We start from the raw sequence: 136,710 nt of genomic DNA on the forward strand, positions 1-136,710 counted from the left end.
CGAGAAGTACCTTAAATTATTAAAAATTTTAGTGTAAAATTCTGGTACCTTAAGATAAATTGTATCTCAAGGTACAAGATTTTTACTAAAAAAATATTGAGATTTACTAAATTTTTACTAAAAAATGTTGTATTTCAAGACATTTTTTTAAAAAATAACAAAAAAAACTCATAAAAGAAAGCTTAAATTTGTGGGGGAGGTGTATATACCATTTATATGCTCCACAGCTCGAGCCCGGTATAAGCAGTGCTGTGGCGCTCGGAGGAGTGAAGGGAGCTCTTGTTGGTTTTCAATATGCGGTTTTCACCGTAATATTTGGCCATGGACCATGTGGCCGGCGCCTATAACCTGGTTGCTAGAATTGTGTGGGTTAACCTAAATGACGATAGGCATGGTATCTTTACTAGAATAGTCATTTTTTTTCGTTCAATGTATTCCTCCTTGATTAACAATAGTCATATAGAAAGGAGTAAGTTGATTTGTCAATTGAAAGTGTCTCTTAAAATTAAAATATTTTTGGTATTTATATAGGGCACCAAAGATAACTTAGTAAAAAAAATAATTGGAATGGTTAGTACGAAATGTTTCTTTTGTATGCACAAGAAGATTGTCCAACATCTTTTTCTTTGATTGTTATGTTGCTAAACCTTTATTTGGAGAATTGCTCATATTTCCTTTCAACTGTGTCCACCAACAGGTGTTTTCAATTTGTTTATAAATTAGTGAGGGGGCTGATCTGAAATCAACAAAACTTATGCTAGCTAGTAAGAGCATCTGTTGTACGTTGGGCTATTTGGCTTATTAAAAATGACATGATTTTTTTTATAAAACTCTAATTGAATCTTATTTGCATATAATTTTCGGAGCAACTCATTTGCTATGGACCTGTGGTGGTAGGCCTAGGTTTCCCTTACCGCGCAAGCCTCCAAAACCGCGGTACCGCGCTCCCGCGGATCCCGCACGGTAACCGCAAAAACCGTGATGAATTTGAATCCAAAAAATTTGAATTTAAACTCAGGCGGTTTTCGCGGCTTACCGCGCGGTTTGCCGCGGTTACCGCGCGATAAGCCACGAAAAACGCGGTAACTACTTGCTGGAACAACACACGAGAATAGCGGTTACCACGGCTTACCGCGTGGTTTTTGTAGCCGAAACCACGGTTACCACGAGGAAACCGCGGTTACCGCGAGGAGACCGCGTATGTGATGTCAAATGTAAAAAAAAACTTTAAAAAATCTAAAAAAATACATGAAAAATAGGAAAATATTTTGTGACTATATTTATGACAATAAAACAAGAAAATTTCACATGACATTTTCTAAATTCTTGATATTGCAATATACAAACATACACCGGCATATCACCATTCACCAAATAATTCACTCCAATAACAAGTAACGACAACTTCATCTTAATTGCTGCGTCACAACTATACCTACTACTCATTATTACAAATAAAACTATTATGTATGTACTAAGATGCACGTATAATTTTTCTCTATACATATTTTTCATATATCCATCGTTGTATATTTGTATTTCAACATTATGTACCCAAGTGTCTAGTGTAAATTAATAATGACTCAACACAATATATTCTTGACTATCTTCCTATGAAATATTGCTTGCAATAGGCTATTTTTTAATTTTGTTTTCTGAAATACTCGTTTATGATTTTTAATTACGCCGGGAATACATTTTTTCATTAATTTCTTTGACAAAACTACACTATATATTAAGATATACAACATATATTTTTTTCATTAAATTTCCTCAAATTTTTTAAATTGTCCTCAAATTTAAACTCGGTTACCGCGGCTTACCGAAGCCGTGCCTCGGCGGAGGGCGTGGTTACCGTGGTTACCGCGGCGGTAACGCGGTAACGCGAACCCTGGGTAGGCCATGCTACAAATGTGTGATGAAGACGAGGAACTCATTCTACATGTACGTAGAAATTTAGAGACTACTGTGATATAAATTTTCGCTAGATTTAGTTGGACATTTAGTAATATGATATCCTATAAATAATGCATCTTACTGGTTGGTGTTGTTTTGTTGGTTCACCTTGTCCTCTCCCCCCCCCCCCCCCCCCCCCCCCCTCCCCTTTTTTTTTCTTTGAAGCTTATGTATTAGTACTTGATGTTATCATACACTGTGTAATAGTTGGGTTTAGCTTCTGTTGAAGAAAAGACCGGATGATAACATCAATTATTTAAAAATAAGCTTTTTTAACATACTTTAAAAAGTATCTTAAGTTATCATATTTTTCAGTGTAAAAGTTTATTACCTTAGGTTATACTTTACCTTAAGATACTGAAATTTATACTAACATTTTTGGTATATCAAGATACTTTTCAGTAAAAAAGCCTTAAAAAATATGACCGGCACCCCCAAATTGACATATTATGAATACCGGTAAAACAACGATAACCTGACCACGAAAGGTTTGATCCTTTTTAATTCAACGTGGAACATATTCATACATAGCATCGCATCCATATACCTGAAAAAAAGCTGTACTACCGGTCGGTTTTTCTCTATTGCTTAGCGTTTCTTTACCAATTGGATTTTCTCTCTCGCATTGCACATAGATGGTAAGAGGACGAAAGGAGCAGACTCCGTTTTAACAGGTGATAACGTAGTCCGTAAGAGGCTACTTATCGGTTTAAATGCACCGTGTAAAGAGAATAATGTATTCATACACGACGCTGTAAAAAAAATAGTAAGCTAGATTTAAGTAATAATCCCTCTGATTTTTTTTCGACACCGTTGACTTTTTTATATACGTTTGACCCTTCATCTTATTAAAAAAAATAATTATTGACTATCTTATTATAATTTGATTTATTACTAAAGTCACTTTAAGTATGATTTATAATTTTGTATATTTAGATAAAATTTTTAAATAAGACTAAGGTCGAACATAAATTAAAAAAGTTAATGGCGTCAAAAAAAACCGAAGAGAGTATGTTCGTATGCATACATTAGATCTGTTGGATATTGTGAAACGTGCATGGCGTATTGGCACGAATGTACCGCATCAATGGCGAACTAGAGAGGGATTTCAACTAGATACTTACAATTGAGATGGAATACAAATGGAGTCTCTTACGGTGACGGTTCCTTTAATGCTGTAATTATATATTGGAATAACTATGATGAAGATGATAATGGAAACTACCTAGCTAAAGGTGCCAGAGGAACCTGAATGGAGCTCTGATGATGAGATTCTTGACATTGAAGACAGTACTAAGTGAATGCTTGGATGGATATGTTTCATGCCATGGGTTTCATAACAGTAAAACGATTAATTACCACAAGAGGCAAGATTATGGTGAACCTAACCTTATATTCTTAGCATTGTCTTAAAAAGTACAGTGGATTTTGCTTCATCATGCTCCCTTTCTGCAGCACATACCTATAGTTATGTGGGGGCATTTGGATAGGCGTTGGCTTCTAGCTTCAGTAAACATTGCTGGTTCAACTTAAGTAGTATGAGATCAAGTTAAAACCATGGGCTACATTGACAGAGCACGTCTGGGTCAGAGTGCAACTGCTATCATTGGATCTGCAAGCAAGATACTACCCTCAACTACTAGAGGGTGTAGTAATCAAGTACAACTTGATGCTACCACTTTCTTTCATTCTGGTCATCCATTACATGCACGCATGCATACCTTGAGCAACATGCTAAAAGTTATATGGGCTAGCTTCAAGAATGAGAGCTTTTTTTGCTTTTGAGATTCTGTTAGGTATATACACCCCTCTTTCGACTTAGTAGTAAGATTGCAAGATTTTATATAAGATGATTTTATAATTTTAGGTAGGTTTTATGCACATGTGCGATATAAAAAAACTATGATCTCTACAAGGAAATCTGAGTTTGAACATGGTTAACAAACGGTTATACTCCTTTCGTCCAAAACAGATTTTATTTTTAACTCACCTCACACATACAAAAACAAATATATAAATGATAGGTAGAATAGTCTCACATTAGTTGTGAAATAACAATAAACCTAATATATAAGTGTGGTAGCCTCACATCATTAACTGGGTTTTGGGATGAGAAATACCCATTAAAATCCAACAATTGATATAAGAGTTTGGCTAGTTTAACGTCTCTGATCCACTGGACACTAGGGTGTGAAGCCTCAATGGACCATGAGTGCCTGCGGGATCATATACCTGAAGGACCGTCAGTATACAGTGAAGGGGTGATAAATGGACGCAAGACATTAATGTTATCAGTTGACGGACACCAATATGTAAAGTGAAAGATTGTTGAATAGTCCAACATTAGTTGTAGAAGATCAAGAGATCTTATATAAGTGCGGGAGTCATTTATCTCATTGGCTAACTTTTAGGGTGAGAAATACCATTTATGATCCAATAGACTATTTTTAGAAAACTTCAACTTGTTTCTCACCTCATTGGCTAACTTTTGGGGTGAGAAATACCATTTATGATCCAAATGACTATTTTTAGAAAACTTCAACTTGTTCCTTACATTTTCAAATCCCAAGATAGTGCAATAATTATTTTAAAAATAATCTTTGTGAGACAAACAGAATAGGGCAAAGACAAAGTCTTTGTGAGACAATAGGGAGTAGTATATATGCGGTGGCAGTTATAGTGATGGTCCGTAGACCGCCCTCTGTTTTGTGCACAGGGACCCTTACCTAGAATATTATCTAGATTCACCTTATAAGCATGGTCTAATCAACTATTTATGTTATATTTTTTTAAGTTTTATGCTCAAAAGGTTGGTTTCGGTGGATTTGTAATATATTAAATCCTACAACTAGGTGTAATTACTCTACAAATTTCTACTCTCTCACCGCAGTAGTACCACCCAAACATATATTCCACATGCACACACTGGTCTTGTCTCACCGTAGTAGTACCACCCAAACATATATTCCACATGCACACACTGGTCTTGTGTTATTATGCGATTGTTTTGCTTATAATAAATATAACGAAATGATACAAATTAAAAATTGTATAGATAAAGCTTTTACATATGTTCTTATCGTTTTAGAGACAAATGTTATAATATAAGTTATGATAAAAAAACCCTTAAAATCCTTCAAAATTAGGTTTTAAAATTTAAAATTTAGTTTATAAACATAAGCCTATAGATATCGATGGTATCTTACGTAAAAGACGGTGTGTGTTTTATATTCAATATTCTCTTTTATGATGTGACGAAGCTAACAGACAAGGATGTCACAAATTGGAAATGTGAAATGTCCTTATGCGGATATTGGAAAAAGATCCAAAAACTATTACCAACTCCTCCATCACTATGATCATGACCTGAAAGATTCGCACGATCCGGCTGCCTCAAGTGACAAAAGCTAGAGTAGTGTTTCTATATTGTAGGCTAATTTACCTAAAAAACTACGGTTAATAAACCTACAAGATTAAAATATAATCCTTCATCCCAAAATAACTTGTTTTTAAGCTCACATTTCATCCCAAGGTAAATTAATTTTCACACTCCTACCCTCCAATCACAAATTGAGAAATTTCATTCATTCACTACCCTTTACCTATAACCCACCCATATTATTATCTTATTACCTAAGGATATTTTGGTATGTTACCATCACTACTAAATTCTTCTTGATATATAAGGAATCCTAATTCTTATCACATAACTAGTCAGTTATCGTTTGATATATTTTTACAACTTTCTTTATAATTTAGAACCTACTTTCCTATACATATATATACACAAGATAACCCATATCTGGATATTCCACACAAGGAGTATAATAAATGCATATATCTTCAAATTGAGGAAGTTTGTAGGGTTTTTTTTTTGAGGAACTAAACCGTCTCATAGGAAAATCCTTTAAAATCCATGTATTTCAAAGGATCCCTGAACTTTATAAACATTCTCAATTTCATTTGCTTACTATTCTCACACTAGAGAGCACTTTCAGAGTCATCTTTTCCTTTTTTACCCTTAATTGATGCAACTATGTTGCTCCCTCCATCCACAAATGAAATTCGTGTAACTTTTTTGGTTTACGAAGAAAAGATCTATGTTTTAACATGTTTTTAATTGCATCCTGTTATAGTTAATTACGTGTTGAGGTGGAACTCGTGGCTACTGTAGGCATGTTACAAACATGAGCTTTGCTCTAGTACTTTCTTTTGTATCGCGAGATATTAGTACCATAAAGTACTAAAATCATCACTTATGCTACTCACTTCATGATCAAACTAGCAGTAAAATCCTGATGGTTGGTAATGATAATTAGAATGGTCATGGTTTCATGGTACCTCGAGGTACCAGCTTGGTCATGTGGTGGATAGCATGAGTAGGGATATTAGTACCTCAAGGTGAAATGACTGGAGCAAAGCTCTACAAACATATACTCCTCGGATTAATAGAAGAACTCGACTTTTTTTACTTTTAGGTAAGAGATTAAATCGACTAAATGATGGCACCACTTTCGTATCAATATTCATAAGATTAAACGGCCAGTTGATCCGCTAGTTGCTTTCCTTGGTTTTTGTGATTTAGATATAGATTCACAGTGCAGTTTACAATAATATCATATCATCTAAATATATTTAAGTGGATAAATGAAATAAGTGCTCCCAATACAAAATTTTACTTCATGGTTTCATATCACTTAAATGTTGCATGAAGTGACCAATAGAAGTTGATTCAATAGGTAAATACGAAATGAATTCCTCTCATTAGAGGCTTCAATCCAATTTTATAGTCTACATAACTGTATATAACAAGTTTATCCCCTATAAAACTTAACTCTCCCCTCATTATAAATTTTATGTCGCATCATTTTTCCCTTTATGTAGCATATCATTTAATGAGATTGAAACCTTAATGAAAACCCACTAAGATTGGTCTAATACTATTCATAAGGAGTGATTGTCTTGAAAATAATTAGTCCAGTGTGATATTTGCTAAAATGGTAATTAAATTGAAACGGATGAGTAACTATTATTGGTATGGTATAACTGCAGTATCGTATAATGTTATTGTGTTTATTTTAGTAAACTGCACTATAATATTATGTTTGGCGGCTGGAATCACGCATGCAACGACTAAACCAAGAAAATCACGCACCTGTGTTTGAAATAATTGTTTTTGTTTGGGTGGTGTATAGCAGAAATCAACATCACAACCCAGTGGCACATTCAGCTAGTAAAATGTGGCGTTGATACGTGTGTATATTGTGGTATCTGATTGAGATGACTAATCACTGTAAGGCCCGGTTCGATTCTATTTCCTCGACTTAGATTTTCTCATTTTCCACGCACATGCGTCTTAAAATTGTTAAACGGTGTGTTTATTTAAAAATTTTTATAGAAAATTTGCTTTAAAAATCATATTAATCTATTTTTCTATTTTTTCTAATTAATAATTAATTAATCATGTACTAATCTACCTCATGTTTTTGCTTAGGTAAATTAATTAACTTCTACCAACACGGCATAAGAGGTGCACATAATAGTCCATGGGGTTGACACCGACAAGCTTCACATGGTGGCAATCTATGTGGTGGTTTACATGAGCTTTGATTTGGGAAAACCCCATGTGAAACCCGATTCCTGGTTGAAAGTACATTCTAGTAGCTTTAGCCTATAGAGTATAGACCGTAGACTCATAGAAGGAAGTTGATTATATTTTCCCACATATCTTGTACTAGTTGGAAACTTGGAATTGCCCAAATCTTTAGTTGACAGTCCTCTCTCCAGTCCCGAGCTGAATTTTCAACTTCAAAGTTCCGTATCAAATTGCAAATAGTTTCATTCCTCCATCGAGAAACATAGCAAACCCTCCAAAAAAAATGCAACGGTTGCAAGTCAGATGGATAAGACGTAGGCTTTTGAAAGAAATATATCAGCACGAGATTGCTTTCAAGCCGATCCTCCAACCATACTACCACCGGAGATTGTCAACCACATTAAATGGGGCACGTAATTAATCCGTTATTAGCACATGTACTTATGGCTAATAATAGATTAATTAGGCTCGAAAGAATTTTCTCTCTAATTGTGCAATTAGCTTTTTTTATCTATGTTTAATGCTCTATGTAGTTGTCCAAAGATTCGATAGGATATTTTTGAAAAAAAATTAGGAGTAAACGGATCCTAAGTGCTTAAGTCCCATTCCCATACTTGGATTTTTAAAAAAACTAAAATCATGAGAAATTATTATATAATTTTTAGAAATAATTAAGACCACGTTTGCGGCTCAAGTCTTTTTCTCGTGCCGCCTCTGACCACATTACTACGAGCATGGGACACACGCGCGAGCATCGATCATCCCTTTCGTCGCACCAGCCCACGAACAGCTACAGCCCCTTGGTCCTGCTCCTGCCTGCCCCCGTTAGCACGGCTGGCCGCCTCGCACGCACGCACGGTACAACAGCAGAGCCCAACACGTCTCTCGCTGGCGCCGCGCGGCGTAAGACGGTAACGAACGGCCCTCCCCTCCCCACCGGCTGCACGTACGCACGTTCACAGCAACGAGCCACCTAACCGAAGCGGCGGAGGGGGGGTTGGGCATGATGGCGGCCGCGGAAAGGGGCGGTATCCTCCCTCTCGTTGACGACTCCGCGCGAGCGTGCGGACGCGCCGGGCCCCCGCGCGGCAGCAGCAGCAGCAGCACCACCCACCCGCGCCGCGACGGCACCGAGCGAGCGGGCAGACGCGGCCGCGGGAGCGAAGCGAGCGCGGGTCGACTCGAGACGGTTCCGATTAGTAGGAAAAGAAACACGCCGCGTGCCTGCCCGCGCGTCCAAAGGCTGCACCCGGTTGCGCAGCTGGAGGCGCCCCATTGGTGCGGCCCGTCACGCGCTGCCGCCACAAGGAGCCAGAGGCGAGGGGAGGCGAGCCGAGAGCGGGGGGATGCCTTTGCTTGACTTTTCGGGCCATCACTCAAAACCGTGGAAAAAAAACCGAAGTAAAAGTGGACCATCCCAAGCCTGAGCTCACTGCATGCAGCAGCATGCCCCGGACTTTCTGCGACCCCTTTCCCCGCCCTTTCCCGACCTTTCTTCCGGCCATCCTTCTTTCCCATCCGTATATGCGCCTCGTACTAATTTTCTAATCTGTTGTACAATTCTACTACACATATTAGTAATAGCACTACTATTACTAAGTATAGTATACAGTGGTTTGAATGAATGAATACTCGAGGTATACTCTCCGTTCCATAATATAAGACATACCACTAATCAAAAGATCAAGAAATAATTATGACTACCTTGCACGTATATATGCTTGTAATGTGATTGGATATCTTGATGATGAAAAATGTGCTAGTTAATGCATATTCGCATGTATACTTTATATTATGAAAAAAAATAGTTATGCCTTATATTATGAAACAAAGGGAGTATTTTTTTTTTCTTGGGCTAGGACTGACTGCTAAAGCCAAACAAGGCAATTAAAGCAAGCTTAGTTAGGTACGGGAGTAGAAAAAAAGGTGAGGCTTTAAAAAAAATCTGCTGCTGCTGCTACTACTACCCTAATCCTCCTTTGGTGTTACATATCCTCGAGCCCCTCAGCACACGCTGCCTGCCTGCTCTACGATTCCTCCAGCCAGTGGTGCTTGCTGCTGTTGCCTCAGTTCTCGAGTAGTACAGACAAGGTATGACTATGAGGCGAAACCGCCGAATCCTCTCGCGCTTTCTGCTCTGAGATTTGCCTTTCATCCTCCCTCTGCGAGCTCAGCTTCTTGGATTCCCTGGGATTTGTGCTATTTCCTGCGCTTTCCCTTTATTGGGATGGAAACCTACGCGGCGTCGATCGATTGCCTTTCATGCGGCGAGTTTATTTATCTCCAGTTCTTGGCGTGTGTGTGTGTGTGGTTGAATCGAGTTCTTGGGGGTTGTGAACTTGTAATCCATCTGTCCAAGAAACGTTGACGAGAACGAGACTGTGTGCTGCAGTAGTAAGCATCTGCCGACAGTTCGACGCTCTCTCCTTCTTCCACCTTGCTCCACCTACCGTTGGATTTTGACTATGCAGCTGCTCCCCCACCAGTTTCGATTTCTTTAGGAGGGAAATTGGCTTAATTTTATGTGGATTTGGTTTGATTCGTTGTTATCTCCTTGGGTGGTTGTTGCAGGCTAGCGGTGGAAGTGGTGTGTTGTGATGGAGTCGCAGCAGGGGAAGGCGGTTTCTGCGCCGGCGGCGAACGGGAGCGGCGGGGAGCTGATCGGGTACGTCGACGTGCTCGTGCAGAGCGCGCGGGACATCCAGAACATCTGCATCTACCACAAGCAGGACGTGTACGCGCGGCTGTCGCTGCCGGGGGAGGGAGCGCCGGCGGCGTCGACGCAGGTCATCAACGGCGGGGGCCGTAACCCGGTGTTCGACCAGTCGCTGCGCCTGGGCGTGCGCGCCGGGGACGTCGACGGCGCGCTCCGGTGCGAGGTGTGGATGCTGAGCCGGGTGAAGAACTACCTGCAGGACCAGCTGCTGGGGTTCGCGCTCGTGCCGCTCCCGGACGTCGTCGCCGCCGAGGGCGGCACGCTCTCCCGCGAGTTCCCGCTCTCCACCAACGACATCTTCCACTCCCACGCTGGGTTCCTGCAGCTCGAGCTCTCCTACATCGGGGTCGTGCCTGAGGTCGTGCCCATCTCGCCGACGCCCAAGCCGGCCCTGGCCGACACGGAGGAGCCCGAGGTCGCCGGAGCCGGCGCCGGCGACGCGAACGGCAAGGAGTACGAAAAGATCGAATTCCCTGATCTGAATCTCGTGGAGGAGAACCAGATTATGTTGTCGGAGTACATCGGATTGCCGTGCTCCGCGGTGGAGCCGCAGAGCTCCGGGAGCCTCCTCACCTCAGAGGACGGCGACGGCGCCACCGCAGAGACCCACGTCGCCGGCGTGCGCGTCGTGGAGAGCTTCTCGACGGACAACAGCACCGCCGACTCGGTCGGCACCTTCCGGACCGACACGCCGGTCAGCAGCGTGTCCACCACGGACTCCCCAGCCGCCGTGGCTGTACCGGCCACCCCGCAGTCCAACTCAGAGCCGTCGTCGGGCAATGCCATGTCGTCGGCGGAGCAGAAGGAGAAGGCCGCCGACGCGGAGGTGGAGTCCTCCCGCACCGTGCAGAGCAGCCCGGCGGTCAACTCCCCCGGCGCCATGTCGGAGAGCGCGGTGGACAAGCCGCCGGTGATCAGCGTCAACATCGAGCAGGAGGTGAAGGTTGACCAGAAGGAGATCATGGACATGTACATGAAGAGCATGCAGCAGTTCACGGAGTCCCTCGCCAAGATGAAACTCCCGCTCGACCTGGACAACGGCAACGGCAGCAGCAGCAACAAGAGCTCAACCGGCGCCGGCGCTGGCTCCGCCGCGTCGGACGGCGCCGACTCGAGCGCGGCGGCGAAGAAGCCGACGGCCGGAGGGCCGGAGAAATCTCCCAAGGTGTTCTACGGAAGCCGGGCTTTCTTCTGATTGAAAGCCGAAACGAAGCAAAGCAAAGAGATGGGGGCATTTGCAGCCGTCGGATCTCAGCTGAAACTTACTAGTGCAGAGGAATAACACTTTCTCGTGCTGTTGTTGTTGTTCTAGGCTTGTCAGATCGCAAGACGAGCAAACTAGCTGCTCTGTTTTAATATATCAGTACTCTAATGAAGAAATGGTTTGGTTTCTTTGTTTCAATACTCACTGTCTCCCTTGTTCCTTCCAGCCATATTTCGATGAAAAACATAAATTTCATAGGGAATTAACAGTTCGATTATTCAAGAAAAAATGCACAGTAAATAACACTAAAAATACATCTTGCCTTGGAGAGTTGGAGGATCGTAGAAACCCTTCCACTGATGCATGTCAGCATAGATTGGGTGTACTTCTGGTTGGAGGAACGCAAGTGCCGCTTCACCTGATTGTACCTTAAGACTTAAGAGGCCGGTGTGAGACAGCGTGGAAAGTGCACTGGTGCCAATTCTGCAGTTGTTTGTATTGTGATGCCATTTGTCGATCTTGCTCATCTCTTTTTAATAAGAGTCCTGAATACATTCAATAAGCGATATTGATCCTGTCGGATGTGTGTCTGCAAATACTGATGGAAGTGGATGTCGAAAGTAGCACATCAATAACCTATGCTCATTCTCTGCACCTCATTTCATTTCACAGTTTCTAAGTTTTATTTCATAGTTTGTGAGTGTAACACATCACTGTTTAGTTTTTTTCTGTGAAATAAAAAGACATTTTTCAATGGTTTTTTTATTTCATAGTTTTATAGACTTGATAGACCATTAAATTCCTGCACGAGAGTAAACGTTGTATGCAAGGAAAATAGGAGGTGGACTCCGTATGAGATCCAGATGAAAGAAAAATTTGGCCTCAATAGACATTCACTTGGCTTTTATTTGCTTGAAACGTCACAGACCTTTCACTAGGATAAAAAAGTTCTCTTCTCTTTTCTTTATAAAAAATCTAATATGATACCTAACTAATACCAAATAAAATGACCACTAATAACTTTATCATGCCATTCCTTTCTTTCACAATTTGCTCTTCAGCCCATAAGCCGAAAACAAAGTTAGAAATTTTCGTTTGTCATTTTCTATTCTACGGCCATAACTTCTGAACTACTCGAGTATATATTTTTCAGTAAAAGTATTTTCGGTACATCGGCCACTTATATCGGATTATAATCACTAAAAATGCTCAAACAATCATATCAGCCCATGCAAATCTCACAGTTGATGACCATTTTTACCAAAATTTCCATTTAGAAAAAACGGAAGGCAAACATTTACGCCTTTATATATTGGAGTATGCATGAAACAGTAGATGCTTCTTCTGTTCATTTCCGTGGCGCAGTTGGGCTATAGTGGACTTGAACCAGAGTGAGATGGAGTGGTTCGCATAAGAATCTTTGATTTTTGACAGTCAGCTGCTGGGTGTTTGGGCGCCTTCAAATCCTGGGTTCATTGGTTCTGTTAATAGTACGTAATTTTAATATAACTAGTATGTAATTACAATGTAACTACCATTAGCCTATGGATATTATTTATTTATATGAGACTTACGTACTAGTTAAAATACTTTATATTTATAATTACATAGTGGTTAAATTATAGTTACACTCTAATTATACCACATTATTCGTTTGATTTTAAGGAAGAAATCACCTATATAGTCACTCCAGCGTCCATAGCAAACCACCAAGACGGTCACGGAATTGAGCGGCCTCTTTGCTGTATAGCCACTCCTGCATGGCTAGAGCAGTAATCCGCCATTCCTGCACCGTCGTGCAGTTTGCCCGCTTGCAACTGCAGTTGAGTCCAATTGCCCATCGCATCCCAGATTCTTTCGGAGAGATGGCATGTTGCTAGTAGGTGCAAAGCTGATTTCAGCGTGTCTCTCAGTAGAGTGACAATCTTGCTCGTTAAGATACACAGGTATGGAAACACATCTAGCGGTAATTGTTTGTCTTTTTAGAAAAAAAAACCAAAATGTATATTTGTAAAAAAATAATTTATTAATAAAATTTTTATATACATGTTATTAGCAATCCAAAAGCCAAAGCTGAAAAATAAAACTTTGACGAAAAACCACACCTGCACGATATCAACTCCAAACATAAAGTTAAAAATTCAAAATTGGACTTATAAACATATGTATAAGTGACAAGATGAGAGTGCTAATCTACAAATCTTAGTCACAGCAACACATGTTATCCTTGGCAATGGTAACTCAACTCTTTTGGAAAAAGATAAATGGACAACAAGTAGAGGGGGAAACTACCGTGTTTCGTCCGGGTTAGGTTACCTAATGACCTCCGACAGATCTCATTGCTAAGACAATGAAGATGACACTTAATTAAGCAATGTTAATATATTTTGGCACCGATGATACATGTGAATCAATTTTCTAGCTTTGTCTCCGATAACAAGTTTGCTTGATATAGAGTTTCCTACACTACACCCATTTGCTCTATAGATGAAAACTTCACCATCTCATCACAATTTGTGAATCAATAGCTGCATTCAAACTTATCTGACCAAGTGTAGATGGAGCTACTAAGGGATAGAAGTACAACAGATTCTGAATGAATTCTCCCCAACTTTTTTTTTTCCAAATATGGAGGTAAACCGCACCGATCTGAGGGTCGATGCACAAAATATTGTGTTGCTTGTTTCACTGGTGAGCTATACCTGACCATTGAAACATACAAACTATGTCCAACTCGGATTTTAGTCAACTAGCTATAGGCTGATGGGAGAAATTACGGTTACTTGATTTCACCAACATTTCAAAAACAGCATTATTCTTTTCTAGAAGATGTTGTGAACAAAGGTTAGAACAATTGTCAAATATGGCCAGTCTGGTTTGCAACACGTGCTCACACGCTATGGAAAATAAGGACCGACCGAATTTTGGGAGACGTCACTTCCAATTGTTATCTATCATTTCTAACATATATGTAATGGTTAAAAACTTAAAATAGTGGATACACCAATTTGATTATTTAAGTGAAAACCGATGGTTTATGTTTTTTTCCTTTTTTCCAAGAATTTTTAGGATTATTCCTAAACTATTATAGCGTCACTTGGCAGCCTGCTAGGATTAGGTTTAATGAAGATATATGAGTCTCCTGGTCTTTGGAGTCACCGTGCCAACAATGATGTCAGAATGAAGATAAACATTTGGAGTGAACAACTCACATAATCGGAATTCTCCTTGTATAGCTTTCTTTGCATCCTTTTTATATCCCGATGTCCTACTCCTCTCTTATTCATTTTTCTTAACTTTTAGATTACCATGTAGACTTATTTTATAGGCAAAATTTGCTACATGGCATCGAAAAAACGTGTAATTAGCCAGTGGACACCGTAAGATCACAAATTTATTGTAGGGCACCACAAAAATATGGTAATTAGCTAGTAGACACTCCGTCCATTATTTTATTGTTCAGAGTCAAAAAATTTTAAAATGACGAGATTGCCCTCGGTGGTCGATTCGCCGCCGCCCTCACCGCAGCTGGGTCGCCGTCACCACCGTCTACTCAGCCACCCTATAGGCTAGGGTTTGGGTGTGGTGCAGCACCGAGACCGACTGGGTTTGGTTCGAACGGACCCAGTCGGCATAACGGGTTGGCCACCGAGGGCAATCTCGTTATTTTTTAAATTTTTGAGTCTGAAATTAATAAAATAATGGTCGGAGTGTCTATCAGCTAATTACCATATTTTTGTGGTGCCCTACAGCAAATTCGTGATTTTACGGTGTCCACCGGCTAATTACGAGTTTTTTCGATGCCCTATAACAAATTTTGCCTATTTTATATAATCTCTAATTAATGAAATGTCTACGAGGCACGTAGCTGTGGCTTTTACCTTCTTGCATCATTTTTTTTCTTGTTGGGCCAACCTCGCCCTTTGTAAATGATCCATGTTCACACTTTGTTCTATATTCTGAGGCCAGAGAAAAATTATCAAGTGATTTATTTTCTTTTTAATGAGAGGATATGACCATAACGAGAGAAGTCGCCATAAAAGTTATAAATAAGTTATAGGCTTATAGCCATCAATAGATGTAACTGAGAATAAGAATAGTTCACATATATCCATATGATTGATTCTAATTCGGCATCATCCATATTTTTCACAAAGAACTTCTTGTAACTAATTGTGCTTTAATTGCAACCGGAATGCCGTTTTCGCTAGATATTGTCTTGGAGAATTCCCATCGGATATGGCTTTCATCATCTTGCAGCTGCAATAACTTATAAGCCAAAATTTAAAATTTAATTTGAACTTTACTTTGTGGTTGTTTTATTGTGGTTTTTTTAACCATTTCTTTTGAGTTATTATGGGCACGTATATAAAAGTTTTATTCGTAAATTATTTTTCGTTTTGCCGTGATTTGAGAGCCTATTTGTCTCGTGGTGTCACAGTTTGATGGTCTATATCATGGTCCAAAGGGGAATGCGCTCTTGGAAATGTCGTGGTAAGGTGAAGCAGTGCAGATGTAGGTGTGTGACCCGTTTTGTTAGTTATGATGGCATTCTCCCTTCTATTTTCCGAATATTTAATAAATACTCCAAGCAATTGTCATCGGAGCTTGATTAGGCTACCATCGTCCACTGGTGCATCAAAAGCACCTTGTGTATACCGTCACATGGTACTACCGGTGAGGGTTTGTCTCATGCTCCCATCCCATCCATTCATGAAAAGGCCACCTTAAGCGTAGGGGTCTTTGCAAATCTGTACTCCAAACATATTTTTCAGAAATATACTAAGATACCAGCATCATTTTATAACATAAGATGTTTGACTGTTTTGTTACAACGTTTGGCCATTCGTCTTATTTAAAAATTTTAATATAAATATGAAAAATAAGAAGATGTGCTTAAAGTTTTTTTATAATAAAGCAAGTTACAAGTAAAATAAATGATATTTTCATAACTTTTTAAATAAGACAAATGATCAAACATTGCAAGCAACAAAGTCAAATATTTTACATTATAAAACGGAGGGAGAATAAAACTTTGTCCCTTGTCCATCGTAAATCCTCCCAAATGGTTAGTACCAGCAAGGAAATGCAAATGTCTTTTTCTATGAGAAAATTTCGTGAACAATCCTATTGCGAGTGATTCTTAAAGCACCTAATGTATGATTTTCTTGTTAAAAGATAGAATATGAACTATTTTATGATTTGTTTAATAGTTATTTAATATATAAATGGTGGAATTAACTATTGCAAAATTGAAAAAAATATATTTATAAAAATAATAATAATATATACTGTTTCTTATTTTAGAAAATATATACAAAAGCTAAAAAAATCAGAGAAAAACTTTTTTTAAAATAAAGAGCACAGCCATACTGCCGTAGTATATTATTAGTACTATCAGCCATGGAATATTCCCCTTTCATCTCGTGTTGCTTGGAGTATGCGGTGTAGCAACTTGTCACGCTTTGGACTGTTGGACACCGACGATGGGATTGGTCCCATTCCATGCAACTGTGGGAGCAGTGCTCGGATTACCCGTGCAACGAGGAAAAACGCTGGACAACGAAGCTTTCTTTCTTTTTATACACTTCTAGTGGAACACTGAAACTGTCTGAAAGTTTAACCATTTCAGGAGCATATGAACGTGTCCATCTTTTCGCTTATTTCACTAATAAGCAAAATAACATATGTAAATAAAAACATTAATTTATAAATAAAATTTATATACATCTATTTTTTATTAAAAAATAAGATTAAAAATTAAAATACAATCATAAAAATCCCAAAATCAACCTTCATATTTAATAAGCATAAGCTAAAAGATAACGTTGGAAATTTCAGTTCAACCAACAAACCAAACTGGCACTGTATTTTTTCCTAGAAAACAAAGTTCAAATTAAACTACATAAAGTTTGAAACGGTCTAGATAAGAGCAAGTACAATAGTCCTAGTCCATGTCATCAAAATTCCTATGTTGAGGAGTGAGAACAGGGGGAGAGAGAGGAAAGCGAGCGACTAATCTGTCGCCGGGCGCTAGCACGATTTCACATGTGATGCGCTCGCATGCAGCTGCGTTAGCGATAAAAAAACACATTTTGTGGGACAACACCAAGCCGCATCGATCCTGTGTGGTCTCTCGCCCTCTCTAGATCTCGCAGTCCGTCCACACAGGTTGCTTCTCTCTTCCACTTGAGCCGATCTCCACCACCACCAACAATGGCGCATGGCGCGAAAGAGCTGCCGCCGCTGCTGGATCGATGGCTGCACACCCTGTCACTCATGTTCCTCTTGTACCCAACCATATCCATGCTTTCCGCTCGTCAAATTAATGTCCTGCGCTTGAAGCATGTGGCCGTCGTCACCATGCTTGATCTGTGCCATCCAGTGGTTTCTTCCGTTGATTGAAGCAAGCAAGCAGAAGAAACGATTCCTTAGTTATCTTATTTATTTGTGGATTTTCCTGCTCTTTTGCAGATGATTTTTTTCTGTTCCTCTTTCATAGATTTTTTTTTATGTCCCTCCTTCCCATGTTTTCTTGATGTATGCATATTTATTTATTCACGCAAAGCTGGAATGAATTTTATTTGAAGGAACGATACAGCAGTGACATGAGCTATATCTTTCCTTTGGCATTTGATTAGAATTAGTTTTCTAATATAAACGTATGTTCATGTCACAACGCACACAAATGGCCACAGATATTGATTTCTCTTTGGATCCTACACAGTTATATGTGTATGCAAAATTAAATATTTAATTAATAAGAGATAGTACATGTAACAGCTAACTTATTGTACCGGTTAGTTCGAATGCTGACGGTAAAATGATGTGGCAACGAGTATAGCCGGCTGTTGTCTGCACTGTTGACCTTGCTCTAAGACAATCCATGGCACTGATCGCCGATCTCAATGATTTGGCGGGCCTTCGGTTTGGTGTGTGTCCCCGTTGTTGATTCGTACGTACTTCGTATCAGGCAGGCCGCTGAATCCAAAGCGGATCACAGAATTGGCACGCACAGAAAGATATACCACGAAGGAGGAAAAAAAAAAGGTTGGAGAGAAAAGTTGGAGCAGGAAACGAGACAGCGAGACGCGACAGGGGAGAAGCGTCGAGAAACGCACCGCCCCGCTAGGGCCCTAGGCTGCCTCCGCCCGCCCGCACCGGTGGGTGGATAGGGAAGTAGGGGGAAGATCTCGGCCACCGCCGTCGCGCGCGCGCGGATCGCGTCACGATCTCGCCAGGCCCCCCCCGGTCCCGGCGCGGCTCGTCGCCGGCGTCGCGGAGCAGAGAGGGGGGTGGGGTGGGGGGGCTCGGAGTGGGGGAGGCTTTTACAGCGGCGGGCCCCGTGGCGCTGTTCCGGGGCTGCTTCTCCTTCGGGTCGGGGGGGCGGAGGAGGCCCGCCGCCTCGCCCTTGCCCTCGCCGCCGCGGGTGCCGCCAGCCTCCGCCTCTGCGCTAGCGGCAGCGGACGACGGCGCCAAGATGAAGGGCCTCTTCAAGTCCAAGCCGCGGACGCCGGCCGACGTCGTGCGGCAGACGCGCGAGCTGCTCGTCTTCCTCGATCTCCATTCCGGATCACGCGGCGGCGACGCCAAGCGCGAGGAGAAGGTGAGATCGAATACGCTCTTCATTGTTGCTGCTTATGCTGCCCCCATCATCCTCTTGTTTCACACAATCGGCACCGGTCGCTCATGAGGGAGAAAACTTTTTGCCTAATTAGCCATGATTTGTGCTCTGTACCCTCAACTGGATGTAACTTATCGTAAATGCAAGAGCTGCTTATATGATGATTCATGAGTTTAGGCTGCTTGTCTTCTTAGCAGATTTGTTTGCTCTGGACTACCAAGGTGGTCATACTCTAGTTAAATTATCTTGCATGAATGCGGAAATTAACAAATAAAGGAGTAGTTCATGTCTTGAGATTCGTTTTTGACAAGATCTTTTTCTAACACATGAATTTGAGGGGTTCATAGCAATTGTATTAATTGCATAGGAATCGGATTGTTTTCTGCAGGAACAGGAAGTTTCTCTGTCGCTACTAAACCCATAAGCTACTTAATTATGACTGTTATCCAATCGTGATCATTGTAATAATCAATTAGCAGCCTGTCAACTCGGTGTAAGATTCTCAGTGTACCAGCAATCATCAAGGTGGCTTAAGCAACAGCAGCGATCCGTAGTACTAAGATACTGTCTCAAAAGCTAATGCTGAGAAAATTCATAACCTCTTGGACTATCTATGGAATTTTTATCATCGGAATTACTTCTGGCTATGTGTTCTCCCGCAAAAGTTAGTAGCGATAGCTAAACACAGAAATGTTAAGTGGTAGCATTTACTGCTTTGTGGAGAAAGCTTATTGATGGAATGTGCACTGGCATCTTTACTACAAATTATTACTTTAATGTTATTAATTAATATGGATTTTTGGTTCAATTTATTCTGGAAAAGGTACATATGAACTTGGAATATATGTTCCAATATGATACGTTCAGCTAAGATCATGTTTATGCAGATGGCAGAATTAAGCAAAAATATCAGGGAGTTGAAGTCTATTCTTTATGGCAATGGTGAATCAGAACCTGTGACTGAGGCTTGCGTGCAATTGACCCAAGAATTCTTCAGAGAGAACACTTTAAGGCTGCTAATTATCTGTCTTCCAAAGTTGAATTTAGAGGTAAGTAACTTGATTTTGTTTTTGGTGGATTCTGATTATACAAATACTGTTATGAGTACCGTTTAGATGGTTAATTTATTTCATGGATATATCTTGCAGACCAGGAAAGATGCAACTCAAGTTGTTGCAAACTTGCAAAGACAGCAAGTTTCCTCGAAAATAGTTGCATCTGAGTACCTAGAAGCAAATAAAGATCTTTTGGACACCTTAATTTCTGGGTGAGTCTAATATGCAAGAGCATTCAATTACAAGCAAGTTCATTTCCTTTTAAAAAGTAGTTGATCATATTCTTTTGATATGATGTTTGTTTAGCTGCTCTGGCTATTTCTGTTTGTTAGTGGTTTGGTGACGCTTGGGCGCTTTGGTTGGCCTCTATCTACCAGATTGGCCATGTGTTCCATACTTAGTGTACTAGGTTTAATCCTAAGTAGCTCAAGTAAAAGTAGTTGTCCGTATGTATATTTCATCTTTAAATTATGAAACTGGATGCAAGCATGTTTCTACATCCTTCATTCATTAGTTGTGGTATATTATAGACTATATACAAACCATGCCCCTTGGTTCCTTTGTGGTTGATATAGTACATAATTGAGTTATTGCATGATAAGTGACAGTTATATTCCAGTAATACTACAGGGATACCTATTATGGTGCCTTGTTTAAGTTAAAATTGCTTTAGATCATGAAATAGCAACATTGCCCAGTTCTTATTTTATGCCATCTCCAGTGAGATAAAAAAACCAAACCATGAAGGGAATGGTTCACACAGTGTCCACTGGGGGACTCCAACAATGTTGGTTCAAGAAAATGCAAACCTAAGTGTTGGTTCGAACAAAGCCAAATACAGAACATGGTAATGAGACCCACTTCTCTGATCTTGATTCAACTATTCAAGTGAAGGAGTCAACCCCGCCAGCACCGTTTGTTACCTGCCGGTGATCGCTAGAGCACTACCTCACAAATACAATATACCAACCAAGTCCCCCCTCCCCTCCCTCTTCAGGATGGAGGTAGCACTAAGTGCTAAGGGTGCCCTTATGGAGTAGATTACTAGACAGTTTCATATATTTATACAATTTGGCAATAACTGTGTAAGGCAAGTGGCTTCATCTCATTATGGTATGTCATGGGCGGGCAGAAAATGTGGTTAATATGTACCTTTTTTTATCTTATGCTAGCTGCATGATTATTGCAGTTTGAGTATTTCTTGCATACTGTTATTCCTTCAGATTAGCTTTGCTTAATTTGCTTGTTATTTTCACTACTTTCCAGGTATGAGAATATGGACATTGCTTTGCATTATGGCTCTATGCTGAGGGAATGCATTCGCCACCAAAGTATTGCAAGGTGACATTACAGAACATAAAATTCGGATCATTATTATTTAAATAAATTTCTGTTATAGTCAGTTATAAATATAGGCATCTGTCATCAGAAAAATCATGTTACAGTAAAAAAACTATCATGCCTATCGAACGGATATGCAATCCCTAAGTTTGTATTAGAGTGTTGTATCATTAAAATTTTATTTTGTCAAAAACCTGTACATAACCATTTTATATTTGTAAGGCTATTTTTGCACTGAAATTTCATATACTAGATCCAAAACTTGACTTAAGATTATTTTCTTCACTTGATATATGCCTTTGTATACCCATTTGAGTGCAGGACATAATCAATAGGGGTCTGTGTCATGTGAATGGTTCTTGTGTTGTTGTAAATACCATAGGGCCATAGCACGATATGATTGATCTGTCATATGTTTGTACTATGATTTGATTGATATGGCAAGTTCTTTTCCATGGGGCCTTACTGTCAAGTTTTTGAGCTCTGTTCCTGTTTTAAATATTGTTAATAGGAAAGTAAAGGTAATATCATTATATGATGTAAGCCCAATCAAGGATTCTGTTTTACATCAAGCCATGGAAATGCTGTAGAAATCACACATTCCTGTAGGAATGGTGCTTATTTATTTTAGTGTTTTCCCAATCACAGGTATGTTTTAGAGTCTGACCACATGAAGAAGTTCTTTGACTATATACAACTTCCAAATTTTGACATAGCATCAGATGCTTCTGCGACCTTTAAGGTGATTTGCTGAAGCATGCCTTGCATAAAGTTTGTTGGTTCGCTGTATCACTATATTTTTCTTTCCGAAAGTTATGTTGTTGATAAAGAAATATGGCAATTCTTTACTTTCTTCCTTTAAACCATGATTTAGGCCATAATATAAGCACAACTTGTTGTTGTGAGGAAATTACTTGATGCCTTGGATTTTTAGTGAAATCTAAGAGCACACATGCTTGCATGGCCGATATTTCTCATCCCATTTCTTGTTCCTTTTTATACCTTCTCTTGTGTGATTATATTGATTTACTCTAAACAGGAACTTCTGACAAGGCATAAGGCAACAGTGGCAGAATTTCTATCGAACAATTATGACTGGGTGAGTATTTTTATGGCACCATGGTTGTTAGTCTATGTCATCTACAAATGATGTATCCTGCTTTGTGCTAGCATTTTAATACCTACCTTGGGTTGCTAGTTAAGTAGTCACATATCACTAAATATCCTGGTTTAAATAATGCTACTTAGAATTCAGTTACTGTATGTTTAATTGGCAACATCTTTTTTTGCTGTTGTAGTCTCATGTCTCTATCATCTTTCTTTCTTCCACAGTTCTTTTCAGAATTCAACTCAAGGTTGCTATCATCAACCAACTACATAACAAAAAGGCAAGCTATCAAGGTATTACTGTTCTGTTACATGTGGGTTTATCTGCGATATGTTTGTATGGAGTGTTTATTATGTTTTCTGTGAAATGTATGGATCTAAGCAAATTAGATGCATATTTTTATTTTGGAACACAAAACCTAAGCTGCATAGCTTATCATACTTTGACTTTCCACTAGTGTGCCACTAGAAATTTAGGCCAAACAATTATCTGAATATTGGCGTTTTCCTGTGTCTTTTTGTTCTGACTGGAGAAAATAACTATTAACTGCTGTTTGACAACTAAAACAATTTCACTTTTATTGTCCAAGGCCAAGGGTATTTATCTTGTAGTACTGTTTTATTTTTTATGTTAGTTTCTTGGGTATTGTTATGGTCTTTGAGATGATATTGGGAGTTATCACATTTGCTAGTAGAAAATTTTGTACCTCTAGGTACTATATACCACAAGGCATTAATTTTTTTAGTATAAAATTTAGTACCTACTGGTACTTCTCAAGAATAGTAAAAATTTTCTAGTTTCTCATGATCTTGTAATCTTGTACTCTATTTATTTCACAATGTAAGACTTTCTAACCTTACTTAGATTCATATGGATACTAATGAATCTAAACATATATACAAATTATAAACATTCATCAATTGATGAATCTAGGCAAGGCTAGAAAGTCTTACAATATGAAACGGAGTTAGTACCATACACTTTTTATTGGCTAATTTTCTCAAGTTAATATTTACTTTTTCCTCTTCAGTTGTTGGGAGACATGCTGCTTGATAGATCAAATTCTGCTGTCATGATGCGCTATGTTAGTTCAAAAGATAATCTTATGATTCTCATGAATCTCTTAAGAGTAAGTTTACTCCACTTGACCACATAATTTCGCAATGCAATTTGTAATATTATCCATGCTTATATAAGGATGTTGTAGTTTATGCTTATACTTGCATGACTCAATATACCTGCAAACACTAGAAAATATCACTGTTCCCATTTCTTGTCTTATCCTAGTATTCAGCAGCTTATGATGATACATGAAAAATTCCTTGGACCATAGTTTTTGGATACTTGTTAAGATGAAGGCCAGCTGAACATGTTACATTTATCACTGTCACACATGTTGAAAAACTGTGGTAAAGGGATGTTAATTGCTGTCGCGATCACATAGATTTTTAGTGATATTCCAAGCAATACATTGAATCGGAACATTTTTTTCACTGTGGAAGAGTAAGTTAAAAAAAGGAATGTATTGCAACCAGGTTGATTTGTTCTTGTTTCTGGAGCTACCAACTCATGTTTCCTTCCAAGTTCAATGATTTGTAGGGTTTGAAACCAAAATCTGCATTGAACTCAATCTTGAGCCTTTATCTTACATGAAGCTGCCCAAATTACCAGTCTATGGACTTTACTTTTTACAGAGAAAAAGCCAGTGCTGATCCTCTACTTTGAATCATGCTACCAAGATTATTCAAAAAGCATTTCAGATTACCATTGTTTTTCTTCCTAACAAATTATCATAGATTGAGCTGACTCTTTCTTGTATGACCTCGGCCAATATTATTGCATCTTGCCAATTTATGAGTACTTCGCTTAAATTTTCAGGATTCAAGCAAAAATATTCAAATTGAAGCATTTCATGTGTTCAAGGTGATTATTAATACTTACAGACTTGTCCCCAGTAAAGCATGTATTGTTTATTTGAACCCTGGTATGATATTGCGTTGCTGCATATTGCAGTTATTTGCGGCAAATAAAAACAAGCCACCTGAGGTTGTAAACATACTAGTTACAAACCGAAGCAAGCTTCTTCGATTTTTTGCCGGATTCAAGATTGACAAAGGTGCTTTCCTGCCTACTTTAAAACCTTTTGTGTTAATTTTTACATTTGTCTTCTTTCCTCAAGACTCAATGTACTAAAAAGTATTTTTTTAGCTCTTGAGCCCTTAAATAGAATAAAACTAATTTTGCCGATTCAGCTTTCCCACTGTGGCTGTTCACCATTAGGATTTAATATGCCTCTTACCTTAATTGCACATGAACCAAGGGCATTCCTAACCCATAACACTAGATATAGTTTTCATAAACTCCCCATCATCAATAAACTAGTACTAGACACTACTCTTCCAATGCAAACATCACTATTCCATACTTTAATTTAATGCTACTTATCTCACATGATATCTTGGATGTTGTGTAGAAACCATGTCTCATGCAAGACATGGTTTCATTCTTTTTTCTCATTTATTCACTTGCCACATCATTTTTTATCCTAAGTAGCAACTTATTTAATGCTATGGACATCATCCTAGTCGTTGGGTTGGGAATGCCCTAATATTTGTGCTATGGTTTGTCAGAGGATGAACAGTTCGAGGCAGACAAGGAGCAGGTCATAATGGAGATTTCCGCACTTTAGTGTACTTGTGTTGCTTGGCGAGGTTTTGGTCAATGCGTTGCCTGAGTGGTTATCTCGTGGACTGCTGTATTCACCCCCAGCCCCGAGAGGCTTAGCATGGATCCACCGCGAGTATATGTGTTCGCGATGGCCGGTGGCTGGAGGATGTTGTTGGATGATTTCTTAGGAGCTTCTTGTGTAATAAGACTTCTACCTTGATATGTTGGATTCATGCAAATCATATTGATGGTGCTATGAAAGATGTGATATGTTTACATATTTTAACTATCATTGTCTTCCGCAAATATACACGCCGTTTTAGGACTTCGGGGCAGTTCCTTTCATGTACAGAATCGACAGAACACCATCCAAGAAGTGCAATGGTGTTGGGAGAGGTTGATGGAGGGAGTCGGCGTGGGTGGAATTTTTGCGCAAAGTCATCTTTGACGTGTGTTCTTTTGGCGATGACAGATAGTAGAAGATAAAATAGAGTAAAAGTTTTAGAATGGTGACTTTTGAAATTTATTGGAACAAATCAAAGAATATAAATAAAGGAACTAAATTGAATGGATAATAAAGGAGTTATTGGTTGGACTTCTATAGGAATTTGGAAATAACTCCAAATAGGATTTATGGACATTTGCGGAGGTGAAAGAAATTGGAAACTTATTTGAAAGATGGTGATGATAGATGATTGAATGTGGATCCAGCAAAATTTTAAATTTAAACTAATTTTTGAAGTAAATCCTTTTAAAGCTTTTAAAGAAGTTTAACTAACGACAATTAAATAGGAGCTAAATTAAAATTCGCAAAAAATTTCTTCTAAAATTTTGAGAAATTTGAGTCCATTACACAATCAATAATCATCTCGGTATCTCATTTCGACTGGCCTAAGTATCCATGGCACGTTAGTGGATTATCAATTTTGGCCCAAATATTCGTGTCACATTTACCATTATGTCCTTTGGGTTCTCGCTTAAACATTGGCTATGTTGACACCATGGGTAGCTCATGGACAGGTGGTCTAGATATCAATAACATGTCAATGAATTAACAATTCTAGCCCTAATATCTAAGTGTCACATTTAACGGTAGCTCGCGGATATGTATAGGCTGGGAGATTTAAGTCAACATCGCTGCCGCCTATCATGGATGTTTGTACCATGAAATTGTCCAAATATCCATGTCGAGTTTACTCGTATGCCCTTTCAATCTAAACATTGGTTGTATTGACACCGTGCATAGCTTGCAAACTTACCTACGATGGGCAACGGTGGTCAATGTCACTGCCGTATATCATGAATTTCTGCACCACGTGGTTGCGTTTTCATAGCGGAATATGATCCTTTGACGTAAAGTCAGAGGGACTCCGAAAGATGACATGTGGGCCCATGAATGTAAGGCCCACATGTCAGCGGTTATGTTCCTTTGACTTTATGTCAGGTGTCCTTCGTAGGGAGATGTCGCTGCAAATCTCATATACGTTAACGTGCAGAAAAGCTTGGTTAATGATTTTTTTCCGAGGACTGCGAGTTCGTATGGGAGCATGTGAGATGTAGATTGCAATGGCTTACATAATAAAATTTTCAGTTGTTCGAGCAAAAAAAGTCACGATAGGATAACATGATAAGTTGGTAGCAGCACTACAGATTAATACATAGTTTGTTAAAGACGAATATGGATTTTTCAATAGCTTGTTAATTATATAGAGATCACAAGAAGTGATTTCAAGGTAGTTCCATAGTTGTATCACTGATGTAATTGTCTTGGTATCGATAAAATTTTCTTTATGGAATAAATGGATTTTTTTTCTTAAGATGACATCCACTAGTGTTGTCCATGTCACTCGAAAAGGCATCCATTCTTTTCTTGAAAAAAAACCGACAGGCTAATATGTGTTATATAATATACTTATATCACTCTACACATATACAAGTTCAAATAAATTTAACTTGAAAACCTAAGAAAATTACTATGAATAGTGTGCACTATTTAAACTTATGTTTATAAAGTGATATGTCTCATATATTAATCTACCTTTTTAATTTTTGAATGCCTTTGTGATACGACAAAAATAAAAAGGTATCCTCTCGAGAGTCCTGGCAAACAGACATTCCCTTGCACAAACAACTCAAACAAAAAAGCCACAGCAGTTATGTACAGTGAAACCTTGTCTGCTCTTACAGCGATCGGCCGATCGATAGTCTGAAAAACGAAAAGGTCGACATCAATGGAGCAGTTTATACTGATTTGCAGAAGGAGAAAAGAGGGCATTGCCTACGCGTACTGAAGACGGTAGCACAGTAGAACTATGGGGGCATCAATGGTGGCACGGTTTCCGCTGCGAAATCAAATCACCAAGCCAAAATTTGAAACTTGAAACGTTAAGTCTATAAAAATTCATTAAAACTACCTTTTAAACACAGGGAATATTTATAGTGGCATTTTTTTTGACCTACTGTAGCACATGAAAAGCGACTGTGGCGGCAGCACGGTGCTACACATGGCGGGAAGGAGCACCATGCGGACGGGGTCGATGGGCCTGGACAGCAACCTGCTCATATCGCCATTGATGCCGTGGCAGAGGCAGATAAGCGCGCTGCCGACGAGCGACCGGAAGCCGGCGCAGCAGGTGCTCGGCGGCGCCACCGGTGTCGTGGCGTTGGTGAGGTAGTCCACGCACGGCAACAGCTCCACGAGCGACGTGAGGCACTCCGCCGGTGGTGGTCGCGGCGTCGTCCCTGCCGAAGGGAACGGCGGCAATGGCGGCAGCGGTGGCAAAGGCGGTAAGGGTGGCAGTGGTGGAAGCGGTGGCAGCGCGGGGAGTGGCGGAAGGCCGGGGAAGAGAGAACCCACCGGCGGCGTGGACGTGGACGTGGTCGTGGTCGCCGCGTCCTGGTCTCCGGCAAGGACTTGCTCTGATGGTTCTTGGCGTGCGGCCGCGGCCGCGGCCGCGGGCTTGAGCTCCTGCACCCTCGCTGCCGGCGGCTGCCGCGCCGCCGCACCAACCACGGCGAAGGTGAGGAGCAAGACGACGAGCCACATGCGCAGTGCCATCTCTCTCTGCCTCTTCATCGAAAGGCACAAGAAAGAATGTCACATTGATCCCCCCACGCCAATGCTTAACATTCTGTGTCTGCAGCGACAGCAGTGATGTGGTGAAGAATAGCCTCGATGATGATCTTGAGACCTTTTTGCTGTACTGTTTCTGCAGGAAAGGAAGGTAAATTTAATCCTGTTGCGTGCGCTGCTCTTGGTCTCAGCTCATGCTCTTGGTCTCGTTTGCTTGATCTTAACCGAAGTGACTTCTATATTCACTTTTTGGAGCATAACTACATTCCTTGGACTCCGTTGGCAGCTTCACGCTCTTGGCACGATTTCTGGATTTCTTCTGAGCACAGTAGGCATCGCACAGCTCATCCTTTTGTTTGTGCTTCACATTCTTGCGGTGAAAGATACAGTTAATCATTGAGCTAAAATGCTTCAGTTGGCAGTAACCAGTACCCCGAAACTATCAAGGAGCGAAGCCTGCGAGTTGGGGTAGCAGAATCTCTGAACCGCCAACCCAGCACTGCTGCATTCTTTTGCTAGGTTTTTCTTAGATTTCATGCAAACGTTTCTCAAATTGCTAAATCGTATGATTTTTTAAAAAATGTTCTTATATAATAGTTCATCATATTGTCTTTCAAAGATAGGTTTTAATTTTTCAATGATTAATTCCATCATTTATACAAATAAATATATACAAAAAATTAAATAATCTTTCATCTTTCATCCTTTTGGTCAAAAAAAAATTCCCGATTCCCGTGGCATGGTTGATGTATAGTGAACGATCAGCCGAAATTCCCAACAACACGTTCGTGGACCGTGATCCACTCGACAAAGGCTGGAGAGGGCTTCGTTTGTGTTAGATCGGATCGGCCTAACAGCCCACGCCGTCCACCGTGCAGCCCATCGAGAGCACCTCGTCTCGTGCCGTCGGAGAGGAACCAGTGGATCACAAGCCCCACCGGCCAGCTGACGGCGGCGTCGCAGAATCGCATGCGGCTTTGCTGCCGAGGCCGCAGCGGCGCGCGCAACGAGCGAGCTAGCCAGATGAAGCTGTGAGAACTTGTCGCTGCCATTTCACCGATGGACTCTGGACTGGCCAATCCATCAGCCATAATGCTAGCCAGACTAACGTGACTAGAGATCGGGATCGCGACCGCGTAGTATACCTAGCATCCGCTTCTGTTGTCGCTTCCGGGTCCGGCAGATCAGTTTTTCTCCCTTCATTTAAATGAAGCGGCGGTTGTTTGGATATGGGACTTTTTGTAAGTCCTTTATCACATCAAATATTTAGACGTTAATTAAAAGTATTAAATATAGATTGATAACAAAACTAATTGTATATCTGAAGGGCTCGTTTGTGAGGCACTGTGAGTTCAACTTTTTTTTTTTCCGCGCGCACGTTTCCCGAACTGCTAAACGGTATATTTTTAAGCTTTCTTAGAGCTTATCTCTTAGTAGTATACGAGAGCCAACCCACTTCATTTTTACTTTTTCTCCTCCATGTAAACCTATAATTATTGTAGTCTGTTATTTTACTTGCTACAAACCGTTTTCAGCAAATGTTTAGGAATTATAGAACGGAGACCAGCTGCTACGCGCAGGTGTTACGTACGCGGCATGGCGACCGGACGACGTGCTGCGGCCGGTAGTTGAGACGTTATTAGTAGCAAATAGCAAATCGAGCAAGCCATCTCATGGGGACGAGGGCGACGCGGCTAAGGTACAGAAAAAATACGCACTTGGCGGGCCAACATTGCCATAGGCGAGTAGGCCAATCTGGTCTGGCTGAACTGAGGCAGGCTCTCTCTGGCAGTGACCATGGCTGTTGCTGAGGATTTTAATACACTTTTTCGAGACCCTGCGTTTTTCTTCTCGAACCAAAAGACCTGCGATTCCGGTCAGTTTTTAAAACCTGGTTTAATCCTCACCCCCTTAATCCCTCATCACTAGGCCTGCTGTTCACAGTCAACCCGCTAGGGCACGTCAACGGTCCACACGAATCCTTGAATTTTGTACTGTGCAGGTCTACAGCTAATTACTTTTGTGGTGAATAGGAATGATTTGTGGTAATTATCTTAGGATACAAATGAACTAATTAACCAATATAAAGCTAAAAAAAGAAGATTTAATTTGCAGATGATGTGTTATTTTTTATGGACCACGACTAGAGAAACATAAAAATATGAAATTGTTGTTGTCTGTGAAAAGTTTTCTGGTCATAATATTAACTTTTATAAGAGTGAACTCTTATGTATTGGTTAGGTATATAAGAGAATATGAACAATATTCCAACATGTTTGAGTGTCAATTAGGAACATTTCTGTTAGAGAACTTTCCATTCCGATGTAGGAAGTCAACTAATAAGGTTTGGAAGATGGTTGTGAAAAGAACAGAAAAAATTGGATAGTTAGAAAGGTAAGCATATGTAAGTAGGTTGAAGATCGGTTCTGATAAATTCCGTGCTATCAAGTTTAGTCATGTTTATGATTTTTGTTTTTAAAAAAAATTCTAAGAGGAATTCTTTAAAAATTGATTATTATAGATCAAGATTTTTTTTTAGTAGAGTGATGATCATAAGAAAAATACAAGAAGATCTAAAAAATATCATTAGCAAACGCCTAAGTCTAAGAAATAGCATAGATGAATGCTCGTATAAACGATTTTGTCTGAGAAATATCGTTGTCATTAAGGTTTCGTCCATCTTACGCCGTTAAATAAATTGTTCATCTTATAGCACTTAACAGAGGACGGTTGATGGAACCCTAACGGCGTGGTCTTTATTAGATAAAGTTATTTGTACTATGGCATTTTGGAACTCGTACTCCTCGATAGCATTTCTTATATAGGTGATTGTCAATGTCATTTTTTAGATTTTCTCAAAAAGAATATAGATTACCTAGATGAGATATTATTTGTCAACCAAATAAATAAGTTGGACTCGGTGTTCATAACATAGATATACAAAACCAATGTTTGTTAAGCAAGTGGTTGTTGTTTAAGTTTTTTTTTTTGAAACAAAGTTGTTGTTTAAGTTGATTAATAGGGAAGGTATGTGGCAGGACTTCCTGCGAAAAAGGTAGAAATATTTAGACAATTACCCACGTTGGGAATAAGTCGAGGTATTCTGATATTCTCACTTTTGGTTGGGGCTTATAAAAGTCAAAGATAGATTCTTAAGTTTGGGGTCATGATTAATTAATGTTGCTAAATAAATTGGATTCTGGAAGAATAAAATGGGTTGGCAACTCTTCCTCTAAGGATAGTTGCCCCTCCTTTAATCCCTTTATAATATTGTCCATAGGAAAATTATATTGATCGCAATTGCTATGAGTTATATTCCTTAATGTTTTTCTAAGGAGCGTTAGTATATAAGAATCTTCTTAATTTGCATAACTTGATTGCACAAATTATGCATATTCATTTGAAAGGGGAAAATGACATCTTTAGATGGAGTTTGCACAAATTATGCATATTCGTTGTATGTATTTAACATTAATTAGCAATGGATATGTATGGGCGAATAATATTTCGTGGAAACTGTAAGTAACTCTTAAATTAAAACAAAGATTTTTATGTGATACTTGTTCAAGATAATAATTTGACTGAAGACAATTTAGAATGCTAGAAAGAATGTTCCAGTTTTATGCATAAGAGACTATCCAGCATCTATTGTTTGATTGTCATTTTGCTAATTTTCTTTGGAGGGCTATACATGTCTTTTTTGGCCTCAAACCCACAAACAATATTTCTCATTTATTAGGAAATTGGCTGATGAATATTGACTCAAAAAACAAGAAGCTTATTTTAGGAGGAGCATATGTTTTATATTGGGCTCTTATGCTTAGTCGGAATGATATGATTTTTGGTAAATCTCAAACTATATGCAGGTGATTTTTAGAGCAACATACTGACTTATGTTCTAGGCTCAGCTTTAAAGGTGTGACGAGGACAAGAAATTAATTTATATTGCATGCTGGGGTTTGAAATGACCGTTATGCAGTTATTTGCCAATTTTGGATGTAGATTTACGAATAAGAATGAACAAGATGTACTTCTTTTGTGTTGGGATGTTTAAACATATTGTCTCAACTTTTTGGTCGTTACGGTGGTTTTATATTAGGCCAAAACTTGGTAATATGTGGTTTTATCTTTACTTGAAACAAAAGATAGATTATCCACTAATAAAAAGATTTAAAATAGTATTTGTTATAAAAAATATATGTAATAATGTAATAACAGCACATATTAATTTATTTGTCCATTACTCCATTAAACGGAAAAGAAGGAAATTTAGTCATTCATTTTAGTTTTGGCAACTCAAATTCATATAGCATCTTCAAGAGACTACATATCTCCACTCTCTAAATCCTGTTAAGAGGAGGATGACGAGAGGGTCCCATCCACATGGAACATACGGATAGCTATTGTGCTAGTGGGAAAATAAGTTGCTATATTTGTTCATTAAGGACTCAAGTTTATCCATCCCAATAGTATGGCAAGTTAAATAGTTACTCTTTTGAAGAATATTTTTTATACAAAATTGCTAAACTTAAATATGGCAGGCAAGTGAGATAGTCATTCTCTTTTCTTGAGATGATCTTAGTGCCTAACTTTGTCAAATTGTTTGAAAAATCCTAAATACTCCTCGCCTAATTACTCACAACCCCCACATAAACCCGCATTAATCGTGCCCCTTACCACACGTTGCTTTGGCTGCTACAGTCCTAATCCTTTTTCTTTCCTTTTTTTTTTTTGTCCCCGCAGGCACGCAACTGGGTTTCCAGAGTCCAATACGAACGCGCGAGGAAATTACCATACGACCCACTAGGCCAACGCCCCCTGCTCGCGTTCGCGACGCGGCTGTGGCTAACACTATCTTCAAGAAAATTATAGTACTAATTTCTCAAAAATTTATATTGGTTTTATCTTTAAAAAATACTATTAACTAAGAAGTCATATTTTTATAAAATAATAAAAGAAATAAAAAGTAGATATTTGTGTTAGAAACATATATATCTAGCGTAAACATAAACTATAAAAGAGATGATTTTAGACAAAATGAATATTAGAAATAGACTTAGTAATTTTTTAAAGATATGATAAGTTAGTAATTCGTGAAGATATATTTTTAACTACTTTCTAAGTTTTAGTTACCAGATCAATTTCGGACGTCTACTATGCTCCCTCCATATTTTTATATATGACACCGTTGACTTTTAGAATCATATTTAACCCTTCATCTTATTCAAAATTTATATTCAAATATGCAAAATTATAATACATAATTAAAGTTTCTATAATAATAAATTATATTATAGTAAAATAATTAATAATTATATTTTTTAAATAAGACAAATAGTCAAACGTGGACCTAAAAGTCAACGGCGTGATATAAAAAAAATATGGAGAGAGTATATATTATGGACTTAAGCGAAATAATCCCGAAAGAAACCAATAATAACCCGTCGCCGAACGCCGATTTCGCCCCTCTATAAAGCCCCCGTCTCCCCGCAAGCGATCGTATTCAGATAATCCGATCGCCGCCGGAGGAGGAGGAGGCAAAGATGAACTACTACAACCAGCAGCCGCCCGTCGGCGTCCCGCCGCAGCAAGGTTCGTCGTCTCCGGCAGCGGCTTCCCCGTGTTCTTCTTCTTCTTCTTCCTCGTCTTGTTCGTTTCGTGTGTGCGCTTGTGTGGTTGACTAAATCTATGGCGTTTGCATCTTGTCTTCTCGTCGTCAGGTTACCCGGGGAAGGACGGCTACCCGCCGCCGGGGTACCCACCGGCCGGCTACCCCCCGCCGGCGCAGGGCTACCCACCGGCCGGATACCCCCCGCAGCAGGGCTACCCGCCGCCGTACGCGCAGCCGCCGCCTCAGCAGCAGCACAGCAGCGGGCCTTCCTTCATGGAGGGATGGTGAGCACCTCCTCTCCTCTCCTCTCCTCTCCTCTCCTCTCCCCTGTTCTTCAACCATCATCTTCTTCGTTACTTTCGTCACGGTGCACTAGTAGATTGTTACTAGATTAGATCAAAAATTATAGTGATTGTTAGCCTGTTGGGAGCCTAGTTTGAGCGCTGGTCTCAGATCTGCCCCGCGTCGGCGGCGCCGCCGGTTGCGGTGGCCGGCGGCGGCGGCGCGCACGTTCGCTGGGAAGTGGGGCCCTGAATAGACGCGTGAACTAACCCCCCCTCCTTGGGAAAGATGAGCCGCGTGGGGTCAGTGACGTGTCGGCGAGTCCATGCAAATCGCCGGTGCGCAGCACACGAGGTGTTGTCCTCTCGCTGCACCAGACTACGACCGTCCGTTCCTGGATGGACGCCTGTGATGCAGTCCACGCTCTTTTGAGCTTAACATTTGCTTTCTTCCATTCTTTGTGATCCCCTGGCTGAGATGAAACCTTCTGGGAGGAGAAAAACCTGTGCTTTTCAGATTTCTTTAGGAAGAGGTCACCAAGGATAATACTACTATCTCTTTGTTTTTTTTGGAGAAGGATATTATATTTCCGTTGACGCGCTAATACCAATGAACGGTTATCGTCCTCCCTCGAGATGATTAGGCAGGTGCACCACCACTAAGTGTTATACTAATCGCGAATTGAAAAATGCAGTTTGTCAAAGGACGGGCTGGACATTTTTAGGACATATATTAAGATAAGATTGAGCATATATTTCTGTTCAAATGGCATTACTATACTACTCTACGACCTTATCACTTTCATTTCAAATATTGTTGGTCGTAACTCACAAGTCTCATGTGATATGTGTGATTTCTCACTTTCAATCTTATGGTCATAATTCTCATGTGATATGTGTGGTGTAACAGCTTGGCTGCCCTCTGCTGCTGCTGTCTCCTGGACGCCTGCTTCTGAGAAGAAAGGCGCCGGGTGCAAGGAAAGCTATTTCATGGAGCCGCTGGAACCGAGCTTTTTTGGAGAAATTCTGCTAGCTTCCTTGTTCTGCATTATTACCTGTTATTCACCCTGTTTATGAACCTCTCTGAATTCTGAACCTGGTGTTGATGGATGAAACTATAGTAGTTCTACTGTTGATTTCAATGTTGATGGTGGAACTCAATCCGGGATTGTGGAGTGCAAGTTGATGCCTTGCGGTATCTGCCTTTTGACCTCTTTACCATTCGTTGCAGTCACACTTACGTCGCTTTGAAAATACCCCTAAAAGCTCATTAGCCGCCGGGTCTCACTCGCCTATGACTTCTTAAAGATCAATTGGTGTTCTTGGCTTCTTGTTCGAATGAACTTACCCAGTGAAACCTTTTTCTACCCTTGCTTCCCCCTCCAAAACGTAGGTTAACATAAAGGCGTCGCGACCATCTAAAGTGAGCTTCGTGAGTGTGGCGACATGCTTTAGATATTTTGTGATAAATTCTTTTCAAGATTGCGATGTCTAGGTATAAATCCTTTTCCAGGTCTGGAGGATGTATCATTGCGCGATGCACGCGTCGTCTTTTTCTATCTACAGTAAAAGACAATTGAACGTCACGTTCTTAAACACAGGATAACACAGAAATCCCAGTCTACATTTAGCATCATAGGCCTTGGCAGCATAAGCAAAACAGAGAGCCAAATAATTTTAGAATTTTTGCATGAATTGTTTTGCGGTGCACTCCAATAATGTTTATATGATCTAAGACCAAATTAACACTATCAAACTTTGATTAACATAACAGGATAAAAAAACTAACCTACCATAACCCCGCCGGGAAGTTGCAGGCTTGCAAGTTGCAACCACCTCGTTACCGATTTTTGTCAGTTGATGACAGACGTCCACCACCACCTTTTTTTTATTTTTAAGATTGTAGAGATTAGTTGAAATCCTGTAAAAAAATCTACAAAATTCCAATGTTTCGAATGATGTTCAAGCAAAGCATGCAGCAAGCCTAGGAAAGTCAGTTCCTTCTTCTAAGAGATTCCGCGTAAGGTGGTTGTAAGCAATCAAGCATCCACCCACATGAATATTCATCATATCCAGCAGGTAGGCCTGTGGGGAGTTATTCAGATTTCATAGCGATGTAACTGAAACCTTGCGCTGGTTTTTTGGGTATATCCTCTGGACCCAGCTTAATGATGAAGTTCTGACGTTTGCCGCTCTCCATTTAAGAAACCACATGTAAACCGTGTCTAGAAGCCAAAATCATCTTTTTTGTGTGTGCAAAAAGTGTACAAGTCAGGTTATCAAGTTTGTGATAAGCCAGTTGCTAGTCTTAACTGGTGGGTGAGGGTGACTTTTGATTTTGATCCGTGTATTCCGCCAGGCGCCAGGGCCCCCGGCCATGTGGTCGCCATACTTTCATGAAATACCAAACCAAGAAGTGTGTATTGCTCTCAAACTCTTGCCTGGTCTGGTCAAAAACTTTAGTGTCTCCAAGCGCACGCCATTGACGCCCATGCCGAGTCGACATCAGCAGCTCATAAATAGGAACCTGACGTAAAATATTAAGGGTCTCTTCTGTTCGTTCGCTTACGCTTATGCTTATAAGCTAAAGTTTCAATGTTAAACTTAAATTTAAAGTTGATTTTAGGGGTTTACTGTAGCTTATTTTTCGATCTTTACTTCTAGATTACTAACATGTTTTTTATTTATAAATTATTTTTCATTTACAAATAAGTCATTTATCTTTTTGCCTGGTAATACCACTACGGGATATGATAGTCATCACTATCAGTACCTTTTCAAGCTTTCAACCACTTTCTCCAGCTATGATCTACCCTGATTCTGTTGTGAAACAAATTCCATTTGCAACCATGTAAATAGATAAACAGCATTTCAAAATCAGTATCACTAACAGCTCCTAGGTTTCTCCCTGAAACTCGAACTTAGTACAATATACCTTCAAAATTTTGGGTGGCCAGAGCTGATATAATGTTGAACTGCACCAATTCCATGTGCCTCCTGTCATCTAGCAATAATATTGTTGGGAGTAACACTCGCATGCTTTGGCTGAAGCTGCTTTATATAATACTTCGATCCTCGTGATAAATTGATGTGTTTTCTCCTCTGCTCAGGAATGGATTCAATCGAACACTCCGAGAAGCCACGCCGCACAAACCTGGATCAGTTTAGAATTAAGCACCGGAGATATACAGAAGTTCAGATATCATAATATTTGCTAAAATCAAAAGAAAATGATTTTGCTATTATCTGAACATAGCTCCATAAACTTTCAGTTCTTTTTGGCTGGGCTGGCCCAAGCAAGGCCAGCCAGATTGTATTAAGCAGATCGGAAAAAAATACAGGAAAGTAAAGACGGCAACAGGGTGCCGAGTCACTGAAAAAAAATACAGGAAATTTTCAGTTCATCTCCGCGTGCTTACTGAACGTGAAGTACCTTGATTTTTTTAGTATGGTACAGGTCCTAACTAACACATATGAGAAAATAATGTCAACTAGATTTAAGAAAGATATTCTGCACCCAGCACAGACCAACATACATATTGCACAACACAGACTGTTACATCGTCCTCTATGATTTTTTTTATTAGCTAAATATTAACAGAACATCTCCATCACTCCATGTTAAGCACAACGATAAACGAGAATTTATTAATCATGCACATGAAACGGCCCATATAATGAACAAAGAGAATGATAAAGATGCGTACCAATCAGCTGTCCGTGTCGTGAGCAAGAATAATTTCTCCAGGCCAAGGGACATTGCTGCCTTCTCAATATAATCTGAAGCATCACAATAATCTGGTGTAAAACAAGATGCATAATAGCATTTCCGTAATAAACCTATACAGGCACATAAAAGCTCTGCTAATATTCCCTCCATTTCAAAATGACGTATTTTGTTTCGTGAGGACAAAGGCTTTCACCAACAATTACTATTAGAATGTAATTTTTTTATGCAAAATCGATTCATTAGATTCGTGCTCAAAGTATTTCCTTACAATCAAACTTTGTGTCATAACTAATGCAGAGTATATTAGTAAAGCAACTGTTGGTCAAATCCTTGACATAACAAAACAAAATATGTGTTGTATTTTGAAACGGAAGCAGTACAAAAGAGTTGTTAACTGGAAGCATGATGAATAGAAAAGGCATATTTGTGTTTTCTGGCTTAGCAACAATCAGATGGTTTAGTTACTAGTAGTTAAAAGACAATAGCAAGAACTAATAGTTTCTTCCTTCGTTTTTAAGCTTACATGTGCATGTGATAAAACAAGGTGGTGGAAAAAGGGATATGCACTGGCACATGATGTGTGTGCATGTTCCGGGAAAGGATTGTGGGAGTGTGGTTACAATAAATAACCAGAAAAGGTGATGTTAAATACATCAATCTTTTTCAGTTTGGCACCTTATTAAAGGACACTGGTTTCTGTTGAAGATAAATCCGTCCATCAAATGTAGATAAAGTAATCCTATTAGTGTAAAACATCACTTGATGAAAAATATGATTGAAAAAATGGTAAAGATAAAAGCAGTGCAAATTAGTACCTACCAGATAAGAATCGAGGTGTAGTCTTAACAGTTTTGATGGACAGTGCATTCTTGTTGTGAACTTAAAACGACAGGGTTGAATCAATAAAACAATGCTGCAAAAGTTGCCTAACTAGTTGAGCAATCCTAATTCAATTTTTGGAGAACATTTTTTTAGAAACAACAAGGCTGTTTGTTTTCTGAGAAATATTTGGTTTTTGAAGTTTGAGCCAACTATAAATTGATGGCTAATTTAAGTGTGCCAAATAGGGATGACATAAAGCAATGAACGTACCAAGCAACTTGTCCCCCTGACCCCTTCCTCGGCATTCTTCAGATACAGCAATCGCAGCAACTTCTCCAGATTTATCTTCAGGAAATGGGAACAGAGCAGCACATGCAATGATTGAACCATCCCTTTCAACAACATAAAATGCCTCCAGTGCTTCAAGAAGCTGAAAAGAAGATAAAGCATAGTTTGTAACTAAATTGAAGCATAACACAACTGGATTCAACAAAAGCACATACACTATAATGATCAGCAGGTGAGATTTTGGCACACCTCTTTATCTGTTCTCTTCACCAAAACACCAGATTCTTCCAGTGGTCGAAGAATTTTTCTTATCCCAAGAAGGTCCTCCTCTCTAGCTATCCTTGTTCCTTCATATACATCCCTGAAAACCAAGTATGACTGCATAAATAGCCATCCCTAAATGTATTTAGTTCCATACAGAAAATGTCATGCTGAGGATATTTGTGGCATCACATATACTATGATGAGAAGACACAGGTCACCGCAGCTAAGGATAAAACTTCAGAACTCACATATACTATGATCAAAAGTTAGCAAAGACATTTGATTTTGTCAACAGATGTCTTCTGTAAAAATTAGGGATGATACAAGCTATTAACTGGGCAGGAGATGCATCTAAGTGCATACAGGTGTCAGAGATTTCTCTTGTGCATGGAAGCAACAATATTTGATCAAAAACTGATAACACAGAAGTTCAACATACCTAGCTATCATTGTTCCTGTACCATCTCTTGTAAACAATTCTAATAGCAGTGATCCATCAACCGTTCCATCTATGATATGAACTCTTTGAACGCCACCCTAGAATGTATAAGAAACAAAATTATATTCAAGAATCAAAACAGAAACTGTCCTGGAACTTGAAAGCTTATGCTTCACAATCAATGTGGTTTTGACTGCTCATCGCCTTATCGGAGGAAATATTGTTTACTTTTGTTGAAAGAGCATGTGCAAGGATTGTAATACATTTCAGACATCTATATACTATTATATTATATATTCATCACTCCTCAGCAGGCCTATATTACATCTAAACAGAACACAATAAATAACGAATTCTAATTTCTAGGACAAGGATCTATATGAAAACACTGTAGATCGTATGAGCATTCCTCATCAAGACTGCTCCTAGAACTTAAAAAATATGCAGACCAATATGACATGTCACACAATCATGGCACTACCTGAAACTATCAGCAGCTATATTAACCAAATAACACACCAAAAAATGTTTGCTAACTTACAGAGAAAACCAATCATAGTTGACCCACATTTAACAGAATGAAGAATAATGTCATTTGAAAGAAGAAATACTTACATGGCATACAAACGCTGCTGCTGCCAACTCAGAAAGATAGTCATTTGATCTGCTTAACCGCTCTTCACCACCAATAGCAAATCCTTGCTCGCCAGAATAAATACCATTTCCATTGTTGAATCCCAAGCCATTGTGGAAAGAAGCAGCAAATGCTCCAAGAGGACTGCTTCCATTCAAAGATGGTTTGTCATCCTCATGCAAATGACTGATACCTTCCTCATCCACAACCTTGACATAATTTGCAGCAATATCACTTTGCTTAGCACGCTTTCTGATCAACATATCTGCTTCCTCAAGAGACATGAAATGAATGACACGTCCATGCTCATCAAATATTTGGCCATCTACAATGCAGATGAGCTTATCCGCCTCAATGGCTAAAGCACACGCAGTAGCTACTTCATAAGTGCTGAATGTAGCCAAACAAAATAGAGCAAATTTAGTTTAGTGGACTAGCTGAAGCATATAGAAACTAGTAGATGGTGCAATAGTTCTTTTGAAACTTTAAATACATAGTTACATACCGGACATTTACATAACTCTTCATAAAATAAAAGGATTAAAAGTGCATGCATATATAGTCACTACAAAAGGCCATGGATAGAGAGGAAAAACATACTTGCAGTTTAGCACTTCTCCTGAGCTCGAGTACCCCATATTGCTCACAACAACTATGCTGTCACTATCAAGCCTTTCTTTTATCCGTGAAACATCTATTTTCTTAACTTCGCCAGTGAACCCATAATCAATACCACTAACTACTCCTCTTCTCTGCCAAAGGAAGAGAGTTACATGAATTCAGTTTATGATGAACAAGAGGAAAATTCAAAATAAACACAAATATTCTGCAAGTATGCACATTCAAAGGGAAAGAGGCACTGAGCACACGCCTATTACTACCATTGTATTCAAACAAAAGGGAGTGGGGATCAATACTTCACAGTTCAAGTCTAAGACCCTGACTATTCATCCTAGAGTTGAGTTGTTCATGGTATTTTGAACTATTACTTCAGTGCACAAAAACAATAATTTGAACTTCACCCAAATGTCCTATAGTGGTTTTTCCTATTTACATGGAAGTCGACGGGTACTTTTCGGAAACATGGAAAACCATGTTCTTAACTAGGAGGTTGGGAAGTTAGATGATAGGATAATTCCGAGCAAACTGTGCTATTCAAAGGCAATGCCTCATTCTGAATACATCATCTTAAGAGAAGCACTCAACATAACAGGATAAACAACTCTCTAAGAGGTGAACAAATTATTTAAACATTTTTTAGGTAATGGAAGCTTTTATTGAACCCGGACAGTTACATCAAGGAAATACAACTACACTGAGCATAGGTAAGATGCATATGACCAAAACTAGTTTTAAACTGGCCTGATGAAAACAAATTCATAATTTTGTGTCTTTTAAGGGAAAAAAGGTGGTTTTTGCTCATGGAGAGTTACAAGTATAGAAGTTGCCTGAGCATATTTCTACATGAGATTTGCAAAAGAACCAGATTAAGGGCAGATACTTGGAAGGGGCTCAGTTATAAATATTACCTTAGCACCAAGGAAGTTGCCACTTGCAACATTGTCCACGAGACCATGCCAACGCCCAATAACACCATGCCTACGAAGATTCAACATTGGAGGACCAGGAGAAAGCTTCGCCTCAATTGTTAACCGAATCCTTCCAGCTGCCTCCATTGCAGCCTCCAGTGAATCAGAATCAGTAACTCGGTACTGACCAACATACCTAGGCATCCTCCCTACATGAAACTTCATTTACTGATTACATACAGCAACATGGAAATACTAAAAGATAATTGCAACTTGAGGGAAGAATCAAACCCACTCAAGTTAGCAAAAGGCAAGATAAATAAATGAGTCACTCCACGTATTATCATCACAGCCCAAAGGACTGATGAAGTTTCAGCTTTCAGTGAATGTTTTTCATCAATTTCTACTAGTAGAAATCACACTGCGGTCAAGCTAGTTCCCTCAAAACCAAATAGAATATCATGTAGGGTGTTTTCCTGAAGACTTTGAAGCATAAGTAGAGCGGTTAATGGCATGGTATAGAAAATAAATCAAATAGAGTGCTTTGTACTCCCTAAAGAGGTGTAGTTCATTAACAAGATCTCATCGCACCAGTGCAGAAGAGTTCAACCATTTTCCATGTTATCCAGCACAGCCATAAGCTATCCTAAATAATTCTCTTGACAATTTTTTTAAAATTTTGTGTATATGCTGATTAGTTTTCCTATATGTTGCTTCATAAACTTTTGATAAGTTATCCAGGCATAAGGCTTAAAAATCAAATTCCAAACTTAAGTACGGGGGTTATCTACTAGCGTCAGGAGCTAAAGCCATTTGTTGAAGTTTGAGCTCAGCCATTTGTTTCTAATAAAGTGCTTAGGACGTGTTGGAGGATTTTCAAACCCTAGAAAGAAAAACTAAAGTTTCAGGCATGAGAACAAAAATGGATGGCACACCTGTCAAGGATGGTTTGCACTGACCTCTTTCCGATAAGAGCTTATCAATTTGGACATGTGTTCCTGGAACAAGAACAAATTGGATCCCCAAACCATGAAGAAGTGAAATATCCTGCATATGACATAAAAAAGTTATAATACAGTTGTAACTCCATATTGATAACAAGATATATTTTGTGAATTCATAGCAGAGAGTGAAGACTCAAAGGATCACAATCATTTCAGAGATCCTGAAGATTTGAACCCTGTTTTCCATAATGCTAACTACATTTAGGGTCACTGGATCAGACTCACGCTCCATGGGAATCAAGGAGACCAGTTCTCCGAGGGTCCTACCTGAGACAAACTTGGTTGCTTTTCATTTTGACAACTTAGTCCCAAGCCCTATTAATCTGACCCACTGAAGAAACACCACAGTCTCTTGAGCTTAAGCCGTACAATAAGTAATGGGTATCTAAAACAAATTCACCATCAGCATTTCCTAACCTAATTTGCATGCGCTGTTCATCCGGAAAAAAAAACCAACGTTGTGCATCTAAAGTAAAGTACTACGAATGGAATGACATCACCAACCATCCAATCACCTGCAGAATGCCGTCGAAGTGTGGCCCTGACACGACCTCGCTGGAGATGACGACCACGAAGGTGCTCCCCCTGTGGCCCCGGATGTACGGCCACGCCTCCCTGAAAAACCCGACGAACTCCTCCCGCGCGGCCGCACCGCCACCGGCACCTCCAACTCCACCTCCGGCGCCGGGATTCCCGACCGCGCAGCACCGGATCCCACGCCGCCGCCCGCGCACCGGAGTCAGCCGCAGGCCCCGGGCCGGCTCAGCGCCGCCCCGAGCTGCCCTCGCCGACAGTACTCCTTCGGCGGCGAAGCGCGTGGAGGCGACCGACGACGAGGACGCCATCGGGATCGAACCCTAGGGGATTGGAGAGGAGACCGCCGGTGCGGGCGCGGTCCGCGCGGCGTGTAGGTGGTGGTTGGTTTTGGGAAGCGGATTGGCGCGCGCGTAGTTGCACACCTGCGGTTTGGGCTCCACGCCCCCCGTCTCGAAGTCCTCAGCTCAAGCTAAAAATTCTCAGAACCAAACGCTGCATCTTGGCGGTCATGATTCTGTCGTATGGGCTGCATTTTGGGGGTCTTCTCATGGTCCAAACAGATGGCCCGATGTTAACACCGTAATTGGCTTGCCTGGTCCGGCCCAATAGTTTGTTTCTCTTCTGAGAAAAGGTCATTTCCCTCCCTCAACTATTGGCTGAGTTTAATTTACGTCCCTTAACCTAATACCGGGTACAAAAGCTCCCTCATTTGTCAATACCAGTTTAATAAATCTCCCTGGGTTGTTTTAAGGGAGGTTTTGGCTAACACATAAGCGACACGTAAGCGCCACGTCAGCGACACGTAAGCGCCACGTCAACCAAAACAACCAAGAGATATTTATTAAATCGGTATTGACAATCGAGGGAGTTTATCTACCTGATTTTATGGTTGAGGGACGTAAATTAAATTTAGCCAATAGTTGAGGGAGGGGAAATGACCTTTTCTCTTTCTCTTCTTGCCCGTCTCCTACATTAAAATTTGATGATTTGCCGTGCAACAGCCAGTTCCCATTTCACACGACCACCCTCACATAAGTGTACAAATAATGGGGAAGGTACTGTATTTTCATCATTCGATTGCGTATCACTTCTTTCACCTAAATATTTGGTATTTTTTAAAAAAAATAACAAGGTAAATTAATATGAGATATATCGCTTCATAAAAATGTAGGCTCAAATTTGACTTCTATAACAAAAATAATAAATTACATGTGCCCAATCTTGTTGGGATTACACCTGTTCATTTGCTCAATCTTGCTGGGATCACAATTTTCCTGTAAAATCAAGAAATATTTCAGCACAATAAGCAAGTGAAGATCTACATGATAAGTTACATGTGCCTCTCGGTATGGAAATTATCATATTAATGCCTCGGTGCATTTGGATAATGAGAAATAACAAAATATTCAAAGATATAAATCCACTTGTACTACATTCGGGCATGGATTACTCTACGAGCAATCCGATGTGGTCAACTAAGTTCAACAAAATGAACTTAAAATTATTTTTAGTTAAAAATACTTTTTTGGCTGAACTAAAGACAATCCCGAATTTAAGTTACGTTACAGCAGTGAACGGTGAACTATCGACGGCAGCGAGCGACACCGTACCGCGCATGCGGCAGCGCCCGGCCCCAACCGGCCCCGTGCACGCACGTCCCGCACGCAAACACGCAAAAATATCGTAGATTTGTAGCGTCGCGCGCCGCCGCGACCCGCGTGGTAGCGAAAGCCTTTTCCTCCCCTCTCGCACGCACCCTCCCCCGAGTCCTGACCCGCCACTCGCCGAGCGGGAGGAGCTGCGCCTGCACGGCGCTGCGCCGCGCCGCGCGCCCGCCAATGGCAGCGCGGCCACTCGTCGCGCGGCCTTGCTGCCCGCTCGCCACGGCACTCAGCACATGCCGTGCATGCAGAAAGTCCTCGGAGGGGAAAAAAATGTGAAAGAAACGGAGCGGTAGCGTCGGTCCAAAAGTTTGTTTCTCGAGCAGGGCGATCGAAGGGGAGAGCTTTTGATCTGCGCTGCTCTGCTCAGCGCCTCAGCTCATCCCCGGCTGGCCGGTTTAAATTCGTGCTGCATCCTCCGGCCGGGTAGCTAGCCGGCCCGTGGTTGGGTTCCAGTAGGACACGCGACATGTATGCTCCACGTGTGATGCTTTGCCTGCTGTTTCGTGTACCGCTGCTGCATGTATGCGTTTCCTACATTTTATATTCAGCGTACCAGTCGTCGTGGTAGAGCATTTAAATACCGGCCGAAAATGCTGGGAACTTTTGGAACAGAAGGGCTAGACCTACAGTGTTTGCATATCCGTCCGGTTTCTATAGGGTTAGGGGGAAGTTAACCGGTCTAGTAAGGGCATTCTCAATCCATAATCAAGAAACTAATATTAGACGCTATTATTTTAATATAAATATCACTATTCCACATTTAAATTTAATACTACTTGATATCTTAGATGCTGTGTAGAAAACATGTCTCATGCAAGACATGATTTTATTCTTTTTTCTCATTTATTTATTTGCCACATCATTTTTTATTCTATGTGGCAACTTATTTAATGTTATAGACATCATTCTAATCATTGTGTTGGGAATGCCCTAAGAGCTTTTTTTTTCTTGATATTCTGCAAAATTTAGCTCGAGTTAATTTGTTGTTGTTTGAAATCTTGCTCAAGTTTGCTAGGGGAAGAAATTCGTGGTTTGGGTAGGACACGGACGATGCATGCATCTAGCCCGACGAACGACGTAAGCTAAGCAAGCGTTCGCCCGTCCCTGCTGTGTGCCACGTGCTGGAGACTGTCGTCACCAGCTTTTAATTCATTGGAAAGATGGCAAAGCGTTTGTCGTCGTAGGCCTCGTGGCTACATTGTCCAGTTTCCGCCGGGAGATTTGTACGTACATGTAAAGTCTCGTAGACCGCATATATGATGATCAACAACCACGTGCGGATATATCAACCCTTAGGCGGTTTTGTGTTGTCTTAACATAACACGCATGGATATATCAACCGTATAGCTCAGCTGAGAAGTAACCGGAGTGTACATGCATGCACGGCAAGGTATGACCCAAAAGCAGTTTTTGACGCAGATCGATCCAATCATGAAAAGAGAGCGGAAAAAAAAAGAAAGGTGGTGTGTCTCGGTGTCTCCCTGTACGCTAAACTTACCGGAGTGCAAGAGTACAAGCGAGCCGGTTGGTGGGCAAGGGCAAAGGGCTGTGCCACACGGCCTCTGCCAATGAGGGTCTCACGCCGTCACGCGCGCGGACGCAGCCAGCCCGCCCAGCCAGTGACCGCGGCGGAACGCGCCACGGGGGACGAGGCGCCCGAGAGGCGGACGGACGGACGGACGTCAGCCAGAAACTACCAAAGCGAGGGAGGAGCCGCACGCAACGAACGCGAGTACGCGACCTCACGGCCTCACCCACCACCACACGCGCGCGCGCGGCCTCGCGCTGGAATCCACCGAGGCGCAAGGCGAGCGCGCGGCCCGCGACTCCGCTCCGCCTACGTGTCGGCCGCGTCCCCGCGCGCTTGCCCACGTACCCCGCCCCGCGCTCCCACGTGCCCCTCCCCCTGCGCGCATCCGATTGGCCGCCCACGCCTTCTTAACGTACCACTCCCAGCTCCGCCGCAGCAGGGGGCCCTCAACGCCGTGCCCGTGTGTGCTTAGCTCCGTCCCGTCCCGTGCTGTCCACCACCAAGGTCTCTCGCCATGGCCATGGTGCAGCCGGTGGACATGGCCGTCAAGGCCAACGAGATCTTGGCGCGGTTCCGGCCCATCGCGCCCAAGCCCGTACTGCCGCCGCCGCCGGCGGCGGCGCCAGTGGCTGGTGATGGTGCCGCGGTGATGGCCACGAACCGCGTGCTTTGCCAGCTGCAGAGCCGGCCGTGCCGGGCGAGGAAGCGGGGGCGCCCGAGCGTAGTGCCACCGGTGTCCCCTCCGTCGGCGGCGGCGGTCAAGAGGAAGAGGGCGCCGGCGTACCCGGTCCCGGTGGCGCCGCTCCGGTGCGCGGCGGCAACCGACGCGGTGGTGGCCACGGCGACGAGGGCGCAGGTGTCGGTGGTTGTCCCGTGCAGTGCGTTGGCGCCAGTGTCGCCGGTGAGCGCGAGTGCCGGTGATCCGACGAGGCTCTCGCCGGCGGTGGTGGAGGTGGAGGGCGACGACGAGGAGAGGGGCGTCCTCGTGGAGCGCGACCTGCTGCGGAAGCTGCTGGAGCCGAAGGTCATCTCGCCGCGGGCTGTGCGCCCCGTGGGCTCCACCATCCACGTCGAGTCCGTCCACATCGACGCCGGCCGCACCGCCGCCCCGAAGACGGCGCAGGAGGTGGAGGCGGAGCTGGAGTCGGACGCACTCCCGGCGGTCGTCTCGGACTCCAGCAACCGCGTCCGGCTGGTGAACGACGCGTACAAGCGAATGGTGGGGCAGCCCGAGTGCCCCTGGCTCGACGCCGTGGCCACCGCCGCGTCCAGGAGGATCAGCGGGGAGGTGGCGCTGGTGGTGTCCGAGCCGGCGGCGCCGCTGCCGGAGACATGCATGGGGTTCTCGTGCTCGGCCAAGATCGCGTGGGAGCGCGACGGCAAGTGGTCATCCGTCCATGCACCGTGCGACGCCACCCGGCTGCAGTGCGAGTCGAGAGACTACGTCTTCGCCTGGAGGTTTCGCACCGCCGACGACCCATGTCCCACCCTCCGCCGCGCCGGCGACGCGTGAAGTGCGTGATGATTCAAGCCGGGGCATATGTTAGTGAAACCAAGTGCATAGTGTAACCGTGTAAGGTGCATGTTAGCTTAAACCAGATCGGCTTCCTCTTTTGCGAAGCTTATAGGATGCAGTGTTCAAAAGTATATATATGATGTTGACCGGAGAATGCAAGGGGAAATTGTAACTTTTGCTTAAGTGAAATTTGTTGTTCTTGTGCAGTCCTTTTTGCAAGTTATGGTCCATTTGACAACGACAAGAGATCGCGTCTGCGTACATAGATCACCCCCGGATAGATACATGCATGGACATCCAGGACAGATACATGCATGGACAACCCAGGTTAGAGACAAATGCGTAGTCGCAGTCATATTATCTATGTCGCGTTATTGAACAAAAAAAACTGGATCGTAGTGTCTTTTTCCATGAAAAAGAGCTCGAAAAAAAGGGGCACAATCTAGCATCTCATAAGCTCTATTTTAACGATTAAGGGGTTGTTTAGATGAAGCTAAACTTTTTAGCCTCACGTCACATCGGATGTTTCGGCATTAATTTAAAGTGTTAAATATAGACTAATAAAAAACTAACGGATGTTTCGACACTAATTTGAAGTATTAAATATAGACTAATAAAAAACTAATTTTATAAATAAGAGCTAATCCACGAGACGATTTTTTTAATCTAATTAATCCATAATTAACAAATGTTTACTTTAGCATCACATAGACTAATCATATATTAATTAGGCTTATTAGATTCGTCTCGTAAATTAGTCCAAGATTGTACATGGGTTTTATTTATAGATTACGTTTACTATTTATAATAACTGTCCAAATATCTGATGTGACTAGAGGCTAAAGTTTAACCCCTACAATCAAACACCCCCTAAGCAACCAGTAAGAGCGATCTTTATGAAACAACGTTTCAGGATATTCGTAAGCTCAACGATGAACAATATTTTAGTACATGGGAATCATTCCATTGGATCGGAGTGCACGCTTATTACATGTTTGATTGAGAGTTGGTTGAGGAACGGTTTGCCCACACTCGCACAAAAGAAATTGGTGAAACAAAATAAAAAGCACATACGGAGGGAAACATCTTGTGAATGCCCTGCTAGCAACGTAGCATGCACCATTAGTCCTCAGGCTTGCTCTGCCTTCGGGGGACCCCTCCACTTGAAGTTCTCTGCGTAGGATTTGGGCTACATGATAAAAAACAACCAGTTAATTACAGAGAAGCTACTACCAACTTAATGCACAACCAAATGGACGGTATTCAATTAGTCAAAAAATCTGGGAGAAAGGTAATATCCCCTTCGTCCCACAGCGTTTGTCCTTCAAATCCGTAGCAAAATGGGTAGCAGGGATAGTTAACACCATTGGCAGGATTTATGAAAGAATGCATGCATCCTGAAAAGGCTGCCAAAACAGTGGTCGCGTTGCGTCCGTAAGCTGTAGGCACGTAAATTCAACTACTATGGCAGCCAGTGGTGACTAACTTGTCCTCTTCGACTTGGTACTAACAAAAGATAGGAGTTGATGAGGATGAGGGGCTCTGACTAGATCAGATTCGATGTACTACAGTTGATGCAAAATTTGGAATTTTCCCTATCAATCTCTGACTTGTCACGATAAATGTGAATGCTATATTGCTATATACTTTTTCTACAATTAAAAAAGCACCTTTCTTTCAGTTCAAAGTCTACGAGACAGGGAAAATTCGAAGGTCAACAAAACAGTCGAGTGCAACCAAGTACCACCCACGATAAGCCGTTCGATCTGGACCTCACGTCATCTCCCCCATTTGGTTAGCTGGTCCTTAAAACTAATCAATCATCCCTTCCCTCACGCCCAAGCTTAAAGCAGCCCCTCACACGATTCCACATACTCTTCTTGTCCTACAGTTCCAAGATGGCACTTCAGAACTTGCCTCCTTGGTAGGCCTCCGCCACGTCACTCAGTCTTCCAAATATGCCATAGTTTTGTCACCCCGTCTGCGTCTCTCCAATCTTCTCATTAAGGGCAGAATGTAATGAATTTGACAGGATCTACCCCATGTAACATGAGTCATGTTGCATCAGGTATGCGCTACATGTGAACACATTATTGCGATAAGCTACAAATCCTCATTTTCTACAAAATGAGCTAATACGTAGTATCAATGAAATTTCCTAAGTATTTCATTAACACATTGTTTTTTATTGGAAGGTGTATTCTATTGACTAGTGGATTTTTCTTCACTGTTGGCACTTGAACTCAATGTTAACTACTTCCAGTGGGGCTGTGAGGGTGTGACTATGTTATCTACCAAAATGATGCAAACCACGTTCAACACCACATATTCCTTAACCAGAACATCGTGTGTGTTTTAAAAGTTGAAAAAGAGGGTCATAGTTGTAATTTGCCATGCATAGTTGATCAAACTATAAGGATGCAAGAATCAAAACAACCAATTGCATAAATATAAGAGAATGTGTTAGCCCAGAAAATTGAAAGATAAGTAGGGTAGTGTACAGACCTTCAAAAGAGGCGTGTGGCGTTTTCTAACCTGCAGGAATTTGATATTGCGTCAGTAAAGTCTTCATAAATTTTTTTCCCCTCAAAATTTTAAGATCATAAGACAATAAGTGATTCTGAAGACATAGTTTTAAGGCAAATGCCACTGAATCACATGGCACATGGGATGTAAGGCGATTTGCAAATAAAAGACTATGCATTCATAAATGGACCAAAAATCTACTTTCGATACTTGAGCATCAGCATACAGAACATTATAAGAACATTCCTGAAATTTAATATCTAAGTGATAAAGAATCAAAGGATCCTACAAATTCAAGAGAGCATGCAATTACATCCTGCTCCAAAATATCCTAATATCTAGAAATCTAGTAGTCTTAATTTTTCTACTTAATGTTAAGTACTAGGAATAAATAGTAAGACCCACCACATAATCCCATCCATGTTTTTCAGCAAACGCCTTTGCTGAATCTGCACTGTCGAACGTAAGTCCTGCTTCACCAACATTAGCGTATGGATCCCCAGTAGATGTCCATCCCATTAATGGGTTCTCCCACCTATTACTCACTCAATGTTAGAACCAGTTGTTCTTAAAAAGAGTGGAAAAAGGGGCAGTGATTGAAACAGTTATATTTGAGTGTATGCTAGAATGCTATATAACAAAAGGGCTAACAAAATAACTGCGTGAGGCATAAAAGGGAAAAAAAAACAAAGTACACACTGTTTGACCTAATCAGGTTGAAAACCCCAATGTCAGGTCAAATACATCAGTTGCAAGGATTTCATTGTACAAGAATAGGTGGAGCTTCCAAATTCCCAGCACAAATAATAATCTCACGTTAAAAAACAAGAAACAGCATTCACTTATAAATCATCAAAGAATTCTTATCTAGTTGTCTACAATTATCCAGGTGAGAATGTAAATGTATATCAAGTTTTAATATGAGGCAATTTGTTTTCATCTGAAATATTTCTGAGGCAGTTCACCTTTGGGGTGAATAGTTCATGAAGATGAATAACCAATAAAATAAAACAGGAAGCATACTTTTGAGTTGACACAAAGTTGATTTTCCATCTCCCGACTTTGCCAGAACCTTGCTGAGATGCAGTCCTAGCTGGTGAATATATTACAACCTGCAAATTCACAAGGACAAAGTGACCATGTTATCCCAACTAGCTAGTTGAGATGCTTATGTTAAGCCTTAAGAGAACAAAGCAGCAGGCTGGCAGCAACAAATTCATATTTTGTTTAATGTATTAATGTTTAAATTTATCTGTATTGTGTATGCACAACCATGTTGTAGGACATATAGAAGGCCATTTACTGTACAAATACTAAAAGGTGGGGCGGCCGCTCATCAGTAATTTATTGTCATTCGGAACATAGATCACAATCAAAAATATGTTCTATGACTGATTCTATAATAAATCTGGAAAAACATAACAACTGATTGGTGTGTAGGCATCTTCTCTGCAGTTCACCACAGAGCATGGCACACCTAAGTTTGAGGAATATCATGAAAAATGTGACTGAAGGGTGGATTCACTGCTGGGCCATATTATATAAATGCTTCTAAGCTCTCTAAAGTTAAAAAAGATCTTTGAAGCATAGGAAAAATTGATTATCAAACAATAATCATACAAACGAAACATTCTTTTGAGAAACAAGGCCTTAATTGTTGGGCTAACTATTTTGGGGATACTTTGTTAACCTCAAGTTAGAAAAAGAAATTATCACCCTACCAGACTACCAGCATACCTCTACATAGATTTGGACTATGAAATGGTACGAAGAGAAATTGCTCTATAGTTCAACAAGCTCTATAAATTTCAAAGTCCAAGCATTGTTAACAAATTCCATATTTCTTTACATGCGATTGATGTTATCAGGTGTATTTTTAGATTTTATGTACATTGAGAAAATTTGATAAATAATAAGAGTTAGATAGTAATCTTGTTATTAGTACTATACATGTTTATTTTGTTCTTGTGCACATAGACAATACTTGTATAGGTCTTTGCATTGTAGCAGTGTGTGGCACTAGAAAAAGTACACGGGAATACATGTGTGATACGTACAAGTACAGAGGTTTGGGCCGGAGTGCAGCTGGGTCATGCGAAGCGGCTGGAGAGTGATGTCAATATCTAAGACGTGCAAATAAAGCATATTGCATGCAACAACTAGTGATTAGTGACTGCTTTGAGTAGTGGTTAGTCGTATGTGATGCATGACTAGTAGTAGACTAAGTATTAGAGTGTGCTCCCGTGCATGCATCTAGTGGCATTTGAATAGGAAGAGTTCGTTGCATTCTAGCTGGTGTGAGTCTATTTATTTATTTGTGTACCCATGTATTCGGTAACCAGAAAAAAAGAGAAAAAAAGGACATGAGCAGTGATGACTGCATTGCCAAAACCTCCTTGCATTCTTTCTCATTGTGTTTGTGTGTCCACTAAAGAGAAACCTTAGTGTTTCTGACAAACATCTAGAGTGAGAGGGGAGATTCCCAACAATAAGAGCACTCCCAGCAGATACTCTATCTCATACTCCATTCTGAAAATAGAGTACGTGGAGGAAAAAGTTGGTCCAGTAGACCTCATCCTCTAAAAATAGAGCATCATTCATCCTCACTTCATATCTCAACATTGAGGAGAGAGCAAAAACAACGTAAGAGGAGGTGGTTGTAAAATATTAATAAAATATATATAGATGATGTAATATGAATGTTCTGTTAGAGTGATAAATGATATAAAGAGAATGTATTTTGGATGATCATCCAAATGATTGATAAAATTTGGATGAGCTACTGAGAATGCTCTAAGCACCCCTAGCGTCCTCTGAACTCTGAAATGCACAGATTTCTAGCCCTAATACTGTCAACTCTCATCACAAACAACTTGAGAGGTAAGAATATACACCAATATACGTTCAATCGTTCACAGTACACAAACCAAACAAGGATCACTTGATCCAAATTCGTTGCCTCAGAAGCAACATTGGGTTGACATAATCTAAAGTTGGGGAAAACAACCTCCCGCACTTAGCACGGAGTACGTCAAACGACAATTAACACGCATTTCAGAACAACCTCCTAAGTCCCAAACGACAATTAGCACGTAGCACAACGACCTGGTGCCTCGTTCCATCCCTAATGACTAACGAGTAACCACCAAACCTAGACATCTAGAGCGATTCCCACACGGATCCGCGAGAGCTAGCCAATCTACGGCCACTAAATCAATCATGAGAAGGCCAGCGGGGCGTTACCTTGCGCCGGAGGTGCTCCTCGGGGATACCCGAGACCATGCCGATCTCGCCGGGCTTGATCTCGACGAGGGCGTCGGACGCCGCCGCGGAGAGCATACGCGCCGGAGCCGGAGCCGGCGAGAGGAGCGCGCGCCCGAGGGAGGGGAGGCTCCGCCGGAGCGGAGCGGCCATCGCGGCGGAGACGTACGCCGGCGAGAGGCGGAGGGGGGAGGAGAGGGGACCGGGGGGGAGGAGAGACTCACAGAACTTTGGGCGAAGGCTTTGGGTTGTGTGGGTTGCCTGCGGCTGCGGTGCGCGGATGGCTGGACCGAGATATGTCGTGGCTTGTGTTTGGGCCTTTGGGCCCACCGTTATGGGCTTTCGCGAATTTGGCTGGTTTTCTGGGCTAGGCCCATTATGGTCGGTGGGTGCTCTGCGGACCTTGCAGGCCGGACCGAGGTTAGTCCGGGTCGTCGAAGTGAACTACTAATAAAGATCATGTTGTTTCGTCTAAAAATGAAAAATGAATTAGATGTCCAACTGAATAAAGTAATAAGAGCATCTATAAGAGAATGGCTAAATTTTAACTCACTAAATCAAAATTTAGCCATTTATTTTAGTTTTGGCAACTTGAATTCATATAGCATCTACAAGAGACTACCTATCCCCACTCTCTAAATCATGGCAGGGAGAGGATGACAAGTGGGTCCCACCCACGTGGGACCCACGGATAACAATTGTGCTAGTGGGGGAATGAGTTGCTAGGTTTGGCTATTGAGGACTCAAGTTTAACCATTCATATGGCATGGCAAGTCATATAGTCATTCTTTTGGAGCACAATTTTTATGCAAAATTACCAAATTTAACTATAGCAAGTGAGATGGACATTCTCTTGGAGTTGCTCTAACTCATTCACTTTTTTCTATTTAACGCTGTTAATTTTTAAATCTATATTTGATTATTCGTCTTATTTAAAAATGCATAATTATTAACTATTTTATTATAATTTGATTTATTGCATAAAAACACTTTAAGCTTGATTTATAATTAATATTTGTAAAAAACTAAATAAAATGAATGATTAAATAAATATCAAAAAAACAAATAGATTAACTTCTAGCAGTATTTTATGCCGGTTTTTGTTTCCTAATTCTGAACAGTGCATTTTATTTGACAAGCAAACAGCTGACGTGTAGCACTCTGCCAGGTATTTGGCCATGTTAAATTGTTAATCCACTAAAATTTTGTTTTTCTTTCCCACGATCATCAAGGAAATATTGCAACCGACCTAAAATAACATTCCACGTCCTCATTCATATCCACAAAGATTTTTTTTTTCCAGAGAGTAGAAAATGTCGATCTTAATGTACTTACAGGAAAGTACACAAAAGTCTTTTTTTGATTGTTTTATCAAGAATACATTACGAAAAAAATGTCCCTTTTATTAGTTCCGACGCATTATGGTTACGGCATTCTGCTATGATGACAGCACGGTCGTAATGATACTATGATAGTCATGGATGAGCAAGTGACAGCAACATCTTGCGTTAATTTTTCTTCACGCATGTTTGACGCAGTCCATCCAGAAGGTTTGAAATTATTCGAGCTGGCTTAATTAGATTCACATGTTAATTTAACTGGCGTGGCAGCTTATCCTTGCCAGGCGTCGGCCGGCGGCGGCCAAGGCAGTAATCAATTTCGAAATACTGATGATTAATCAATTTTGAGAAGGCCGATCTCTCCCTTACATTGGTTCAAGTCGTACATAATTTGTCCTTTGAAAAAACATAGTTCAAGCCGTATATAGCTGACGCAACTGTCTGTTAATTCGTCGGTGAATTGGTGAATATAATATTGTAATACTACTACATCTGATCCTGGCTAAATTTTTATAGAAGAAAACTTCGAAGAGATTTATCACAGTAAGTTCGTGTGATGACTGATGAGATGATGTATAACGATAATCGATTTGTTTTTAGCAGGGTATTGCAGGGTAACGATGATCAACTCTGACATTGCGAGTGAGTATAATAGCTTTCGCTGATGTCAGTGCTGAACTTGGTACAGTACTACTAAGATTTATTAGGAGTAATTAGTAGGATATGGTGATGAACTGATGTACGTCGTCACATCTAGAGTATCTGCCTTGTCCTCAAGCGCTTCCGTCGAACATTCTTCTTCAGACAAACAGATATACTAGAATGCCACTGGTCTTTAGCCAGTTGAACCAAGCAAATTGTACGAACTTATAACGTAAATTAACTATACACGGAAAAACAAGAGCATCTCAGCTTCCCTGACAATTAATAGTTAAAACTGTTTAAATTAATTGTTGTAGGCTACCGATTTGATTCGAATATAGTGCCGTTATTCTCATTCGCCTAGAAATTTAGGTTTCCATCGTTTTTCTTTTTTAAGAAAAAGCAAAATCACATGTCAAATAAAAAATTGACATGTAAAATACATGTTAATAACGACTTAAAAGCAAAATTTATAAAATAAATTAGGTTAAAAACCATAAATTAACTTTTAAAATTTAAACTTTGTCGTATAAGCGTTTGCATGTACGAAACTATGGGATACTTACTCTCTCATTTTCATGTTTGATACTATTAACATTTAAATATATGTTCAACTATTTTTGTTATAAAAAATAAGATTATTATTATTTTAATTTTAATTTTTTTGTTATTTAATAAACTTTAAGTGTAACTTATGATTTTACAAAATGACCTATTTTTGTAGAAAATAATTGAACAAAATGAGTGATCAAACAAAGAGAAAAGTTAATGTCCTTAAAAAAATAGCCAGTGAAACCAATTTTTTTGTGTAATATTTTTTTGATACTTTTAGGTATGTGTACTTGGAACTCAGTTTGTACACTAAAAAATATATTACCTTTAGATTCCTTTGTAATAATGATTAAAATGCTCTCAAACAGTTGACGACATCAAATCTTAAAAATTGGAGCGGGTATAAATTTTATTTATTTAGAAAGAGAAAGTAAAAGACAGTAAGGAAGAGCTTATGACACAAAAAGAACTTATGACCATATGTGCGCTCGAAACTTGACTTGTTTCCAGTTGAATTAATCAGGGCTAACGCTGGATCATACAGCCTTTTGATCCATTCAAGAATACAAGGCTGTTTGAGCGGCGCGACGATAAGGCTTTCAGAATTCAGAGTCCACGCCTTGCCCAGCAATCAAATCTTGCTGCGCGTCAGCAGCTCACGCTCGCAAAAAAAAATAAAAAAATAAAATCAACGCTGCAAACGCGATGACATGGATCCTAATCCGGCAGAAAGTTCAGGTAATTATCTCCAAAACCACGAGAGCAACCGATCTATGACGCGGAAACCAATCTCACGCCGCTAGCTCGTGAAATCAAACGTAATCAGCCAAAGCCTGCATCCGAATAATTCATACAGAAACACTAATGATTCTTTGTTAAGTTGTAAAGGAATAAGTGCAGAAACTCAATCGATCCCATTTGATATGGGGTTATGGTCAACAAACGAGCATTCTGGAGCTAGTCTGATCTGAGCTGCACATAATCAGATCAGATTATTTGCACGCCATTGGCTACCAGGTGAGGAGCTACAACTGTTTCGATCTCATAATTTACGCTGATCTCGACGGGTAACTGTCATGTCGGTAGCTAGCTTGATGCGGAATCACAGGACTAAAATTAATAGTTATCACATCGTTGTTCTCGGCAGATTCTTGCATTTTGTTACTCGTACAGGACGACACACAACCATACCAGGTCAATCGTGGCAAGCAAGGCACAAAAATTAAATAGGTTTCCAGACCTCCATACTTGACCAAGCACAGGTAATTAATCACGCACAAAGACGCCTCCGCATGAAGATCAAGTCTTCACTCTAGAAAAAAAAGACACCAAAAGGAAAAAAGAATCACACGCAGATGAAGAAGAGCAGGTCGTCGCGGTCTCATGGTCGCGGCGACCTAATAAAGAACACCCTTTTAATTATATTTATAAGTCAAAATTTAAATATTTAATCTTAAATTTTCAGCTGATTTTAAGATTTTTATCGTATTTTATTTCTTCGGCTTTTGTTTTTAAATAGTTAAGGACATATATAAAAATATAAAAGTTTATTTATAATTTTTTTGAAGTTTATATAAATTATTTTTTATTTATAACATATCGTTTACCTTTTTTTTTAGGTGAAAAGATGACCAGCAGATGGAGCTTGTGCTGCTGCTACGCCGTAAGCGGCGGCCTCGCTTTAAAAGGCTCTTGTCCGTGGCGGCAGAGGAGGGATCGCACACGGTAAATTCTGCAAGAGATGATGTTCTGCGGCACGGGCAGTTTCAAGGACGTCGACAAGGCGGCGGCGCCGGAGGCGGTGAAGAAGAAGAAGCAGGCCGGTGGGAAGAAGGAGAACCCGTACGCGTCGAGGGGGCTCGACAAGTTCTCCACCGTGCTGTCCGAGCTCGAGTCGCGGCGGGAGAAGATCCTGCGCCGCGTCGGCAGCGGCGCCGGTGAGGGTGGTGGCGGCGGCCATGTCATGGTCCGGTTCGTGCAGTCGGAGGGGAAGGGGTGGGTCCCCGTCATCGTCAAGCTCCCGCCGGAGGAGCAGGAGCAGCAGCGGCGGGCGGGAGGCAAGAAGCGGAAGCAGGCCGCGTCGCCGACCTCGTCGCAGTCGTCCACGCCACCGACGTCGGAGCCTTCCAGCCCCAGAGAAGACGTGAAGGTCCCGGCCCCGGCGCCGGCGGCCGGAGCGGTAGCGCCGGTGAGGAGGAAGGCCGCCGCCGTCGCCGGCGAGAGGTGGTCGTGGTCGTGGGGGAAGAACGTGCGGCCGCGCCACTACATGCCGTTCGTCGCGGTGCTGCTGCTGGCGAGCCTGGTGGTGTTCGGCAGGGTGTTCGCCATCTGCTGCACCTCCGTCTGGTGGTACCTCGTGCCCATCCTGACGACCGGCCGTAATGGCGCCGGCGGCGAGGCGCATGGCGCGAGGAGAGCGACGAAGGCCGCCGTCAAGGTTCTCGGCAAGAAGGCGAGCGACAAGAAGATCGCCGGCGAGAAGCCCGTGGCGGCGCCATTACTGGCTCCCTCACACGGCAAGAAGGGTAGTTCCGGCGTCCATGAGTTGATCTCGCCTAGAAGTCATCCACATGGGAAGAAAGGGTAGCAGTTCTCGTGGATTCATTCACAACGCCGCGCCGCGAAGAATTAAACATGTAAATGTTTGTATTGTAGGATGGCCAGAAAGATCAAATTTTTTTTTGTTATCTTTCCAACCTCTTCGTTTCAGTTTGGTTGCAAATTGCAGCTAGCGTTTCAGTAGAGCATCGGCCACTTCGTGTGTGGCGCTGTGGCTACCCAAAAAGTGTTCATAATTTTTTTTACAGAATTAAGTGGATTAACCCGTCCCTGGTTTACTGCACATAGTTTATTTTCATGTTGCTCTATTATTAACTAGGAGATTATGACTTCTGGACCTCTGGACCGTACCACTGGTTAATTTCAGTTTTCAGAGAGCAACATCCATTTTGTAGGTTGTGGAAATATGTTGTTTTCTCTACCCGTTGACCTGATTTTTGGTACAACCCATCATTAACAAGAGCTTCTAGATTCAGTCATGTGATTGTGTAGCCACGCAAACCACGATGAATAGAAAGTCAGGCATGTCTACTTCTAGAAGTTAGAAAACTTGCTTGTTTGACAATCCAGAAGAAAATGCACCTGAACCTGCCTCGTCAATGTCGATTAACATAAACTGACTTTTAACACAACATAAACAGTTATGCTTGAAATTTGCAGGCTTAACCATTGCATTTCTCGTTCAGGAAAATTATCATGCCATCATGAAAAAAGTCAAACGCATATTTATAGATGAAAAATAATTTATTAATAAAACTTTTATATATATGTTTTCAGTGATCTAAAAGAAAAAATAAAAAAATAAATTATAATAAAAACCCAAAATCAATTATAAAAAATTAATATTTTAAATTTTAGCTCATAAGCACAAGCAAATACGAAAAGATAAAGACCCGGTGAGTTTGTGATTAAATAGTGAATGAATGAGCATATGTTGAAATGCCAACAGTGAAAGTTCTTTTACAAATCACACGCAAGACTATCTTTGTTATGATTTCTGGGTGTTAATCCTGACATCCGCAAATAGTAATTACTACCTAATGCAGAACGACTTTACTGTTAGACTAACGAGGAAAAAGCAGAATGATACAGTACAAACATTTTCCCTCTCCTCAGAACTATGTATCTCATCATCACGACATGCCCTATAGCCATCAATCCTGAATCATAAGGGAAATAATAGATGTTAGAAAATTTTACATAGAGAATGGTAAAAAGAAGTAAGAAATACAACATTCAGGCCCAGAGGAACAACATATACAATTATCAATATAAATACAGCAAATCATCCGTGATAGCTAAATGGGCCTGAATGCTGTATTGACCCTATGCTCCCCTGTTAAATTCCCATCAAGAAGCAAATATGCATCTACTTGGGAGTACATTGCATAACAAATACATGCATGTACCACATATATGTATCCAGTTTGAAGCTACACATGTAGAGTTGCAGTTTTCAATAACGTTAGATTAGGAAGCATGAGTATGAATGCACATCATATCACAGAATTGAAACTTATATTAAAGGATTTGATTTGATATTGTGACTTACCCTAAATCTCTTTCTATGATCTGACTCAATTCTCGATGTGTGATGTTTCTTCCTTCCCTGAGCCAATGAATCTCTCTCTTCCAAATTGTTCCGAACAGGCTCATATTGGGCATTACGGAAGAAACCTTCACGATCCCAATTTACTTCATAATCTACCTTCAACCGTGATCCTTCCTTTAAACAGAACAGATGAGTCAGCTTCCATTATATTTTCTAACACATAAACAATAATCAGACATCAATTGAGGCCTGTTCTGCCACAAATAGTATGCATATGTGGATTTATTCATGTGTAAACAAATTTCTGCAGCTTAAACTTGAGTTGTGTGCCAAGGTAGCAAATATGAGATTGTACTTCTCAGTCATCAGAGCTGTATTGGAAGGAAATCAACAAATCCTACCAACAATTGTGGTCCTCAATCCTCATAGAAATTGATGCACTTATAATTACTTCTAATACCTCTAATTACCTAATACCACAGTAATTTTTGTAGTCCTCGTATCTAGCTAATTTAGTATGATCTCTTTACTCTAACCAGTAAATACTATTTTGGCCACTTTGCTCTCAGTTCTTTTCAATAAACATAGCCATTTGTCTGACCATAAACATTTATCGGCAGAGTTCACCAGACAAGGTAGCAACTAGATAGCCATAGATGTGTAACAGACTAATACAGGAATGTACTGTCTGGCACTCTAATAGATGGCGATTGTTAACTTTACTGGAAGATGGTGATGTGATATCATGCTAACTTTATTAGAAAGCTCAACACACTTGGATGTATTAGAAGAGACCCACAGAACAAATATATACGGTACAGGGAACACCATTCTAGACTACCACAAATACCTCTAGCATACAAGTTCACATGTCAGAAGGGCATTTGATGGTCTGAAGGCTGGATGCTATGCAACAACAGTGCATCATTGCCAGCAGGTAAATCTAAAACACAGCTGCACAGTTGAAACAAAAAATCCATATGAAAAAAAAAACTTAAAAGGAAAATTTGGAGGAGATGCAAACAATACAATAATCTGCATGTATTAAGTGAACTAATAGAAAGTCAAGGATAAGCTATAACTGGTAATGGAATACAAAAAACTTACTTTCTCTAACGAACGTCCACATAATGCCTTCACCGCACTGTTGAAGTCATCATAATTTTCAAATTGCACCCACACTTTGCAATTTAGTCCAGATATAATCACCTTATTGCTTCCATCTTGTTTTGCTCCCCATTCATCATCACTAGAAATATTTAGGTTCCTGCCAATTGGATGGAAGTATGCCAAAGAAAACGGTATGCAGAGTAAGTCCAACCAAAATGTGAATGGCACTTCAGAACCTGCTAGCGATAGGGAAAAGTTCAGAAGGAATTGTGTGCAATGTATTTACACAAGTTGGGTATGCAGTAGTCCATTATATTGTGCTTGATGCACAAGGAATTTGTGTTATGTTGTTTTGTGTGACATGGATTTTACGCACACAATACCTACTGCCACTAAAGAAATTTATTTTACCTGCTTTACTTCCCAAGCTTCTTTATTATGAATTTTGAAAAGATAAATAGTCACCTAGACTACCCCAATAGTCACTAGTATTAGAAACTATATTAGTTTTTCCTGAGTTTAATTGCTACTTTGGAGAATCATACCATATGTTTTAAAATATAGTACTACTTTCGCTTCATATTGTAAGACTTTCTAGACTTGCTTAAATTCATCAATTGATGAATGTATATAATTTATATATATGTCTAGATTTATTAGCATCCATATGAATCTATGCAAGACAAAATCTTGCATTGTGAAACGGAGGGAGTAACAAGCAATATGCAAAAGAAGAAACTTGCATGTAGATGAAAACCTACTAGACATGACATAACTTCAACATTTCAAGTCATGCTAGTTTTGATGCGCATATTAAGTTCTTGGAAAGTGTGTATACCGGTAATGGGGAGCAAGAAAGAATGAGTCTACAAACAAACAAGGAACCACCAGATGGACATTGAACAAAACTGAATCAAACAATTTCCTTGTGGATGCCCATGTCAACTACGCTCAGGACCCTTTCGCCTTTATTAGGTTTGAGACGTTCGCTCCCAGAGTTACTAGTGCATTTATACAATATAATGAACCAAACAAATGTTAAGAACACCAAAATGCACCTTATTTTACCAAGTGTCGAGAAAATAGTGTGCGTAACCAGCGTGGAGGCCTTCGATGATATCCTCGTCTCCGCAAACCACCTGGATGGCACACCCCGGAGAATAATGGTGTCCGGCCTTTTTGCTATCTTCCTCACAGGATTCCCTGAACAAAGCAAACATCAAACCGAACTCCACCTAGCAGACATCCATGAGCAACAAATTCTTAAAAAAAGAAAAAGAAGAATTCCATACTGCTACTGAGGAGCTCAGACGCGTAGAAATTTTCCCATGACTTCTTCATAGCCCGGAAGTCATCGGAGGGCGGGATCTCGACGCTCATCTGAAACTTAACCCCCTCGAGGTTGAGCTCGATCCCGGCCAGCTTCTCGACCAGGGAGCTCCTCCACTGGAAGTACTTCTCCTCCTCCTGCTCAGGGGACATCCCCTCGGCCTCGCCATCCCCCTTGCGGCTGCGGGGGCGGAGGAAGGAGAGATCGCGCACGTGGAGGACGCCTGAGGCGACGGGTTCCTCGCGCCGGCGCTTGTGGAGGTCGGGGAGGCTACGCACGGAGAGGTCGGAGTCGGGGAGCACGGGGAGGGAGAGGGGCGGGTCGCGGAGGAAGGCGAGGAGCGCGGACTTGAGCTGCCACTCGTCGACGGGGCGGACGGAGAGATCGGCGCGGAAGAAGGTGAGGAGAAGCTTGAGGCGAGGCGCGAGGGAGAGGCCGCTCGGGAGAGGGAGCGGCTCGGTCGGCCGGAGGGTGGCGGCGGCGGCCATGGCGGCGCGGTGGTGCTCCTGGTGGACAGAGACGGAGGCGGGATGGCAGCGATGGGTTGGAGTTGGGCTCGAGGCGATAGTAGAAGATTGATAGCAGAGGGGCAGGGTGGAGAGGATGATTAGCTTCAGCCGCTGAGGACCATCCGATGGAAGATCAACGGATTGATCGTGCTTCAACCGTAACAACTGGCACGGTTGTTCTTCTCAGGAAAAGGATATGTTCATATATGGACATAGAGCGTTGCTATATGTACAAAAGTCCTCATACAATTCGTGTACGATCACAGTTCGAGTAGCACACGCGCCGTCGTTCTATCCACGTCAACACCGAAACGGTACACTAAGCTATTTCCTATAAACATATGGTGTTGTTTTAAACATGCAATTTTGCATGAAATTCATATGTCCAAATTCCAGCCAAGCATTTTGAAAATCATAATTAGATCAAACATATCACTAGTTAAGACAGTAATTAAAGTAGAGCTCATTAAATATACGGATTAAATCACAGGAGAATATATGTAATATTTGTATTTGTACATAAATTGCTCGCTATCCTTGTGCAGCAACTACACACCCCATCTTTTGGATTCTTCTTATGTTTATAAGCCAAAATTAAAATTTTAAATTTAGAGTTGATTTTAATGTTTTTTCGCAACTGTTTATTTTTCGCTCATAGATCGCTAAGAACATGTATATAAAAGTTTTATTTACAAGTTATTTCTCGTTCACAAATATGCCAATCACGGTCTTATCTCGTGTATCCATGTGTTATAACCATGAAAGATCCAGGTACCGCATGTTACATGTGGTTTTACTTATAATAAAGTGTTATTACAATTACAACTTACGAGCGGATGCAGTAACCAACAGGACGGTACTAGGTGTGTGAGGGTTGGACAAAAAATTGTGTTAAAAAACTACTATATTTTAATTAAAATTTATTTAAAAGATTTATATTCTATTGTTAAGCCCTAGGATTAGCTAAATCCCTGGTTCCCCTGATAACAAAGTCCTAAAATGCGTTAAGTAAACAAAAAAACTTGTTGCGAATACAAATTCAGTTCACCTACTCGACCAAAATAGGCTGGGGAGGGAAAAAAAGGCATCGGTAAAACCGTAATTTTCTTTGTGTATATTATGCATGTTATTGCATTTCCAATTGAGATTTGGCAAAGCGCGGGATGGTATCAGTTCAACTTACATTGCACGTGAAGTGCTAAGCAACAGCCTTACACTGCACCGAGAAATACTAGAGCTCATCTCCCTCCGCCGCGCCGGCGGCACGCCTGCCTGAGAGGCACCGGCGGGTCGGATAGCTCGCCGGCGACCATCCGGTCGAACACGAACTTGTTCGCCGCCTCCGTGAAGTGCACGCCGTCCCAGCTCACGCTCCTCGACGGGTCCCCGCACGACTTCCCCACCAGCACCGACGTGCCGTTCACCACCGCCGTCCGCCCGTCCCGCTGCACCGGATGTCTCTGTCGAAGTTGTACTCGCCGCCGCCGTAGCCGCAGCAAACCAGCAGCGGCCGGGTCCCCGAAACCTGCAACACCCAGATCCCAATGCACCACACACCAATTCGATCAGTCCCGCGGCCGGCGAGCGATTGAAGCGCTTCTTCTTCGGCTCCGGCGAGAGCGCACGTACCGAGCTGCTTGGCCTGGCTGATGAGCCTGTACTTGGCGGAGTACACGTCGACGTAGATGATCGAGCGCGGCGTCGGGGAGCGCCGCCCTGAGACGGGCCACGGTCTCGCGCAGCCTCGCATTGAAGAACCGGGCGGCCGTGTTGTACGCGACGGAGCAGCCGGCGCCGTCCTTGGGCGCGGCGATGTCCGGGCGGAGCACCACCGCGTACGTCAGGCAGCCGGTCGGCGCCGTGTTGTGCACCCAGAAGTACCTCCCACTGAGCTTGTACACTCTCTGCACTAACCAAGCAAGCAGAACACGATACTTAGAATTGTCACTTGTCAGTAGATAATTTACCAACGAAAAATAATTTATAAATAAAATTTGTATATAAGTTTTTTTAACAATTTAGAAATAAAGGTTAAAAATAAACTATTTATGATTCAAAAAATAAACTATTTAAAAAGCCTCGAAGCCAATTTCAAATCTACGAAATTCAATTTTTGGTTCATATGGCGAAAAGATAGGCCTAATAAACGTAAGTGTACTGTAACTCGGCGGTGAGCCAGTGAGCAATGCATTGATCAGATCTTCACCTGGATTGCTGCACTGCCTCTCCATAAGATCAGGGACGTAGGCTTCTACTTGCTCAGTGCTCATGTTGGTAAAGTAGCCCAGTGTCAGGTCGTTTTGGCCCATGTCGGGAGAAGTACTCAGCTTTCGGTAGGATCTCCCTGTATATTCCACCTGCACCCAAAAATAAAAGCAGAATATATTTCAACTGAAAAAATAGAGCTTGAACCATCTGAGTTCTGAATGGTACATGAGCAGAGACTGAACTTCTGTCACCTATGTTGTTGTTATAGAAAAACTGGCTTCTGTTGATGAACTGTTCGAACTGGCTGGTCTGCACGTCCAGGGAGATTGGGCTGATGCCGGAGACGAATTGGCTGGTCTGATCGACGCCGCCGCCGTCGCGAAATTGGCGCCTTGGCTGAAGTTACTCCCTACCGAATCGAGGTACGCACTGAGGTAACGAATACCCAGGCTCTGAGCTGCAGTTTCAGGAAACCCAAAAGGAGACGCATTCAGAGTTGGTTTCGAGTGTAATTAGACTGAGGAGATGCTCGACACGGCTGTACTACTAACTCACCCATGAAGTCGATGGTGAGGCGGCCGTCGCTGAACCGGCCGGCGGGCATGCCGAAGTAGGTCCGGCCCAACGGCGGCGGCACCGCGGCGATGAGGGCCAACAGCCCGCCGGTGTCCGAGTTGGAGTCGCCGAAGTTGAAGATCGCCGGGAAGCCACACGGCGCTTCGTCGTCGATGACGTCGGAGCTTGCCCCGGGCCCGGCGCAGAGTTGCTGCAGGAGCACGAGGAGGAGCAGCACACGCTTGGTGGTCGGAGTCGGAGTGGTGTTGCTGCTGCAGCGACGGCGTCGTGAAGCCATTTTTTTCCCACCGTGCTGTATGGGTCATGGGTGGGAGAGAAGCGACTGGTCGAGGTCCTCGAGGACACGGGGGGCGCTGGTGTTTCACATCTCCTAGGGCCTGTGTGATTGTGTCACTGTGTGTACGTGTCGAACCAGTCACCGTTTTCCCGTACAAAGTCACTCCCTCCGTCCCGTATTATAATTATTTGAAATTTTGTCTATTTATGAAGTTTAACTACTCATCTTATTCAACAAAATTTAAAAATATTATTTATTTTGTTTATTATTTTTTTAATTATTAAAAATAGTTTAAGTATTACTTATAAATCTTTATATTTGCGCTATATTTTTGAATAAGATGAATGACAAAAATTATAAATTAATAGTCAGAATCTCATATATTATGGGACAGAGGTAGTACTGATTAAGATAAATTACACGCAGACTATAACCATGCGTAGTCCTTTCACATCCCCGGACGTTTAGCTCAAAAATCTTTAAAGTTTTAAGTCATCTCATTTTACACTAAATCCTTAAATTCATAAGAAAAATATTGGATCTATTACCACCCTTAGTCACGCGTCTATAATCAGATCCCACTGCTAAAACAGTAAGAAACGATACCTCTAAGGCCACGTTCAGGGTGATAGATTTGTGGCCTAGTTGTCTCGCGTGGAAAACACGGTAGATTAGTACATAATTGATTGATTATTAATTATAAAACCAGTATAAAATAAATTAATATGATTTTTAAAGCAACTTTTCTATAGAAAATTTTCGTAAAAATATATCGTTTAACAGTTCAGAAAGCGTGCACATAAAAAACAAGAAAATATGATATTGGTAACTGGTAAGGGGTGAGCCGAACGCGGCCCAAGTGAGTGGATATTTCAAACATTGTCTAGCACCGAGTATTTCTTGATGGGATAAACTTGTAAACATGTTCCACTTTAGGATGTAAAGGCAAACGGCTATGCCTAAATTTATACTGGAGTTTCAATGAGAAGGAAGCTTAGGGCTTACGCCCTGTTCTTTTTTCCGATTTTTTCAATTTTTTTAAAATGGATTGTTTGCACAGGGCTTCTAAAAATATGATTAATCATAAAGCTTTTCTCTACCAAATCTTTTAGGCCATATTCAAAACTATTCATGAAGTAGTCCTTTTAATTAATTAATCAGTTTAACAATCCGCAGATATAATCCGCCAAAAATTACTTATAGGGATGAATATAGGCACAAGGTTGTTCAGGTTTCTGTTTAAAAGGTAAATAATTTTTTGGAACAGATGGCAAATGATCGAAAAAACTGTACCGTGAAAGAAACATTAACCGTTGAGGCTGCTTGTGGCTAGGAACTGCATTTTTTTTCTTATACGAAGATAAAAGATTATCTAGTTTTTAATTATTTCATGGTATAAACAATATAATTAACTACTACAATGTTAAAAATAAATTTTAGAAATACGAGATAATCAACTTCTATATAACTTTTTAAAAAAATATGACGTTTAACTGTTCGAAAATCGTCCGTGCGAAAACCCACTGATAGCTGCCAAAGTGCCAAACACACCAACCACGGGCATGCGTATAACGGCGCCTAAAGGCCTAAACTTAAGCTGATTCAGAATGTACTCCAACACCATCATCTTCCAGAATCCAGATTGTGTAGAGCGGCGTATCATTGCTAAGCATTGTGATTCCCATCAATCTATTATATATATAAAATAATAGAAAAAGAAGTTTTTACGTTGTTTCTTACGGACTAGAAATTCTGAGATTAATCGAAGAAAAATAAGAGAATAAAGAAAAATCTTAGTTGGACTGTTCAAAAGATTGCAATAGTAATAAAAATATAGAAACAAATCGGACAGAGAAACCGTAGAAACAAATCGGACAGAGAAACCGATCTGACAGATCATGTAAGAAAAAAAAAGAAGATATACTTTTTTTGAATCGGACAGCTACGAGAGAAAAAAGGCCTGATCAATAGCAATAAAAAGTGAAACTAATCGGACAAAGCTAGATTAGTAGATAAAGTACGTACACAAGCATGATCAAATCAGGGATCTTCGGATTTTCTTTTGGAATTGGACACTTAAAAGGAACGTGATTTTTTTAAAAAAAATTTTGGAATCGGACACGTACATCTCAAGGTTTCTATAAGAGAAAAAAAAGAAAGAAAAGAACATGATTTTTTGAAATGGCTAGAAAATCTCACATAATAGAAGAAAATAAGAGATAAAAAAAAAGAAAAGACAAAAATTTTTGGAATCGGACAATGAAAGGAAAATTCATCAAAGCAAAATAAGAGATAAACATAAAAGGTAATATTTTTTGGAATCAGATAATGAAAGGGAAAAAAAATAGGTTTTTGCAATATTTAGTGCTGGGGCGAAGCGTTACAAGGCCCCGGACAACGATCAGGTTTTAGAAAAGCGATTTTTTTGAATCGGAGAATGATCAACTTTTAGGTTTTCATAAGAGGAAAAAGGAGAAAAGAATGGTTACTTTTGAATGGAACAATGCTAACAACAACCCATTGAAAAGAAAAAAAGAAAGTTCTATCATTCAGATTCTATGGACGCCTTTTTTTAAAAAATGGTTGGAAATCAAAGAAATATAATGTTCTTTTTTAATCGGATTCAGATTCTATGGACGCCTTTTTTAAAAAAATGGTTGGAAATCAAAGAAATATAATGTTCTTTTTTAATCGGAAAACGGTCAGGTTATAGGTTTGCATAAGAGAAAAAAAAGAACGGTTTCTTTTGAATCAGATAATAAAAATCAAAGAAAGACGGTGTTATTTTTTAGATCGGACGAGGGAAGAAAAGATTAATTAAAATAAAGAAAAATAATAAAAAGAGTCCACACATAATAATGTTTAGAAAAATCTAAATCTTGGATAGCAATTTTTAAAGTAATTGATATTGAGGGAAGAGTCCATCTATAAATACAATTTGGAAACATCCAAAATTCCGGTTAAAAATAACTAGATCAGAAATACAATTTCGAAATTAAAAATAAAGAAAAATAATAAAAAGAGTACATGTGTAAATACAGATTAGAAAAATTCAAATCTTGGATTAAAAATTTTAAATAATTGATATTAAGGGAAAAGTCCATCTGTAAATACAATTTGAAAAGATCTAAAATTTTTGTTAAAAATTAGAAAAGTTAAGAGAAAACGTCCATTTATAAATATAATTAGAAGCATCTAAATTTGAATTATAAATTAAATATTATGCAGAAAAGAGTTTTTTTATAAATACAGTTTAGAATACAGGTAAATGTGGTTCCAAGTAAAAATATAGTTTAGAAAAAATTAAATTCAAATTAAACAATTTAAAAGTAATTATTATGTAGATAAGAAACCATATATAGATAGAATTTATAACTATGCTAGCTGCGCAAAATGCGCGGGCCAGACTGCTAGTTATATATATAAAGTAATATAAAAAAGAAGACTCCACATTGTCTCTAACGGGTTACAAATTCTGAGATTAATCGAAAAAATAAGAGAAAAAAGAAAATATTAATCGGATAAGAAAAAGATAAAAATGGAATAAACGTCAAACGGACAAGATCACGCATCGATCGACCTCCTTGCATTGTCCAGGATGTTGGATTTGGATCCCATCTCAGCGATCAGCTCTCCCACCGGGAACCGGTCCGGCACGTATGTGTGTGCGTTAGGTGTGCCAGAAACAAGTTCGTTAACCTATCGTTCACGGTTCAATAGTTTCAACACGACAAATTCATGTTTACCTTACTGTGCGAACAGGTTATACATGTATAAATAAATGAGTATCTTAATTATTAAGATAAGAGATATATGTGAATCTTATATGTGAACATTAGTTTAAAAATTTTAGAAGAGAAAAAAGAAGGAGAAAAGGAGAAAAGAACGAGTTTTTTAAAATCGAACAAGGAAAATAGAAAAAAGAGTCCATGTGTAAATACGCTTTAGAAAAATCTAAATCTCGGATTAAAAGTTCTAAAGTAACTGATACTGAGGGAGAGTCCATCTATCAATACAATTTGTAGATCTAAAATTTTGGTTAAAAATAAAAAAATTAAGAGAAATAGTCAACATATAAATGCAATCTAGAATATCTAAAATTTGAATTACAAATTAATTATTATGCAGAAAAGAGTTCAGATACAAGTATAGGTAAATGAGGTTCTATCTAAAAATATAATTTTGAAAAATATAAATTCAAATTAACAATTTAAAGTAATTATTATCGAGATAACAGACCATATATAGATACAATTTCAAACGATGCTAGCCATACACTATGTGCGGTAAATAAGCCTCCATGTTTCTTGGGGGCCAGAAATTACGAGATTAGTTGAAGAAAAAAAATATCATGTATTTGTTAAAACTGACACGGATACGGACAAGGATACTGTTAAAAGGAACAAGTATTTAATCAAACCACGAGACATTAATTATGAAAATCATGCAAGGCAGCAGTGGGAAAACCAATCATAATCAAACTCATGTACAATCATAAATTATAAATAACTTTAGAATAAAAATATAATAACAAACAATAATTTATATTGAGATCAAAGTCCATGTAGAGGTATAATTTAGAAAAAAACAAAAATACAGATTATTTTTTAAAAAAATTACTATTATTGGGAGAAGACTCTGTCCATCTAAAAATACAAAAAAAATTAAAATTTTACAGATAAAGAACTTATTATAATAATCTTATATCAAACATATAAGATCATACTGGTCAAGTTACGTAAGAGTTTAAAATCATCGCTATTTTTAATTTTTTTAAGTAATAGAACATAAAAGTATATATGTAATTATGTAAAATATATATGGCGCGCAATTTGCGCGGCCACCGTGCTAGTTACCCTTTATTACCAAAGGAATTAGTAAATTGTATACATCAAACATATGGCGCCTCTCCAGTATTATGCACTTACAAAGCCAGAAGCAGCAGCAGCAGCACGGCACAGCCAACCTGACGACGACGGCTCGATGCAACGACGTCGAAGGCGATTCACCGCCCCCTGCCGGTCTGGCACGCCTGCCTGAGAGGCACGGGCGGGTCGGAGAGCTTGCCGGCGACGATCTGGTCGAACACGAACCTGTTCGCCGCCTCGGTTAAGTGCACGCCGTCCCAGCTCACCCGCCTGAGCGGGTTGTCGCACGACTTCCCCACCACCCACGTCCCGTTCACCTCCGCCTTCCCGCCGCACCCGACGTTGTCGTCGCCGCAGCACGGAAGCTGCGGGTCGTCGAACCCTGCAGCGCAGCAGCACACGGTAACGTTCAGCCATGGCACGGTGCGTGCATCGAGCTCGTCAGCTACCAGCAATGGCGGCCACATATTTTACCGAGCTTCTTGGCCTCGCTAATAAGCTTGTACTTGGCGGAGTAGACGTCGACGTAGGTGAACGCGGCGTCAGGACGGGTCTTCCGGAGACTGGCCACGGCTTCTTTCAGCCTCTGGTTGAAGAGCTGGGCGACCTTGTTGTAGGCGACGGAGCAGCCGGCTCCGTCCTTGACGACGGCGAGGTCGGGGCGGTGCGACATGGCGTAACGCAGGCAGCCGATCGGCCCCGTGTTGTGAATCCAGAAGTACCTTCCCCCGAGCCCATATATATTCTGCAGGTTAAAAATCCCCAGTAAGCTCATGGACACGTGTGTGCTATTGCTACCTGTTACGTGTTTTACATTGCTTTCTTCTGGCAGCAGAATTAATCTAGACTATTTATTTTTTTAATTCAATAGATTAAATATATTTATACTAGATATTACCCATCAACTTTTGGTAGCGGAATATTTTTATTCTATGGGTAGTAGAACTCAAAATCGCAGGATTAGATTTTTCTACCAACGAGAGAGTGCTATCAGTCAGGATGAACAATTTGGTACAATCTGTAACAATTTGCTACAGTGTCAATGGTAACAATTCTTTTGAGTTTTGAAGAAAATAGTGCACCTGGATTATTGTCGTGAGCCTTTCCATTAGATCGGGGATGTAAGCTATGACTTGCTCAGGGGTCATGTTCATGAAGAAGCCTGTGGTAATGTCGTTTTGGCCGATGTCGAATGTGTAGAGCGCCTGAGAGAAGTATTCGGATTTTGGTAGGAGCTGCCTGTATATGCCACCTATATGCAAAGAAATGGAGAGAAACAGAACATGGTTGTTGGGTTCTGCCTGGGTACTGAATTATGAATTACTGATGGAGATGGGTTTTGGCTTCGGTCGTCACCTTTGTTGTTGTAGACGAACTGGCTTCTGTTGATGAATTGTTCAAACTCCCAGGACTGGACGTCCAAGGAAATGGGGCTGAAACCAGAGAGGAACAGAGATGTGTTCTGTCTTCTGATTGACGAACCGGCCGTTGCGAAATTGGCACCTTGTGTGAAGTTACTTCCTATTGAGTTGAGGTACGCACTGAGGTAAGGTATCCCCAGGTTTTCAGCTGCAGCATCAGAGAAAAAATAGCGGGTGCCATACAATAAGAGTCTGCACTGTATTTGATGGTTCAAACAGCAGTAATTTCGTTGTGGCATTATATTTGATGGTTCAAACATCAGTAATTTCACTGAATTTGATGATTTTTGAAGACAATTGACTGAACCTTAGCAACTAGATATATTGTTGGCAGTACCCAAAGCTATAGTATCACTAACTGCCATGCATCACAATTCAGAAAAAAAATCAGGCTAAACTCAATGAGGACAAGAATCCGAGTTCAGAGCCATGTGCCAAATGGTCTACTCTGTCGTCTGTCTACTCATGCACTCCTCCTTTCTCAATTAGCTAGGACAGCTTTATGCTAATGCCCCCACTTTATACCTCAAGGACTCAACTGCAATCAGAATATGTAAAGCAAAACTTCCACATTCTGCAGATCGCAGCCCCAGATCACCCAAGCGAATATTGCATTAGCATGCATGGAAGTGGCACATATGATATGCTCATCTCTGTTTTGTCTCCCAGTTTTTCTGGCCAACTACCACTAAAGCTTTCTAGGAGAACCCTAGGGTCACCAAACTATCTATCTTAAGGTAATGTTTCTTTCTGTCTCTGATCTCAAAATCAGCATCAGCAAAAGCTAATAAAGGAGTATCTGATATTCCCCAGCTGCAATCCAACATCCTCCTTAGAAAATCTCCCCGGCCACGAGGATCGCATTGGCTGTGGCGTGACCGTATCCGGAGATGCTTTGGTGCAAGTTAACTGGCCTTTCGTCGGATTGCGGGGAATAAATCGAGATCGTGTCGGCACTCGGCGGCAACTTGTTGCAGTAACAGTGTAGCCGATCACATCATTGGCCGGGAGGCACGCCCACACGGGCCGCTCGAACGGATTCAGCCGGCCGCCCGGAACATTGGTCGGTCGCGTCCGCGCGTGGTTCGAGTCCGGGCGTCCGGCGTTTCGCTTGTCAATTAAGGGACTTTTTTTTTAAAGCTCTCGTCGCATCTGATATTTGCCGTTAATTAGAAGAATTATGACGTTTGGATGTTAATTACGATAATTAAATATAGACTGATAACAAAATTAATTATATAAATAAAAGTTATTTTATTAGATAATTTTTAAGCCTAATTAATCCACGATTAGCAAACATTTACTGTAGTATTACATTCGCTAATCATAGACTAATTAGGCTCAATAGATTCGTCTCGCGAAATAGTTCAGAGTATGGGGTAAATTTTATTAATAGTCTATATTTAATACTTTTAATTAGTGTCTAACCATTCGATTTGATAAGGGTTTAAAAAAGTTAGATAGAAATAAACGGTCTAATTAATAGAAACAAACGGTCTAATTATTCATGGGCTGGGTTGGGTTGGCTGGTTGTGGCTAGCTAGCAGCCGGACATCACAGGAATAGCAGTGATGCGGTACGTGTAAATGGTCTTTGCAGACCTTTTCCTTTTCTTTTCAGCTGGAGTCTTTGCAACATTCGTTCTGAAGCAATCGAGTAATCCGTTTTTACTTTTAACCAAAGGGCTTTTTTAATGATATATTTATAGATAAAAAATAATTTCTAAATAAAATTTTTATACATGTGCCTGTAGCGATCAAAAGTAAAAGCTAGAAAATAAAACATGATGAAAAATCTTAAAATTAACTTTAAATTTAATATCAAAATATTCAAATTTTAGCTTAGGTTAAACATAAGCACGATGGAAACAACGAGAGGGTAGGACTAACCATTCCCAGTAACACTCCAGCACTGCACTCATACAGCGCATGTGTATATATGTTTCTAGAATTTTTTTTTTTTTGGATTGTTACAAACACGACGACACTTGAAACATCTTCATGACTGGACTGCAACCTACACATGGAGCGAATTAAAGCTGTCATTTATTGGTTCAGAGTGGTCGGTTTTAGTTCCCTGGAAGTACTATAGTCAAGGCTCAAGGGCCCTACGTCTACGTGCAGTCGTGCGGAAGAGACGGTGAAGATTTGACAGTAGAAAGAACGAGAGAAGATTAAGCGATTGCTGATTAGTAGTAGCTGATTAAGACGCGCCGGGGAAAGAAAAAACTCCAGGCTATTGTGGCGAGCGAGAGAAGCACGCACGTACCGATGAAGTCGATGACGAGGCGGCCGTCGCAGTAGCGGCCGACGGGCATGCCGAAGAATGTCCTGCCGTTGGGCGGCGGCGCGGCGCCGAAGGTGGCCGACAGCCCGCCCGTGTCCGAGTTGGAGTCGCCGAAGTTGAACACGGCCGGGAAGCGGCAGTCCGCCGAGCCTGCGCCCACTGAAGCCTGCAGCACCAGCGGCAGCATCACCGCGACGACGACCGCCACCACCGCTGCTGAGCACGGAGGCGCCATTAACCCACCCTCCTCGGCACGGCCGTCGTGGTGGCACTGCTAGCGAGAGGGCCAGGAGAGAGAGAGAGAGAGAGAGAGAGAGAGAGAGAGAGGAGGAGGAGGAGGAGGAGGACGGGGCAGCGCGCGCCGGTGGCAGCAAGCGGCAGTGGTTGTGGTGGGGCTTTGAGCTGAGGCCGGCGTGCGGAATGGTGAATGGATGGATGCGTGGATCTGCGGATAGAGATGGACCGCGCGCGCGGGGGGGATGAACGTCCGGGTGAACCCGCAATGCGGCGCGTGGTGCCGTGGGCGACCGCGACCGATCGATGTGGGGGAGGAGGAGGAGGAGGAGGAGGCGCGGTGTGGGATGATGATGGGGTCAGTGGCTACTTGACGAGATGGCGGTGGTGCGCGCGGCTGCACGGTGCGCGGTGTCCCCGCCCTCCAGCAGCTAGCGATCTGTCGCGATGGTGGAGCACAGCACAGCGCATACGGTGTGCCGCGTGCGCGGGGGCGGGGGGGGACGTTGGATTTGTCGCTGGGTGGTTTCGTGGGGAGCCAGTGACATCCGCGTCCGTGGTGTCGTCGCGCGCTCGGCTCGGCGGCATGCCTCCCTCCGCCGCGGCGGTGGATCCGCACCGCACGCGGAAGGTATTTTCATATTTTGTACTCGACGTGATACGTTACTCTTTGGGGCCGCACTGCCTGCACGACTGCACCGGACGTTCGGGGCGTAGCACGACCGAGGACCGACCGTGTGCTAGTGGGGCATATATGTGAGCTACTGAGCTAGCGGTGAGGTGAGGTGAAGCAAGGTGTGCTACCGTGGTAGCTTGATAGATACCGATATGAAGCGGTAAGGGGTGTCCCGATCTTCACAACGATAGGGTCAGGAACAAGGATAACTTGCTGATACCATGTATAACTAACTAGTTTTATACCTAAATAAGATTGGATGCGAACAAGCGATGGGGAGATAAGCACCGAAATTTTAAGGGATTTCACTCAAACTCACGCCGCTGCCCTTAGGCCAGCCATGTCAGTAGTCACGTCGTTTCTAGATTCCGTTGTTGCCTCTACCATCATCGTGCTAGTCATGAGCGCCATTCTTGTTATTCATCATTGCTGCCTCGCTTAGCGCCGGCCGTGGTCATCACCATAAAAGTAATCAGTACTCCTGCCATCTGTTATGGCATCTACCGTGGAAACTGAAAACGTTATGGCTCGTGCCACCGGTCCTCTACTACATCACTAACTCCTGGTCAAAAGTCGAATGGATGAAGGATCCACATATAAGAATATGAGATAGCAAAAGAGTCAATTGTATATGGATGAACGACAAAATACATAAGTGTTAATTATTTTGTTGTGGTTTGTTTTATTATTAAAGAAGCTTTAAATATAACTCATAATTTTATATATTTGCACAAAAATCTTGAACAAGATGAATGGTAAAATATACATCAAAAAGTTTTTCATATTCCATGTTCATCTAGGAAAAGAACATAGCATATTAGTGCGATGTATGTTCGTTGATCTATTGGTCTCTTGGATGTCTGGATACAGGGTAGATCGTGTGTTTAGCAAATCATGGCCAATTTTGTTATACAAGTATTGTGACATAGGAAACACATTATATTGCTACTAATTATAAGTATTAAATATAGACTATTAATAAAACTTATCACATACTCTGGACTATTGTCACGCCCAGAAATTTACATCAATTTCTGAACAATAGCATGTATTAAATCTCGGTCTAGGAATCAGGCCGAGTACACACTATAACAAATCAATATACAGTTCCACGACTTAAAAACAAATAAAAACAATTATCTATCGAAATGCAGCGGAAAAAGAAACAAAGCTAAACCATCTAATCTTCAGCTTCAGCTGGCGATGACGGCTCCACATCCACAGACATTCTCGACGGCGGACTGAACCTCACTTCAATCTTGGAAATAACTTTCTTCTGACTTCTGACTCAGACTCTGACACTTGCTCTAGTGGGAAAAAATTAAGCAATACTGACTACAAACTACCGTACTCAACAAGTAGCACCCAAAAGAGAAAGGATAATGAATGCAATAGGATACAAGGATAGACTAAGGTTAAATTGCACGAAACTGCAGTAATTTAGCAAAACAGTAAATAAAATAGACTAAATAAAAAGTAAGGTAAACAGTTAAAATAATCATCCACTGTTCAACGTTACGCCACGTTGCAATAGGCCCAAACCACTGCCCAGCGTTACACCACACTGCAACAGGGTCAACTCTCTGTCCAACGTTATACCACGTTGCGACAGACCCAAACCACTGCCAATGTTACACCCCGTTAAGCAGGGTCAAACCAATTCCAAGATTAATCAAATTATAAAAGGTTCAACTAGTCCCAGTGAATCTATCAGTTCGCCCAATAACCGCGGGCACGGTTATTCGAATAGTTTTACTCTGTAGAGGTGTACAACTTTACCCACAAGACATGGCTCCCAAGCATATTACCATGCCCCAATGTATCAACACGATACCTCAGTACAGAAATCATGATAAGACCTTTCACCTAACCCTCCCTAGACAATCGCACCACACTTCAGGTTTTGCCCCCTCCTTTACACCAAGTCGGACAACCCCCTCTTGTGCCTAGGTGAATCCGGAAGCAGCATAGGACCATCGTTACATCACGATTCCCATCCATACTTTATCACGTCCACCCTTGCTTGGGTACGTCGAATAGGGACAAGCTAGACTACAAGTCTCACCGTTGCCCACTCTGGCTTGTGGTTAGTACGTGTAACACTTCCAGGGTTTCCTGAGAACCGGTCCTTAATTGCTATGGGCACGACTCTCAAAACCATGCACCCACAGCCCACCATAAGCAATATTTTAGTTGCATTTAATCCACATCGGAGATTAATCATGATCACAACCATTAAAGGTCTATCAAAGTCTAATCAATAATTAAATGATAATTGGTGAGCTAGTTGAACTAAACATGGCTAAGCATTGCCTAAGCCTATTTCTAGTCAAATTAACCCTGGGATAATAATAAAAATAAGTGGGAATCTACGGATATAAAGGTAAATGCCCAATAGATAAATAAAATAAATAGATTTGCATAAAACAATGCATGTTTGAATGTAAAGCGGGAATTTTATAAACATAGGTTCAATATGATTAAAGAAGGGTGCCACTTGCCTTGCTTAAACCCACGAGGAACTTTTGCGATGACTTCGGGAACGAACGGCGCTGCAACGGGGTCAAAACCTACGACAAACAAGGCAAAACAAACAAAACAGGCTATAAAACTACTAAAACAGAGAAATGAACTATTTTTAATGGATTCTTGGCATTTTTCTGGATTTAATGAAACTTGAATGGGCCTAAATGGAGACTAGATGAATTAGCTATGAATTTTAGAAGTTTTCTGGGTTTTTAAACTAAACAGAAAAGTTCTAAATCAATTATTGCGCAATTAATTGGAGACAATGATGTCAGTGAGGAGGGAGGAAAACTGACAGCCGGGACCCACTGGTCAGTGGCATGACGGAGGGAAAGGGAGTATGACAAGGGGGGCCCACGGGGTGAGAGAGTTCGGCTGACGGGGCGGGCCCACAAGACCGAAAGGTGAGGGGGATTGACGGGCCGGGGCCCACAAGATAGAGAGGGAGAGGGACAGACAGGTGGGCCCGGCGAGGCAATGAGAGAGAACAGAGGAGGGGGAGGAGATGGAGCGGCCGACAAGAGGAGGAGAGCGGGCGGTGGTGGCCGGCAGCCAGCGTCGGCGGCGACGAGCGCCGGTGGCAGCGAACTCCAGCGAGCGGCGGCGAGCGGCGACGGTCGGCGACCGACGGCGGGCAACGTCGTCGCAACGACGGCGATGGCGACGAAGCGCAGTGGCTCGATGCGAGAGGAGTGGCGGCGGCTGGGAAAGGGCGGCGCAAACGTGGCGGCGTCGGGAGAAGCGGGTGGTGGTTACACCGGGCGGCGGATTTGGCGGCGGCCGACGCGGCACGGCGACGACTGGCCAACCGGTGGCGACGGCCAACGGCGCCAAGTGGTGAGCGGCGACGCAACAAAGCAATGCCGCACGGGACGACGACGCTAGGTGAGGGCGGGCGTGCGCACGGGTGGCGGAGATAGCGAGGCTGAGTGGCGGTGGCTTGGCACGCATGCGCGCCGCCGCTCGGCGAGGGGAGACAGAGGAGGATGGAGGGAGTTGGAAGCCGTGGTGACGGCGACGGTGCGAGGGACTGCGGAGCACCACATCGACACGCGACTGGCGGTGGCGACGACCAGCGAGCGGCGGCGCACCGGCGTGACGGAGACAGGCGAGGCGGCACGACCGATGAGCGACGGGCACGACGACGACGTCCGGAAATGCCAGCCGGGTCGGGTAGGCGACGGTGACGGCGCGACGGGATGCCAGCGGCGCAACCAAGCGGCGGCGGCTCCTGAGATCGGCGACGGCCGAAGGAAAAGTGAGGAGGACAGGCGAAAGGGGTGCTCAACAGCGACGCGGAGGGTGACAACAAGTCGGCGTCGACGAGGCGGAGGCGGTGACGCAGGTGGGCGGCGGCGCACGGCAACCGGCGGCGAGATCGATCGACGGCGGGGCGACGGTGGCGCGGCGATGCTTGCGGAAAGAGGCGGCGGCGGTGCGAGGAGAGGGGGTTTATAGGGGTGCGGCGCCAGCTAGGGCGGGGAGGTGGTTAGCGGCGTGGCCGGGATGCGGCGCCGGGATGTGCGGGCGATGGTTGGCAGTGCCCGGAAAAACGGAAGGTGGTTGCGGCGCTCATGGGCGGGGTGGCGAGGCGAGACAGAGTAGAGCGGCGTCGCGCGGGGCGAGCGCGGCGCAATGGCGAGACACGGTGTGGCGAGGCACGAGCGTGCGGGAGAAGGGGAAAGGGAAGTTGGTGGTCGGCAGCAGATATCCACAGCGACATCGAGGCCGGTGCACTGCATGGCTGTCGCGCGTGCGAGCAGGCAGTCGGAGGAGGAAGACGGGCCCGACAGGTGGGGTCCACCTGTCGGTGTCTCGGGAGAGGAAGGAGGAGGAGAGGACTTCGGGCACGGGTGTGGCTGTGCGCTGGCTTGGCTTGGCCCAGGTGGGAAAGGGAGAAAGAGGAAGGGGAGAGCGGCCCCAGCTAGGCCGGGAGAAGAGCTGGGTCGGCCCAGGGAAAAAAGGAGGGAGCGTGAGGACACCGGCCGAGCGGAGGGAGTGGGTCGACGGCCTACTGACCGGGAGGAGAGGGAGGCAATGAGGACTTCGAGCGCGGATTGGGCCGCGGCTCGGAAAATTACGGATAGAACACGTATTCGCAAAACAAATCCAAAACGTGCACGAATTAGAGATTCGTAAGACGAATTAGATCCGAAACGCGAAACTGTGAACTGTTAGCGGAACAACGACAGGAATTAACGACCCGTTAAATTGAGATTTAACGATTCGCTAAACTGGAAACTAAACGACTTTAACGTAAAATCAATCTACGTGTACGAAATTGAATTTCATACTGTAGATCAATTTCACGCTAGCTAATTAGATTAGAAAATCTAAGCAATTGAACAGTAGATCAAAGATAGACTGATTCATATGAATAAAACGTACGCGAACATGAGATTTGGTGGAGAGATCAGCGACGGATGCGGCTGTTCCTCGCTGCTCGGACAGGAAACCTAAACAATTAAACGGTAGATGAATTTAGATTGATTCGCAAGAATAAAATATATGCGAACCTGATTTGATGGAGAGAGACCAGCCAGTGACGTGCTGCAAACAGGGATGCAGCAGGGCTGCTAGCGGCTTGCTGCGCAACTGCTGGATAGGGGGCGGCACAGCTGTAGCGGAGGCGCAAGAGGCGACTGGAGATGCACAGGAGAGGGAGATGAGGGAAAGAGGCCAGGCTGTGGGGGTATTTATAGGGGAGAGCTAGAGATAAATCTAGTTATCCATCCCCTAATAACAAGGAATAGATAAGGTTTCAAAAGAGATAAGAAATAGAGTCCTAATTAATTGGAATTGATTTTTTAGGTGGAGATAGAGATGGGGCTGGTTGTTTGGCCGTGGGGGACTCTTATTTTGCCGATTTTTATTAAGTTGATTTAAGCAAATTTTATTGACTGCAATTCAAATTTAAATCATGTTAATAATTTAAAATGCTTTTGGAACATTTTAGAACATCTGAAAAGCTTCCAATTAAATTAAATTAATTTATACATTGGGTTTTCTCCTTAACTTTAATTAACAAATTATTTTTAATGTATTATTTAATTAATTCTTGGTTAGGGTAAAACTCAGTGCGTGACAACTATTTTGCGAGACGAATCTATTGAGCCTAATTATTCCAGATTAGTGAATGTGATGCTACAGCAAATATTTGCTGATTGTGGATTAATTATGCTTAAAAAATTATCTAATGAAATAGTCTTTATTTATGCAATTAGTTTTGTTATCAGTGTATATTTAAAACTCCTAATTAACGTCTAAACATCTGATGTGACAAGGACTTAAAAAAAAGTCTCTGATCCAAACATCCTCTTAGGCCCCGTTCGTTGTGCTAGATAAGTTATCTAGTTCGCCTCGTTTTCCATGTGCACGCTTCCCGAACTGCTAAACGGTGTATTTTTTGGAAAAGTTTTCTATAGAAAAGTTGCTTTAAAAAATCAAATTAATCTATTTTATTTTTTTTATAATTAATAATTAATTAATCATGTACTAATTTATTACTATATTTTCCGCATAAGATAGGTAACCTTCTTTTCCTCGCTGACGAACACAGCCTTACTTTACTCCCTTAGGTCACTTATTGAGAAATAGAAATGGTAGGCTAGATAGGGTTTCCAAAGTAGCTAGCTGACACAAATAGGTTTCTAAAATTAACTGATTTGAAGGATTTATTTGAGAAACTTTCCAAAGTGACAAAATTATAGGAAATTTATTGAAGTATTGCTAAGATGTGTAGTATTTTTGCATTTTTCTCTCAATTTATAGTTGAGAGTTGAGACAAACTATCTATGCCTAGTGCTCGAAACACTTATATAACCTATTATGGAAATGCACGAAAAATACAAAAAGGGGGAAATTAAATATGCACATAGAAGTGGATGAATTTACTTGCTTTGAAGTTTTTGTTACATCATTCTCTATTATCTCCAAAAAGTGGGTGCGTTACATGATTTTTATAATATTTTGTAGATTCTGAGGCGTTTGATGTAAAATCTTGTGCTTTTACATAAATTGAAACAATGCGAGGACTAAAATAGAAAACATTAATGCCCAAATAAAAACCGAAGCCGCTCCTAACAAACTAGGGGTTTTTAGCTTTTCGAAACTATTTACCAGAAGAGTAACCGTGATAAAAAGTAAAATTTTTTGACAAACCAGGCTGCGTTTGTTTGAGCATGTTTGGCTAAACTAATTCTCGTTTTCCATTAGCATGTTGTTCAAAGTACTAAATGATATATTTTGTGTGAAAATTTTCTATATAAAAATTATTTTAAAAGATCAAATAATCCATTTTCAGAATTTTAATTAGTAATATTTAATTAATTATATACTAATCATATTTATCGTTTTCCGTGTGATTAATTGGTTTACGCAACCGTGACCTTCGAACGCAGCCCAAGGTGATACTTTCGGAGTAAGACAGAGCTGAAATATTATCTGATTTTTTATAGCTATTTAATAAGTATAAATATAAATGATAAAATTTACTATTATTAAATTATAAATCTATACAATAAGAATGAGATGATAAACTTTTATATATGAGTTTTTATAAGTTAAACATTTAGCTGTTTGGAAAACATTCAGTTACCAAAAAAATAACTTAGGTTCCCAAAAATTTTTGTAAAAGAGGTCGCATCAATACGTATGACCACACATTTAAAGTATTAAACGTAGTCTAATTACAAACAAATTTTAGATTCCACCTGAAAACTATGAGGCGAATCTTTTGAGTCTAATTAATCCGTCATTAGCACATGCTGTTACTGTAGCACTTGTGGCTAATCATGTATTAATTAGGCTTAAAAGATTTGTCTCACGATTTCTCCGTAATTGTGTAATTAGTTTTATTGTTCTGTATATATAATGCTTTATTTAGATGTCCAAAGATTCGATGTGATATTTTTGGGAAAAGTTTTTAGGAAATAAGGCCTTGTTTAGTTGTCAAAAAGTTTTTCAAAAAACATTACATCGGATTTTTTAACACCTAAATGAAGCATTAAATATACATAAATATTAAAACTATTTAATTGTAAAGTTATGGGAGAAATCGTGAGACGAATCTTTTGAGCCTAATTAGTACGTGATTAGACATAAGTGCTTCAGTACCTAAATGTGCTAATGACGGATTAATTAGGCTCAAAAGATTCGTCTCATATCTTATTAGTGGAATCTATAATTTATTTTATAATTAGACTACGTTTAATACTTTAATGTGTGTCAGTATATCCGAGGTGTTTTGAAAAAAGTTAACAAACTAAACAAGACCTAAACAGGGTCTAAACAGGGCCCTAATCTGCAGTAAACCCTGAGCCAAACAGCCTGTCGACTCAAGTCAAGAGGCCCTGAGGAGGTCAAACAGCCACCGGTTCGCCCAAAACCACTCGCCTCCCAGTCCCAGATAAGAAGGCCAGAGAGCACATCCCATCCGCCTGTCTCCATCAGGCTGCAACCCGCGGCCCGGTGGGCGTCCCCTCCGCTCCGCTTCCGCCTCGCCCAAAGCTGCGAGCTGCGCCACCAACAATTTCCACGACGCTTCCTTTCCGGGACGCGACCCGCCCCTTCCCCCAAATCGGTTCCTCCCCCTCCCCCTCCAAAAAAAAAAAAAACCCAACCTCAAAACCCTCGCCCTACCGCCGGTGCTCCGTGCTCGTGCTCTCCTCCCCGCATGGCTTCCTCCGCCGCCGCCGCCTCCTCCTCCTCGGAGGAGGCCGTCAAGGTGAGGTCGCCGCCGGCCCCTTCACTCCCGCTCCGCCGTGGGGGGCGGGGGATCTCTCCATTTTTTCTTTTTTATGTTGGGGGAATTTGTTGGGGGTTTGGGGAGGACTGATTCGAGTGGTTTTTGGTGCTGGCGTGCAGGCGGCGAAGGTGCTGATGGTCGGGGCGGGAGGCATCGGATGCGAGCTGCTCAAGACGCTCGCGCTCTCCGGCTTCCGCGACATCCACATCGTGAGTGCTGCTTGCTGTCTGCCTCTTCCATCTCCGTCTTCGCTGTTAATTTTGAGCTATTACTAGGGTTTTAGCGGTGTCGCGTGAATTGAGCTTTGGCATTAGGTTGGTAGATGCCCGCGTGGTGGATGGCTGGGGTGGCTCCAGTTAGTTGCGGGATCTGTGATAGGGATTGGAGGATAGCGTTGACCCCAAGCTGACAAGTTGGTATCTACTGTGTACAGCATGAGTGGGTTATGCAGCCTATAGTGGTGGAGACTTCAGTACTTGTTTTTTGCGAATCTGGAGCTTCATGTCTCATGCATATTGTTTGGGGCACCTATGTTTGTTATCTACTCCAATACAACACCGATTAGGCTGCTATTGACTTCTGATATTTTTTTGTTGGATTGACGTTTGTAGTTATGTTTACAAAGAAGAAAATAAAACCTTTTCTCAGACCACGTTGGCATGGTATTGGGGAGATAAATACATTCTTCATTTATTCTTTTCATTTCTTTTCCATAGTTATATGCTTTTCATTTTCTCTGATTTGATTCTTGCTTCTGACATACTAGTTTACATGCCTTTGTCAAGGGTCATTTTCCCTTGGTGCCGATGGAGCTAATGAAAATATCTCAATTTCCTGTCAAGTGTCCCAAGGAATTTGATCTTTTTCTCTACAGATTGACTTGGACACAATTGAAGTGAGCAATCTGAACAGACAGTTTTTATTTCGGCAGAGTCACGTTGGACAGTCAAAAGCCCATGTAAGTAACATTTTATACGGAGATATGATTAACATAATTATATGGCAGCATTCCATTCTGTATGTATTTGTTGTATCACCTTGTTATTGCTGCTTCTTATTTTTTTTGTCATTGATCTTGTCAGGTTGCTCGTGATGCTGTTCTGAAATTTAGGCCAAATATCAATATAACATCATATCATGCAAATGTAAAGGACGCTCAGTTCAATGTTGACTTCTTCAAGCAATTTAATGTAGTTCTGAATGGCCTTGATAATTTGGACGCTAGACGACATGTTAATCGCCTCTGCCTTGCTGCTGAAGTTCCATTAGTGGAAAGTGGGACAACTGGGTTTTTGGGACAGGTTAGTTGATAAAGCACCACAGTTCAGGTCCTGTAAACTCTTCTGTCTGTATGAATGAAGATATAATCCGCTGTGGTTTATCTTCTTGGTAATCTATACTGTTACTATGATTTGTTTGGCATACATCTTTCCAGTTGAGTATCTGTTGTGCAATTGACATTGTGTTTGCTGTGATCATGTGGGTCTATAGAGTGGGAATGTGGTGGTTCTTTAACCAGATTATTTTTACTAAAATAATCTAACCAGATTATTTTACTAAAATAATCTACTACCTCCATCCCAAAATGTAAGCATTTCTAAGCTGTTTAGCAGGGATTTAAGTTGAGAAGAATAGACTAGCCCTTTAATAAATGAGGAATAGGTGAGGGTGGGAGGGCAGGTGATAATAAAATGAGAATAATTTTGAATAAGAAGTGATGATGGATAAGTAGTACCGTGAATAGTGCTAAAAATGCTTACAGTTTGGTACAAGATTCAAATAATAGAAATGCTTACATTTTGGAATCGATGGAGTAATGTGGATCATAGTGAGTTAATTCTCCTTTGTCCATAAAGTTGTTCCGAAAAAAACCATTATCCACTGTTATCTATAATCTAACTCCCATAAAACTCAAATTAACTCCTGGTGGTAGCTTGGTCAATATATGGTGTACACACATATAAGCTACATACCTATTTGGCAGTTATGTAAATTGAATATAGACAGTGTCTAATAATATTTAAGTGCACATGATACATATAATTTTTATGTGCACATGTAAATTGCACTAACTCCTGGTGGTAGCTTGGTCATATTTGATGCATGAGATAATGGTTTGCAAAAACCGAAAGTTCTTTTGTGTACCCTGATTTGAAACAAATTACAATTTAGTTCTTGGGTTTTTGTGCACAGTTTTTTTCTTTTGCGTTGTAGATTCTGGACTTACCAACAGTGTCATTTCAATCATCTTTACTTCATCACAACTGTCAATTTACTGAAAGAAGATACCAGTGTTGACAAAACTAATTAATGAAACAATCATATGATGATTACAAGTTAATGATTTTCTAAATTTCTTACCACTCCACATTTTGCAGGTTACTGTTCATGTCAAAGGTAAAACAGAGTGCTACGAATGTCAACCAAAGCCTGTCCCTAAGTCATATCCTGTCTGCACAATTACAAGCACTCCATCTAAGGTCCCTTTTGCTTCATATCCCCCTACTGTAAAATTATATGTAGTCTGAAATGTTTGTACTAAAAACTTTTTAAAAATATGACCACTTATGTTCACATATTATGAAAAATACCACACCACAGGGCAATGATGTTTTGATTTCTATCACTCTATTTTGTCACATTTTTCATTTTTTTTACTGATGTATACTCTATCCTGTTATGATTAAGGGATGCTTTGGTGTATGTGAAATTGTGAAGTCAAACACAAACGTTAGTTATCAATATCTCTGCCTTTTTAGATTGGGCTTACATCTACGAAATGGGTGAATGTGTCCAAAGAAATACTTCTGTAACATTATAACTTTGCCATATTTTATAAATACTATATAGTTTATCAGTCAGACTCAAAGTAGTTCTGGAGGACATCTCCGGTCTGATCTATTTGTGACCGGAGGAAGTAAATAAAACAAGTACTTGTTGAGATGTGTACTGGAAACTGATTAAATATCAAAATGGTAGGTATGTACGACATCTGTTCCAAAATATAAGCATTTCTAGGTTCATGTCAAATTTTGAATAGCTGATATTCCCTTTTAATGTCACTTCAGTGGTTGTAGAATCATTGGAATCAGTGAAACATAGGAATCAGCATTGGAATGCTTATGTTGTGGTACAAAATTTGAATCCTAGAAATGCTTATATTTTGGAACAGAGGGAGTAGCAATAAGACTTCTTTTCCCCTCTTCTGGTTTCAAAATCTCTTGTTCTCCTATCCAAATTTATGTTTATTTTACTTTTTTACTGCCCTAGTCCATGCATATTTTGAAATCCCTCAAGATGCTATATGTGTTGCTTTAACAACCACACCCACCACTTTATGTCAATTTTTTTGCAACTAAAAATTTGAATGTGATTTGCCATTTTAGGGCAACACTTTGTGAAATGACAATATTTGGACCAAGCGCTGCGCTACCTGATAAATCTTAGAGATAGAATTCATGAATGACTTCTTTTTACAGTTTGTTCACTGCATTGTTTGGGCAAAGGACTTGCTTTTTGCAAAGCTGTTTGGTGATAAAAATCAGGATAATGATCTTAATGTCCGTTCAAATGAAAGTGGCACTTCCAAATCAGATGTATTTGAAAGGAATGCAGATGAAGATCTTGAGCAATATGCTAGGAGAATTTATGATCATGTCTTTGGTTACAACATCGAAGTTGCCTTAGAAAATGAGGAAACCTGGAAGAATCGAAGAAGGCCAAATCCAATATACATCCATGGTACATTACCTGAAGAAGCTATTTGGCAAAATGGTAGCTCACGGGACTGCAATAATCAACAACAAGAACCATCTGCTATGGTTTCTTTGGGTCTTAGAAACCCACAGGAAATTTGGAACCTTGCTGATAATTCAAGGGTATTTTTGGAGGCACTAAGACTATTTTTTGAAAAAAGGGAGAAGGTCTGTATTTATTCTCATTCAGGTTATGTAACCATTAAAAGTTACTTTGCTCTGTGATATATATTTTTTGAAGGTTTGATATTTTGCTTTTCTGGTATTCAGGAGATAGGAAACTTAATATTTGACAAGGATGATCAGTTGGCTGTTGAGTTTGTTACTGCAGCAGCTAATATCAGAGCCTCCTCTTTTGGAATACCTCTGCATAGCCTTTTTGAAGCTAAAGGTGTTGCTGGGAACATAGTTCATGCAGTGGCAACAACAAATGCTATAATAGCTGGTTTAATTGTTATTGAAGCAATAAAAGTGCTCCAGGGTGATTACAAAAGATATAGGTGACTATGCATTCCTTTTTGTTTGTTTCATGTCATTGTCTTTGTGTTTTTTTACTCAAAATAGTAAACTTCAACAAAACACTTGCTATCTAGTCTTGTGGAGTTCTGGATATAGTAATGCCCACTGAATTTTTCTATAAAACTCCCAAATTTCCAGAGTTTAATGGCACTTCATTGGTTAAAATTGTACAGAATGACATATTGTCTTGAACACCCTTCAAGGAAGATGCTCTTGATGCCTGTAGAGCCGTTTGAGCCTAATAAATCATGTTATGTCTGCTCAGAGGTATTTTGCACTATTGTTGGCTATAGGATATTTTTGTGTTTGATAGCTCTCTTTCAAGTCTGACTTGAAGCTGAAACCTGAATGCATCAGACCCCTCTTCTTCTGGAGGTTAACACAAAGACAACAAAACTGAGGGAGGTCATTGACAAAATTATAAAAAGCAAACTTGGGATGAATCTTCCATTGGTAATGATTGGCTCGACGCTTGTTTTTGAGGATGGTGATGGCTTAGAGGAAGATGAAGCTGCAAATTATGCTTTAAACCTTGAGAAGGTATTACCTTCCTCCCCTTCAAAGCAGTGCAATTCTATCCTATGGAGTTTATTTCTTCTCCAGCCTATGCCCTCGCAGTTCCAAATTGTTACAATATTATTTATTTATTTATTTCTGAGTTTTGTCTGGTTATTACAGATCTTGGCTGAACTTCCAGCTCCAGTTATTAATGGTACAAAGATTACTGTTGAGGATTTCCAGCAGGAATTCTCATGCAGCATTAACATCAAGCACAGGTAACTTATGAACCGTGCATGCTGGTCTGCTTGCTTGTCGGATATCTTTCCAAATGATACATCTATATGTTTTGCACATAACGTATAATTCAATTACTTAATTTGGTGTCCTTTTCTGTCCAACTATCTTCCCAAAAGGCTGGGATCTTGCCAGAGGTAAACTAAAGCAGACAATTTTACACAGGCATAGCACATAGGTGAAAATTAGCTGCTGTAAATGGAGCAATGAAGTTTTACCTTTTCTGCTGAAGTTTTCATATGATGTAGCACAGAGTGATAAGATATCAGTCAAAACTTCCATTCTTTCATGTATATTATTGTTGGCCCATTCCATGCTTTATTACATGTATATATATAATTTCTTATGATGCTGTGCTATAAATAATTGGAACCTGTATGTTATGATTCTGTCGTAGTGTACACATTACCTACTTTTCTAAGGGGTAGACTGAATATTTTCAGTGATCATTACAGGGATGAGTTTGATGCAGAGAAAGAACCTGATGGAATGGTTCTATCTGGATGGTCTGCTCCAGTGGAGAAGCAAGTTACAAGTAATGGTGGTAACCAGTCTGTTGCTTCTTCTTCTGGTACAGATTACCCTGACGGTATTGTTGAGGATATGTCCACTAAGCCTGGAATGAAGCGCAAGCTGGATGAGATATTAGAGTCAAAGGAAAATTGTGATGCATCCAGTAGTGCTCAAGTCGTCGAAGATGACGACGACGACGATATTGTTATGCTTGATGAGGACCCGAAGTTAGCCAAGAAAAAGAGATTGCAATAGCAGCTTTTCGGTCTGTTGAAGAGATAACAGCTATTGACTTAAACTATTATGGCTAACACATTGTTCCAGCGTAACATCTTTTGTAACTTTATATAAATGAATGTTTAGGGTTGATGGCGCTGAGCTATCAGTAACTGTACTCGGGGACATTTTTTTGCTTTAGATACGGTGCTTTAGGAATGTAATTTGTAGCCTTTAGGCACAGGAGTGACTAGCCCTGCTGACTGTCAGCTGAAAGGCTGCGCCTGTGTTTGTTAAGATTGGAGCAATGGTGATGTTCATTGAAGTCGTTTTCCACTATGCGATCCATCTTCTCATGGTTTTTATGGTCCGGGTTCTCATTGTTTAAACACTCTTCATTTGATTGTTGGCTTACCGGTTGTAGCTAAGTTTAACTTTACAGTTGATTTTGATGTATTTTCCATCGTACTTTACTTTCAGTTTTGATTTTAAATCATTAAAAACATACTTTAGATATCAAGGTTTTACTCTTTAGTTATTCTTTGTTGCTTCGTTCTTTTTTTCGTGGCTTATTTGGTTTTACTCTATTTATTCGTTGGCCGTGGAAAAGAAAATGAGATGGTCTGGAATTGCCCTGTTACGAGAAAGATGGGTGATTTGGACTTCTATAGTGTGCTCGAAGCCTCAAACTGGTTGCTGGAAAGCAGTTCCCACCTGAACTACGAGCTGAGTTGGGATTTTTGTGCTCGAACGCGAGCGTGGCTTCTGCGCTTTTTCGATAAATCGAGCAGATGGATTTGTTTTTCCGGCAACTGAGCGTGGTGTTTGGATCCGGGATTAAAGTTCCAATCGTATTGGATGAATTTAGAGTATTAAATATAAACTACCTATAAAACTAATTACATAAATAAGAGCTAATTCATCATAATTGTAGTATCGCATATGCTAATTATGGATTAATTAGGCCTAATAGATTCGTCTCGTGAATTAATTTAAGATTATAGATAAATTTTATTAATATTCTATGTTTAATATTTATAATTAATGTCTAAATATTTGGTGTGATATGGACTTAAAAAGTTATAGTCACACCTAAACAGGGTCTGAGTATCTAGAGTCATTCCTTTAACAAGATATTGGAGACACTGCTCGGGTTCTCTTGAAAGCTTTTGCTTTGTTCGGTGCCTGTACTTTGGAATACGTAGGCTAGAACCTTAAGCTAGAGCTAGAGCTAGAGCAGAAAGGAGGAAATCGTCTATTTGAACAAGCGGATGGATGAAGATTTTTTTTATTTTTAAACCTCTTTAATAAATAATTTTATTACTACACTTCGAAGAAAAATATCACCAACATTACCATGCCTGTCGTGCTAACTGGCTCGTGTAACACTAGCGTGGACAAAAGGTTCAAATGATAAATTTTTTTTTCGAGGTTTAGTAGTAAAATCATTTATTTAAAAGTTCAAAAAAAAAGAATGTCCTAATGTTGGTGGCGTGTCATACGGTGAAAATATTTATCTTTGAGATTTAATAATAAAATTATTTATTGAAAATGTTAGAAAAATCATGGATGGATATCTTAGTGCTTAGGTTATGTTCTTCTCTGCGTATTATTTTCAGATATTTCATTGATTTTACGCACACATACTGCTCAACGGTGTGTTTACTAAAAATAGTTTCTATCATAGAAGTTTATCAACTTATGTTTTCAACTTTATCCTAGTTAATTATATTGTTTATATTACTAATAACTATGAAAAATCAAATACCTTTTTATATTTTATCACCAAAGAAGACAGTCAGCTGCTAGGTGGTTTCCACTTTCTTACCAGAGCTATTGAAATTCCTCACCTCAAATTTCGATAACCGTGGATGGAACCATGCCATGATATTTGATACCGTCGTTTTCCACCAGCTAGATAGATACTATGTTTCTCAAAAGTTGTTTTTACCATTAATCGTCCTAAACGGTCCAACTTTTAAGAATTTGTAGTTATAGATTCTGAAAAATCAATTAAGAAGCCAAAAGCTAAAACAACAGTTTCAGAGCTTTTCTAGATTCTCAAAAATTTTCATAGCTTTTCCAGATTCTCAAAAACTGGCTGTCAACAGTTGCTTCTTGAAATCTAAAAGTTATCCTAAACAGGCCCTAAGCGGCACTTAAGAAGTGTTGAAACCGCCTATACAAAAATATTTTTTGTTAATGATTATATTGACTAGTCACTTAGTGTGCTACTATCGAGTTAGGTTAGGAATTGAAAAGGAAATTCTCATGCTTATAGCATTCACAATATAATAATTAAGATAGTATTTATAATATTAAATAAGTTATCATATAAAATAGAAATGACGTGCCATGTAAATAAATAAATGGAAAAAAACATGTGAGACATGGTTTACTTTCTGTGACGTGAAGTATACATAAATTATAATTAATGTTTTGCATTATAATTACTCTTCTGCCACTGCCGTACTGTCGTATAGGGCGGCTTAACAATAACTCAATCCCGTCCATTCTGAACAATAACCCAATTCCCTTCCACTCCGTGCATACTCGTTTATTACTGTTCCTTGGGAGAGTTATTAGGTTGTGTTGATTAGTTGCAACTGGATTTCAGAATTCAGAATTGCAGGTACGCACTCCAGTCTTTCTGATTTTTATTATTAGGTTTATATGACTGACCTGACTTGTTCATGGCAAACGAAGATGAAACCACAAACACGAGAGTGTTCAATTTTCTAGTATGAATAAATTGACCAAACCTAAGGCTGAGTACCAGAAAAGCCAAATAGTTAAAAACAGAGACATCATCTGTAGTATACCAATTTACCAATGAAGGCAACAACTAAACTCATCGCGATTTCTATCTTCGCCTCACTCAGCGATACGATCAAGTCAAATCATTGAATCACAATTGAATCGAATCAATATTCCAAGAACACGAACAATCCGCACGAAGGAAACCTGCAACTCCTGAATCAAGGCAAACACTCGTCTCAAGAAGAATTCGAAAAAACGAATCGATCAATCAATCAATCAATGCAGAAAAATCCGCGCTAGCTTCCGGCCACCGGCCGTCCTCGCGAGGGCGTCGACGAGCGAGGCGCCCCTCAAATGGCAGACGAGGGCGCAGAAGGCGATCCCGAGCAGGAGCGCCGCGAGCCGCCGGAGCCCACCGCGTGGCCCCCTCCCTCCTCCTCTCCTCGACACCGCCGCCCAGACGCCGAGCGCCTGGCCCACGCCCGACGCGTTCCAGTAGTCGGCGAGGACCGCCAGCCTGTCGCCGAGCGCCAGGGAGAGCGCCAGCGCCGCGAGCTCTTCCGCTGGTGTTGCCCTCCTCCTCCTCCTGCTGCTGCCCCCCAGCCCGAACCATCCGACGGTGAGGGGGCGCGGTCGCGGGAGGAGGCGGCGGAGGGAGGAGGACACGAGGCGACGGAGCGGCGGCGGGGGGAACGCGACGGACTTGGGCTTCGGGTGCCGACGGCTACGGCTGCGGCTGCGGCCGTTCTGGGCGGCGGCGCGGGGGGTGAGGCTAATGGTCGTGGAGGTGGCGCGGGTGATGGCGAGGAAGAAGCGCGGCGGCGCCGCCGCCGCCATGGGCAGTTGGCATTGGAGCATCGTGTCGTTGCGTGTTGGGGAGCGGATCGAGCGGGAGGGGAGGGAGGCGTCCGCGTGCTCTGTTCCCCTGACTCCTGAGTAATTTGGATTTGGAGGATACGCATCGTGAAATTGACGTCATGCTGCATAGGTGGCCGCTGTTACTTCTTACTCCACTTTTTTTTTTTTTACTTCAAGTGTTTGATTTTCTAGTCGATAATTCGTATTGTTAAAAAATTATATAATTATTAATTATTTTATTATAATTTAATTTATTACTAAATACACTTCCAATATGTTTTATCATTTTTATACATTTACATACAAATTGTAAATATGACGAACGGTTGTAAAAAATCAACAATCTCAAATAATAAACCAGAGGAATTACTATCGATCTGGTAAGGTTCATCCCCTGCTCAAAGAATTCATCGAGGAACATATATGAAATTCGTCAAGTCTTGCTTCCAGTACAGAATCAACTAATCATGAAATTCATTGGAAGAGTGTTATCTCTTTTAAGTAAAGTGTATAAATCAATACCCTATGGTCATTAGATGGCAAGTGTGCGATGTTCGATTACAGAGGTTGAGTGCACTACAAAAATTATGTTACAGAGTTTGTTTAACTGTCTATTTAGTTTAGAGCCAGCAGTGCATAAGCAATCAGAACTGGGGGTAAAAAAAAAAATCAACTTTCTTTGTTTTGTTTTTCCTTACATAGGTGCTATTACAACAAACGATTGGATGAACCATAGCAACTTAGCATCATGCCTATTCGTTCGATTGAGGGGTCCGACATGCTCTTTGGCCTTTATGCAACGGGCATCTTTTTCTCCCTGCAATTGGCTGGTTCTTACAGGGAGAACCATCCGATGCTCGAGCACCACAGATTGATGGCCATCCTGAGCTTCCCGAAAATGGTACAGACGAAGCATCAGTGACCTTTATTCCTTCGTGCTCATCGCATCTTTCTCTTCCTGCCATTGGTGTTGTTTTGCAGCATCCATTTTCCGTCAACGCTCCACACATAGTTGCTACATCGGGAGTTACTCTTCTGTGACATCCTAGGCCTTTTGATGACGGTGTGCTGGTAGAATTCTGCAATTTGATCAACTCAAACCACATTCTTCCGGAAGGCTGATTCTCTAGGGACTGAGATTTAGCATGACAGATCTCCTCTCCACAGTGCTTGTCACCTGCCATTCTGTGGAGTATTTCTTCATTCTGGAGCAAATCAGTTTTTTCAAATGAATCAAACTGTTCTTCTTCGCAACCATTATGCAGCTGACATGTTTTACTTCCTAAAACTACTTTGTTATTGCAGGCAGAGTTGTCACGTTCTTTTGCTTCACAAATATTAATGATCCCAGAGGTTTCATGTGTGCCCTTTTCTATAGGAGCTTCTCTGGTTTCCGTTTCCTTTGCTTCAAAGCTATTCCTTGGCCTTGATGGTTCTTTCACAGTTGCAGGCAGAAGTTTGGAGAGGAGTTCACCGGTTTGTGGTGCACGATCTGACTTGCTTTCATTTTCAGTTAGTGGAGGTATGGATTCAACAGATGGAATCTCAACTTGGTAGCTATAAGAGGAGCCTTTAGGGTTGATTGTAATTCTTCCTAGTCTTCTACCTTTGTGTAATTCACACCGCTTCCTTCCTTGTACTGGAGGCTCAAGACAAGAGGAGCCATCTCCCAGCATCACTCCACAAACAGTGTTAGAATCTTGTTCTGGCACAGTTTTTCGTTTCATAACATCGACTTTTTTTACTTTGTATCCTTCAGACTTACGTGCTTGTTTGTTGCAACAACTGTTACCTCCAGAGGTCTTTTTTTGGTGAATACCAATTTCCTTGTCAACATCGTTACCAGAGTTAACTAGCTGAGGTCTGAAGCCAACAAATGTACGAATTCTTGGGAGCATATTTTTCATAATGCCGGATGAGACATCAGCAGGCCCATTTCTGCTTATCTTTATACCTGCTTTCTCTCTGAACATTTCCTGTTTGAAGTTCTGTACTCTTCTAAGCAGAGACGATCTATGATTGACTGCTCCTTGTTCTAACTTGATAAGTATTTCTTCACGGCGACAAGAACTATTTTGAAGCTTGTTCCATGCATAATCAAACACTCTCAGCAACTGAGCTTCAGTCTTCTCAGCTTGTTGTTTGTTACCCATCTGTTTGTTTGCACATTAGCCAAGACATATTAGAAAAGAAAAAATTGTAATCCAATGCTAATTGCTAAAAGTGAAAATATGCCATAAGATTCATAACATTTTTAGGGCACATAAGATTCGTAGTTGACCCCGTTGCTTTTGCAAAAGCTACTAAAGATATAGTACTTATTCACTCCATCCACCATGGATCCTGATGGAAGACCAAAATATCTTAACTAGTTAAAAGTGAGAAGATCAATCTGACAATCTCGGCGTCCAAACATTTTTCAAGGGCAAAGTATAACAAATTGGATTGCTATTCGTGCAGACTACAGACTATGCAGTGGTGAAGATAGAAACTGCAGGAAACAATGAAGGTAAGACTAAACGCTAGAGACCTCTAGGAGTATCTTAACCTTTTATCTGAAGGATGAATTATATGCCCAAACTATGGTAGTAGCATATATGCAAAAATTGATCCAACATGTCAACTACAGCACTAGAAAGGCTATCCCAAAACTAAGAATATTACTAGGATAAAAGTAATCAACAACGAAATCGTCGCACATAACTATTGTTTTCACTAATAAACAAAAAAAAAAAGAGAAGAAACTACAAAAATGAAGTTTTAGACATAATATCGACAGAACAAAACAGTGGAACACTAAGAACAGAAGTTTTTAAGAGGATTTTGAAAACAGTTGTTAACATCTGTAAGTAGCACATTTTCAGTTCTGCAAACATCAGATATGATTAACACTCTCTAAGAACTATCTCCTACAGTCCATGGTATAATCTCAAAACTAACTAGCCAATGACCATCCAATTCATTTATTTCACTCTACAATTTATGGATACGAAGCCATTGTTGATTTATGCACGCGTGAAACAGTTCGAGGATCCATTTCTGATCTGAAGAGAGGAAAACAAGCATGGGAAGTAGTTTGCACTTACCAGAGCACATCGAAACACCATGGAGTAACCTCTGGCGAACACTTCCCTGAACAACCCATTCCCCGTCACCTGCGGATCCATCCCCGCTTTGCCAGCGGACGACAGCGAGCTCCCGGCGTTCAAGTGCGACCCTGTCCGGCCGTACTGCTGGAGCCTCGCCCTGACGTTGTCAGCCTGCCCGAGGTACACGACGACGACGCCACCGGGTCCATTCCGCCGAGCCCTAATACCTTCATCGGAAGCCCTCGCGACGCCCAGCTCGTAGAGGCCAGGGAAGTTCTCCGGGAGGTTGAGCACCCGGTACCTCTGGACCCCTTCCTTGCCGGCGGCGTGGTCCTCCCAGTCCGAAGGCCCGACAAGAACCTGCAGGTTGGGGAAATCCGAGGAGCAAATCAGATCCGGCTCGAGATCCAGAGATTTTACGCAACTATTCAGCCCCAGAATTCGGAATTGGAGGCGGTAGATGACGGCAAACTGCACAGTTCAACTGGACTCCAACAATCAGATCTCGTCAGCGCCCGCTCCAACCCCGGAAGCTCGCAGGAGGAGGAGGGGGGAACGGGACTACGGGAGCAGTTCGAGCACCTACATTCCATGGGGAGAAGAGGGAGTCGTGCTTGGTGCGAGGGCAGTCCTCCCGCTTCAGCCTCGCGGGGACGGCGGCGGAGGCCGCGGGCATCGCTGGTCCGCCCGCCCGTGGAGTGATGACGCACCCTCAGGTCTCAGCGCCGCCGCCGCCGCCGCCGTTGCGGCCGCATCGCCGACGGGGGCCGAGCGGGCTCGTCGCGTTTTGAAAATCTCGGGTCTCTATGGACTCGGTGGGCCGTGGCTCGATCCGCCGACCCGGGCCTGGCGCTTTTTTTTTTTGTTTTTTTTGGGTTAGGCCGGGAAGAGGTTTGGTTTTGCCGTGTGCGCTGCCGTTGGATTGACGACCGGACGGTGTGGTGGAGGATTTCATTTTGTTTAGTCGTGGTTTAAATCCAAGTGGCTCGATCAGCGGTGTGACGGTATAATAATGGTAACGATTTCAGTGGGAACAGTTTCCTGCTTTGCCTCATATTGGGCAAGAAAGGTGTTGCACTTTGAAATGACTAGTTCTATCACGTTGTCTTTTTTCTTAAAAAAAACTCGTGCATTTTATTATTGGGATTTATAACGGTATGCATGGGTTGATACAGTGCTGAGAGTATTTTCGATATTTCATCTAAATTTGATAATTTATATTGTTGTTTGGATGACCATCTAGAATATACTATCTCTTCGCATCCGTTATCACTCCAATAAAACATATATTACGTCCTCCTATATATTTTATTTGCAACATATCTTCTCATTCTTGCTCTCTTTTCTTATGATTCGATGTTGAGATATGGAGCGATGCGAGAGAAACTCTAATAGAGGGTGCTCTAGTTTTGAAGGATCTGGAGTAACTTTCCTCCCACATACTCTATTTTCAATATGGAGAGATGAGATGGAGTATCTTTTGGTAGTGCTCTAAGAGCAGAGGTGATTGGAATATATTCAGTTTTGTAGAAAACCTCTCAAGAGTGGGCAAATACACATTTCCGCGCATTTTTACAAGAAAGGACTTCAAAAAAAAAACAATCAGGATATTGTCCTTTGCTTGTCTTTAGTGTCGAAATTACATGCATGAGTCCTCACGCTAGAGGTTGAAGTAAATCAACAACAACGCGTGAGAGTTATACCTAGGTTGATTAGGAGAATTGGCATGGAGGCATTTTTTCCAAGATGATGAACAAATCCACCCTACTAACAAAGGGAGCAATAAAAACATATCGGTTGCAGAAGATAAGTAATGTTATATCAAATTGGGGCATGAGAGGTTAGAGCTGCCACAGTAAATCTTGGAATTCTGGGCCACCTTAGGAGTATTCCTCACCAGAGTTCAAGAAGAAGATGTTTACTTTCTTTGGGAACAACTCGCTAAAGAAAGATGTAGGTTGACAATATCTTGAACTCCATATAACCGGAGCCCGAACTGATGGGGAAAAAAGGAACGACTACAAGGTCGGTAATCTCGGAAGTTAAATCCTATTATATTCATCTTGGAGACAAGACTATAGGAGCCAGTAAAACAACAATGTCTATAATAGGAAAACCCTAACCAAATGAAAAGACTCATTATTTATACAACGGAAATAGCTTAGCATACGATCTTTTTCGGCGTCGGCACGAACGAAACGACGCACGGCGTGCTACTCCGCTGTCATCATGCACGGATTGTACGAAGACTTTCGTACATATAACATCTCTCTTTATACAACTACTATTAGGAACTATGAGTTGGTCTCGTGCTCTTCACTTTACCGGTGGTGAGCCACCAAAGAAGAGGAGGAAGAGAGGCCAGGGGTCTCATGTAATGTCATTTGGTACCCTCTGTGCTATCCGATTAGCTTGGTTTTATCCCTCATCATTTGCATGGTAGACATGTATAGTGTGATATAATCAGGGGCGGAACCAGAAATTTATTAAGCCTAGGGCTTAAAGATGAAATATAAATCTTTTGATTAAATTTTAACTAAAAATAGTATTTTTCCAATGAATTTTTTTGGCCAGGCGTAGGGCTCCAGTTCAAGCTGCCCCACGCCTGATACCACCCCTGAATATAACTATATGCTTTCTTTGGCCAACTATAGGACAAAACTTTTAGGGTCTAGGCTCTAGACTAACACATATTTTACCTCAGTTCTATAAATATTTTAATATTTTTCTACTTCATTTATCGTAGAAAGTCTTTACTTTCTGCAAATCACGTATACATATACCTATACAGAGTAAAAAAAATGATGGTAGATTTTTTTAAAAAAAAATAGAGGGAGTATATATCATATTTGGTTCGTGACCTTTATCAACCCAGCCAAAACTTGGGTAATGCCGAAATATTAGCCATCTATTTGATGGTGAAGCTTAACGTTTAGTCCAGGCAACCGACATCTTGGGTCATTAGGTTCAAGTAGGGCAGTATCAGGCGTGTGGCAGTTTAGGTTGGAGCCCCACGCCTGGCCAAAAAATTAATTGAAAAATTACTATTTTTAGTTAAAATTTAATCAAAAAATTTATATTTTATTTTTAAGTTCTAGACTTAGTAAATTTCTGGCTCCGCCCTTGGTCCAACCATATCCACGATATGTTTCTCTCTCTCTTTACCGTGGGTTCCAAGAATTTGCTCTGTTTTTTAGTTTATTATCGGTAGATGTACGTGGAAACTGTTAAGACGAGGGGTTTGTTTGGTTCATTGCTATTTCTAGCCTGGTCATTTCTCGGCAATATCAAGACTTAATCGTTGCTAAAAGTTTTTTGGCAAAAATTAGCTAGGCCTTGTTTGGTAATGTAATTATAGTGTCATTCAAGTAAGCCAAATAATTTAACGGTACCACTTTTCTCTCTCTACTGCTTAAAAATATATTCATCCATCCTTCTCTTAATTTACCTCACACAAAAATCATCTCTTCAAAAAACTAGAAAAAAATCAAGTGTCTTTTCTAAGAAAATTGTTTCTTTTTTTTATGGCCACGTACAATCCATCCTCAATTATATGGCTTATAGTTTTCTCTATGGATATGTATAATCCATCATCAATTGTATGAATCTGTTCTAATGCATGAGTATATTAGTAGTAAACCAAATATTGCTATTTTTTTTTTGATAGAAACCAAACATACCAACGTAACGAACTCAATTTTGAAAGGGAAAAGAATGGAGAACACAGGCTTTCACTGCATGATGTATCAATTATTCCGTCATTTGATTTTGAGTATATACAAATATACAACCTAATTCTAAAGCACAATATAAAATCTAAAGCTGTACACGGTTGCTGATACTACGGATCACCGTGTCACATGAGCATTTCGTCAACCAGGCAGCAGCAACAAAGCGCCATGAAGCTGCATCACACAAGAAAATGCCATGAGAATAAATTCTCTTTTGCAAGTCTTCTACCCCCAACGAATGGTGAAATTTACGTTCTTACAATCCTGTTACGAAGCCGCATTTGGGCGCCGGAGGCTCCGGCGGCTCGACGGGCGCGTACGCCGCCGGCGACGAAGGCGCCGCCATTGGCCCTGAAACGCAGCCGCGACGGCGATCGACCGAAACGAATTATTGCCATCGCCAAGCGCACGCCAATCAATCAATTAATCGAAGGCCAAACAGCATCCGGAGATTTGTCGCTAATTAATTTACCTGGTGCGGCGTTCGTCCGGTGCTGCATCTCGCCGTTTGCTTTGCGACGAAGCGACGAACGACGAACACCACCTGACAAACGAAAGATGATGGAGAGATAGAAAAGGAGAGAAACAAGCCAGGAAAAGTTCTCTCTTTTGTTTTCCCTGAACGAAGAGTCCAAAAGATATATGATGTGTATTTGTTCAGAGCAACGAGCCCCCCCAAAAAAGGGCACGTTAATTAAGCCGCTGCCCGTTGCGATGAACAGGCAGGAGAAACAGCTGGTTCCAAGGTTAGGAGGAATCTGGTACAACAAAACACAGGCATGGTATCTCTTTTCCTCCACTGTTATTATTACAAGCCATTGCCGGTCGCCTCACCAGCTGTATCTTTCTCTCTCTCTCTCGCAACACAGCCTTTTTTTTCCTTTCACTGGATCTAATTTTGGCTTTGCGAGACAGGAGGTGGTGAAGTGGCAGTTCGCTTTGCCTTGCAACGTACAGGCAGGAGGCATACAACGCAATATGCACACATGACACCCCCGGCAATAGTGGTGCCTTTGCTGTCAGTGGTGGCATGCGTTTTTTCCTTTCACCGTCAAGTGTGCGCCCGCCCCCGTGCGTCCTTGCCGGCAGCCAACACGCCGTACGGGGATACAGTCGGGTTAGTGCATGTACGACAGTGTGCGTGCCGGTGTGATACTCCTGGCTACACTATTGTAAAAAATATCTTCTGCGGCCATTTGCACCCAATAATTAGGGCCAATTTAGTTTGTAATACCAAACCTTAAGTGTGATTCAATTTAGTTGGGCCAAGACATACCTTGTGGTACACAAGTCATACCTTTGTATCTTCGTTTAAAAGCAATTTTACGGTACTCGATAAGATATCATGAGATACCATTTTTTTATATGTAAAATTTGGTATCTTATAGTATCTAGGTACCAGTAGGTAACAAAATTTGCACTAAAAGTTTGGTACCTACTCCAAGACTATAAAATTACTTTTCATTTAATATATGAACTTTTATGTTTTTAGCCATTTTTTTTGCCACATTTACATTGAGTCAGTGACGAATTCACCTCTTGGACAACCAGGAAGATTGCCTGGGCTTTCTGGCGCTAAACCATATGAGGATAAGCAATTACGTGATATAAAACCTGATCAAGCAATTAATAGTATAGATTATATATTTGATTATAGTTATACTTGCCCGTAATAATTTCTGGTTCTGCCACTGCATTGAGTTGCGGTGAAACTAGGCTTGGACCCAATAATCCTTTTATATATTATAGTAAGATTCATCGGATCAATTTTTCTTCTGGTAGTATTTCCTTACTCTAGATCATCTTTTATGGCCTTGCTTATGAATTGTGATCCATCATGCACCTAACTGGTTGTTGCTGGATCCACGCCTAGGCCTCAAGGGCCCTAGATGTTATGCTCATGATGCTACATGCTAGATCAATCGTAGCTAACCTAGCTATCCTACGAACGTGTGATTCACCAATTGCTATATTCTTAGATCAAAGCCACTCGCTATATTTGGCACCTCCAATCTTGTTAGGCTGGATTCAGAACCGTCGATGATGATCATATCCAGTGTCTTCAATCTCACCAGGACTAAATTAGCTCCGGCCGGAACTTGTTGAAAGGTCATTTACCATCCAGCAGAACCATAGTACAAAAACATGAGTGATCCGACAGTTGAACTAAAAAAAATAAACCAACAACATTGATGGTTCAATTTTGCTTAAAGATAGCCAGTGAAAAACGGGTGAACCAGATGGTTTTATGGTGAACTGACGAACTGAGGGTAGCTTTGTACAATCAAATTGTTTTTTAATTTATTAGGGCATTATGACACAATAAATTTATTATATATTCATACATATTTAATCAATTTATAATGATTCTATATTATAATTAATACAAATATAACATAAATAAATAAATAAATAATATCGTTTGGACCCATAAACCATTGAGCCGACAGCCAAATCGGATTGACACTCGGTTCGGTTTTTCAACCATGGACAGAACTATAATGCTACAAATGCCGTTTGTCTAGGCCTACTCTACCTGCCAGCGATGGCCATAGGGTGCTTGATCGAGCCTACACCATGACCCTTTTTGTTTTTTCAGCAACTTTGTTGGCCAAAACCACGGGTGAACCGCAATGAACCAGGAGAGAGAAATATTTCTTTTAGATCTAGGTCTAACTCATCCCGTCAAAACGGTGGGATGGATCCGTCCCAGAACGACCACGACGTACAGAGAAGTGTTCATTTTATTTATTAAATTTATTTAAAATATATTACTGGTATAAATATACATTCAAACAGGGTCAAGGATATGTTGGCTCTGTCCTAACCCATCTCATCCCTAGAACCAAACACATCCTAAATAAGATTAGATTTTCTCGTTTTTCACCCACACGCTTTCTAAGCTGTCGGTGTATTTTTTTAAAATTTTTTAATAGAAAAGTTGTCTTAAAAAATACATTAATCTATTTCATAATATTTTTAATAATTAATAATTATTTAATCATGTACCACGTCAGATAACTAATCTCTCTTTTCTTAATACGAACGCAGCCTTAGATGTTTTCTGAGTTCTTTTTCGATGTTATTGATACGAGCCGATATGCTTGTGTTCGTTGTACACTTGTACACCAGACCCCAAGCCATGGCCCAGTGTGGTAGGGCTTGGATCTGTTCTTGGTATGTACTTATGTAGTATCTCAATCGTGAATTTTCGTGTTTAGCCTTTAATCGTCCGTTTTATTAAAAAAATATAAAAATTGTGTAACCTTTATGAAGAAACTTCATACAGTTAAACACATTATTTAGTAGTAAACTAATAAAAATCGAGAAAAAAATAAGCTCTAAAAGCTGAAGAGAACGCGACCTTAGTGATGTTTGGTTAAAGGATTTGTTAACACAAATATTAAAGGTAATGATTTGTAGTCGGTGGAAACAGAGCTGAAATGTCAAATGCTCGATTTTCTTGGTTCCATAGCTAGTTGTTGCGCCTTATATTGAGCCTCATGTTTTAGCCGAAATTAAACATAAACAAAACGATTTATTAATAACTAGAAAACTAATTTATATGTTAAACTTTTATATACATGTTCTTAGCTATCTAATAACAAAGGCCGACTGAAAAACTACGAAGAACAAAATATCAAAACAATTCTAAATTTAAGTTTTAAGATTTTTAAAATTATTAGGATAGGCATAAATAAAAAGATTAAGGCTGAGTATGCTCAGATAAGAGTGGAACGGTTATTGCATAGTGCGGAGAGAAACCCCGAAACAGGCCCAAAATCTGAGCGGCGAAAGACGATTCTCAAACTGTTCATAGAACTAAGTTTATGCGCTGGGCAAGTGCACAAACAATGACAAAACCGTAGTGATAACTAGATAGTACTAATTCACAATTAACAGCGCCGATGGAGCCTTTTTAACATTTACAGAGCAAGCATGCAGGGCAGCCTAAGCCGTGCATCCTCATGTCAGATGCTTATTGTTTTTTTTCTCATCGAATTGAATCCCGCGAAGGTGATGAACTGGTGATGGGTAGGTACAAGCAACGTCGTCGTCGTATCGATCTGTGAATCGTGTGGTCTCACAACCTCCGGCTGCTCTCGAGCCTCGTGTAGCCGAGGATGCAGTTGGCGTAGGCCACGTTCTTGAGCGCCTTGCCGTGCCACCTGCCGACGGCGGCGACGCCGGTGCGGACCGCCTTGAGCAGGCAGTCGGCCGTCTTGACGACGCTCCTGACGCCCATGGGCAGGGACAGGTAGGGCGCGTTGAAGAGGTGGAACTCGAGCGACGCGGCGGCGGCTGCCGGCTGCTGGTGGTGGCGCGGGGACGACGACGCGAGCATCCTGGCGACCTGCCGCGCGAAGCCGGCGCCGAGGGAGTGGCCGCAGAGGCAGACGTTCTCCGAGCCGAACCTCTCGATGGTCGCCCTGAGCGCCTGCAGCGCGCCGGCCAGCCGCGCCGAGCCGCGGAGGCTGTTCCGGGCCAGCAGGCGGAGCTCGTCCTCGACGTCCCGGCGGATGGTCGGCCCCCGCAGCAGCGTGCCCCGGAACGCGATCACCGCGCGCGGCGGCTCGCCCTCGCCCTCGCCGTCGACGTCGACCGCCGCCGGAGGCGCCGCCTGGTGCTCCCGCTCGAAGATGGCGCCGAACACGGAGCCGTCCCTCTCGTCCACCAGCTCGTGCACCAGCCTGTACCTGAACGGCTTCCACCACTGCTGCGCCACCGCCGCCGCGTCCCGCCTCTCCTGCCTCTCCAGCTCCAGCAGGTACACCGCCTCGATCAGGCACGCCATCACCATCCTCCTGTAGTCATCGTCCCTCCACGCCGAGCATCCCGTCGTCATGTAATTCGCCTGCGCCGCCATTGCCATGGCAACCAAGCAAGCAAGCTTCAACACTCTCACTCACTGCCTCGATGTCTGGATTGGCGTAGGGAAGGCGGTGCAGGTGGGGAGGCGGCAAATATATACGCGGGGGGGCGCGCAGCATGAGCAAGGCAAGCTGGATCAAACCGAATTCGCAAGTGGGACGTGGTAGCTAGCGCGCCTTTTTTACTAAATAAATGGTGGGAATAAAGGCGGCGAATCGGAGGGCTAAGCTAAGCGAAGCAAGGCCACCGAACCGATCGATCTTTTCACGGTTCCTAAGACTTGACTGGATCGACGGATCATCGCAGCGATGCGGGCGATGGATGGCAACGTGCAGCCCGTGGCCGCGGGTGGGGTTCGCGAGTGATGAGAAGTGAGGCAGCAATAGTCGCCGCCAGCTTGCCGGAGAAGAGAGAGATGGTGTCGAGGCGATGGCTCGATCGGATGGTCTACGTCGATTGCAAGCTTTAGGGGAGCATATATTCGCCACGGCTAGGACTGGACCATACGTGCTGCACGCTAAGGCGCCCGCCCTTCCAAGCTGATCCGTGGTTTCCCGTAAACATACTTTCTAAACCATGTTTATTAACATCCTTTTAGTATGTAGAAGTTGGTTGTAAAATTCAAACAGATTCGTTTTACAAGTATATATTAGATAAATTTTAACTTATCATATATTTCCTCTGGTCAAAATATCTGTCGTTTAGGACAAAATTTGATCACATTTGGAAATTCCAAACAACGATTAATTATCAAATACTTAATTCTAAATACAACAGAAAATAACATACTACATACATGCTCCGTCCCAGAATAAACCAATTCCTGCGTTTTTAGATTGAATTTTTGACTCTTCGTCTTATTTGAAATTTTTTTATGATTTATATTTTTATTGTTATTACATGATGAAACATAAATAGTACTTTGCTTGTGACTATTTTTTTTTAATTTTTTAATAAATTTTTCAAATAAGACAGATAGTCAAATTATTTTTTTTGGAACGGAGTAGGATATTAAAAGTAGTGTGTTAATATCTTCATCGCGTCTGCTAGAAGCTGACTCGAGGGGCTCCTAAGATAACGCAGGTACCACGTCCAAGCCGTGGGTTAAAAATTAACGTGGCTAAGGATCGAATCTGACAGGCTCTTGAGCACCGCGCGCGGACGGGGTGGGTGACAGGTGGGGCACGCGTTTGCGCCTCGGGCTTCGTGCAGCGACAGGTAGGAAGGCTTTTGTCAGGAGGAAGGAAGGCTGGCTGGCTGCCTGCTTCCTCCGTCGGTCGGTTGATTAGTGGCGAAGGGTGGGCGTGTCTTTTCCTTTTTTTTTTCTTTCGCTCCTTTTCTTCTCTGCGTGAAGAAAAAACTAGTAATTAGAATCATCCTCTCAAGAAAACTAAATTAGAAGGTCATTTGCATCACGTTTCGCACTAACCCAAAGGGGGTGGAATTTGTCCCGTCGTCGCGCGCTCCGCGTGGTGTTGGTTCGTTCCCACGCGCCGGCCTGTGGGCGGTAGGCTTCTCGCTCCGTCGCCACGGTGAAGTCGTGCACGGACGCGGAGTCAAGCTTCGATCTTGGGGTTTCTTCTGCTCTTCTTATTATTAAGGGGGGAAAGGAAGATCGTTTATTCTTTGGAAGAAAATTTCGGGGAATACGCACGCGTCGTTCACATACAAGTGCGTGTATTGTGCGAACGTGAGGTTTGTTCAAAAAGAGAGCGTTCAAGAAATCATATATATACTCCTACCACATCGAAAATAGCTTCTATCTTTTTCCTCCGAGCAGTTACTTCATAATATTAAATTGTGAGAAAATTTTGTAAGTGTTATGCTAAGAAAAAGTCCAAATTACACCACTATTGAGTGAGTTTGAATTACCCACCGAATCAAAAAACAAGATATTTTTTACCCCCAACTTGTAATATTGGATGGAGAACTCTCTCGAACGACTTTGAGTCGATTTTGGCTTAGATTAGTACACAAGACCCTTTTTGGGATAACAACATGTACTGATCTAAATCAAAACCGATTTCAAAGTTGTTTGATGGGGTTCTCTATCTAGTCAATCTCAAAGTCGCTCGAGTAGGTTCTTAATCTGGTATTACCAGTTAAGGGTAAAAAATATTTGGTTTTTAGGTTCAGGGGATAATTCATACCCATTCAATGGTTTAGGTGTAATTTGGACTTTTACTTATGCTAATTATATGACTTCTTTGAGAACAACTAATTATATGACTTTTTTTAGAACAGCTAATTATATGACTTAAATCATGGACAGATTTTAGAGTAAGGATCCTATCCAACTGAAATTTATTTTGCAGAAAATAACTTCGTTCTTACTTAGGATGTATTGACAGTTTTCAATTGTTGGACATATGATGAAAAAATGCTAAATTTTCGTAATGTAAGATGTTTTAGGTATGTTTAGACTTATGTATTGATCAATGTATAATATTTGTATATACGTAGATTTATTGACATCTATATAAATCTAGCTAATGTTAAAAATTCCTATATTATAAAACATAGATGATAAAGTTGCCTAGTTCCCTTGTTGACCCCGCATTGTCTCGATGATGTGGATCCAAATAATGAGACATCAGGAGCGATGCAGGGATTCTATAAATTTATCAGTGTTTATATTGATGATGATAAATAAGGAGTCGTTCACTATATTTTTCAAAAAAAAAAATGGTAGGACATGAGTACATAAACCTTTTTTAAAAGTTTCACATAAATCGGCTTTGAACGCTAACTTATGCAGATCAGAGCTACTTAATGACAATCTTGGGATTAAACTTATGGTCCTACGGTACACTTGTAAATATTTTAGATCAAGCGTACAAAAGCCATAACTCAAATCATATCAATTGTAGCCTCAAAACTTTCATTTGAAAACCTTTATCTGAAAACTTTCACATGAAAGTGTACAATGGTAATAACGTATGCTAATTAGTTATTCCAATTTGCTTAGGCTAAGTACAGTAGACTGCCCATGAACAGGCCGGGTTCGGGCTGCTGAAGCTTACAGACTACAGAGCCAAACTGGGCTTATCCCCACAATAGGATATATGTTTAATTGGGCTAGGTGAGATCACATGAACACACTACGCATTGGAATAGATACAAAGCCCAGTCGGAATTCTTACTACTACTTACATATTATATATTAACATAATCCAATGAGTTCCATGTAGTTTTCTTAAACCCTTTTTTTACATCGGAATTGTTACTACTACTACTACTTACATATTATATATTACTTCACATTATTAGCACCTTTTGTATCTATCAAACAGATCGGCATATTAATCCTGAAACCCACTGGGAATGAGAATCTTGTTGGGCTTTGGTTCTAAGCCTACCGTCGATCTGCAGCCCTTAGCTGCTATATATATATACATAAATCACTAATCTATAGCTTCTTTTGCATTGCCAGCTTGTGATCACCAGAGGGTACAGTGGGCATTAAAAACTGAAAGCGTGATCACGAATCCTATAAGTGTGATTTAGACCCATGAAACTTCAATAGAATACATTATCAGCCTTATTATGCTTATCTCTTGCTAGGCTCTCTGTGTTCACTTCTGCTTAAGACTTTAATGTGTCAATGGAGTGGTCCTCTGTACTAGTTGGCATCGGTTTTTTTTCTTTTTTTTCTTTCAAGAAAAATGATGAACCAAAAGTTATTATGCTGTGATCCCATTCGGTGCCTTCGTACGCAAGTGGTAAGGAAGAATCGGCCTGAAAAGAAATATATCTGAAATTCTTGGATTGGATGTTTCAGATAACAGGTTTCCCCTAATGAGAGGGCACTGCTGTGGCATTGGTGTCAAAGGCTCAAAGGTGTCTAGCTACTCTTGTCTATGAAATGCGTATTCGATCAGCTTGATGTTGCTGAGATGTGTGGCTAAAGAGAAAAGTGGTTGAAATGCAATAGCAGTTAGGGATGGCAGAAAGCAATTTCTGGCAAGATTGGTGTGCAGCAAGCTTGGGCTAATCAGGAGCAACTATAAGTCTGGGTAGCTTTCCAATGCTGTAAAGATAAGATTAAATCAAACTGCTAAAGTGAAATAAAGTGAGATACATGTAAAGTGGTAATAGTTCTTTTGATCTTCAGATGCAACCCGTCCAAGGAGAATATTAATCTTGGCGAGGAATGTGTTTGGAGAATATTGACGATGACTGATCGATCCAAACTGCAATTGCTTATCTGCAAACTCATCCAAAATGCAAGACTTGACTAGTGCTTCCTAGGCTCTGATCTGACGAGGAGCTTCGCGTGCCTTCGAGGCAGTGTGTTTTCTTGTGCTGGAAAGATAAGATTAGTTTCTTTTAGACAATGAAGATAAGATTAAGATAAAGTGAGATCAATGTAAAGTATTAAAGTTATGACACTTCCTGTTTATCCTTAGGTGCGTGCAACTATATAAAAGGAGAATATTTATTTTTGAGAGGAATATGTGTGGAGAATATTGGCGATACCTGATCGAGTTTGAGATGGCTTATCTGCAGAACGATGGATTTCAGACTCATGCAACACTCCTTTATGCCAAATGATTCTAGGGCTCATCACAGAGAGAAAAAAAAGTTGTTAGATGTTGGGTGGGCCAGAATTGGGCCTTCTCCGGCCCACCATGCCACCCAACTCAACTTAGGCCATGATGGGAGCAATAGAAGAAGTGCACTTACGCATTTAAGGAGCCGGTTCTAAAGGATTGTTGGGCCGGTGTTATTTACAGATTATTCACGCCACATTTCTAAAAATACAATTTCTCCAAAAAAAATGTCGTCACCATTGCTTATAACATATTCTAAGATTTTTTCGAAAGAACAAATATGATAGTCTTCGAATAGAGATCCAACTGCGGTATTTAACGTCAAGTCATATGTGAGATAGTAGTAACGAGAAGAACATGAGAAATTTATATGAGCTAGTATTGTTGTTATATCATCTCACTTCAGTAAGGACACGAGGATTTTATATAAGCCAGTATCGTCATTATATCATCTCACTTTACTAGAGTAAATCGTAATCTATCATGTAACTATATCGACATGATGACAAGAGTATGATTGTCGATGACTAGGTATTTTTAGGCCCCTCTAATGTCGACTTGATGTGATTGTCTTGCATAGCTTCTAAATGTCCTTTAGGGTCCATTTGACTTTAAACTTAGTGGATTCTCAAAGATCATTCGATCACCCTCTTCCTTCTCCTAGGGGTCTTATATACGTATTCTTAGTGATTTAAAAGACAATGCTGAAAAATAAGGTAAAAAAACCTCAAAATCAAATTTAAAATTTGTATTATAAGCATAAGCGAAAAGATGAGGCGTTGGTCTCCAGGAGGATTAAGATCCCCTGCCATTATCGTCAGTTCCTCCCTAGGAAAGATGATGGAGATGAGTAGGACTACTGTAGGGGTGGAGTGGACACAAGTGATGGTGAATTTTGAGTTGAACCAACGGCGACACGAGCACAAGAGTGGTTAGGTTTTTAAACAAGCCGAGCATCCATCAGCCTTAGTCCACATTTTATCCATAAAGAACGGGCCTTGGAACACATTAATTTCATACAGTTTTTGCAGAAACTATAGAAAATCAATTCATTTTTCATAAGAACCCAAAACATTCCAGAGTTCTTTTTATAAGAACAAATGGAAATTCATGTGCTCCAGACATGGTGAGCCGGTGAGCAGTGTAGTCGCTTAGATGAACTAGTGTATTGCAGAGACTTCCATACACTACTACCAGTAGTCTACCATCGTTTACTTCTCAGGTTATAAGCCGCTCCCAAAATTTAAATTCTAAACTTAATTTTGGAATTAATTCCAAGGGTTTAAATTTTCTTTGTAGTTTATCTTCTAGTATTTTCATTTAAATTGCTAAAGATATAAAAATTACCAAAAAGTTATTTTTTTATTGTTGATAAACCGTATCAGCTATGAGCAATTTTATCATTCTTCTACAGGAGGTATCACTGTTTTCTACGTAAAATTTAACATCTTTTGATACCTTAGATACTAGAAGGTACCAAATTTATATAGAAAACAGTAGTAACTCACGGTACTTTCTTAAATCCTTAAGGACGAAGAAAATGCTCATCAGCTATACATATATATAGACGAAGCGAGATGATACATGAATAAGCAGCAGAAATGTATATAATTCCTACAGGTGACATCGCAATTAATAAATCAATGCAAACGGATCTCTCCGGTATGCCTCCAATATACTTTCCTTCCTATTCTTCTGCTTCTGTTGGTGTTGGATGGATGGGCCATCATGCATGTGATATCTAAAAAGATGAAGAAAACTTGTAAAGACATACTACTGTTAAATCAAGCAAGGCAACTTAACTACAAATTATGCAGCTAGCCATTGTACTATTCTCCAAAGTTCACGCAGGAAAATCCATTGTGTTCCAAACTTCGAATCAGGCAAATATATTGGAGATGTCATTAGCCTTACCCCATTTCAGGTTCTCTCCACCCCCTGAGGAAACACAAACCACACCTTCTGACCAGTGACCCAATTAATCCATCACTCTCACTCCAAACCTCCAGCTAAGCTATGACGCATTGCCCCCCAACACCTTGGCCAATGTAGCTGACAACTGAAGATGGCCAGCAATGTGCTATCAACAGTGGCAACAGAATAATTTGGGGGGCATTATCCATCCATCCATCGATCCATGAACGCAGGCAAACAGGGCGTGACACGAAAGAAGCTCAGCAAAGCAACCAATTGCATGGCGTGCTCGTCGTCTGCAGATGATCGAATGAGAGATCATGAGCTCGATCGCATTAATGGGGGGCATGGCCAGTCCAGTCCAGTCCAGGACAGGCCAGGGCGTAGTGTTGTTTGCAGCTAGCTGCGTGCAGTGCAGCTTTGAGCTGGCTCTCACTAACCAAATCGACCACCGCACTATGCATGGGGGAGCTAGCTAAAGCTTGCTTGGCATGGCCCATTACACCACCATCTCTGGTAGATCATGGACCATGCATATGGCACAAGGAAGAAGCTGGGGGGAGGAGAAAAATGGAGGAGAGATCGATCATGCCCCGTTTTGCAAGGACAGTTGGGGGATCATGGATATCTTTTTCCAGGTGTGGGCTGCTTGATTGGACAGTAAATCCTGCCTTTTTTGCTGTTTGGAGGAGACGAAAATGAGTTGACTAATATTATGCATCATGAACCACCGTCACTGGAATATCTACCATCACAAGTAGTTTACAGCTGCTAAGGTATAACATTTTCATAAATTGTTGAAACACATGGATCTTAACCTGGTGGACCTTAGCTGTAGAGGCTTTGATCTGGTGGGTATTTTGTACTTCAGCTGTTTTTCTAGATAATGGGAAGATTTCATTAAGAAATGAAATTACGTCCGGCCTTCCACCAGATATGCACACATCCAAAAGAGAAAGAGAGGGGAGAGGAGCGGTTAAAAGGAAAACAAAGTTAAAAAGATGGAAATCTTGTAGGCTTAAAATCCTGCAAGAAATTTCTGTAAGTGCACGTACGACGGTGGTTAAGATAGCTACCGTCCATATACACAACTCACAGAATAAGCCGTCCGTTGAGTATATTGAGTACACGTACTGACGTACAATAGTATAGATGAAGAGTAATTTTCTCATCCTCAAAGAGGTACCATAAGAGTTTTATTCTCATCCTTCTTTTTTACCTCGAGATATCGGTACCTTGTGGTACCAAATCGTTTCTGATCGTTGGATCTAACAGTGCACATTCTACTTAGCTAGATCCAATGGTGAGAAATAATTTGGTATCTCGAGGTAGGATGTGCGCTGTTAGATCTAGCTGAGTAGGATGTGCGCTGTTAGATCCAACGATCAGAAACGATTTAGTACCGTGAGGTACCAGTATCTCGAAATACTTTTTGTTGGCCTGTAAAATTGCTCTACATGTTATATTGGAAGTCTCATAAATTTACCATCTATCTATTATATATAAAAGTACTAGGAAAAGGAGTTATCAAGCTTGCTCTCATGGGATAAAAAATCTCATATTAACCACAAAAAAATAGAATCCAATTAGAAATACAATTTTGGAATTAAACATAAAGAAGAGTAAAAAAGTCCATGTGTCATACAGTTTAGAGAAACCCAAAATTCGCATTAAAAATTAAAACATAATTTATATTGAGTGAGGAGTCCATCTATAAGTGCCATTTGAAAACATCTAAAATTTTGGTTAAAAAAAAGTAAAACTAAAAGAAAGAATTGACATATAATATAATTTAGAAGTATCTAAAATTTAAATTTTTTAAAAATAAATATTACGCAGAAAAGAATTTATGTACCAGTACACTTTAGAATACAATGATAAATACTAATTGGGACTTAAAAGAATAAAGAAAAAATAAAATGAGGTTACATGTAGAAATACAATTTAGAAAATAATCTATATTAAGATAAGAACCTATGTATAGATAAAACTAAAAAAAACTCAGATATTAAGGAAAAATCTAATATCAATTAAATAGGTAAAAGTAAGGCTTCGAACCCAGGCTGACTAGCCAGAAGATTTCTGGGTGTTTCTCATAGATAAAGTTTCTAATGATGCTAGCTGCACATATATTGTGTGTACCATCGTACTAGTTTTCCCTATTTCGACAATTCTTCCGACGGTCTTCATCCAAACAAGCCCTAGTTAAGCGTACAGGTCTTTTGCCCGCATGACTGCGGATTTACGGCCGGTGGTAGGAAAGGCGATGGATGATGTCGTTGAACATCGAAGAACGGGGAGACGACAAACTAGAGAAAAAGACGTCTGGCAGCGGCTGTTTTATATGGGCATGCGTGATTGCTTTGAGTCCTGAGACAAGTGCAGAATCATGATGTCGCCGTACTTTGGCCTCCTCCTTGTTCGATCGATTCAAATGAGGAGGGAAGAAGAAGAAAGAAAGAAAGAAAAAAGAAGCTCCCGGCATACAAGGCAGCCAAAGCTACTGCGTCGATCGAGAAGAGAGAAAAATAAAAGGCAAATTCTGAACGCCCGGATGAATCCACTTCAGAGATTCTCTTCATGATTGGGGTTGCAAAGCTGGTTAATTTAGCTCTGTGGCTTTGTCCAATAAAGATGCATCTCGTTCAAATATATATGCTACAAACTCCATCTATCTTCAGAATGCAATTATCTGAGAATTAAACTGGACGAAGAAACAGGGTGTTTAGATAAGAACTACAGATGCTGCAAACAGTGGCAACTCTGAGATGATCGATATGGATGTATTTCGTCTGCCAGTTTTTCAGTCCAGTTTGTTGGCTTGTGAGATTTTTCAGGCATACCAAACTACGCATACATGGATGCTAGCTGGGGCACACTGATCATCATTGGACTGAAAATTCTATTTGTTGGGGGGGTATATACCTGTATACATGCCATGTGCAGCAGTGTTATCGTGCCATACCGGGGGTGCAAAACGAAATCAGGCCAAATTCATTCACATGGCGTCCATGCCATACACTGCATACGCTGCTACGGAAGCGTACAAAGTATGAGAATTTTGTCACTTTTGCGTCTCCATCTACGGCGGCAGTACAGTAGTAGGTACAGGTACCCCATGTCGACCCCATGCATGATCTGAATATGCATACAGTCGTATCGCACATTTGCAGCATGAGTGCAGTTTAATATTGCTTAATTTTCTTGGCCTAAATGATTGAATCTTCCATGGTTACACCCCTTGCTTCATTTGTGACACGCGTGCATGCCGAGAGAAGGTTGTTTCGTTTTCCTCTGCACATGCATGAGATTGATCAAAGTTTCAGCTTCAGAATGTATATATATATAAATGTTAATGGTGGTTTCATATGCGATTGCATGTACCTTAGCTAGAATACGAAATGAAACTGTACGTATTATATGTCTGCAATTCTCGAACAGTCGAACTGCGCAGCCATGCAGCCGTAGTAGCTGCAGTAGTATGCAGAGACGAAGCCATATGACGCTATGCACGAGCACGTTTAATTTCAGAGATAACAGTTACCCAACACTTGTGACTGACAGCACAAGCTGGAACCGTTATATGCAAAAATAATAAAAGAATACCGTAACATGTGAGATGTGACCATGGATTGACATGAAAGAGAGACACCAGCCAGTGTTTTGTTTTGGAGGTACGTTCTGCAAGAAGGTGCCAAGTTGCCGGCCGGGGTTCAGATAATTCTCAGAAGTTTTTCCAATCGAAGTTCAGTGAGGTAAAGCTACTAGCTCTAGCTGAATCGAATCTAACCAACATATATGCATGCATGCCAACATGATCAATCAAACGGACACGAACCTCTTTCAAAGCCCTGATCGATCATGGCCGAAACCATCAGCTGGGCGCTGCACGCGCGTGCATGCTTGCTCGCTACAGCTCAACAGTCAAATACCGCAACTTCTCTATCAGTCAGTACAGTGCTCGACCTACCCGGCCGGACAGGTCCCCCTGCGTCTCCACGACCCCATCACTGCACGATCTAGCATATGATATTAGGTAAAGTGAGAGATAGAGCTAGCTAGTTGGGGAGAGAGAGCAGCAGTAGCAACAGCTGCTAGCTATACCTGCATGCAGCTATGGGCCGCAGCAGCGGTAGCATAGCACGAAGGAGACACCAACACATTTCTCTTTTCTGGAGCAGCAAAGCATAAGCTAGCCTAGCTACAGTGCAGGCCGGCCGGCCGGCCGGCCAGCCAGCCGGCGTCCATCATATCCATCCCACTACGTGATAATTAATCAAACCATATGTTAGACAGGTTCTTGTTCTTCAGAAAAGAGAAAGGGAAAGGTACTAGTCACACTAGTCATATATGCAGGCCCTGTCTTTTTGGCCTTCCAAAAGGAGAGAATTGATCGACTGGGGCGATAAATTCGTGGCAAAATCCAAAAGAAGGCCGTGTATCTAGGACCTTTCTCTACAATCCAAAAGGGGAGAGATCTCAAAGAATGTACTGGGTATACAGCTACTAGTTGCATATGGCTGTGTGTGGTGGCCGGCCGGCCGGCCTTGACGACGACGACGAACGCACGATGATGATGATGGCCACCGCGTGCACGCCGTGCTCTCGGTGCGAGCTCCAGCTTTTGCTCCCTTTTGTGTTTTCTGCCGTGTGCTAGCTAGCTAGCTGCTGCACACTGCTGCTGCTGCCTTTGCTTGCTTCGATCTGATCTCCATATTCTTTTAGCCTTTCGATCTCTCATGTGTCGCGCATGTGTACAGCGTACTGATGGGCATTGCCAGTGTACGTACGTAGCACTTGCTGCTGTGTAGTGGTAGAGGATGAGCAGGAGAAGAGTATAATTCCTTCATTCACACATCCTGGCTGGAGCTAGGGGCGCATGGCATGCCAGCAAGAGGGAATAATATTTTCCTCTCAACTCATATCAGCAGCTGCTGATGCCTGACAAAGCCTCCAAGGTTTGGTTGCTGTCGCCCTGGCCTGAACGGTCATTTCAGGCGCGCACTAGCTGGCTGGGTCTTTGATGTATCCCAGGATTGTTGGGACGACGGGGAATCGCTTTTGTCCAGAAACTGGAACGGCCGAAACCCAAAATGTGCCGTGGCAAGGCTCTCCGCGGAAGAGCTCCGACGGTTTATAGAAGCCGTGGAAAATAAACGAATCAAGTAAGAAGGTTTTTAGGATAAGGGTTTATACTTATATGCTCTTAATTAGGTATAAAAAATTAAGGCAAATAAAACACCTACATTAATTCAATTCTATATATTGCCCTTTCCGTCCTAAAACATAACCATGTCCACATATTATGATTGGTTCAGAACAAATGAGAAAATTAAATTAAGAATAGTCATGATTGGCTGAAATATTGAGATACGGAGAAATAACTTTATTTTGGAAAAAGGGAGGGTGGTAGAAATAAACTTATTTTTGGACGGAGGAAATAAGTATTAACGTTTAAATTTGGCTGTGGTGTAATTGCCAACAAAATATAATTATAAATTTTTACATATAAAAAAGTCATTATAGTTCTAAAAAATATAGTTATTAATTTTATGTGTTAGTAATTATAGTTTTTGGATCGTTGGAGTGTTTTTTAAAGGTAATAGATGCAATTATAATTTTTACGTATAAAAATAATTATAGCCTCTACTGTGTAAGGGACATGTCAATGAGTTTTAATCTAATGGAAGCAGAGGCAAATCTTCCTTGGGGGTGATATGAGCTCACGTCCCTAATATTCTCGTTAGAACCATGGGAGACCCTACTAACCCCCCTCCCCACACCTTCACTAAAATTTTATGTTAAAAATCAATGAAAAGAATAGACGGAGTTCTATCTAGTTTATTTGGACCTCTTGGTATGATTTGCTAGTTCTGCCGCTAAATATAAGGATAAATGGTGGTGCTAATCAATTGAATACACCGGTCATAAACTCATAAATGGAATAAGGTACTCTCGGCTATCCATACTGAAATAAAAACGTTCAAGTTCAAACTGCTCCTCACTTAAAGTTGATATAACTCTATCCGTCCCAAATTAGCTATATTTATGGGACAAAAGAGGGTAATATATATGGGTTTTCACATCACTTATTGAAGTTTAGCATTCTAGATCACCTCCAAAGTCACTTCATTATTGACGTTGGATTCAATTTTGTTACCTCAGATTTTATTTTAGTGGTGCATGTTTCATCCTTTGCATTACTCACAATTGAAACGGCACCATAAATAAAGCTCCAATCCTCTAAATATCCCCTTTATTAATCAGGCATTCCATATGTCCTTTAATGTGACCAATCATGTAATAAAATTAGACAAGCACTTGTCACATGCACACCATGTTCATGTTCAAGGACAGATGTATTAAATAATAAGCCATAAGTACCCTACATTTAGAATGGTTGATATCAATTAACTTATCTTCTAGTTAATTTTGTGCACATAATATCATATAAGGATATATATCTTTACTCCTATAAACATTCCCAATAATGGTCACCCACCCCACCAATTCCCTATTTTTTAAAAGAAAAAATGACTATAAATATATATATGCCAGCCACTTCCATTAACTCTTAGTTTCTCTGTGGGAAGAAAAAAATATGCAATAAATAAACTCATATGTCAGTAACAAATATATGCAACAACTAAGAGATAATATATGTAAAAAAATAATAGCATGCTAATATTTTTTTAATAAAATCTCATTGGAACACATGAGTAATATGCTAGTAGGCCATACATTTACCATTGCTTCCTTAGATATTTTGTTAAACAAAAATGAACTATATGACCCATGATATTTTTACCACTTGGCAGCCCAATAATCGATCATCAGCATGCTATCATTATCACATCATCTTTTAGTTCCTATATTCATTTTATTAATAAATTGTACTGCTATGTATCTCTATTTTGACTTAAGTTGTATCTAGCTAGCATAAACCTAAAATTTATATCATAGTATTTACAAACTAAACTCACGAACCTGACAATTTCTAGAATTGTGTTCAATATCGGTATTAGTGATGTAAGTAGGCTAACCCGCAAACCCGCATACAGGTCATGTTTACTCTGGTTATTGGGTTAGGTGACTTAAAATGACCTAAACGTGGGTTGGTAGGTCACTCCGCTTGCATCCCTATGCTAAGTAGCATATGCCTTATGGTGCATAAAGACAATTTTAGAAATATCTTATAATTGTCTTGTGGTGACTCGTCTTTACAAACAAAGAGACTGTTTATAGAGTGTCTCTATACCCATGGCTATTTTGGAGGCATTTTTAATGTCTACAAAAGAGTATAAGATTTTTTAGATTTTTTAGAGACATTACACTATAGTTTCACCATAGTGAAAAAAATAGAAAAAGAATGTAACCACTTTACACCTAGCATTCAGTTGAACACAATACAAAAGTTCTTCATATTTCATTTGCTAACCATCTTATCATTACATGACTATTTATTTATTAATATCTTGTTGTACTTATATTTAGTTATTTAGTAAATATTAACCTCTAATTAAGTGTTTTAACGGAGGTTAAAATGCATAAATATAGAGCAAATACATATGGGGCAAATTATAAAGTGCCTCAAAGATGACTCTATAAGATTATTCCAGGTGATTTGCAAAATACATGTAAACAATGTCTCGAGAGCATAGGACTCTTAATTCCATATACGTTTTTCAAGCACTACACACGGTTTTTGGGTTTTTTTATAGTGAGTTCATTCAAAAAGGTCGACTAAATTAGCGTTCACGATAATAATAGATAATTGAAATCTACTTTACACCAGATTCTTATATTTGGCAGAAAACTGATAGTTTGTTCTAAAGGTTCACGAGAGTTGTGAAATAGCCACAACTAATTACATGTTTTACTAGCCGTGTGGTTTTACGGTTTGCTGCATCATTTCTAATATAGTTGGTTGTTTAGTCTCTATTATTTTGGTTCATCAAAATCATTATGTCTCTCCTTTCCACGGACGGCGATAAATTGATATTTAAGACAACAGTGATAAACAAAAATAGAGTTTATGAAAAAAGAATGGTGGGGGTAAAAATAACGAACAGTAATGCTACTAGCAGAGTGACAGTAGCTGTCCACCTCTCCATCCATCCCTACACTGCACACGCAGTCACACACACACACAGCCGCAAGCGTAGCACTCCCTTTGAGTTCGTTAGTGGCAAAGCCAACCAAAAAAAACCTAAAAGCAAGGCGAGCTCGGCAGTGAGATCGAGATGGAGAGCGCAAAGCAAAGGCAGGATGCAGCAAAAGGCGCCCACACCCACTGCCGCTGCCGCTGCTGCTGCTGCCCCCGGTAAATTTAAAGAACCCCATCCAATCAGAGCGAGGCATCATCCCCCCTCATCTTCCTTCTTCTTCCTCCTCCTCCTCCTCCACTCCACTCCCTCCTCATCGATCCGGCCAAAAGCTACCCAAATGTTATCGATCTCACCAAAAGAGAAGCAAAAAGAGAGAGAGTAGCATCAAAAGAACAACCGCATCGCCACTCATCTCGCCTCGCCTCGCCTCGCCTGCATCCGTCCAGCTCGCAATTTACATGCATGGCTACTAGGTTGTTGTGTAGCTAGGTGGGCTACAGGCTACTAGCTCTCAGCTCGGCTCGGCTCGCCATTAAAATCCCTTGTTACAGCGCCTTGCTCGGTCTAACACTTTGTACCGCGCCATATGTTGCCGCCGCCTCCTCGTCGCCGTCGTAGCTTAGATGGATACGCTGTTTAGGTTGGTTAGCCTCCAGGCCGCCTCCGAGCAGCAGCAGCAGCAGCAGCAGTCGGCGTCCTACAACTCGAGGAGCACGACGTCGAGCGGCTCCAGGTCGTCGTCGCACCAGACGAACGCGTCGTACAGCTACTACCACCACAGCAGCAACAGCGGCGGCGGCGGCGGGGGTGGGCAGTACTACTACGGCCATCAGCCGCCGCCGCCGCAGTACTACTACCTGGAGCCGTACCAAGAAGAATGCGGCAACGCCCCGCACCACCAGCTTTACATGGATGAAGACTTCTCTTCCTCGTCGTCGTCGAGGCACTTCCACTCGCACGGCGCGCAGGTGCAGCCGCCGGCGTCGTCCACGCCCATGGGGACGGCCCCGACGCCGCCCCTGTCCACATCTTCCACCGCGGCTGGCGCCGGGCACGGGCTGTTCGAGGCGGCGGACCTGTCGTTCCCGCCGGACCTCAACCTCGACTTCTCGTCCCCGGCGTCGTCGTCCGGTGGCGGGGGGACAGCGTCGTCGGGCGCGGTCGGAGGCGGCGGTGGCGGGAGGTGGGCCAGCCAGCTGCTGCTGGAGTGCGCTCGCTCGGTGGCCGCGCGCGACAGCCAGCGCGTGCAGCAGCTCATGTGGATGCTCAACGAGCTCGCGTCGCCGTACGGCGACGTTGAGCAGAAGCTGGCCTCCTACTTCCTGCAGGGCCTGTTCGCTCGGCTCACGACGTCCGGGCCGCGCACTCTGCGCACGCTCGCGGCGGCGTCCGACCGGAACACGTCGTTCGACTCGACGCGGCGCACGGCGCTGCGGTTCCAGGAGCTCAGCCCCTGGTCGTCCTTTGGTCACGTCGCCGCCAATGGCGCCATCCTGGAGTCCTTCCTGGAGGTAGCCGCCGCGGCGTCGTCGGAGACGCAGAGGTTCCACATCCTTGACCTGAGCAACACGTTCTGCACGCAGTGGCCGACGCTGCTTGAGGCGCTGGCCACGCGGTCCGCCGACGAGACGCCGCACCTGTCGATCACCACCGTGGTGTCGGCCGCGCCGTCCGCGCCCACGGCGGCGGTGCAGCGCGTCATGCGGGAGATCGGGCAGCGCATGGAGAAGTTCGCGCGCCTCATGGGCGTGCCCTTCCGCTTCCGCGCAGTGCACCACTCCGGGGACCTCGCGGAGCTCGACCTCGACGCGCTCGACCTCCGCGAGGGCGGCGCCACCACCGCGCTCGCCGTCAACTGCGTCAACTCGCTGCGCGGCGTGGTCCCTGGCAAAGCCCGCCGGCGCGACGCGTTCGCGGCGTCACTCCGCAAGCTGGACCCGCGGGTCGTTACCGTCGTCGAGGAAGAGGCAGACCTGGTGGCGTGTGATCCCGACGCGTCGGAGGAAGGCGGCGACACGGAGGCTGCATTCCTCAAGGTGTTCGGCGAGGGCTTACGCTTCTTCTCGGCCTACATGGATTCGCTCGAGGAGAGCTTCCCCAAGACAAGCAACGAGAGGCTGGCATTGGAGAGGGGAGCGGGGCGTGCCATCGTCGACTTAGTCTCGTGCCCGGCGTCGGAGTCGATGGAGCGGCGGGAGACGGCGGCGGCATGGGCGCGACGCATGCGGTCGGCCGGGTTCTCTCCGGTGCCATTCAGCGAGGACGTCGCCGACGACGTGCGATCACTGCTGCGCCGGTACAGGGAGGGCTGGTCGATGCGCGAGGCCGGCACGGAAGACTCGGCGGCCGGAGCCGGTGTGTTCCTCGCGTGGAAGGAGCAGCCTCTGGTGTGGGCAAGCGCGTGGCGGCCATGATCGATCGTCGTCATCGACGGATCGAGCTCACCGACGCAGACGCATGCAAAAGCTCGGTGAGTGGAACAGCACGTAAGAAAGAGCTCCCTAGCCGCCACCATGCATGGGTAGCTAGCAAGCTCTCTCGTGTGTGTCTCGACATTAATGGCGACTCACACAGGCATGCATGTAGGGTTTTGAAACATCGTAGCAAGCTACACAAATGGCTCACGTACGTATACAATTGTTGCAGCGAGGTGGTGGTGATCGAGGAGGGAGATGATAGTTTTAGTTCCTAGATTTGCATCGATTTTTATTCATCGATCGCCACAAGTTCTTGGCGAGAAGATGATTTTGATTTGCTTGCTTCCATCTTCTTGTTTATCTTCCCTTTTCGTTTGTGTTTCTTCTTGTAAGGGGTTAACAACTTTCTTCATTCTGGAGAAATTTACGTGCATGGTTTTGTCATGCGTACCTCCATCCATCTCGATCGAAGCTATATATCCATCCATCTATACTAGATAGCTACTAGCATCTTGCAAATGTTGATGCTTTCTTGAATGGTTGTTGAGATGTTACTTCTTGTCATCTTGATGGAGAAAGTTTAGGGCAGACATTTGCACGGCCTAGTACTTCTAGCTAGTCATCAAGCATAAAACCACTAAAGTTTGCTACTACTCACTTTGCTGGTGATAGACCATAATTATGCGTTTCTACTTTATGTTTGTTTCGATGCATGCATCGTGGTTAAATTATTTAATTGTCCTTTTTTTCCCTCATTCTATCCCCTTTGCAACAAAATCACACTAGTACTAGGCAGCACTAGCTTATGATTTATGCATGGCGTGCGTGTTTGTTTAAGTTGTAAAACGACTTGCCTCGTCCAAGTTGATACTAAAATACTGGTGATGGAAATCAAATTCTCGATGAATATATATTAAATAACCCTGATCCTAGGTGTTGATACAATCATACAACTCTGACTTATATGCTAGATCGATTAAGTATTTGGAGCAAATTGACCTGCCGGCCTGCTGTAACCATTGGTTAATAAAGCTTGACAAATGGCCGGCCTTATGTTGATTTGGAATACAAACTAAAGCTAGGGACCATTTCTTTTCTGCATAGTAGTAATATCTAGTGGAAAGATATGCTCAGAGCTGCAGCTAATTAATATAGTTTGGTGCTCATGTACGTAGTTGGTCCAAGAAACCAGATCAAGTTTGGTTGACTATTGCAGGCTAATACCTTTGCTATCTTTTGAAGGAATGACCGGCCTGTCGTTGACAGATTAGTTTCTCTTCCCCCATTAATTAGTACTTAACGGGCTAATTGAATACTTAGATCTTGATGCTGTGCAGTATAGGACAACAGGAGTTGTTAAGAGAAACTAATCAGTGGCATTAATTATGAAAACATAACAGGTCGACGAATAGCACAAAAAGAGAAGGATGAGGAATGCCGGGTCTCTGAGAGGATTAGGTGATGGGGTGATATCATGAGCTCAGAACCATTTGTAGAAAAATCATAAGCTTGCACCCTTTCTCCTTGTCCTTTTTCACGCAGAAGCTGCAGCAGCCGTCCCACTATACCAGATTTCTTTTGACACAGCGTGCTCCTGCTGCCCTTTTACTTTGTCCAGCTTGCTCTATATATTTATTACTTTTGTATCACTAATTATTGTCTGTGAATTGTGACTTATATATATACCGGTTCGAGCACGCAGCTTGCTGCAAAAACAAAAGGAAACCAATGGAGTAGTTCATCACCACATGTGTCACGAATTAAACGGCACGTAGACAGGAGCACATACCTGAAGAAAAATATGCATGCATGCTAGAAGCACTGTGCCTCTGACCGAATAATTCTGATTGAATTCCTTCCACCGGACATCACACACATCGGTGAGATTTCATGTGCAGCTGCGTTTCTGAGGTTTCTCGTTCCCTCGTTCTCGTTCGCGCAACATTAGCCGTCAGTACGCACACGAACGCACGCTGTCAAAACCGTGACACTGTGCACATACAAGTCGTTGTCCGAGATGGGAGAATTTGTCCTTTTTTTTTTCTAACCGAACGGCCGGCGATCATCATGGGTGTACATGCCTGCCGCCGCCTGCATGCCTACATATATACTTACACGGAAGCGGGTGTTCGCCCCGGTCGATCGCGCGCGCAGGCTAGGCTACAAAAGGGAAGGAGAGGGGGTGATGGAAACGGCGTCGTGGGGACGCGCGGGGGGTCGTTGTCGCGCGCGGGCCGCGGGGGCGCCGGCGCCGCGCGCGGGGCGCGGTCCGGGTGGGGGGATCGGGTTACGGGGCGCGCGCGCGCGTACGTTGCGTACGTGCACCCCGTGTCGCTGGATTGTGGGGGTGGGCCGCGACCGCGCGGACGGGTGGACGTGGGTGAGGCGAATCTCGTGGCGGGGAGCGGGTGGAATCTAACAGGGGAAGGTGGTGGTGGTGGTGGTGGTGGTGGAAGTGGACTGGACGGGACGGACGGGCGGCCGGCCGGTTGGTTGGTGCATTGCTGCCTCCTGGGCGTGCTGTGTACGTGTGTGCGTGCCGGAGACCCCCACGATCTCTCTCTCGCCTTTCTCCCGTGAAATCATTACGCCGATCGGTCGATCGACCGAGCCGTGCGTACGTGTATCGCGCGACACGGCCACTGTCCGCGCGCGCGGCGACTGCACGTACGTAACGTACGTACGACTCGCACGCTCTTCCGGCCCTCTCCCGCGCCGTCCCCACGCACGGATCAACGTACGTACGCGCGCTGCGCCCAAGCTTAGCTTGGATGCTACTTCTTCTTCTGGTAAGTGTAGGTACGTACTTGCATATATGCGTGATCCACGGCCCGGCCGGCCGGTCGATCGTTCGAGATCCAGGCTCGATCGTCTCGTCCTAGCTACTACTACTTCTGTATACGCATATACTAGTACTTTGCACACATCGATCTGTTGATCGCCAGCCACGACGACCTTACGTACAACAGAGGGCGAGTTAGAGTACGGCCCAATTATTTCGATCAGCTGAATTCAACTGGCAAGCTGGAAATTAACTCTTTTAAACCCTTATAGCTAGCGATATCTCCTCATTTTGGTGTATGTCACCTAAATGTTTATTTAACGAAAAAAAACCTTGATATATCACTGCACAAACAATGTAAGATCTAATTTGACTTCCATAAGTTATAAAAGAAAGCAAATATGATTCTAAATATGTGTACAGTAATCATTGTTTAGTTTGTTTTTTTGTCACAATTTATAGAGAACGGATTTTGATACGCATGGTTGTGTAGTGAGATATCAAGCTCTTATTTGAATGTTTGCATAACTATTTAAATGACATACAAACAAGTGGATATCTCCTCCTCGACGATTAGAATAAAATTCCTGGACAAGCAACCTTCATCCAATCCAATGCATCGACGAGGGAGGCAAGCAAGGAACCTCATCGGTGATAGCTGCAGTATCACATTCGTCAAACAAAAACCCTTCTGGCCTGCAAATTAAAGCACCATCATCAAGCAAAGAGACCTCTATGATCATAATAGTCGAAGGGGATGCAAATTAATGTATTGTTAGCTAGGGTTCAATCTATGGGACACTCTATGGACACAGTCTACCGATGTGGTCTCAGGAAGGTATATAAGCCTAGACATTGGGTAAATTACATGTTAACCCATCTAATTACTCCTTTTAGGAGGAGAATATTGCAACCCCCCCCCCCCCCCCCCAAGAAACCCTATAACTATAAATAAGCTATGAAACAATATATTGTGGTAACTAATGGCTCCTTTGGAACATAAGATTTCAAAAACATAGAAATAAAACAAAAACATAGGAATAGAATATCATGTCTATCACAATCCTATAGGAAAGAGAAACATGGGAATTAGTAAAAGAGATGTTTGGCTACTTCATAGGAACACCATATGAATTTTAAATGAAACACTTGATTAGAACATAGAAAAGAGGGAGAGATGAATAGAGGATTTTGGAATCCTCCATAAGGTGGAGGAATGGAAGAAATCCTATAGGAATTTTAGAATTCATGGTTAGTCCAAGGGCTCCAAAGAAAATAGTATTTTAATCCTTTTGAATTCCTAAAAAAAAAAATCCTTGGTTCCAAAGGAGCCCTAATTTGGATAGTAAAAATTTGCTAGTCCATTTCATAGCTCTTTATTAAAGACATTGGAGACTTCGATAAATTATCCTTATCTTTGATTACCATCTATTACTCAACAATGTTAATCCTACTACTAGATTTATGACACATAGCCATTCAACTACTACTTACTCATAAAATCTATCCCAAGATTGGTAGAGAGATTATTAGATCGATCTAGGGTTTGGTTGTAGATCGTCGTGCCAGTCACATCACCTCAAACATGAGAGAAGTAGCAATGACATTGGACGAGAGAGAGACAATTGGTTATGAAGCAAAACAACATAAAAAGGGAACCGTCAAAGATCGAGGAGGCATATGATTGCGTGGTATAGGAGAAACCTATTAGAGATATGTCTTAAGGGAGTAGTGATGATGGGCTACAAGTCGAGGAGGTGATCAGGTGAGAGAGGTAGGGGATGTTGTTGTTAGGGTTATAATTAACCATTTGATCAATCCACGAGCAATCACAACCATATAAACATGACTTAGAGTTATGTTAAAATTGGATGACTGATAGGTACTCCATCCATCCAAAATAAGATTATATTTGCTTTATCTTGTTTGTCCTAAAGTAATAAGTTTAAGTTTGAGCAATCATTGTATTGGAGATTGTGAAAATATGAGACAAATATATTGAAATCAGATAGTGTAGGAGACAAATGTATTGATATTTGATAAAATGAGGAGTAATATAATATTTTTGTTTTTATTAGTATGTGTGAGATGAGTGAAAAATGATTTTATTTTGACACGAGTGTATTAAAAAAACATTGTAAGAGACGCAACTGAGCAGTGGATAGATACTTCTCTTGAGCCGAATATTATTTTCTATCTTAGTCAAGGGGATATTTGTGATCAATCAATTAAAGCTAAGTTTCGACCGTTCAGTTTGCCTCTTCCAGAGTGAAACATCATGTTTGCTGCAGTAGTAGGACCCCATCGACAAAATTTGCTATGTAACTTATGTACTTCCTTTGATTTGTAATAGTTGACATCATAGACTTTTAGAAACAAGTTTTACTATTTATCTTATATAAAAAAACTTATGTAGTTACAATTTATTTTGTTAAGAATATTTAATAATTTATCACTATTAGAATTTAAAAGTCACGTTTAATATATTTGTCACCTAATATATTTATGATATGTGAGTCCTGAATCCACTTTCATATTGTAAACACATGAATGTCAAATCGTTAAACATCAATATTGTAGCGATGACAAGAAATTAAATGCCCTATTTTGCCGTGACTTAATTGATTACTAAAGATATTTTAAGTCTACATTATACTTTTATATATTTGTATTTTTTTTAAAAAGGCGAATGATCAAGGTAGTCAATATTGCTACATATTAAAAATTGAGGTACTATTTATGTTGTACTAGTAAGGTTATGAGTTTTTAATTAATTAAGAGTGGGTGGTGTGATGGATTTATGCAAAATTAATTAAGTCGCTGTCTCTGTATAGAACTGCGTGGAGTACCATCACCTCGACACATCGGAAAGTTTTCGCTTTCTGAGATGTGGGTCAAAATGGGCCATGAGCAGCGCCAATTTTCAACCCAATTCTGAGCAAATCATGATACCAGCGGTCCTTTTGCAGCCTTTGTAATAGTTGAGCATGCATGCTTTTGGTTTTATCCAATGAGAAAAAAAAGGAGCAAGCTTTTTGTACCGTCCAGTGGAGGCTTCTCTTCTTTTCGGTCTTATATATTTTGTAATACAAGAAAACATACGAGTACATATATACTGGTGAGAACTGACCGCGGTTCGTTCAGAATTAATTTGTTCATAATTAAGGTGTTGTGCTTTCACAGCCCTACTACTGTTTGAACGTCTGCAAAAATAAATAAAAAGGTGTTGCAACCACTGAGTGATCCAAATTAAAGCTGGACAGACAGTTAAAAAGAATATGCTTGAACCACCAAACAACGTTTGTGCTTTTTATATTTACAACTAAATATTCATAAACCATGCAGCTGATAGTGATTGCTTCGGTTCCAAATGTAAGTTGATGTTTCGCGGTTGGCCTTTTTTACTATCATTAAAAAAAAGTATACTAAGGTACCAAAAATTTGGTAACTTAAGGTTATCAAATTTTTCCACTGAAAAATATGGTATCTCAATGTATTTTTTAAAGATGGTAAAATATGTCTTTGCGGTAAGTTCTGATTTCTAAATATGCAAGGTGATATTTTTTAACTTTAATCTATCTATTCTTAATATTCATGATATATTTTTTGTAATTTTTTTGGCCTTTTGCTGTTTTGCTTCTAACTTCTTAGCTTAATTAACTGTAAAATGGTTATGAATACATTGTTTCCGCAGAAGGTAAACATACGTTGCTTATATTATTCATAGGGTAAAGTCCATCTTTCGGTCTCAAACTTTTGAGCAAAAGTTCAACGTTCACCCTCACTTACAAAAATCATTTCCACCCTAGACTTTTAGAAACGAAAAAAGTTTTACCCTAAGACTAATTTTAATGGTGGTTTTTTTACCACATCTAAAGCGATAACACAATTTTATGGTATCCTAGATGCGAATATGAGATTGGGAGATGGGAGGAGGAAGAAGGATACAAAACGTGTGAGGCAATACCAACTTAGCAACCATTATGTTATAATAATAACAACATAATTTCTAAGATGACTGAAAACACCATGGGAAATTAATAATCACGAGGCGAAATTTGTCTGGTTTTATTTATGATGAAAAACAACTGGTCTCAATGAAAAATGGACTTCGATGAATGTTCGAGGTTAAGGGAAAAAAGAACATTACCGACTATTTAAGAAACAAGTACATGAACACAACAACAAATTAAGTACCATCGATTCCAGTTTGTCAGGAGTTAGCAACCAACTTATTCAGCAAATAAAACAAGGGATCAGTTGTCTCTTCTTGGCATCCGTAGTGGCATGGCGTGTGGAACGTGGTTGGTGGATGCATGCTTAGTTTTTCCAGCTGGCAAGAACTTCCATATTATCCCATGTACTTCACTTTAAATGATACAATCAAAATAATATGTTAACTAACTTTCATGTTGCATTGTACTATATATGCAAGCAATAAGAGAGGGATCGACTTTTTCTTTGAGGTTTAACTTGCAATAGCAGCAGTAGTCTTTCACCTGATTGGTGTTGAGCCGAAGTGGACTGGACAAGCATAGTAAGCTGGAGCTACAGTAGCTAAGCACTGGACCAAAAGGAGAGTGAGTGAGGAGCAAATAGTGGGAGCTCCTTTTTAGGGGGTGGGGGTGAAGGTGTGGGCATGGAGAGAGAGACATGGCCCTTCTTTTTCTGCCCCACAGCAACAACCCCTTTGCACAGGCCCTCTTTTAGGGCATGGGGTTAATGCTAGTTTCTCCTTCCTTGTACAGTCGCATGTCTCTCGTTGTTATGATATGCAGCATTTGGTGTTTTGCTCTTTGCAGGTTCCCTTCTGTATGCAAACTCTCTCTCTCTCCTCTTGCGAGCAGATACACACCTGCACACACCACAGTACAGGCAACACCATACTCACTTAGCAGCGAAAAGAAAAAAAAGAAAATAAACAGTACCTTTCTAATCTCACTAAATTACCGTTAAAAACTCACATGGCTAAGCGTAGTATTCATGAGTTTAGTACTGTTTTTCTCCTGTCTTCTTCGAATGTAGTACTGTTCCCAGGAGCGCATGGGAGAAAGACAATCATTCCAAACCTCTGCATTCTTGTTGCCTAGAACGATGTGTTTTTTTCTGTATTTTTAGGTGGTGTTTAGTTTGCAATTTTTTTTTGCAAAAACATTGTCGGATACATATTTGAAGTATTAAACGTAGTCTAATTATAAAATAAATTTTAAATTTCAGCGAGAAACTGCGAGACGAATCTTTTGAGCCTAATTAATCCGTCATCAGCAAATGTTGGTTGCTGTAGCACTTATAACTAATCATGGACTAATTAGGTTCAAAAGATTCGTCTCAAGATTTCTTCCGTAACTATGTAATTAGTTTTTGGTTCATCTATATTTAATACTTTATTAGGTGTTCAAAAATTTAATGTGATATTTTTGAAAAAAAATTTTAGAAACTAAACAAGGACTAGTTCACTCTCCCTTGGGAACGACGTTAATCCTCTACTCCTAGCTGACAGGAAGCATCTCGCGCATGTACTTGTAGTGACCGATTCGAGGCAACGCAGTGCTTCTTGAATCTTGGGCTTAATTGGCACTGTCATCTCCTCCATCTCCATCTCCATCGCAAATGCTGCTACTAGGTTCAGACAATGCAAGCAGTGGTGCAGCTCCATGATAATACAATTGGAGTGCCCATGAACCACAAGGCTATACCTAGCGAAAAGAAAGCTTTCTTTTAGGGCGCTCGAGAAACGAAGCAATTAGCTCGTGTCTGAGAGAAAGCAAAAACTTTTTCGCTCGCTCGCTCTCGCCCGATCATGGTGGCCGTGGCATATTGGCCCAGTTTAAGTGGCGATCGCCTTGAAAAAGCCTGGAGTTTTTCGTGGGTGTGCATGCATGCATGCGAACCCTTTTTGTCAGGCGACTTGCCCAAGCTGACCCCGGAAAGACCGACACCCATCCAGGCACGAAAATTCATGCATTGCTCCACATTGCATCCATTGTCCGCTACTCTAGTACTACACATTTTATGCATTTGCCCCATATCCGTCGCCAACTCGCCATGCGTCTAGCTATATATCGTACTCAATACTCCCAGGAAAATGCTTGCAACTAGCCACTCCAGTCTCCTAGTAGCAGCTACGATAGAGACGACTAAGGTGGTGTTTAGTTGCTAAAATTTTTTGGCAAAAACATCACATCGAACGTTTGACCGGATGTCGGAAGGGGTTTTCGGACACGAATGAAAAAACGATTTTCACGGCTAGCCTAGAAACCGCGAGACGAATCTTTTGAGTCTAATTAATCCGTCATTAGCACATGTTGGTTACTGTAGCACTTATGGCTAATCATGAACTAATTAGGCTTAAAAGATTCGTGTCAAGATTTTTTCCATAATTGTACAATTAGTTTTTTGGTTCATCTATGTTTAATGCTTTATTTAGGTGTCCAAAAATTCGACGTGATGTTTTTGGAAAAAATTTTGGGAACTAAACAAGGCCTTAGGTGGTGTTTAGATTGAGAAATTTTTTGGGAGAAGTGTCACATCAAATGTTTGACCGGATGTCGAAAGGGGTTTTTGGACACGAATAAGAAACGAATTTCACGGCTAGCCTAGAAACCGCGAGACGAATCTTTTGAGCCTAATTAATCTGGCATTAGCATATGTTGGTTACTGTAGCACATATGGCTAATCATGGACTAATTAGGCTCAAAAGATTTATCTCAAGATTTTTTCCGTAACTGTGCAATAAGTTTTTTGGTTCATCTATGTTTAATGCTTTATTTAGGTGACAAAAAATTCGATGTGATGTTTTTGGAAAAAAAATTTGGGAACTAAACAAGGCCTAAGGGTGGAAGCAAGCCGAGCCGGCTCGTGAAAACTTGATCAAAGATAGACTTGGCTTGACTTAGCTTGATAAAGAAAACGAGCAAAAAAAACAGCTTGGAGAGATATGCTAGTACTCGCTTTCTTTCAGAATAAAACTATTTTTATAATTTATTCTAAAATATAAATATTTCTCTATTCATATACTCTTATCTAGAGTTACAATGGATTTTGTTATCATCCTCACAACTACAATAACGAAGCATTCAAGCTCTAACACCACATCCGCTAGCGGGTATAATATTTTTTTATACCCATACATATACACATACGGGTGAAGGACACTTCACCATCATACATGCATTAACATAGAGCACTTATAATTTTACGAAATAAATTAAATAATTATAACAGTCAAATATCAAAATCATGTTAAGTAACAAAGATTTTAATAATAATGTTCAAAATAAAGTGAACAAACCATACCATCATCATTCAAAATTAAAAAAAATATAGATAATAATTTCATACCGTCGAAATAGAACCATGTCTCAACAAAGGTTTTTTACCCGTATATTAGTTGGTATGGATTGCTAAAGAAGTAACCAATACTTACATACCCAATGGGTAAGTATTTTTACTATCAGTAGACCCATTGGTATAAGAATTAGGTTATATATATATATATAGATATGACTCCTATTAAAGTAAAAATCCATCAAATTCATGACATGGGCCGGCCCATTGCCATCTCTACTTTTATATATCTCAACCAATCAAAACCATTCTCTATTTAATTTTTCATATGTATTCTCTTCTCAAATAATCACAACATTCACTCAATCATATGTTTTCACCTACTATATCCAGTGTGATAATTCATATCGTTTTCGACAATAACACGGTCTCTAAAACCTATCTTTGACTAGGATTTTCTATTATAATATTCACAACAAATGGATTACATTTTACTTTTATTGAAGTGCTTTAAATTTAGTGCATATATACATGCTGTTCTAGTGTATTCGAAGTAAATATATCAAGAAATAATCAAAATTCTAAAACCTTGACTTCAACCTACTCTAAAACAATAAGAATTAACAAACTAGACGGAGTACTTCTTCATTTCCATTAATTTCCATGATCGACCAGCTTCAAAAATATTTTTAAGACAAAGCTAGTTAATGGTGACTTGCCCTATTAGTGCATAATAAATTAATAATGCTTGCATGAATCGATCGGTCACTCGGATCATACACCCACACACTGCTGAGTGCAAGACCGTGATGGGATCACATCCACATCTCTATATATAATCCCCAAAGGAGTAGGAGGAGTAGTAGGGAGTACTTGCCAAGTTGCCATTGAATCATGCAGTGGGGAGAGGAAAGCAACCGACCTGTCGCATGAATGATACATGGGCGAGAGGAGCAGAGAGCGAGGGGCGCTGCTGTGCAAAAGTAGTACGTACTCACTACGCGCACGTACATCGATCGCCAACGTACGTACGCGGGGCCGGCCGGTTGCTGCGCAGAATGATTCCATGCAAAAGCGGCTAAACTGCTTGCGCCCATTGACATGTCGTCCGCCGTGTGCGCAGCGCACTTTCAGATTTTCCATGGAGCGATTCAGAATTTCAACTGTTGGGAGCAGCAGCAGCAGCACACAGCACGTCATGTCCGAATTGATGTCGATACTCGATACCAGAGACAGGGCTATAGCTGATAAGCCGTAGGAAAATAAACAGAACAACCAAAATCTCTAAAACTAAGTATTAAAGTTCAATGTTTAATCATTGTGGCTTGCAAAAAATAGATATATATATATATATAGAGAGAGAGAGGGGGGGGGGGGGAATGACTGTGATAGGATATAGAGATGATCGTCGATGGAGCTTCAGATGGCGAAATGCCGATGGGGAAGTGGCATCGAAATGGAGAGTGGTTTCCCCCTTTTTCTTTCTGCAGATTCTCTGTGGTTTTCGATAGAGAAAGATAATGGCGCCTACTGTGAGCGTAAACTGTGTGGCAGTTTGTCGTGCCTGCTTGAAACGTAGCGGCGAATGGCCAGAAGAAAACATGTCCGAGATGGCAGACAACGACGCTTGCTCGCGACGCACGTGCCGGTGCTGCGTTGCACAGATTGATATTCGCAGAAAACTACCATTTTTTCTCGCATATATTTAAGTAATTTTATAGTTTTTGAGCAGTTACTGATAAGTACAAAAAAATTTTTAACGTATTCACGTGCTGGACCAAACGGATGCATGCATGCAATGCTTCAATTAATCGACCAGCTACGTACTGGTAGGAGTACATGTATCGGGCCCAGCTACTGGTTGCTGGGCTCCGGGCTGCAGAGCGTGGCACACCCCGGCCCGACCGGCAGGGCCCAGGCAGTCGTCGACGGCGAGTGAGATGCATCTACCAGCATTCTAGCTTGGTGTGCTAGTCCCGTTGCCGACCGTCTGGCCAGACTGAAACATGTGTTGCTGACTAGCTAGCTAGCTTGAAACGACGTCGGAAAAAGCAGAACTCATCGTCACAGATTCAATTCTGGGCAGCGAAATCGATCGATCTAAGCACATGGGCATGCATCAGGCTTGTGTACAAGTTAAGCTATATATATCGGTAGATGCATGGCTAGATGCTGCTGCTTTCAGAGCTGTGCGTCTGCATTTGGTGGATATGCAAGCACGCACACACCTGGACGCCGATGATAAGTGATAACTGATCGTTGGGTGCTATGCACGTAAGTGATCCAGTGGTGTTCAGTGGATGACTACTCGTTGTCCATACAAACACACAGCAGACGCTGAATGTACGTACGTTAGTTTCGCTGCAATGTTCTGAGATCTTTTCAAAACTTTTGGCCAGCTTGTCAGGCTGCCTTTTCCCATGGACTTCCTCCGTTAAAAAAATATAATCATTTCTAGAATTCAAATTTTGTAATATAATATAATTATCTCTGCATTGATTCACGTGATTTTACTCATTACAACCAATCAATCAGATGCTTAGAAAGATAATTTAATCAACTCAAAATCTAAAAATTTAATGATGCTACTAAAATAAAATCTTTTAATCATTTCTTACATGGTGGGACGAAGGTATTATTAATTATATAAGGCCCTGAGGGCTGATCTGAGGCGTACATACGCACGTAAATGATCATCATCGATCGAGACGTACGCAATGCACAGTCGTTGCGAATCAATTTGTGATGGGCATGTGTACTACCGCCGATCGGAGGTCCTCCTGCCGGCACATGTGCCGTGCAGAGGCCGGCCGGGAGCCGTACGTGTAATAATGCTCGCTCGCCAATCGGGACCGGCCGGCAGGGGCAGTTCGCCGCCGTGGCGCACGGCGCCGGCAACGAAACGAGCCGATCGAGCAATGGTGCCAGCAGCGGCGGCCCCTCCCCTGCTGCCCGGCCGCCATGGCGACGACGACGGAGACGCCAATGAATTCGGCTGTCCACTGCATGAGCGCGCGACAATTGGAAGTATACCCGTGTAACCGTTGCTGCGAGCAGTGAGCGTGCGTGCACTGTGCGGCATCTATTAAAGTAATAGAAAAAGGAACAACACGTTTATTTTTATGGGCTAGAAAATCCCACATTAATCAAAGGAAAATAACAGAAAAAAAAAGATAACAAAGAAATATATTTCTATATAAAAAAAGGAAAAGAGCGTGCCTTTGAATCGGACAAAGCAAAGAAAAGAGGTTTCTATAAGAAAAAAAATAATAGAACATGCCTTTTGGAATAAGATGGAATCGGACACGAAAATAATAAGAGAAAAAAAGAGAAAAGATCATGTTTTCTATGGAATCGGACAAGGAAATTTTGTTGCAACCATGTGAGACAGAAACAATAGAAATCATGCATAATCCAATCACAATTGTACTCATATATGGCTGTAGGCTGTAGCACCCATGTTGGTAGCTGATTTATTGGTTTTTTCGGTCATACACGAAAATCATGCATACCCCTAACAAAACACAAGTAAACGAAATAATCACACATATCTTTTGACACCACAAAGTAGCATATTAGATATCTTCTCACCGCAATCCACTTCTTCAACAAACTAGCACAACAGCTTAAAAAAAAAAACTAGCACAACAGATAAGTTGGATATCTTCTGGCCAAAATCTGCTTCATCAATAAATTAGCATGTTGGAAGCTTCTCATTGGTTACAAAATCCCATATTAATCGAAAAAATAAAACCATATTAGAAATACAAGTTTAGAATTAAAAATAAATACAAGTAAAAAATAGTTCATGTGTAAATATAATTTAGAACAAATTCAAAATTCGGAGTAAAATTTAAAAAATAATTAATATTGAGTAAAGACTCCATCTATAAGTGCAATTTGGAAACATCTAACATTCTAATTAAAAATAAGTAAAACTAGAAGAAAGAATTAATGTGTCAATATAAATCCAATTTAAAAGTATGTAAATTTGAATTAAAAATAAATATTACGTAGAAAAGAGTTTATATAGAGGTACTGTTTAGAATACATATATAATTAAAAATTGAAAATTGAAAAATAGAAAAAGCAAAACGAGGTTCCCAGTAGAAATACAATTAAAAAACTCTGAAATTCAAATAAAGAAAAAGT

The 136,710-nt window shown here is 41.4% G+C and overlaps 15 protein-coding genes, 1 long non-coding RNA gene and 1 pseudogene across 27 annotated transcripts; 7 read left to right on the forward strand and 10 right to left on the reverse strand.

Annotated features, from left to right (window-relative positions):
- Positions 1 to 9,539: 9,539 nt before the first annotated feature.
- LOC102718852 lies at positions 9,540 to 11,670 on the forward strand. 2 transcript variants are annotated; one of them, XM_006657830.3, is made up of 2 exons: positions 9,540 to 9,643; positions 10,124 to 11,670. In XM_006657830.3, exon 2 carries the CDS (start codon positions 10,150 to 10,152, stop codon positions 11,461 to 11,463), a length of 1,314 nt encoding a protein of 437 aa, XP_006657893.1. In that variant the 5' UTR covers positions 9,540 to 9,643; positions 10,124 to 10,149; the 3' UTR covers positions 11,464 to 11,670. The 2 variants fall into 2 exon arrangements, with proteins under 2 accessions (XP_006657893.1, XP_006657894.1); XM_006657831.3 differs by lacking the exon at positions 9,540 to 9,643 and adding an exon at positions 9,667 to 9,946.
- Positions 11,671 to 18,522: 6,852 nt separating this feature from the next.
- On the forward strand, positions 18,523 to 25,556 carry LOC102719311 (putative MO25-like protein At5g47540). Its single transcript, XM_006657832.3, has 11 exons — positions 18,523 to 19,078; positions 19,984 to 20,145; positions 20,245 to 20,363; positions 21,418 to 21,492; positions 22,141 to 22,234; positions 22,532 to 22,591; positions 22,825 to 22,893; positions 23,631 to 23,729; positions 24,479 to 24,523; positions 24,614 to 24,716; positions 25,231 to 25,556. The coding sequence occupies exons 1-11, from the start codon at positions 18,953 to 18,955 to the stop codon at positions 25,287 to 25,289; spliced, it is 1,011 nt and encodes a 336-aa protein (XP_006657895.1). The 5' UTR covers positions 18,523 to 18,952; the 3' UTR covers positions 25,290 to 25,556.
- Positions 25,557 to 26,868: 1,312 nt separating this feature from the next.
- On the reverse strand, positions 26,869 to 28,543 carry LOC102710716 (RNA-binding protein 12-like). Of its 9 annotated transcripts, none has more exons than XM_015839474.1 (3): positions 27,823 to 28,543; positions 27,546 to 27,609; positions 26,869 to 27,473 (listed from the first exon to the last, which is right to left on the reverse strand). In XM_015839474.1, exons 1-2 carry the CDS (start codon positions 28,341 to 28,343, stop codon positions 27,546 to 27,548), a joined length of 585 nt encoding a protein of 194 aa, XP_015694960.1. In that variant the 5' UTR covers positions 28,344 to 28,543; the 3' UTR covers positions 26,869 to 27,473. The 9 variants fall into 9 exon arrangements, with proteins under 9 accessions (XP_015694960.1, XP_015694955.1, XP_015694959.1 ...); XM_015839469.2 differs by having other exon boundaries at positions 26,872 to 27,473; positions 27,724 to 28,543; XM_015839473.2 differs by having other exon boundaries at positions 26,873 to 27,473; positions 27,556 to 27,609.
- Positions 28,544 to 33,794: 5,251 nt separating this feature from the next.
- Positions 33,795 to 35,453, forward strand: LOC107304670 (cysteine-rich and transmembrane domain-containing protein WIH1-like). Its single transcript, XM_015839739.2, has 3 exons — positions 33,795 to 33,932; positions 34,061 to 34,235; positions 35,143 to 35,453. Exons 1-3 carry the CDS (start codon positions 33,884 to 33,886, stop codon positions 35,186 to 35,188), a joined length of 270 nt encoding a protein of 89 aa, XP_015695225.1. The 5' UTR covers positions 33,795 to 33,883; the 3' UTR covers positions 35,189 to 35,453.
- A 1,506-nt stretch (positions 35,454 to 36,959) lies between these two features.
- Positions 36,960 to 43,898, reverse strand: LOC102711002 (probable amino-acid acetyltransferase NAGS2, chloroplastic). Of its 2 annotated transcripts, none has more exons than XM_040526476.1 (10): positions 43,458 to 43,898; positions 42,898 to 42,985; positions 41,939 to 42,147; positions 41,010 to 41,161; positions 40,391 to 40,799; positions 39,776 to 39,873; positions 39,322 to 39,433; positions 39,055 to 39,214; positions 37,940 to 38,012; positions 36,960 to 37,386 (listed from the first exon to the last, which is right to left on the reverse strand). In XM_040526476.1, the coding sequence occupies exons 1-10, from the start codon at positions 43,785 to 43,787 to the stop codon at positions 37,233 to 37,235; spliced, it is 1,785 nt and encodes a 594-aa protein (XP_040382410.1). In that variant the 5' UTR covers positions 43,788 to 43,898; the 3' UTR covers positions 36,960 to 37,232. The 2 variants fall into 2 exon arrangements, with proteins under 2 accessions (XP_040382410.1, XP_015694819.2); XM_015839333.2 differs by having other exon boundaries at positions 42,874 to 42,985; positions 43,458 to 43,858.
- Positions 43,899 to 47,188: 3,290 nt separating this feature from the next.
- LOC121055043 (wiskott-Aldrich syndrome protein family member 1) lies at positions 47,189 to 48,387 on the forward strand. Its single transcript, XM_040526445.1, has one exon. It carries the CDS (start codon positions 47,189 to 47,191, stop codon positions 48,185 to 48,187), a length of 999 nt encoding a protein of 332 aa, XP_040382379.1. The 3' UTR covers positions 48,188 to 48,387.
- Positions 48,388 to 49,083: 696 nt separating this feature from the next.
- On the reverse strand, positions 49,084 to 54,233 carry LOC102719600 (NADH dehydrogenase [ubiquinone] iron-sulfur protein 4, mitochondrial). The gene is made up of 5 exons (XM_006657833.2): positions 53,960 to 54,233; positions 51,740 to 51,828; positions 51,122 to 51,251; positions 50,696 to 50,725; positions 49,084 to 49,379 (listed from the first exon to the last, which is right to left on the reverse strand). The coding sequence occupies exons 1-5, from the start codon at positions 54,128 to 54,130 to the stop codon at positions 49,320 to 49,322; spliced, it is 480 nt and encodes a 159-aa protein (XP_006657896.1). The 5' UTR covers positions 54,131 to 54,233; the 3' UTR covers positions 49,084 to 49,319.
- A 4,001-nt stretch (positions 54,234 to 58,234) lies between these two features.
- LOC107304624 lies at positions 58,235 to 59,396 on the forward strand. Its single transcript, XM_015839571.2, has one exon. The coding sequence runs from the start codon at positions 58,253 to 58,255 to the stop codon at positions 59,096 to 59,098; it is 846 nt and encodes a 281-aa protein (XP_015695057.1). The 5' UTR covers positions 58,235 to 58,252; the 3' UTR covers positions 59,099 to 59,396.
- Positions 59,397 to 59,966: 570 nt separating this feature from the next.
- On the reverse strand, positions 59,967 to 63,594 carry LOC102711279 (A-kinase anchor protein 17A). Of its 2 annotated transcripts, none has more exons than XM_040525696.1 (5): positions 63,025 to 63,594; positions 62,791 to 62,935; positions 61,730 to 61,889; positions 60,623 to 60,796; positions 59,967 to 60,230 (listed from the first exon to the last, which is right to left on the reverse strand). In XM_040525696.1, the coding sequence occupies exons 1-5, from the start codon at positions 63,548 to 63,550 to the stop codon at positions 60,225 to 60,227; spliced, it is 1,011 nt and encodes a 336-aa protein (XP_040381630.1). In that variant the 5' UTR covers positions 63,551 to 63,594; the 3' UTR covers positions 59,967 to 60,224. The 2 variants fall into 2 exon arrangements, 1 of the variants encoding a protein (XP_040381630.1); XR_005812132.1 differs by lacking the exon at positions 59,967 to 60,230 and adding an exon at positions 61,473 to 61,576 and having other exon boundaries at positions 60,710 to 60,796.
- Positions 63,595 to 64,666: 1,072 nt separating this feature from the next.
- On the reverse strand, positions 64,667 to 66,877 carry LOC102711549 (annotated as a pseudogene).
- A 4,526-nt stretch (positions 66,878 to 71,403) lies between these two features.
- On the reverse strand, positions 71,404 to 75,771 carry LOC102719880 (GDSL esterase/lipase ACHE-like). The gene is made up of 5 exons (XM_006657834.3): positions 75,190 to 75,771; positions 72,857 to 73,069; positions 72,583 to 72,752; positions 71,975 to 72,245; positions 71,404 to 71,882 (listed from the first exon to the last, which is right to left on the reverse strand). Exons 1-5 carry the CDS (start codon positions 75,440 to 75,442, stop codon positions 71,638 to 71,640), a joined length of 1,152 nt encoding a protein of 383 aa, XP_006657897.1. The 5' UTR covers positions 75,443 to 75,771; the 3' UTR covers positions 71,404 to 71,637.
- Positions 75,772 to 84,225: 8,454 nt separating this feature from the next.
- Positions 84,226 to 90,526, forward strand: LOC102720161 (SUMO-activating enzyme subunit 2). The gene is made up of 11 exons (XM_006657835.3): positions 84,226 to 84,368; positions 84,509 to 84,598; positions 85,264 to 85,347; positions 85,472 to 85,690; positions 86,768 to 86,869; positions 87,869 to 88,312; positions 88,415 to 88,644; positions 88,837 to 88,930; positions 89,021 to 89,203; positions 89,342 to 89,439; positions 89,914 to 90,526. Exons 1-11 carry the CDS (start codon positions 84,318 to 84,320, stop codon positions 90,224 to 90,226), a joined length of 1,908 nt encoding a protein of 635 aa, XP_006657898.2. The 5' UTR covers positions 84,226 to 84,317; the 3' UTR covers positions 90,227 to 90,526.
- Positions 90,527 to 93,139: 2,613 nt separating this feature from the next.
- On the reverse strand, positions 93,140 to 93,904 carry LOC121054978. The gene has a single exon (XM_040526269.1). It carries the CDS (start codon positions 93,803 to 93,805, stop codon positions 93,224 to 93,226), a length of 582 nt encoding a protein of 193 aa, XP_040382203.1. The 5' UTR covers positions 93,806 to 93,904; the 3' UTR covers positions 93,140 to 93,223.
- A 417-nt stretch (positions 93,905 to 94,321) lies between these two features.
- Positions 94,322 to 97,686, reverse strand: LOC102711820 (protein EFFECTOR OF TRANSCRIPTION 2-like). Its single transcript, XM_015839003.2, has 3 exons — positions 97,481 to 97,686; positions 96,892 to 97,254; positions 94,322 to 95,958 (listed from the first exon to the last, which is right to left on the reverse strand). The coding sequence occupies exons 1-3, from the start codon at positions 97,568 to 97,570 to the stop codon at positions 94,558 to 94,560; spliced, it is 1,854 nt and encodes a 617-aa protein (XP_015694489.1). The 5' UTR covers positions 97,571 to 97,686; the 3' UTR covers positions 94,322 to 94,557.
- Positions 97,687 to 100,609: 2,923 nt separating this feature from the next.
- Positions 100,610 to 101,473, reverse strand: LOC107304645. The gene is made up of 3 exons (XR_001550715.1): positions 101,098 to 101,473; positions 100,886 to 100,976; positions 100,610 to 100,799 (listed from the first exon to the last, which is right to left on the reverse strand). It is a non-coding gene; the product is annotated as an uncharacterized LOC107304645 (long non-coding RNA).
- Positions 101,474 to 104,386: 2,913 nt separating this feature from the next.
- Positions 104,387 to 105,544, reverse strand: LOC102712098 (GDSL esterase/lipase At4g10955-like). Its single transcript, XM_040526422.1, has one exon. The coding sequence runs from the start codon at positions 105,496 to 105,498 to the stop codon at positions 104,710 to 104,712; it is 789 nt and encodes a 262-aa protein (XP_040382356.1). The 5' UTR covers positions 105,499 to 105,544; the 3' UTR covers positions 104,387 to 104,709.
- Positions 105,545 to 120,291: 14,747 nt separating this feature from the next.
- Positions 120,292 to 124,192, forward strand: LOC102712376 (protein SHORT-ROOT 1). Its single transcript, XM_015839217.2, has 2 exons — positions 120,292 to 122,542; positions 123,890 to 124,192. The coding sequence occupies exon 1, from the start codon at positions 120,696 to 120,698 to the stop codon at positions 122,484 to 122,486; it is 1,791 nt and encodes a 596-aa protein (XP_015694703.2). The 5' UTR covers positions 120,292 to 120,695; the 3' UTR covers positions 122,487 to 122,542; positions 123,890 to 124,192.
- Positions 124,193 to 136,710: the final 12,518 nt, after the last annotated feature.

This window comes from Oryza brachyantha, chromosome 7 (assembly GCF_000231095.2).
Source record: "Oryza brachyantha chromosome 7, ObraRS2, whole genome shotgun sequence".
Lineage (NCBI taxonomy): Eukaryota > Viridiplantae > Streptophyta > Magnoliopsida > Poales > Poaceae > Oryza > Oryza brachyantha.

Coding starts and splice junctions, on each gene's coding strand:
- LOC102711002 (XM_015839333.2), bottom strand. CDS start 43,787: ATGGCGTCCTCGTCGTCGGTCGCCTCCACGCGCTTCGCCGCCGAAGGA. Junction 39,434..39,775: donor ACAGGAACAATGATAGCTAG/GTATGTTGAACT, acceptor CTTGGTTTTCAG/GGATGTATATGAAGGAACAA. Junction 39,215..39,321: donor TGAAGAGAACAGATAAAGAG/GTGTGCCAAAAT, acceptor TCTTCTTTTCAG/CTTCTTGAAGCACTGGAGGC.
- LOC102712098 (XM_040526422.1), bottom strand. CDS start 105,498: ATGGCAATGGCGGCGCAGGCGAATTACATGACGACGGGATGCTCGGCG.
- LOC102719311 (XM_006657832.3), top strand. CDS start 18,953: ATGAAGGGCCTCTTCAAGTCCAAGCCGCGGACGCCGGCCGACGTCGTG. Junction 22,592..22,824: donor TATCGAACAATTATGACTGG/GTGAGTATTTTT, acceptor TTTCTTCCACAG/TTCTTTTCAGAATTCAACTC. Junction 23,730..24,478: donor TTCTCATGAATCTCTTAAGA/GTAAGTTTACTC, acceptor TTAAATTTTCAG/GATTCAAGCAAAAATATTCA.
- LOC102719600 (XM_006657833.2), bottom strand. CDS start 54,130: ATGGCCGCTCCGCTCCGGCGGAGCCTCCCCTCCCTCGGGCGCGCGCTC. Junction 51,829..53,959: donor AGGAGCACCTCCGGCGCAAG/GTAACGCCCCGC, acceptor GTGAATTTGCAG/GTTGTAATATATTCACCAGC. Junction 51,252..51,739: donor AACTTTGTGTCAACTCAAAA/GTATGCTTCCTG, acceptor AGTGAGTAATAG/GTGGGAGAACCCATTAATGG.
- LOC102718852 (XM_006657830.3), top strand. CDS start 10,150: ATGGAGTCGCAGCAGGGGAAGGCGGTTTCTGCGCCGGCGGCGAACGGG.
- LOC107304624 (XM_015839571.2), top strand. CDS start 58,253: ATGATGTTCTGCGGCACGGGCAGTTTCAAGGACGTCGACAAGGCGGCG.
- LOC102720161 (XM_006657835.3), top strand. CDS start 84,318: ATGGCTTCCTCCGCCGCCGCCGCCTCCTCCTCCTCGGAGGAGGCCGTC. Junction 84,369..84,508: donor CCTCGGAGGAGGCCGTCAAG/GTGAGGTCGCCG, acceptor GCTGGCGTGCAG/GCGGCGAAGGTGCTGATGGT. Junction 89,204..89,341: donor ATGCTTTAAACCTTGAGAAG/GTATTACCTTCC, acceptor TGGTTATTACAG/ATCTTGGCTGAACTTCCAGC.
- LOC102711279 (XM_040525696.1), bottom strand. CDS start 63,550: ATGGCCGCCGCCGCCACCCTCCGGCCGACCGAGCCGCTCCCTCTCCCG. Junction 62,936..63,024: donor GTCTGAGCTCCTCAGTAGCA/GTATGGAATTCT, acceptor TGCTTTGTTCAG/GGAATCCTGTGAGGAAGATA. Junction 60,797..61,729: donor GTGGACGTTCGTTAGAGAAA/GTAAGTTTTTTG, acceptor TTCTGTTTAAAG/GAAGGATCACGGTTGAAGGT.
- LOC121054978 (XM_040526269.1), bottom strand. CDS start 93,805: ATGCTCCAATGCCAACTGCCCATGGCGGCGGCGGCGCCGCCGCGCTTC.
- LOC102712376 (XM_015839217.2), top strand. CDS start 120,696: ATGGATACGCTGTTTAGGTTGGTTAGCCTCCAGGCCGCCTCCGAGCAG.
- LOC102719880 (XM_006657834.3), bottom strand. CDS start 75,442: ATGGCGCCTCCGTGCTCAGCAGCGGTGGTGGCGGTCGTCGTCGCGGTG. Junction 72,246..72,582: donor GGCTCACGACAATAATCCAG/GTGCACTATTTT, acceptor TTTAACCTGCAG/AATATATATGGGCTCGGGGG. Junction 71,883..71,974: donor TAGCGAGGCCAAGAAGCTCG/GTAAAATATGTG, acceptor GCTGCGCTGCAG/GGTTCGACGACCCGCAGCTT.
- LOC107304670 (XM_015839739.2), top strand. CDS start 33,884: ATGAACTACTACAACCAGCAGCCGCCCGTCGGCGTCCCGCCGCAGCAA. Junction 33,933..34,060: donor CGGCGTCCCGCCGCAGCAAG/GTTCGTCGTCTC, acceptor TCTCGTCGTCAG/GTTACCCGGGGAAGGACGGC. Junction 34,236..35,142: donor CCTTCCTTCATGGAGGGATG/GTGAGCACCTCC, acceptor GTGGTGTAACAG/CTTGGCTGCCCTCTGCTGCT.
- LOC121055043 (XM_040526445.1), top strand. CDS start 47,189: ATGGCCATGGTGCAGCCGGTGGACATGGCCGTCAAGGCCAACGAGATC.
- LOC102710716 (XM_015839467.1), bottom strand. CDS start 28,343: ATGAAGAGGCAGAGAGAGATGGCACTGCGCATGTGGCTCGTCGTCTTG. Junction 27,610..27,723: donor CTTTTCATGTGCTACAGTAG/GTCAAAAAAAAT, acceptor TTGATTTCGCAG/CGGAAACCGTGCCACCATTG. Junction 27,474..27,549: donor TGCTACCGTCTTCAGTACGC/GTAGGCAATGCC, acceptor TTCGTTTTTCAG/ACTATCGATCGGCCGATCGC.
- LOC102711820 (XM_015839003.2), bottom strand. CDS start 97,570: ATGCCCGCGGCCTCCGCCGCCGTCCCCGCGAGGCTGAAGCGGGAGGAC. Junction 97,255..97,480: donor CCCTCTTCTCCCCATGGAAT/GTAGGTGCTCGA, acceptor CCCAACCTGCAG/GTTCTTGTCGGGCCTTCGGA. Junction 95,959..96,891: donor TGGTGTTTCGATGTGCTCTG/GTAAGTGCAAAC, acceptor GCAAACAAACAG/ATGGGTAACAAACAACAAGC.